Source organism: Girardinichthys multiradiatus, chromosome 13 (genome assembly GCF_021462225.1).
Source record: "Girardinichthys multiradiatus isolate DD_20200921_A chromosome 13, DD_fGirMul_XY1, whole genome shotgun sequence".
Classification (NCBI taxonomy): domain Eukaryota; kingdom Metazoa; phylum Chordata; class Actinopteri; order Cyprinodontiformes; family Goodeidae; genus Girardinichthys; species Girardinichthys multiradiatus.
This window is the reverse complement of record NC_061806.1, coordinates 40,955,708-41,076,006: the sequence shown is the minus strand read 5'-3', so window position 1 is coordinate 41,076,006 and position 120,299 is coordinate 40,955,708. Positions and strand designations below refer to the sequence as shown.

The 120,299-nt window shown below is 40.9% G+C and overlaps 5 protein-coding genes across 27 annotated transcripts; 2 read left to right on the top strand and 3 right to left on the bottom strand.

Moving 5' to 3' along the window:
- The first annotated feature begins 9,021 nt into the window (after positions 1–9,021).
- On the top strand, positions 9,022–20,935 carry LOC124879080 (glycosylated lysosomal membrane protein). Its single transcript, XM_047383389.1, has 7 exons — positions 9,022–9,179; positions 9,619–9,783; positions 18,130–18,228; positions 18,315–18,479; positions 18,874–19,092; positions 19,441–19,709; positions 19,790–20,935. Exons 1-7 carry the CDS (start codon positions 9,069–9,071, stop codon positions 19,962–19,964), a joined length of 1,203 nt encoding a protein of 400 aa, XP_047239345.1. The 5' UTR covers positions 9,022–9,068; the 3' UTR covers positions 19,965–20,935.
- A 3,344-nt stretch (positions 20,936–24,279) lies between these two features.
- Positions 24,280–30,798, bottom strand: jtb (jumping translocation breakpoint). Of its 3 annotated transcripts, none has more exons than XM_047383396.1 (7): positions 30,581–30,798; positions 28,906–29,015; positions 28,392–28,660; positions 27,832–27,872; positions 27,659–27,741; positions 26,613–26,692; positions 24,280–25,625 (listed from the first exon to the last, which is right to left on the bottom strand). In XM_047383396.1, the coding sequence occupies exons 3-7, from the start codon at positions 28,478–28,480 to the stop codon at positions 25,469–25,471; spliced, it is 450 nt and encodes a 149-aa protein (XP_047239352.1). In that variant the 5' UTR covers positions 28,481–28,660; positions 28,906–29,015; positions 30,581–30,798; the 3' UTR covers positions 24,280–25,468. The 3 variants fall into 3 exon arrangements, with proteins under 3 accessions (XP_047239352.1, XP_047239350.1, XP_047239351.1); XM_047383394.1 differs by having other exon boundaries at positions 27,659–27,744; positions 30,581–30,793; XM_047383395.1 differs by lacking the exon at positions 28,906–29,015 and having other exon boundaries at positions 27,659–27,744; positions 30,581–30,793.
- A 7,571-nt stretch (positions 30,799–38,369) lies between these two features.
- Positions 38,370–101,389, top strand: LOC124879056 (regulating synaptic membrane exocytosis protein 2-like). 21 transcript variants are annotated; one of them, XM_047383330.1, is made up of 41 exons: positions 38,370–39,003; positions 39,297–39,460; positions 45,995–46,027; positions 46,164–46,265; positions 46,557–46,767; positions 49,190–49,335; positions 53,864–54,038; positions 55,650–55,884; positions 55,966–56,247; positions 68,615–68,679; positions 68,878–68,994; positions 69,073–69,172; positions 71,137–71,260; positions 71,369–71,418; positions 75,700–75,788; positions 75,879–75,914; positions 78,594–78,724; positions 78,861–79,032; positions 79,132–79,291; positions 79,441–79,464; positions 82,095–82,163; positions 84,981–85,113; positions 85,367–85,474; positions 86,001–86,051; positions 86,153–86,218; positions 86,897–86,956; positions 88,552–88,661; positions 89,744–89,773; positions 90,369–90,878; positions 91,053–91,094; positions 91,248–91,286; positions 91,768–91,794; positions 92,193–92,215; positions 92,293–92,390; positions 93,520–93,669; positions 93,969–94,153; positions 94,420–94,555; positions 94,825–94,937; positions 96,048–96,149; positions 98,949–99,088; positions 100,468–101,389. In XM_047383330.1, exons 2-41 carry the CDS (start codon positions 39,312–39,314, stop codon positions 100,654–100,656), a joined length of 4,782 nt encoding a protein of 1,593 aa, XP_047239286.1. In that variant the 5' UTR covers positions 38,370–39,003; positions 39,297–39,311; the 3' UTR covers positions 100,657–101,389. The 21 variants fall into 21 exon arrangements, with proteins under 21 accessions (XP_047239286.1, XP_047239285.1, XP_047239284.1 ...); XM_047383329.1 differs by having other exon boundaries at positions 38,371–39,003; positions 68,875–68,994; positions 71,372–71,418; XM_047383328.1 differs by having other exon boundaries at positions 38,371–39,003; positions 68,875–68,994.
- A 2,136-nt stretch (positions 101,390–103,525) lies between these two features.
- lrp12 (low density lipoprotein receptor-related protein 12) lies at positions 103,526–117,897 on the bottom strand. Its single transcript, XM_047383350.1, has 11 exons — positions 116,579–117,897; positions 110,749–110,805; positions 110,519–110,654; positions 109,428–109,630; positions 108,877–109,124; positions 108,574–108,723; positions 108,269–108,490; positions 107,809–108,075; positions 107,151–107,353; positions 106,918–107,050; positions 103,526–106,455 (listed from the first exon to the last, which is right to left on the bottom strand). Exons 1-11 carry the CDS (start codon positions 116,631–116,633, stop codon positions 105,523–105,525), a joined length of 2,607 nt encoding a protein of 868 aa, XP_047239306.1. The 5' UTR covers positions 116,634–117,897; the 3' UTR covers positions 103,526–105,522.
- An 854-nt stretch (positions 117,898–118,751) lies between these two features.
- Positions 118,752–119,174, bottom strand: LOC124879086 (coiled-coil domain-containing protein 127-like). The gene has a single exon (XM_047383397.1). The coding sequence runs from the start codon at positions 119,155–119,157 to the stop codon at positions 118,789–118,791; it is 369 nt and encodes a 122-aa protein (XP_047239353.1). The 5' UTR covers positions 119,158–119,174; the 3' UTR covers positions 118,752–118,788.
- Positions 119,175–120,299: the final 1,125 nt, after the last annotated feature.

Below are 120,299 nucleotides of genomic sequence, written 5' to 3'. Positions count from 1 at the left end.
CCTCTGACTGAAGACACTCTGTTGTTGTAGTACAGTCTCATGAAGAGGATGCTCAGGGTTCTCCATAATGTTCTTCATTTTATGAAGAATCCGTCTTTCCACAATGATCTCCAGAGGTTCCAGAGGAGTCCCCAGAACAGAACCAGCCTTTTTATCAGCTTGTTGAGCTTTTTTAAGTCCCTGGTTCTGATGCTGCTTCCCCAGCAGATGATGGCAGAAGAGATCACACTCTCCACAACAGACTTATAGAAGATATGCGGCATCTTGCTGCAAACACCAAAGGACCTAAGCTTCCTCAAGAAGTACAGTCTGCTCTGTCCCTTCTTGTAGATGGCTTCACAGTTGCATCTCCACTCTAGCCTGTTGTCCAGGTGAACAACGAGGTATTTATACTCCTCCACCACCTCCACTTCTTCTACCATGATAGAAATAGTTTTTGACTTATTCCTGTTTCTCTTAAAATCTACAATCATCTCCTTTGTTTTAGTCACATTCAAAATGAGATGATTGTTTCCACACCATGCCACAAAGCGGTCCACCACCTTCCTGTACTCAGCTTCTTGTCCATCTCTGATCCACCCCACGACTGCAGAATTATCCGAGTATTTCTGCAGATGACAGGAGTCTGTCTTGTACTGGAAGTCTGAGGTGTACAGAGTGAAAAGGAATGGTGAGAGTACAGTCCCCTGTGGTGCTCCTGTGCTGCTGACTACCTGGTTAGACTCACAACCCTTCAGTCTCAAAAACTGTGGTCTGTTTGTCAGGTAGTCTTTAATCCAGGAGATTGTTGAGGCCTCCACCTGAGTCTTCTGGAGTTTCTGACAAAGCAAATCAGGTTGGATTGTAATAAATGCACTGGAGAAATCAAAGAACATGATCCTCACAGTGTCCAAGAGTCCAAAACACAAACCACCGAAACAGGGTGGGCGGAGGGGGCCTTGGGAGGAGGGACAGAGTCCAAAACAAAAATAACTCCCAATAAACAAAACAACAAAACCAAAGTCCATAATCTCCAGGGGAGCCTAACAAAATCCAGGAGGCCGATGATCAGGGGGCCTGCGATGACGTAGCCAGCGAAGTGGTTGATGATCCGGAGGCCGGCAGTGACGAGGTAGCCATCGAAGTGGTTGATGATCCGGAGACCGGCGGCGACGCCAGCGATTAAGGAGCCGATGTCTCGGAGATCTGCGGCGAGGATGCAGGCGGCTCGGAGGTCTGCGGCGAGGATGCAGGCTGCCTGGAGTCCGACAGCGGAGATGCCAGGCAAACCCACGAAGCGAGGAGTCAGGCAGTGTATGACGTGGCGAGATCCTCAGAGACTTGGCCCTGGCGTCCAACTTGGACCCAGGCAGAAACCCTGAAGACTTGGCCCTGGCGTCCAACTTGGACCCAGGCAGAAACCCTGAAGACTTGGCCCTGGCGTCCAACTTGGACCCAGGCAGAAACCCTGAAGACTTGGCCCTGGCGTCCAACTTGGACCCAGGCAGAAACCCTGAAGACTTGGCCCTGGCGTCCAACTTGGACCCAGGCAGCAACGAGTCAGGCAAAGAGTCAAGCAACGAGTCAGGCAAAGAGTCAGGCAAAGAGTCAGGCAAAGAGTCAGGCAAAGAGTCAGGCAAAGAGTCAGGCAAAGAGTCAGGCAAAGAGTCAGGCAAAGAGTCAGGCAAAGAGTCAGGCTCTGGTGTGTCAGGCAAAGTCAAAAAGTCAGTCCGTATCTCCAGTAACACCCCCCAGAGGAAACTGAGCAGGTGCTCAGGACCAGGTCTTGGAGACAGCCCATCCATGGGCTCCACCAAAGCATGGTGTAGAAATGGAGGCAGCCCGCCCACGGGCTCCTCCGTGTCGTGACGAGGCTCTGTAGACCCGGCGGCGGCCGGCTCAGGCTCTGTAGACCCGGCGGCGGCCGGCTCAGGCTCTGTAGATCTGGCGGCGGCCGGCTCAGGCTCTGTAGATCCGGCGGCGGCCGGCTCAGGCTCTGTAGATCTGGCGGCGGCCGGCTCAGGCTCTGTAGATCCGGCGGCGGCCGGCTGAGGCTCTGTAGGCTTAGCTGCATGCTGTGAGTCCAGAGGCGTGGCTAAATGCTGTGAGTCCAGAGGCGTGGCTAAATGCTGTGAGTCCAGAGGCGTGGCTAAATGCTGCGAGTCCAGAGGCATGGCTGCCTTAACGGCCACGAGAAGAGGATCGAAAGGACCTCCAGCGGAAAGTGGAGCTGGAGCGTCTAGCCATCCCTCTGCAAGAAACTCATCTAGTAAGATAGTGTGCACATCAGCCAGATCCTGAGGATTGCTAATCAAGTGAGGAACACACTCTAGGCAACGTGACTTAATAAGTTCCTTCTTCATTTCCTGCAACCCGGCCTGAACCCATGGCGGAGCAGGGGGTCGTACCAACGACCGGAGACCAGCCGAGGGCATGACGAGCTCAGGCGCTGCTGTTGCTGCGGACGTGACGAGCTCAGGCGCTGCTGCTGCCGCTGCTGCGGACTGCTTGCGGCGCCGGCGACATCTCCGACGAGGTGTGGCAGGCTCCGAACTGGGAGAGTGCGCTGCAGGCAACTCTGGCTCCGAAAACGAGGAGGAAAAGTAGACTGGAGCTAGTGACTTACTCCGGGGATGAGGAGAGGGTCTGTGGCGCAGCGGACCGGTACCCGGAAGAGGCCTGGCCAGTCTTGTGCCCCAAAACGGTGACCGCTGCTCTCTCTCCTCTGCAGCCTGATGTGCGCTCTTCTCCGCGGCACGTCGGAAATACTCAAACAAAGTAATCTTCTCATTGTCTGCTTGGTCCATCTGTTGGCTGGTTCGTAATGTCGGAGATGGACTGTGGGTCGGACCAAAGCGCAGACAAGAGCTCGGTAGCCGCATCTTAGTACTTCCTTGTTTATTCAAAAAAAATCAAAAACGTAACAAAAACACTGCAGGGATGAATCATAAGTACAGTCCAAAACTTACATGAAATCTGCAGGTCACTTAAGGCAAAAACGTAGCATAGTCTCCAAACGAAGCATAGACAAGGCATAGACATGGTAGGGAACGGGGTAGTAACAGAACGAACCAGCGAGGAACTAAGCAAACAGAACAACTAATATACACAGAGCACAGAGAGGGGAACAAAAGGCAGGTAATCAAAGAAACAGGGAACAGGTGTGACATGGACGCAGGGAGACAGAGGGAGCAGGTGAACCTAATAAGACTAAGACATGAGGAAAGGGACTGATTAACAAAACAGTGAAACAGACCTAAACGAAAACTACAGACCAAGATAAAACAGAATCAAGAATACACATGAACTAAAGGAAACTGAGAACTGGAGGTAGCACAACAACCTAAGATCTAAGGACTAGCAAAAGAAACCATAAAGTCCAAAAATGTCACTCCATGACAATCACATACAGTGTCAGCAACAGCGGAAGGTGGAACGTAAACTGTTACCAAAATAACACTGGTGAACTCTCTGGGTAAATAATATGGACAAAAACTTACTGCCAACAGTTCAATATCTGGACTGCAGAGATGACACTTCACAGTAACATGTCCTGGATTACACCATCTGTTGTTCACAAGTACTGCCAGTCCACCTCCTTTACATTTGCCGCTCCTCTTTAAATCTCTGTCTGCTCGTATGGTTAAAAAGCCCGGCAGAGAGACGCTGGAGTCGGGGATATGATCCTGCAGCCATGTCTCAGTAAAACACATGATACTGCATGCCCGGTACTCTGGCTGGGTCCTTTGTAGGGCTTGGAGTTCATCCAACTTGTTTCCCAACGATCTCACATTGCCCATCATAATCGATGGAAGAGATGGTTTGAACTTCCTCCTTCTCTCTCTTCTCTTAGCTCCTGCTCTGCATCCACGGCGTCTCCTTTTCAACTCATCAGGGATTTGGGGTTGTAGTTGAAGTATTATTTGAGCTTTTGAGATATTAATCAGCTGCTCCCGGTTGTAAGAAACAACCATGGCAATGCATCATAACAAATGTCCAAAAATAGAAAGTATTAAGAAAAATCCTCCAAGCTGCACAGCATCCGACACTGGAGAGGACAGTAGTCCAAAAAAAATCAACTGTATCCACCACAAGAGGAATAGTTCCCAAAAAAGAATAAATCAGAATCAAAAGTAACAGAGCTACTCCAACCTGCTGCCACCTTGAGCGGTGCAATTCTAGACATTAAGACATTTTAAGCATTGTAATATTTTTACAGCATTTATAAAAAAAAATATCCCAGTAAGAATTGAATGATGCTTTAATCTGATTTTATTTTATTTAATAAAACCAATACACTGGTAAAAAAATAAAATAAAAGTTTAATTAAATGACTTATAAAAAATACTCGTTATTACAATTTACATTACATCAAATTTGCTTATGTGAAAAGGTAAAGCAACATGTTCATTGACATTTATTGTTAAAAGATATTTACATTTTGTTGCCTATAGGGCTAAATATCAGACTTTAAGTGCAAATGAATGCATCATGGAATACTACACAGTAATGTCTGCATGTGTGTGTGGCCGGTGGCAGGGCGTATCAGGCATGCAGTGATGAGAGCAGCACCATGCAACGATGGTGTTACATAATTATACAGGGCTGGACGAACATGTGCAGGTTAACCGAAACACAGTTTTGTGAGTAAAGTTTGTTGATAGTAAATATCACAGTGATAAGATCTGAAAGCCAAAGTCAGAAAATACCTGTGATGACATGAGACATCCTGATATAGTCAGAGGACCCAGCTGAAAACTGCTGAACATCTAAATAAATGCTGACACCCTGGCAGCGTTACCATGCCAACTGCTCTTTTACTACTCAAAGTTTTCAGTCTAGCTCATATTTTGTTATATTGTTGTTAGCAACAAATACATTTTATGTAGAAAATGGGACTCCTGAAACCACTGAAATGAACAGTGCAATTACTGTAATAAATTTAATTATTATTAAAAGTTCTGTAACATAAAATGTGTGTTTGTAACTTCTTTATGGAGGTGAATCTGGGGCAAAAGGTTTCCCTTTCCTCTAGGTTTACCTTCATAAGAAACAATTGACAGCATGGCGGCTGTTATAGCACAGGTATACCTGTTAACATAATGCACAGTTCCCATCCTGCTTATAGATTTATTTTTAAAGAGAGTACATATTTCTATTTATCATAACATCAACAAATTTCTCAGCTTTAATTTGAGCCAGATTTTAATAAAATTGGGTAAGAGATAAGGGTACTACAATCGTTTTTGTGACCCTTTCCACATCAGAAAAAGCGTTTATGGACATGACTTAATACATAGCAATGGCGGTTAATAGTGCCTAATAGGCGACGTCCAATACAGTAGAGATGGAGGCTGCGCATCTCATAACCTTGCAGAGCAGACTGTGTCAAAGTAACAGACATTTTAGTGGGGATTTTTGTCGCTATATCATAACGCACAGTGTGATATGGCGTAGCTTTGCCAGAAACCACAAAACTGATTTTTGCTTTATTCAGGAGTCCATTCGGTGTCAAATGATGAAAACCTTTGGAGATTCCCGTTGTGTAATGCACTGTGGCAGGCCCATGGGTCTGAACATGCTACAAGTATCACCACTCTAAAGCAAAACTTTTCAGGGTCAGTGTTATTAACTAGTTATGATTCCTCTGGTCACTTCATCCTTCAAGTCATATCTATCCAAAATGTCATATTGATAATTGTTAATGTATACAGTTGTAACTCTCACAGGGATAATAAGGTTCTACTAAACAGAATCATGTTCAAAATGCCTCGAATGTAAACCTGAAACTCTTAATACAAAGGTTTAACTTAACCGATATGTGGCGATACCGACATCATAACACTAATGCTTATACATGGAGTAATAGAAGTACCACTAGGAAATCTCGCATAGACGTCTGGTTGACGTCTCTTCTAAATGTTGGTAGAACATCAGCTAATATTATTACAACACCGTTAACTGACCATATGGTGTCTGTATTTATCCCTTTGCATTCTGACTACTAAGTTACTAAGTTATGTAGAAACACCTTTTGGAAACTAAATTGCTCACTTTTGAAACATGAGACAGCTAAATAATGTGTAATAATGTTTAAAGGAGAATTGTGGAATAGACCATGTTCTGAAGAGGACTTTTTTAGGAACCGTGAACCTCTGAAATGTAAAGCTGCCCAATATTTGAGGAGCTATGGCAGCCCCCTCACCAAAACTCAGATACTTAAAGAAGACAGAGTAGTTCCTAATATAATCTCATTATCTCAGAAGAACCCTTCAGATATGTCATAAAAGGAATGTTTAGACAGATTACATTTAATTAAATCTATTTACGTAAAGCTAAAGGGGCTTTTATAAAGTTAAGAAGGAAGTGGATTGAAGCCGGAGAGCAGAATTCAGCTAATTGTTTTAACTTTGCAAAAGAAAACCTCAACTTAATCAACTCAACGACCCAATAATAATGGTGAGTTAATAGATGATTCCAGTAAACTGTACATTTCTGCACCAGGTTTTCTAGCAATCTTTATAAAACAAAATACTCTCATCAATCAGCACCTTTATTTTTCAGTTCTCTCACAATTTTACTGAAATTACTGAAGATGACAGAGTTGATGGCCTATCCACAGAATTTTATCAGACATTTATAGAAGACTAATTTACCTTTTTACCTGAGGTAATTTTGAGAGCACAGAACAAGGAATTCTACCTCAAAGACCGGATAAAGCTGCTCTCAGAACCTAAAAGATAACCTCCTATTTATTGATAAGTGGCGTCCCTTTTCTTTGCGGAAGATTTTTGTTTCCATTCTTGCTTAATGGCTTAATGATGTTTTGGATCCAATTATTGATGAGGCTCAGTCGGGTTTAATGAGAAAAAGATATATCTCCAATAATGTTGGGCTTGTTTTAGATCTAATTTATTACTCATTTCTGTTTCCTTATGGCAATTTCATCTTCTTCCTGATTTTTATAAGGCATTTCACACCATACAGCATAACCTTTTATTTAACAACAAAGAAATTTGGTAAGGTTTTCAGCAAAGCTGTTAAAACTATGTACTCTAAAGCTAATAGTTCCATCACACTTAAAATGGGACGTTACCCAGGTTGAATTACAGCGGGGCATCCGACAGGGTTTCCCAGTTTCCCTTACTTATTCATCTTGTGTACACAACTCCTATCTACCCATATGAAAGACAGTCCTTTAAAGGGTGTCTTTATTGCATATAGAGAAATTAGAATTAGTCAGTTGGTTGATGATACCACATTATTTTAAAAAAATGCGGCTCATATTTCCATTGCTATCCATTCAAGAGATGTGTTCTCTGCAGCTTCAGGTCTCATGCTTAAACCATATGAAATGGGAGCTTTTTCCTCTTAAAGACTTCAACTATATTAAGATTTACAACATATCAAAAACAAACTTACCTTGGAGTTACAATAATGAAAAAACCGATAGACGCTCCGAAAACTTTAACCTGATCAATCTGAAAAAACAATACAAAAACGTAATCAATGGCTTCAAAGAGATTTGTCTCTGAAAGGACAAATATTATTAACAAAGTCTCGTTTTACATATGCAACTATTCCTCTGTCTGTCAGTAAACTAATCTGTACTGTCATAGATAAGTTACAATTTAATTTTATATGAAACAAAATCTGTTATAAACACTTATACTTCTGGTAGTCTAAACGTTTTGACTCTACTACCCTCAACAATACCTTTAGAAGTTATTGGATATGGCAGATATTACATAACACTACATCTACGTGGAACTTTATACCCAAATACATTTTCTCCACCATTAGAGACCTTGAATATTTAGATTTATGTGATTATAAAATAGATAAACATCAAATCAAAATAACAAATTTTCATAAACAAATGCTGTTGGCATGGTCTTTAATTTATAAACACAACTTTACTTCACATAGATGTTTCATTTGGAGCAATCAGTACATCAAATACACAAATAAATCTGTTTTATAACTCATGGTTTGATTACAATTTAGTTCAAGTAACTCATTTACTCAGTGATAATGTGAATTTACCTAATTACTCTGAGTTCATGTAACCTTTTGGTATTCCAGTAACCCCAAAACAATTCGCCAATCATTATGGATGCTGTTCCCTCTGGTATCCTGTGCTGAGAACCAACCTGTGTTCCACCCTTTGACCCCCACACCGGTGAGTCACACATACCTTTTTATCAAATCCAAAAATAACCATTGCTGCATTAGGTCATTGTTTCAAACAGAATACCACCACTCCATATGTTGTTCATTAATGGCCAGGTATTGTAAATGGGTTAAGTTGAGTCAATGTGTGGAACTTGCCTTACACATACCTCCTTTTTGTTTTTGTGTGGCTGTTTTTTTATGTTTTCACTGTTGTCTGCACTACAAATTGCCCCTTGGGGATAATAAAGTTTATTTGTTATGACTTGACCTGCTTACAAACAAAGCAAGAAAAGTATCATATAAATTCATTCGTAGATATTACCCTGCCAAGCAGTACTGGTTGAAATTTAAGAAAGGTGTGTGAATTGTTCTCTGTGTGCGTCTGAACCTGAAACCGTGAAACACTTGTTCTGGCACTGTCATACTAGTGCCAAAAAGATTCACTCTTATTTCCATTTAAGTTGGAACAATGTACTGTTTGGAGTCCATGACATGAAAAGCAAAAAAACAAAAGAAACAATATATTATAAATTTAATAATACTCTTAGTGAAATTCCACATACACATATCTAAGTTCAGTCATTCTAATCCCTTTTCTGGCGTTTCAAAAAGACTCTGAACAGTAAATTGTAAACATCTGACTCTAATTAAAGAAAGCTATAAAAACACTTGATTTATGCACTTTATTTAATGTATTTACAGGAATAATCTCTATTACTTCTGTTCACTTGTGTAAATGCATATTAAAAACTAGCTTGTACTTCTTTCAATAAAGTAAAAAAAGGTAACATATATCAATGGGAGGCAAGCCTATTTCCTTCAAGATGTGACACATAGAGGCGTGGCTTCTCAACGGTCAGCTGACATGAAGGAAGCGGTCATGTGACCCGCGCCGCATTTCAGTCACAACAAAGATGGCGGCCGTAGTGACAGCAGGGACTGGCCGAGTTTGGGGGATTTTACTCGTTTTTATTTTTAATTCGTGTCAAAGTTTGTTCAACGGTGGAGATTCCTACAGCAGAGCGGTAAGAAAATACATTGAATTACCCCCTGAAAGAGCAAAATTACAGCAGGGACAGACAGGAAGTGAAAGTATTTATTAATCTAACAGTCAGCACAGACTGAAATCTTCCCATATTTTTTTATGAACTGTTTGACAATTGTTTTGTTTTGTATAATTTATTTCATAGTAACTGTTAGTAAAGGAAAAGCACAATGAAATACAGTATTCTAGCTTTTCACAATATTATCTATTTTCTGATAATAAACGGATTAAAAGAGCACTCATGTGACCTGATAGACGAGATAATTGTATAAACTCTAACAATCTTATCAGTAAAGGTCTCCACATGTTTTTGAACGCACGTTTCCCCTCAACATACTGACTCTCAGCTGATCTATCAAATTTTAAGTAAGCTATCACTGCTCTTTAATCTTTGCTTTGTTTTCTCTTCTTTGATTTAGCTGACAGTGCAGTTGTTCCCAAACTCGAACTCCACACCCCCTGGTGGCGAGCTTCTTCATGTGAGAGCTGTGGGAGAAAACGACACATTGCACTTCCTGTTCTGCAGCCAGGGGGCGCCAACACTGCTGATCGTGCACACCAACTCCTCTTCGTCTACGGTCAAGGTTGGGGCAAGACTTCCTGTTTTCATCACGTATGATTGAGGGGTCACTACATTAAATATTAGATAATAATTGTCCTACAAATATTTAGAAATATAAATTTATTTATTGTCCATTATTATGTTACTGATAAGATAGAGATGAGTGAAGTTAGCATTTTTCACCTTTTGAGTTAAGTCCAACAATCTTCATCAGCACGTTGCCTCATTTTGCACAAAAATGTGCACAATAAGGCAAGTTTTTCTGCCTTCAAAATTAAGTAGAAACTCTTATTATTGATAAAATAGATGTTTTTTGTTTTTATTTGTTAGACTTTAGGGCAGCAAAATCCTGATCTGTGCATCTTTAGTAACATTTGATACTACAAATTTTAAATATGTAAGTAAATAAAATGTTGCAGTCAGGTAATTTTTCTGCAATGGTGTCAGACCTAATGAGGCTTTAATGCGTGATGCTAAACTTTATATTTTTGGTTGGAAAAACCCAATGTGAAGAATTAAAGTTGAGAGGCTTTTTATCTCCGTTACCAGCTTCATTCAGCCGGTTTATAAATTATCTTAAGTTTTAGGCCTTAAAATTCTTAAACAGATCCAGATTTTCATTTGTATGTTAACTTACATTCAAGAGAAACTAAACCCCAAACCAACTTTTTGTGGAGATAATTAAATGAAATTCTAAAATACTTTATTAATCCCAAAGGGAAATTAAATGTTGTTATAGCTCATATTATGAAGGTTTCTTCAAAGAGCCGTTGTAGATGCTGATGGCTGTGGGCAGGAAGGATCTCCTGTAGCGCTCCGTCTTACAGCAGATCTGAAGAAGCCTCTGACTGAAGACACTGTTGTTGTAGGAAAGTCTGATGAAGAGGCTGCTCAGGGTTCTCCATAATGTTCTTCATTTTATGAAGAATCCGTCTTTCCACAATGATCTCCAGAGGTTCCAGAGGAGTCCCCAGAACAGAGCCAGCCGTCTTTATCAGCTTGTTGAGCTTTTTTAAGTCCCTGGTTCTGATGCTGCTTCCCTAGCAGATGATGGCAGAAGAGATCAGACTCTCCACAACAGACTTATAGAAGATCTGCAGCATCTTGCTGCAAACACCAAAGGACCTAAGCTTCCTCAAGAACTTCAGTCTGCTCTGTCCCTTCTTGTAGACGGCTTCATAGTTGCATCTCCACTCTAGTCTGTTGTCCAGGTGAACACCGAGGTATTTATACTCCTCCACCACCTCCACTTCTTCTCCCATGATAGAAATAGTTTTTGACTTATTCCTGTTTCTCTTAAAATCTACAATCATCTCCTTTGTTTTAGTCACGTTCAAAATGAGATGATTGTTTCCACACCATGCCACAAAGCGGTCCACCACCTTCCTGTACTCAGCTTCTTGTCCATCTCTGATCCACCAACAACTGCAGAATCATCTGAGTATTTCTGCAGATGACAGGAGTCTGTCTTGTACTGGAAGTCTGAGGTGTACAGAGTGAAAAGGAATGGTGAGAGTACAGTCCCCTGTGGTGCTCCTGTGCTGCTGACTACCTGGTTAGACTCACAACCCTTCAGTCTCACAAACTGTGGTCTGTTTGTCAGGTAGTCTTTGATCCAGGAGATTGTTGAGGCCTCTACCCGAGTCTTCTGGAGTTTCTGACAAAGTGCACCTCCTTGCTGTTTCTTATCTTGACTTTAAGTTGCTTCTGTATACTCCTCAATGATTCTCTGTCTCTATCTCTGAAGGCTAATTTTTTCTTGTTAGGCAGGTTCTTTTGGTCACTGGTGATCCAGGGTTTGTTATCGGGGAAGCATCTCACCGTTCTGGTGGGGATGGTGTTATCTACACAGATGATGTAGTTGGTTGTCTCTCCATGTGGCTGGCTCAGTGTGTTCCAGAATGTAGCTTCAAAACAACAGACAGGGACTTCTTCAGCTTCCTGTGACCATCTTCTCACAGTTCTCTTTATTACAGGTTGCCTCTAAACAAGGGGCTTATATTTCTAGCAGAGAAAAACAAAATTGTGATCTGATTTGCCTAGAGGAGGTCTTGCAGTAGAAATGTATGAGTCCTTGACATTTGCATAAAACAAATCCAACGTTTTGTTTTCTCTGGTAGAACAGCTGACAAACTGTTGAAACGTTGGAAGTGTAGCAGAGAGTGAAGCATGGTTAAAATCACCAGATATTGCCCTGGTTGTAAAAAAAAACAACAACCCCACCGCCATTGTGATGAGTCCTAACAAATGTCCAAAAGTAAAAAAGTATCAGGAAAAATCCTTACAGCTGCACAGCATTTGATACTGGAGAGGATACTAGTCCAAAAAAAAATCTATTTTAATCCACCACAAGAGGAATTTGAGTTCTTAAAAAGAATTAATCAAAGTGAAAAGTAACAGAGCTACTCCAACCTGCTGCCACCTTGAGCGGCACAATTCTAGAACGTAAACTGTACAAACTGGGCCATAAGGGTGCTATGTTTATGTTATTGTGTTTTTTATTTTTATTTCATGTAAACTTGTTTATTCTGCAATATTTGTCCTAAAATCATCTTAGTACTGCCGTGTTTAGGTTGAATGGTGGTTACTGGAATACAATTTTCCTATTGGTTCAAATGGTACAGCTTGGTACATGCTTAAGTCACAGCCCCCTGCATTAGGATATAAAATCATCTCACTTTGACATGCCCCCGTAGCAGCTTTGGGCATTGCCGAGTCAGCACCTCGAGCTGCTCATCCTCACACTTGGCACCACCTACTTTGGTGGCATTTTTCAAACTTTGTCTGATTTATTCTTTTAACTTGGGGTTTAGTTCCACTTTTAAGTAAAACGCACTTGTATTTGGTTAGAGCTCCTTTTGCATGAAATACATTTCACGTCTGAGTTGTTTTGTTGTCTCATCTTACTTTACTATGTACAGTGCCTTGCGAAAGTACTCGGCCCCCTTGAACTTTTCAACCTCTTGCCACATTTTAGGCTTCAAACATAAAGATATAAAATTCAAGTTTTTTGTGATGAATCAACAAGTGGGACACAATCGTGAAGTGGAATGAAATTTATTGGATGTGTCAAACCTTTTTAACAAATAAAAAACTAAAAAGTGGGGCGTGCAATATTATTCGACCCCTTGCGTTAATACTTTGTAGCGCCACCCTTTGCTGCAATTACAGCTGCAAGTCTCTTGGGGTTTGTCTCTATCAGTTTTCACATCCAGAGACTGAAATTCTTGCTCATTCTTCCTTGCAAAACAGCTGGAGCTCAGTGAGGTTGGATGGAGAGCGTTCGTGAACAGCAGTCTTCAGCTCTTTCCACAGATTCTCGATTGGATTCAGGTCTGGACTTTGACTTGGCCATTCCAACACCTGGATACGTTTATTTGTGAACCATTCCATTGTAGATTTGGCTTCATGTTTTGGATCATTGTCTTGTTGGAAGATAAATCTCCGTCCCAGTCTCAGGTCTCTAGGAGACTCCAACAGGTTTTCTTCCAGAATGGTCCTGTATTTGGACCCATCCATCTTCCCATCAATTTTGACCATCTTCCCTGTCCCTGCTGACAAAAAGCAGGCCCAAACCATGATGCTGCCACCACCATGTTTGACAGTGGGGATAATGTGTTCAGGGTGATGAGATGTGTTGTTTTTACACCAAACATATCGTTTTGCATTGTGGCCAAACAGTTTGATTTTGGTTTCATCTGACCAGAGCACCTTCTTCCACATGTTTGGTGTGTCTCCCAGGTGGTTTGTGGCAAACTTTAAATGAGACTTTTTATGGATATCTTTGAGAAATGGCTTTCTTCTTGCCACTCTTCCATAAAGGCCAGATTTGTGCAGAGTACGACTGATTGTTGTCCTATGGACAGACTCTCCCACCTCAGCTGTAGATCTCTGCAGTTCATCCAGAGTGATCATGGGCCTCTTGGCTGCATCTCTGATCAGTCTTCTCCTTGTTCGAGATGAAAGTTTAGAGGAACGGCCGGGTCTTGGTAGATTTGCAGTGGTCTGATACTCCTTCCATTTCAATATGATTGCTTGCACAGTGCTCCTTGGGATGTTTAAAGCTTGGGAAATCTTTTTGTATCCAAATCCAGCTTTAAACTTCTCCACAACAGTATCTCAGACCTGCCTGGTGTGTTCCTTGGTCTTCATGATGCTCTCTGCGCTTTGAACAGAACCCTGAGACTATCAGAGCAGGTGCATTTATACGTTCAGTTCACTCAGGCCTAAACTGTATTAATCCATGGTTATATTTTAACACACAAAATCTAGAGTGAATTCACAGCCATAGGGTGAACTAATTCATGTTTATATTCGTTTTTATGAAGTACAGCTAAAAACAAAGTTCAACTTTTCATAATGTTTCGTGTAAATTTGATTATTTACTCCATAATGGTGCGTTCACACCGAACGCGGTTTCTGCGAAAGGAGCGGCCAATTTACATGTTATCCCTATGTAGAGGCGCGTTCAGGACCGGAGTGGCGCGGCGCGGTTCGAAGGACACGGAGGGCGCGGCGCGGAAGGCGCGCAAAGCGAAGCGGGAGCGATGGACGAGTTGAAAAATCTGAACTTTTGCCTAAATTCGCGTCGCGTCAAACAATCAGGGACTGGATGTGGCTGTGATGTAGGGTGAAGGACCAAAGCGGAGAAGAAACGGTTGTCAGTGAAGATGGAGGACCAGATCATAGTGGCGGTGTGCAGCAAGCCAGAGTCGCATGACTCAGAACTAATTACTTTTACCGAGACAAGTACAGAAAGGATCTGGTCTGGTTATGTTCAGGCACAAATATCTTATATTTAGGAGATGTGGACATTAAAAATCGGCTGTTTTTTTTTTACTGAGCTGAGATTTATTTATTCACCGAAGACAGATGGACAGGTGTTCAGCAGCGGGGATACAGCGCCGGTAAACCACGGTGAAGTTAGTTTAAAGTTGGATGTTCAAGCTCCGCGGAGTTAGCGGCATCTAGCTCACGGTTGATCCGATTCAGGCACTTAGATTTTCCACGATTGTTTGGTTCAGAAACTTATTGACGGTCCCTAGTGAACCACCGGGCGTCAGAAGAGGGAGCAACAGAGAGCAGCTTGCCGAAATCTGGGTGCCTGACTCGGATCGGCCGTGGACTGGATGCCGCTGGCTCCGCGGAGCTTGAGTGTCCGGTGTCCGGCTTCGGGCTGGCTTCACTGCGGTCGCCGGTAGTTGGCGTCCCGGAGGCCGATTCGTCTCCCAACGCGGGGCAGCAGATCTTCGAACTGGGTCCTGGATAGACGGAAGTACTGCTGAAATCGACCGTGCATTGTGGCCAAACAGTTTGATTTTGGTTTCATCTGACCAGAGCACCTTCTTCCACATGTTTGGTGTGTCTCCCAGGTGGTTTGTGGCAAACTTTAAACGAGACTTTTTATGGATATCTTTGAGAAATGGCTTTCTTCTTGCTACTCTTCCATAAAGGCCAGATTTGTGCAGTGTACGACTGATTGTTGTCCTATGGACAGACTCTCCCATCTCAGCTGTAGATCTCTGCAGTTCATCCAGAGTGATGATGGGCCTCTTGGCTGCATCTCTGATCAGTCTTCTTCTTGTTCGAGATGAAAGTTTAGAGGAACGGCCGGGTCTTGGTAGATTTGCAGTGGTCTGATACTCCTTCCATTTCAATATGATTGCTTGCACAGTGCTCCTTGGGATGTTTAAAGCTTGGGAAATCTTTTTGTATCCAAATCGGGCTTTAAACTTCTCCACAACAGTATCTCTGACCTGCCTGGTGTGTTCCTTGGTCTTCATGATGCTCTCTGTGCTTTGAACAGAACCCTGAGACTATCACAGAGCAGGTGCATTTATACGGAGACTTGATTACACACAGGTGGATTCTATTTATCATCATCAGTCATTTGGGACAACATTGGATCATTTTCATTCCACATCACGATTGTGTCCCACTTGTTGTTGATTCTTCACAAAAAATTAGAATTTTATATCTTTATGTTTGAAGCCTGAAATGTGGCAAGAGGTTAAAAAGTTCAAGGGGGGCGAATACTTTCACAAGGCACTGTAGATCAAAAGCAAAATGAGGTCAGCCCAGTTTACAACTTTTCTACCACATATTTTCCTTCCACTCTACATTAATTATGACTGTGTAGGTCAGAATGTGCTCATAACATAACTTTTTTGTTTTTTTTTGCGGCCCTAAAGTCCTTTAATTTTCAATTTTTCTGACAGTAGGCAGACAGGAAATATGGGGAGAGAGAGGGGGAAGGCATTCGGCAAAGGTCTCCGGGTCCAGTCCTCGAACCGGTAAGCCCGCTTCGAGGACTGTAGCCTCTATACATGGGTCGCGTGCTTAACCCCTACACCATTTTTGAGTAAAAATATGTATTTTATTGGTCCAATGTGATCACAATTCTTAAGGAATTACATTTTGGGTTTTCATAAGCTATAATCCACAATTATCAAAAATAAATGCTTGAAATATAGGGGTTGGACAATGAAACTGAAACACCTGTCATTTTAGTGTGGGAGGTTTCATGGCTAAATTGGACCAGCCTGGTAGCCAGTCTTCATTGATTGCACATTGCACCAGTAAGAGCAGAGTGTGAAGGTTCAATTAGCAGGGTAAGAGCAGTTTTGCTCAAAATATTGAAATGCACACAACATTATGGGTGACATACCAGAGTTCAAAAGAGGACAAATTGTTGGTGCACGTCTTGCTGGCGCATCTGTGACCAAGACAGCAAGTCTTTGTGATGTATCAAGAGCCATGGTATCCAGGGTAATGTCAGCATACCATCAAGAACGACGAACCACATCCAACAGGATTAACTGTGGATGCAAGAGGAAGCTGTCTAAAAGGGATGTTCGGGTGCTAACCCGGATTGTATCCAAAAAACATAAAACCACGGTTGCCCAAATCACGGCAGAATTAAATGTGCACCTCAACTCTCCTGTTTCCACCAGAACTGTCCGCCAGGAGCTCCACAGGGTCAATATATACGGCTGGGCTGCTATAACAAAACCTTTGGTCACTCATGCCAATGCCAAACGTCGGTTTCAATGGTGCAAGGAGCACAAATCTTGGGCTGTGGACAATGTGAAACATGTATTGTTCTCTGATGAGTCCACCTTTACTGTTTTCCCCACATCTGGGAGAGTTACGGTGTGGAGAAGCCCCAAAGAAGCGTAACACCCAGACTGTTGCATGCCCAGAGTGAAGCATGGGGGTGGATCAGTGATGGTTTGGGCTGCCATATCATGGCATTCCCTTGGCCCAATACTTGTGCTAGATGGGCGCGTCACTGCCAAGGACTACCGAACCATTCTTGAGGACCATGTGCATCCAATGGCTCAAACATTGTATCCTGAAGGTGGTGCCGTGTATCAGGATGACAATGCACCAATACACACAGCAAGACTGGTGAAAGATTGGTTTGATGAACATGAAAGTGAAGTTGAACATCTCCCATGGCCTGCACAGTCACCAGATCTAAATATTATTGAGCTACTTTGGGGTGTTTTGGAGGAGCGAGTCAGGAAACGTTTTCCTCCACCAGTATCACGTAGTGACCTGGCCACTATCCTGCAAGAAGAATGGCTTAAAATCCCTCTGACCACTGTGCAGGACTTGTATATGTCATTCCCAAGATGAATTGATGCTGTATTGACCGCAAAAGGAGGCCCTACACCATACTAATAAATTATTGTGGTCTAAAACCAGGTGTTTCAGTTTCATTGTCCAACCCCTGTATATATCTGTTTGTGTATCTAAAAACTGTCTTTAGACTTGAATTACTGAAATAAAATTTATTTTCAATTTGTCTTAGATGCACGTGTAAGTAAGTAATTAGATTAACTGAAGTTACTTTTTGTGTTTCATGTAGGTTGAAACTTTAAGTGATCAATGTTATTTAAAAGCAAAACAAGCCTTAAATTGAACTTTGTTAAACTTGCAAAACTTTGTGCAGACAAGTGAGCAATAATTGGATGGTGAAAACATGATGCTTTTCTCTAAGGTGAACTTAAAGTTTAATCACAGGGCATTTAAAACACCTGGACAGTATACTTCTTTTTTAGGAGGATTTAAGTCTCTTTTAAAAATGTAAAAATTAAATAAAATGCAAGGATCTTAAATCAGCAGCATCATTTTATTGAAACAGCTTTTTGTGAAAAATTTTAGTTTAGTCACTGTTTTAAATAAACATTTTTAACAACTGTAAAATATCAGATTATTATTCTTTTTGTTGTTTCAAAATAAAAATGAACCAGGAATTGTTTTGTATTTTTATAATTATTTCTTTTTATTGTTTTTGAATTTGTTGAGTATATAAATTTGTCGAAACATTTTTTTTAATGAAGTTTTTTGTTTTTCATCTCAGGTAAACTGGCGTCAGTTTTTGGCTCGTAACACCAGTGGCAGCCTGACGGTGGAGCCGCAGAGCAGCATCCTGTACAGCACCGCTGTTGTCTTCAGCCGGGTCAGGAACCTCTGCCAGAGATGTTTAATCGTTTAGCACAAACTCCTCTCTGTGTTTGCTGGAAAACATTTTGTTGTGTCTCCCAGCTGTTGGAGTACGATGACGAAAACAACACGGCTGAGGCGACCTCCAACTTCTTCCCCGCCTATGAGCTGCAGGACTTCAGCTGGTCTCGGATGAACCTGTCGGATTACACAGCTGTGCTCTGTGGGTCTGTCCCACAGTCCAGCAACGGATCACTCTGCCTTCAGGTTGGTCCTTGTGATAACCCAGGACACAGGCAAAATTAAGAGCTCATATATGATATTATCATAAAACTTATCATTCAGATATATGAACTCATGGAGTTGACTTGGCAATCTTATATTTATGAAATATAAGCTCATTATTTGTGTTTAGCTACCCTTTAATTCTAGCTATGTTCCTCATCAGTTTTACTTGCCTTTCTCATAATTGTGAGACACCATCTCGTTATATTAACTGAGCTGTCTCACAAATATCAGTCATGATTGAGAGTCAAAATTATGAAATATGTCTGATATTCATCAGATAGCACCAGTCTTCTTTATTATTAAAAAGGTGAAAGAAATGGGTTTCCTTCATGCATCATGAATTTCTTAACTCTAAGCTTTTTTTGTTTTTCAGTTGTCAGTGTTTGGCTCAGAGGGGCGTGCTGAGCTCTGGCCCCGCCTCCTCCATTCTGCTAACTCCTCCCAGTTGGAGGTGTGGCTTAACGGCCTGCTGCCTCGCTCCAATACCTCCAGGTTCATCTTGGAGCTGCAGGCAGTGGGCGGGGCTTATCCGCTAAGCAAAGTAGACGTTCTCCAGTTCATCGATGACGAGTACACACCTTCAATATTCAAGGTGACAACAAAAGCAAAACCTTTGTTATTTCCCAGCAAAATACACACTTTGTTTATATTATTAGTATTTTATATTTCATAATTTTATTTAACATTAATTCGAATTTTTCAATATTGTTCAGCATATTTTAAAATTATGACAGTAGCCATGTTAAAGATAGGAAATGCTCCTAATAAAAAGCTAGCTCGCACACTGTTTAAGAAGTTTTGGCCCTTGAGCCACTTCAGAGTCAAATTTGATCTGATTTAAGTGATATTTGAAGGATTAGTATTTTTATGTTTCTGTTTGGATCAGTTTAAACTGATCTCTTCTGCTGCTATTCAACTATGTATCGTTATAACCCTTTAGGTGTCTCAGTGGGTGTCTTCAGCAAACAATAGCTCAGATGTCCTGGGTTTTATCCAGTGGAAGCCTGTTGCGTACCGGAAGTCCTGTCCGGCTCTCGAGGATGCAACGCCGTGCCAAAACTCCGACCCACTGGCACAGAGCGGGAACACGACGACAGCTTCATCAGCTTTGATTCAAGCATTTTATTCTGATCCGAAAGCAATGGGAATGAACGTGAGCTTCGGCATGGCAGGAGAACCTTTCTACAACAGCACCATGTTCCTCAGCTGGTTAGTTTGTCTCGTTATTGATTGTTAGCTGTTGCTGATCCATGAGAACCTATGAATAAATCCATCTCCATCTCACCCAGGACGATGCTGGTGGGCGTCGGCTCTCCTCCCGTTGACTCGTTCTCTCCGATGGTGATCGGCATCATGACGGCAGGTTTGGGGATTCCCATAGTCCTCCTGCTTGTGGGCGGAGTTTATCTATTTTTCATGAAAAAGAAAGAAACCTCAAAGATGGCCTACGAGCCAATCAACTGACAGCCAAGGCTCGGCCTTTTTTTTTTTTTTCTACGTGAAGTCACTGATGGCTCAGCAAATCATGAAGCAGCTTGTTTACTTTGTAATGGTAGACATAATTTTCTCAGGTTGAAGATTTAATCTTTCATTGAAAAATAACTCAGATCAGTTACAATTAGACTAAAATAGAAGCAAGCTGTGTTTTTGTTTTTTAATTAGAAACATTGCAGAATCAGTGAGATTTAAAATCATTTATTGTACATAAATTGTACTTTTAACGTTTTTTAAAAAAATGTATAAAGATTTCATATAATGTTGATTTTAAAGCAAAGAATTTACTTTAGATCACATTTAGACTCAAACTAGCAGAAAGCTACTGATTACACAACACATGTATTTATTTTATTGTGTTTGTTTTGTGCCGCTTGTTTTAGTTGAGAAAATGGAGAAAATGTTGCATATCTCAGCTCAATAAATGTTGAGGTCTGAAGAACAGCTAAATAATCAGAATTGTTGGTTTGAGTCTGAACATCACAGAAGAATGTAAATAATTAAATCCTGACATGACCTAAACTGCATCGACCAATCACGGCTCTCTGTGAGATCACCTGGAGGTTATTTTAGCCATGGAAAGAAACCATGTTGTGAGCTTTAACACAATTACTTGTAACAATCTTTAATCTGTGTATTTTGCAGCTTTAATAAGAAGTCCAAGCTTTTGTCTATTCACTCCAAAAAATTTGCTTCAATAAAAAATGGATTTTCTAGATTATTTCACTGATTTGGAGCATTATTATAAGCTAGTGGAACAGTTTTGATAATTGTGTCTTAGCTTTTTGTAAAATGCAGGAATCATACAAAGTCTGGAAAGGTTTGGAATTTGCCTCTAATATTTTTCAGGTCTGGATAAGTGTGGAAAAAAGAAAACCGAGCAAGGAAATTTTCCCATCTTTATTATTTGAAGGAATAAAAATCAAATACTGTTTAAAAAATGCTGTGGTTTTTACATTGCTTTTATCATTTGACATGCTTTATTTTTGATTTGCCACATCAATCCTTGATTTTATCTGTTCTACCTATAAATATTTTTGGGTTTTCACTTACTGACTGAATGCTCAAGCGTAAAATAAAATAAAAATAAAGGGTACTTTTACTACCTTTTACGTCTCTGGCCAAACCTCAATTTAACTGGAGCCGTGGGTAAAACGATTCGACAAAGAACTGTGAAATGGACCTCGTGTTTTAATGTATTTTAAAGAAATCAAAGCAACAGACAATTTGTCCAAAATCAAAACAGATATTGATCTAGGTAGCCAATCCTGAACGGGGAATCAGAGACGAGCCAGCCAATCAGTAACAGCACAGCAACCTGCAACTGCACAGTGGACTGCAACACAAAGATCACAGGCCATAACACAGTACCAGTTAAGGTCCCAGTAAGATCTTTTTTATTTTTATATTTCTGGTAGGATAGAAAAGGGTTTTCCTGGCATGCCTCCCAGCCAACTAGTGTACATGCTGAAGGAACATTTGATGACCCTAAGATGCCACTCGCAGCTGCAGTTTCCTAACAGCGAGCTTCTGAGGTTTATTTTACCACCTTCACCACTGTTTCTGATGACAAGATACACTCCAGTCCTCATCCAGCAGCATCTTTCCTTCTTAAACGGCATGATTTCTTGTCTTTCCTACATTGAAGAATGGCTAAATGAACTGGGTCTCTGTGTCACTTATTTAAACCCCAGGGAAACAAAGTCCTGGATTCCTAGAAACAGTCATAAACTTAAAGTATAAACCAAAACAATGCTTGAGTTACATTTTTAAGAATCGTTATGGGGATAACTGACACAGGTAGAAGAAAGCTTTTAAAACTAATTTTGTAAAAGTTTTGGATGCAGTGTTCTTTAATGGCCTTCTCCTACTGCTGCTTATCCAACAAACTAATACAGGTCCTTCTCAAAATATTAGCATATTGTGATAAAGTTCATTATTTTCCATAATGTAATGATGAAAATTTAACATTCATATATTTTAGATTCATTGCACACTAACTGAAATATTTCAGGTCTTTTATTGTCTTAATATGGATGATTTTGGCATACAGCTCATGAAAACCCAAAATTCATATCTCACAAAATTAGCATATTTCATCCGACCAATAAAAGAAAAGTGTTTTTAATACAAAAAACGTCAACCTTCAAATAATCATGTACAGTTATGCACTCAATACTTGGTCGGGAATCCTTTTGCAGAAATTACTGCTTCAATGCGGCGTGGCATGGAGGCAATCAGCCTGTGGCACTGCTGAGGTCTTATGGAGGCCCAGGATGCTTCGATAGCGGCCTTTAGCTCATCCAGAGTGTTGGGTCTTGAGTCTCTCAACGTTCTCTTCACAATATCCCACAGATTCTCTATGGGGTTCAGGTCAGGAGAGTTGGCAGGCCAATTGAGCACAGTGATACCATGGTCAGTAAACCATTTATCAGTGGTTTTGGCACTGTGAGCAGGTGCCAGGTTGTGCTGAAAAATGAAATCTTCATCTCCATAAAGCTTTTCAGCAGATGGAAGCATGAAGTGCTCCAAAATCTCCTGATAGCTAGCTGCATTGACCCTGCCCTTGATAAAACACAGTGGACCAACACCAGCAGCTGACACGGCACCCCAGACCATCACTGACTGTGGGTACTTGACACTGGACTTCTGGCATTTTGGCATTTCCTTCTCCCCAGTCTTCCTCCAGACTCTGGCACCTTGATTTCTGAATGACATGCAGAATTTGCTTTCATCCGAAAAAAGTACCTTGGACCACTGAGCAACAGTCCAGTGCTGCTTCTCTGTAGCCCAGGTCAGGCGCTTCTGCCACTGTTTCTGGTTCAAAAGTGGCTTGACCTGGGGAATGCGGCACCTGTAGCCCATTTCCTGCACACGCCTGTGCACGGTGGCTCTGGATGTTTCTACTCCAGACTCAGTCCACTGCTTCCACAGGTCCCCCAAGGTCTGGAATCGGCCCTTCTCCACAATCTTCCTCAGGGTCCGGTCACCTCTTCTCGTTGTGCAGCGTTTTCTGCCACACTTTTTCCTTCCCACAGACTTCCCACTGAGGTGCCTTGATACAGCACTCTGGGAACAGCCTATTCGTTCAGAAATGTCTTTCTGTGTCTTACCCTCTTGCTTGAGGGTGTCAATAGTGGCCTTCTGGACAGCAGTCAGGTCGGCAGTCTTACCCATGATTGGGGTTTTGAGGGATGAACCAGGCTGGGAGTTTTAAAGGCCTCAGGAATCTTTTGCAGGTGTTTAGAGTTAACTCGTTGATTCAGATGATTAGGTTCATAGCTCGTTTAGAGACCCTTTTAATGATATGCTAATTTTGTGAGATAGGAATTTTGGGTTTTTATGAGCTGTATGCCAAAATCATCCGTATTAAGACAACAAAAGACCTGAAATATTTCAGTTAGTGTGCAATGAATCTAAAATATATGAATGTTAAATTTTCATCATGACATTATGGAAAATAATGAACTTTATCACAATATGCTAATATTTTGAGAAGGACCTGTATACAAGGTTCCTACACACCTTTTCAGACTCAAATTTCCAGATTTCACAGTGCAATTTTTAGAAGTAAATGAACATTTGTACACCGTCTGGCTTTGAAAACAGAACCTGGAAAAGTAACTGTTGGAATAATTGAATATAGATTTATCTTATGTTTTTCCTTTTCTTTAACTTGACTATTTGATTTTATAACCTTTCATGATGTTTGTGTGAGTAAAAGATGTGATGAGTTTGTCTGCAGGCAAAGGTCATAAAGATGAAGGCTGATTGTGCTGAACAGAAAACACACTGATCCTAAGATTGGAGGAGACTATGGAAGTGTGTTGTTACAAGATAATGGTGTTTATGACCTGTTTACGATGCAGCTGTTTTTCCCATCCTAAGAGAGCGACATTCATTGTAACTAGGGAGCCCCAAAGATAATAAAAAGAGAGGATCGGACAGATGGTTTTCAGAGCGGTAGGAGATTTGTAACTGAAAGCACATCTCTGTCCGTTCTCCTCACAGCGAGTAAATAACTAATTCTTTGTCTTTCTCTTCTTTTTGTGATGTTATAAGTATTTTAGGTTGTTTGAACCTGACAGTAACGGGCTGTAAGGAACAGGACAGACGGACTGGAAGATAGAGATGACTGAAAAAAATCTGAAGACATATTTTCCATCCTCTTATTTTTATGTTTCATACTTATCCAGATGTGAAAATACATAAATGAAATTCCTTACTTTTCCAGGCTGCATAAGAAACCCTGGAATGACTTTTGCTTGTGAATCCATTTACTCTGTTTTATGTTTCTCTTCAGTTTATTCTGTCAGAAACTTCACAGAGAAACGAAACAAACTTATTATTTACAATAAAAACATCAGAACAAGGCAGAAATGCTGTGACTCAGGAGCATAAAATCTAAACAGTATGTTCTGGAGTTTCTTTAGTTAGAAGCAGCAACCAATCAGAATGAAGATGGGTGGATATGATTGGTGGAGTCCAATTCTGATCCATTTCAACCAGTAAATTCTGTGCAACACCGTTCCTACACATCCTTAATGCCAAAATTAAACATTTCGAGACTTCCCAGTTACTATGAAACTCTACAGTTCACCATGAATTTATGGCAGATATTTACAGTGGTCAAGATTTAAATATAGAAAGCTGAGAAAAAAATGGTACAGGAAGGAAGGAAAGAATGAGAGAGGAAGACAAGGATGGAGGGACAAAGGAAAGGAATGAAGAACCCAAAGAAGTAGACAATGGGACAGGCAATAAGGTCTGAGAATACAAACATGTTCCCATACTCTTGTTTCCCTACTTATCTAGACCAGGAAAATACTCAGATCAAATTCCAGACCTTTCCAGGCTGCGTAGGAACCTGCTATATGGAGTCAGAAGTGAAATACAGCCACGTCATCCAACAGTGATGTAAAGAAAGTCCAGACCACACGATATGAAGCTGAACTGTTTCAGAAACAGCTGCTGCCTCGTAGTGTTGTGATGTTACTTCCAGAGACCATTTCTGGAAGTTCCTGTCTGTGACATCAGAGCGATGCAGCTGGTTTACGACGTCAGGAGAAAAAGTTTCCGCTGCTGTTTCTGAAGGATTAGTTTCACTTCTTTTCAGTTTGATCCTCACTTAGTTCAAGTTCTGTTTTTTATTCTCAGGTCGAGAACTACTCCTCCCCTAAATTCTCTATAAACTCTGTACACTAAAATATATTCTACTGTTTGCATCAGGAGTTGGGACATTTCACCGTCCTGCTTTTAGTTTTTTCTGCAGTTTGAAGAGAGAAACAGTTGCTGGTGAAGAGAAAAACTTCACAGACGGAGCGAGGAGCTCACCAGCTCGATCGAGAACATCCAACAGTCCGGTTTCTCTGCAGGTTTCTCTTTAGTCCTGATTGATCTCAATCAAAACCTTTCAGAGTGGATACATTTTAAAATACTGCCACAGGATTTAAAAACCCAACAAGATCCACCTCCTAGATGGACTCGATCTGTCGGCGGACCTTTTCAGAGGCAAGGCGATCCAGCCAGCGCTGACGAATGACCACCAGAACAGCAAAGACAACCATCAGAGCCAACATGGCGGCCTCAAACTTCCAGAAGAGGTGTTCCTCCAACAGGGCGGAGCGGCAGCTGGGAAGAGAAGAGCAGTTAGTACCTGAGCAGTTAACACTATTCTACTTACATCCGACTCAACTTCAAACCTAATGCAGAGTTCCTACAGTTTCCATGTAAGGTTCCCAGTCCTTAACCTTAAATATAAAATCTCAAAGTTCACCGCGAATTTATGGCAGATATTTCTACAGTGGGCAGAGTTTAAATATTAAACCTGGAAAAAACAGGAACAGGAAGGAAGGAGATGAGGACAGAAGGAAACAGAGAAGGAAGGGAGATTGACACAAGGAATGTAGGAGGATACTGAAAAATGGGAAGGGCAGGGAAGGAAGTACACAACAAAGAGAAGTAGAAACCAAGGAATGAAGAACAAATGAGTGGAAGTAGGGCACAAAAGAGGGACAGAGAGAGGAAGGAGAACATCTAGAAACCAAGGAAGGACCCAAAGAATTAAGAAAGGGAAGAAAAGGAGCGGTAGGGCACAAGAAGAAAAAACAGAGAAAAATGGGGGAAGACTAGAGAAAAGGACACAAAGAGTGAATGGAGAGGGTACACAAGGAAGAAATAAAGGGAAGGACACCAGGAAGCAAGAAAGGAAGGAAGGTCACAAGGAAGGGATGATAGAAGGAAGTTAGGTAAGAGAAGGAAGGAAAGAAAGAAGTAGTAGGAAAAGGGTAAAGAAATAAGCAAGGAGAAAAGGAAGGAACGAAGGAAGGACACAAGGAGGAAAGACAAGACAACAATTACCTAGGAAGGAAATCAGAAAAGTCTGGAAATACATATATTTTTCCAAACCTTTTTCTTTTTCCATGTTCATCCAGACCTGGAATATGCTAAAGTTCAATTCCATATTTTTTCAGACTGCTTAGGAACCCTGCCTAAACAAATTCTTCAAAGAAAAAAGTCCCTAAATGTGTTCAAACTTTTCCTGACTGATCTCCTTCTCCAAGAGGAAGCCATCTGTAATTTTCAGTCTCCACTGAGCCCGGATGATCAGGGACTGACCTCTTATACTCCTCTCTGCTGGTTCTGGTGCAGTTCACTCTCTCCACGTATCCCGTCTGTCTGCATGCCGACTGCATATTCTGAAACACAGACGTTCAAGATATTTGAGACCGGCTTATCATCTTCTCAGAACCGGCCCCCTATTAGATCCAGGCTCCCAGATGTAAAGTTTCTGGGTTTCATGGATTGTTCAACAACTGAATTAACTTAAACCTTCAGAAGGAGATCACCATGAGTTCGTATAAGATCCTCCCCGTGAGGTAACTGACTGAAAATACATCAGTGTAAAAGTATTTAAGCAAAGATTTTAAATAAAAATGTAAAAGGATCTAATTGTGCTATTTAAAACAGAAAAGCCACAATCATTCCCTCTGCTGCAAAAATTTTAAAGTTTTAATAATGTTATCAAATTTACCACCTTTCTTTTGATACATTGAATAGGGAGTAGCATTGAGTTTCTCTATGCTAGAAATTAACAAGTACAGCATAACGGATGCAGACTAGTTAAAAACGCACAAAAGAGGAAGAAAAATATTAAAAACAATGACAGATTGTAGAGTTCTGCTTGTGCTGCTTACTCTTTTGAATAGAACGACAGCGCCTCCGTTAAGAGAAAACTTGTCATCCTGGCCTCTCCTTCATAAGACTTTATATTGTAGGACCAACATGATGGAAAACCTCTAAAAACCTTCATATAGCTCTAAACCGCTAACCAGCTCATGTCAAGGAGGAAATTATTTTATTCTTGTGAAACTGGAAACTCGTTTTATCATTTTATCACTATGTGAGCGTACACTATAGAAGCCGCCCTCTGATTCCACACAAAAGGTAACAGATTATTAGTATCTAAAGCTCATATGTCTCAGTGATGTAAACCTCTTCCTTACATCTTTGAGCAGAATCAAAATTATTAATGGCAGACAGAATTAAAAAAATCAAATCTAAAAAATTGAATTAAAAAAACAGTTATAAATAAATGGGAAAAAGGGTTCAAACATCGTGTATTCTGCTGATTAAAAAAAAGGAAAACAAACTGCGAAACGTACAGCGTTGAAGTCGTTGCAGAGATTGCATTCCTCCAACACAACAAAGTTCTCCAGCAGCCAGCAGGGGGCGACAGCAGGCTTCACTGCTGATAATAGAGCAAAAGGAGGAGGTCAGACAGAAGAAAAGTTTTGAACTCGCTGAGGGTTTCATGTTTGAAGCAGCTGAAGCGTACCTGTTGTCTTCTCCTCACTCAGCAGAGCTGCTCCAAACACTCTGGAATAAAAACACATTAAGCATAAAAACTGCCTTTTAGTTTCAGAAACTTAATTTCTATTTAGGCACAGAGACTATAAAACTCCACTGGAGGCTGAAACTACTGTTACTGTTCCAGACCCTTAATCCTGGAAAAGGACTGAATTCCCGGTCATTTTTAAAAGTAGGAATCCAAAGATCAACAATGAGGAGATGAGGGGGGAGGGAAGGAAGAAAGGATAAACAGATGGATGAACGGGATGATCTTTTAAACAATGGAGAGGAAAATAAAACAAATTTCCCCATTTACAATTTTTCATACTTATTCAGACTTCAAAAATACTTGAATAAACTCCTTATTTTTCCAGATTTTTAGGCCAGTAAATTGGGAATACTTTTAAACATTGGTGAGATACAAAATGTTATTTTCATCAATTAACAGAATTTTAGCTTTACAAATTTAGGAAAATTGTTTGAATCAATGACATCATCAGACTTGGTCAAGCCAAAGCATCCTCCGGGTCCAGATCAGAGACTGACCTGAGCGAGACGAGACCCCAGAACAAAGCGTGGAGGAGGAGGACTCGAGGTCGACAGCAAGCGACTGGGATCCGACAGTCGCTCTCCATCAGTCTGCCTCTCCAGCTGGAAGGTGACAGCACAGCCACCCTGTCTCCCTGCTGCTGGTTTCTGACCAGTACCCCACTGGCTCTGGACCTGGTGCAGTCTTAGTCTTGGATTAGTTGCTGTCTGTGTTGCTTACATGGTCAGATGTGACTGAGTGAGTCAAGGCAACAAGCTGCTGAGACCTAAAAGATAAAACAAAATCCATTTTTCTGGAATTTCTTCCTGTTATTGTTCGTCTGATTAGGAACAACTTCTGGACATTTTGGAAGCATCATTTTTTAAACCTGAAAGATCATGAAAATCTGCCAATCCTGGAAACTTTGGAAACATTTGGAATAGTTTTCAGAGAGCGGTACAGAGCCATTTCACTGCTTTTATGGCATCTAGAACTCTTGGACGAGTCAAAAAAGGAACAGAGTAGACCAACCTTTATTTTTTTATTTTGTTTTGACCAGAGCCCTCCTCCGTTCACCAACAAATTGTTCGATTCTGGATCTTTCTCAGCATCTCATTAGGACTGGCAACGCTGGAATTAAACTTAAAAAAAAAAAAAAAACTCAATATTGTAAACCAATGTACTTATTAATTTTAAATTAATTGAATTCCAAAAAGTGCAACTGACCAACACTTGTTCAAAAGCAGCAGACGTTGCAATCATCTTAGTGAGTTAATATTTTGAATATGTGCAAAGCATTTGAACAGTCTCTTTGCCATTCAGCTTTCCAGAGCCCTCCAGACGTCCTAGACTACGAGCTGTTTCTCTAAAACACACCTCGAACTTGGGTACTTTATTTTTGTATGCACCAAAAAGCAGTATTAGTGCTTAGTTTAGCATTTTAGACTGTCCAGTTCAACCTAACAGGCAATGAAATGACCCTTTAACCCTTCTACCACAAGACTGTATCCAGTCAGTAACTCAATAACCAAAATACCGATCGGTAGATGTTAAAGTCAAGGTGTGATAAGGCAAATCTAAGATAAACCATGTTAATTTAACAAACAAATGTCAAACCCACTGCATTTAATAAGCATTATAGGCATTCAGATAATGGAGAGAAGAAAAGTCTGGAAAAAATAATCAAATAGGTTTTCAAACTCATACAGACATGGAAAATTATAAACACAAATTAGATTGATTTTAAGAATGTGCAAGAACCCCTGTATATTAGGGGTTTAGATTATTGGATTAAGGCTGCAACTAATGATTATTTTGCTGTTATTCTGCTGTATCTGTTGATTATTTCTTCGCTTAATAATTGCACAGCAAAAGGTGCTTAATGGGAGAGTTTTTACAGAATTTTAACCAGGTGAGGCTAAAACCAGGCAACTCCAGGAGTTCTGGATAGAGCATATTTACAGACAACGAAGGTTTTTTTTATCTTAAATGCAAAATCTATATAGTTTTTTTTTTACAGTTTTGGCCAAATTATTGTTCTGAGTGGGTTGTTCTTTTAGCAAATGGCATATTTTATTGTCTGTATACTCCAGTAAACAATTATTCGATTAATAAATTAGTTGACAACTATTTCAATAATCAATTAAAGAACTTTTCCAACATACTTGACCCAGTCTTATAAAGATTAAGTACAATAAATGGAGTGAAATTGAGTTAGAAGGCAAGACAAAGCGAATAACACTAATCAAAGCCACTTTATACATTAGTTATATAAATTGTCATCACAATCCAAAGACGCAAGTAATGATTGCTAAGTGTTGTGTCACAGAAATAACAGAAGCTCAGACCTAGTAATATTGTGTTTTTACTTCTCTCTTTCATGCTGATAAAGTTTTTCCAGATTTTTCTCCCCATTTCTCGTCCTGTAAATCCACATCTAAACAGAAAAGGATTATCTGACCAACAGATGGTTCATAATCAGCTGACTCTACACACAGCTGATCAATAACGAGTTAAAACGTTAACAAATGCGCTAACTGGCTATTAGACCATTAATAAGTCATGGTTGATCAGTTTATTTGCGAATTACGAATATAACACAAACACTGGGAGATGGTGGCAGTGATTTACAGTCCTCCTACTCTGAGTGTTTACCCATAAAGAGGAGCTAGCATTAGCTGCTGTTAGCTCAACTCTGAGGACTCACCGTGGTCCGCAGAAACAGCCGCCATTTTTAGATCCAACACGGGAGCTGAGAGGAAGAGCAGCGGGTTTACAGCGACGGATAACACACTCGCCCGTTAAAATGAACGGAGACCGGACAGAGAGAATACTTCAATCCACAGGCTGTTACCGGATTGTTAGACGGACGGCCTCTGATCACGACGGCACGAAAAAGTTTAGAAACGTCAGAAATACTTCCGGTGGGGACATTTCAAAATTAAAGCATGTAGGCAGCGACAAGAAAGAACAGATTTTTATTAATTGTTATATATTTATTAAACATTACATACAAAAACAATATGAAGAAGACAACGATAATAAAAGACCTAATAATGCTGACATTTATGTGCAAAATAAATGTAGTTTAGTTTTATTTATATAGAATAAAATTCAAAACAAATGTTAGCCTATATGAGAGTATGTAAAGATTGTTTGAACTGTTTCTAACATACCCGACTCTTTGCGCTCAAAAACTGCTCACTGAGAACCTAGAACATCTTTTCTTGCCAGTGATCTATTTAGTGATGTCTCTTAGAAATCCATTTTGACCTGTGGAGTTTAAAATTTTCATTAAGGAGCCTCTTTTAGACAATAATAATTTCCCAATTTTCTGTAGAATCAGCTGTCTGATCTCTAGGAATTTTCCAGGATCCTCTAGAAGTTCATCACGACTTTTTGCACTTATTGATGTTATAATTTTGGTAGAAATTCTCATGGGCCTGTCTTTGAGCTTTAAAATCTCATCACCATCTCATCTCATACTTACTGCCCGCTAAGAGTTTCTCAGTGATCTTTGGGAACTTGTCAGCAGCCATTTAAACCCCCATTATCTTCCTCTAGATCCTCCACAGTTACAAGCACAGTCTCTTTACTGATTGCTAGAAGGCTACAAAGAATAAAAATCTAATTTTGAGTTCCAGAATCACCCAAGTTGTCTCTTGCACCCCCTCTAGAAACACAAAACGTCTTTACGGACCTCTAATAACTGGCTTCTAATAGTTGTTAACACATTTCATTATGGCTTCTACTAATTTAATGTTGTTCAGTTCAGTTATTCATCCAGAACTTCTTCAAAAATTATATTTCAAGACATTTTGCAAGACAAACCGTTTCAATTAATATTTCTAGATTTACAATTCCAAATTCAATTCAAAGCAATGCAGTTTATTCCAATATAATCATAAGGTCACATTAAGATCCAATTACATACAGTCCATTATGATACAAATTACAGTAGAGTGCACTTAGAGTCAGTGGATTATGGGTAAAACGTTCTCTGTCTAAGAAAGTCCAGGTGAGTGAATCAAGTAATCCTGGGCAAGTATGTGACGACAGTGGAGAGCAACCACTCCCTTGTACGATAGGTTGGATGAAGTCCTGAGCAAATTTGATTAAGATCCTTTTCCAGCAGCATCCACAAGTTTAATTGTTTCAACACTTTGCATTTAATGCAATTTGTTTTATAGTTGACATTTAAGTCAACAATTCCTTAAACTGACTGTGCAACAGGTTATGTTATGCAGATAAAAAAATTCTATAATCACTTAAAAATAGATAGAAAGCACGTGAAATGTAACCTCAGCTCAAACACAAGCTGCAGAAATGGTTAAATAATAGCATTATTTAACCATTTCCGTGTTGTAGGTTGGTTATTTACGATTATTTAACCAAAACCATGTTGTTCATTAACATTTGTTATCTCTTTTATTAAAAAGTTGCATATAAAATTTATAACAATCTTGATTTACTTGCTCACAAAACACTCAAGCAAGTCTTAAAATAGACAAATCCTAGATAAACGTTACTTTAAATGTGAAGTGTAGAACTTCTATTGAAGAAATTCAGGTTTCCTTTCAGCGGCCCCTGCCGGCCTGGAGTAAGACCTTACCGTATTCTATCTTTATTATACTATATGTTATATTACATTTATTTAATTTAGCCTCTTTAATTAATTTTCTTTCTATGCCTAATTACACTGCTTTACTTTGATATGATAAAATTATTTGCATTTTTTCTAAAATTTGTTGCAGACATTTTCAGCAAATTACTCAATTACTTAACTACACAAAATAAGAACTATTTACTAGAAGAAATGTGATTTTGAGGGTTTTCAAAGAGGTGCAAAGCTTTTCTGTTTGAAAGCTCGTAGGCGTCATAATTTGTCATGGCTTTGCAAGCTTTCCCGAAACGTATCCAGTTGCTGTCCAGTGTCCAAACACCTATGTGTTCTCTTATTAGTGGATTCTTAATTGTTGTTTGATGTGAATGCTTTATATTAGTCATCTGATATCTGTCACTCAATGGCAGTAGTGAGTACTCTCCCTACACTGCAGGCGAATATGTAAAAGAGTTTGACTGTAGCATAAACATTTATTTTGAAGACGAAAACTGCCTAACTTCCGTCAGTTTCCTCAGTCGAGTCGGAAACGTAAATGTTGGCGGAAGTCAGGCAGCGGATCCACACTGCCACCTACAGGCGGTGGCTGAAAAATACACCTTGACATGTAGAGGTCACAATCATCACAAAGTGGTCCGCAACAATCCAGGGAAATTTTAAATATTAATAAAAGACTTGATCCTCATAAACTCTGCAATTTAATAAACTATATTTACATTTTATTTCTTTATGTATGAAGTTTAGATGAATATAAAGAAAAATCACTGGTCCACATGAAAACAAAGATTATTTGCAGAAAAACGAAACTTTCTGTCCGTAGTTTTCTTATTGTTTAGATACTGTGAAGGTAGAAATGTGAGCATCTGGAACCCCGAGGGCATCGACACACCTGACCAGGTGGAGTCTTCTGTCTCCTCCACCAACTCGGGCCCCAACAGAACTTCTCGAGGTTACACTGAGAGAGACGGAAAAGGAAAGGGGCACCGACAGAGTTATACAGGGTCGTTTTTAGTTTAGTTTTACATTCTGGGTTTCCACACTCTTTGCTTTGCGAATTCTGTTAGTTTGCTGCATTTCTAGCTCATTTTCAAAGTAAAAAAAGCCAGGTTTAAAATGAATTTATGACATTTATTACCACAGTGGTCAGGCTTAAAATATGAACAGATGGATGGATCCAAAACGAATTTGATTTCCCTTTTTTATTCTGTAATAGAATAAAATGTAAAAATAGTAATATTTTTCATTGTGTGCTTTTTCCTTACGCTTCCAAACTGTGTGAGACCCTTCATAGAAACAGACTTCCCTCACCTTTTCTCCTTCATAATTTTGCACCGTTCCAGACTCACATTTGTTCTTTTTTTCAGTTTGTTTCCTCTTTCATAAATCTAACCTAAATTATGCATTGTAAATTTGCAGTAACTGTTTATGCAGTGTTTGTGTCTTATCAGTGCGCTTCAAAGGCCATGATCAAGTAAAGTAGAAAAGGAAAATAAAACCGAACCTATACACCTGAAACATGTCTGCAAACACTATTTGTAGAGCAGTATTCACGCATGTATTTGTGTTTTCTCAGTATAACAACAGTTGAGGTATCAATTGTAAAAGTATTAAAGTCATGGCTTGATTTGAGTGGTCTACAAAGTGACATGCAAGTGGCAACCTTTAAAATTCATTTTTACATTAAACGTAAAAATAATCTGCTTCCATTTAATTACAAATTTTAATTTTAGAAGATGCAATGCAGGGGAGAGAGACTGGAAATAGATGCTTTACATTCTATTTACTCTGTTTTCCATATTTTATCACTGGGCAGGAACCCTGATGTTAGCACTGAAAAAGATTTTGATCTCAAGGACGATTAGCATTAGAGCAGCAAAAGTAATAAATGCATATGCAGGAAAATTACTAAAGGAAAGGGTTTATTTATCAAGTACACTGCAGTCCACCTGCATGGGCACACCTAAATAATTGTGAACAATCTTAAAAACAATAAAAGTCTTATTGCACTAGAATCTCACAAAGGAAATCTGTTAATAATTACAGCATTAAATGTGAATACATTTATTCAGAGCAGACAAAAAATACATTAAGGAATTGCTTTTAGCAAAAACACAAGTAGCACAATTATTAATACTCCTGTTGTCAATATGTTGCACAACCTCTCCATGCCAATAGGACAACATTTTGTCTTCTCCTACAGCAATTCACATAGTTGGAGTATACAGAGAAATGATCTAGATCATTCAGAGGTCTCAGTCTTTTTCTAAGCTATCTTCTCTTCAGCTCACCTGGATGTTTTATATAAGATTTAGGTCTGAGGACTGACATGACCATGGAAGAGGGTTGTTTTTTGTGGTAAACAGTTTCTGTGTTGATATGGCCGCCAAATCATGCAAAAACAAGGCTTTAAACTTGAATTTATATCTGGTGAACTATTTCTGTGTTTATTGTTCTGGTATTTCAAAAAGGTTAACTCCAGGACCTTTGGGAAAAGAAAAGACCCACAGCATCACAGATCCTACACCTTACATGACACTGGTCATTAATTGCTTTTCTAAATATTCATCCTTTTTTCACAGCAGACCTACCTGGAGTTTTTGTTACTGACAAAATGTATCGTAGTTCCAACAGACCGAAGCACACAGTTTAGAGCATTTCACACATACAAATTTGTGATAGTAGGAAAAAAAAGGTTTTTTTAGCATCAGGAAATCACCTTACTAAAGGAATCAGAACACCTTACTGTGGTCTGGATCTTTTTGTGTCACCTCCCAGTGAACCGGACTTGGCTTCTTGACCTGCGTTTTTCTCTGTCCCGGGGATTTGGGGAATTTCAGCACAAGAGTTGTAACCACGTTTAGCATGCTTCCCCAACAACCAGTTGATATGTAGATAGCTTCTAATAGTTCTTACGGAGAGTTTTTTAACCTCCATTACCTTCTGCTCATTGTGCATGGTTGCAAGATAAACTAAGGTTCAGCTATGTGGCCTTTAGCTAAAAACAATGTGAGTTGTATCACATGTAATGGGAATTACTAATTAGCAATGGCTAAGGCTCACCTTCTTAACTGAAAAAGGGAAATATAAATAATAAAAAAAATATATGTATTTTAAGGGGAGTTCTAGAGATGCCAATTGGGGGATTTTATTTATAACATTTAAATTTAATTCAATTTATTTATGTAAGGCTAATTCACAACGAATGCCATTTAAAGGCATATATGTATTTCTTAACAAAAGGTTTTGTAGCCCGCTGAATAAATGTACTAAAAACAAGTGTTGAGTGTGCCCAACATTATTGCCTTTGCATTAAATTATGAATTTGAATGAAGAGGGAGAGTGAAGACTGAAGAGAGATACAATAAATAAATCTCTGTGTTGATATAGTACAGTGTCAGCGTGAAGATATTTACCACGATAGTGACTCTGCGTCTCTTCAGGCGTTGACAGATTCCAGGAAGTCGCATAAAGCCATGTTTCTTTAGAGAGGTGACAATGTCTGACTCAGAGTTAGCAGAAACCTTCTCCTAAAAGGAAACAGAGAGACGATTTACACTCCAAAAAGAGTTTTGACATCTGATTTATGGTCCCTGAGTTGATATTTTTCCACACCATCATCTATGTTTTTTTCCACATATTTTAATTTTAGTTCCTTAGCTCACACCTGTCCTACCTGCAGCGTTGCTACGGCAGGAGTAAAAACCGGCAGACTGCAGTCGACCCTCGGCAGAGGGCAGATCAGCAGCAGAAACACAGCACAAGCATTCAGCTTCATCTGTCGATCATCTACTTATATGCTGCCGATCATCTGTGAACCAATAAATGATGAAATCTTCTGTCTGTCCAGATCCTTATGGTTCTTCTTACAAAAGGAAACAGACTCAATGAGTTAACGGACCACACATAAAACAGAAGGGAAACCAAAATAATCCTCTTAGCCTGGTTTACGGGTCATGTGATCACATGATGACATCACTCTGATGCCCTACCAAAAACTATTGACAGATCATAGATACCCTGCCGCAGTCAACATGTCCTCCCCAACCATTTATTAGGATTTTAACTGGTAGACCAACACAAAGTGGTACATAATTGGGAAGTGGAAGAAAAATGATTCAGGATTTTCTAAATGTTTTACAATTAAGTATCTGGTGATTTTGGTTTAACAGCAAATCTACCAAGACATCGTCACCCATGAAAACTGACAGACTGACTGGGCAAGCAGAGCATTAATGAGACCCTACCCTACCCTAAGCCAAAGAATAAAAATGGGTTTTATGATGAGTTTCAAAGGTAGGCTGTGAATGAGCTACTCTAATGTGCAGGGCTAGATTATTTCACAGTTGAGGAACAGCAATAGAGAAGGCCCTGCCCCCTCTGAGCTTCCTGCTGGACCTTGGTACCTGCAGGAGCTGCTGGTAGGCCAACCTGAGGAACCAAGAAGGTAAGTAGGGATGAAGAAGCTCAAAGAGGTACGGCGGGGCAAGGTCATAACATTAAAAAACGAAAATAAGAATTTCAAAGCGAACTCTAAAATGCATAGGCAGAGAGTGAAGTGAGGCGAGAACACGGGTAGTGTGTTCAGTTTTATGAGTACCACTTAAAAGACGTACAGCAGCGTTTGAACCAGCTGCAGAGGAGAGAACAAGGACTGACTCACTCCAACACAAAGTCCATTGCATAAAATAAAATGTGGACTGTTGTTTCAAAGATCTTTACAGATGCTCTAATTTTATTGTCGAATTTAAAATCACTGTCTAACTTAAATCCCAAATTGGTAACAGTGGGCTTATGGAAAAGGAGCAAAACGTTGGTCATTTTTTAAAAGAAAGCTAAAAGAAGTATTATTTGAAAATGACATTATCCATGGAGGTGGCATAACCCACGTGCAATAGAAGGAGAATAGAAGGAGCTCCAATCCGATTAGATCAAAGTTCTAACTTGGCCTGTATTCCTCTGAAAGCACCACCCCAGGAATGAAATATGGTGGGATCATGCCCTGGCAATGCTTCTCTTCTGCAGTTGATGAGAAGGTGGGGGATCATGAAAGAAAACCTGATGAAGGCTGCAAAAGACTTGAGTCTGGAGCAGAGGTTCCAGCAGAACCACAACCATAAACATACACCCAAAACTACAATGTTTTACAATAAAAGCACATTCATGGGTTAAAAGTGGCCCAGTCAAAGTCTAAAACCAAAAGAAGAACGTGTGCCATGTTTTATTGTAAACCTTGTGTCAACATAAAGCTCATTACATGTGAGGAAAAAAAACTCAACTTCTCTGAAATTAAACGTTCTACCCAGGAAAATAATGTAAACAAATCTTTTGTAGTTTTAGATTGTGACAAAAATAAACTAGCAATGACTTCTAAGTTAAATGTAGCAAGTTGCTACATGATGGGAACATACAATATGCAGCAAGCTTGGAATGAGATTGGATATTTAACCAATAAAGGTCTAGAAAAGTGATTATTACCAATTATTATCCCTCCACTAATATTTTACACCCTCCTAATTCCTAACATGCATCTTTTTGAGCTGTGGGATGAACCTGTATAACCCAGATAGCACAAGATCGAGTATTCTATTCTATTCTATTCTATTCTATTCTATACTATTCTATTCTATTCTATTCTATACTATTCTATTCTATTCTATTCTATTCTATTCTATTCTATTCTATTCTATACTATTCTATTCTATTCTATTCTATTCTATTCTATTCTATACTATTCTATTCTATTCTATTCTATTCTATTCTATTCTATTCTATTCTATTCTATTCTATACTATTCTATTCTATTCTATACTATTCTATTCTATTCTATTCTATTCTATTCTATTCTATTCTATACTATTCTATACTATTCTATACTATTCTATTCTATTATTGTATTATCAGACAATAGGTTAGGGTTTTTTTCTTTTCTTTTCTTATTATTAACGTTATATAGAATATTTCTGATTTATCTTTTTAAGATTAGCTGAGGTAAATATACTCCCCTTATTCTTATCGCCATTTAGTGGATCCAAAAATAGTCTGAAATCTCCCACGCTGGATCTGGTGGAGTCATTTATAGCTAATTGATTGATTGATTCACTGCTGTGAGGGTTCGGTTGTATTTCTATCTTTGGCTGCAGGTCTATGTTTAGCCTCAGAAGAACACCCTCCACCCCCGCACTGCCGCCACCACCGCCCACCCACCGACGACCAGCTGATCTTTGTTGCACGTAAAGCGCCGTCGTGTCGTGGCCCCGCCCCGCTTCCTATGGAGGATTTATTTATTTTCTCCGCCGTCTCCTCCTCCTCCGCCGCCACCGCCGCTGCTGCTGCTGCGTCCATAATCACCGAGACGAAACGAAGAAGGCACAGCGGGACAACGAGACGACTGCAGGCCGAGAGGACCGCCTCGGGGGAGCGGAGGATGAGAGCCGTCCGCGAAACGCAGAGCCGACCGGAGCCGCCGCCGCTGAGCACCGGAGAAGGCAACATGAGCAGGGACTAAACAGGCAAGAGGACTCCGCCGCGCCTGTCTGTGAGAGAGGGAGGGATGGATGGATGGGTGGATGAATGGATACATAAACAGGTGGTCTGATGGCGGATGATGCATCTCTCTCACCGCGGCCCCAGAGCTGCACGGAAACGCACCTGGAAGAAAGAAAATGAGCGCTCTGCGGCTTTGCAGCCTGCATCATCATCAACATCATCATCATCATCATCGTCATCATGATTTATCGACGGTATTGACGGCCCTCATCCGCACTGAAACGGACCGACTGACCCCGTCCTTCTTGTCTTGCAGCGGCTCTCGGTCAGGATGTCTGGAGCGGCCGGACCTGCACCGCCCACTGGGGCCGGACCGGAGCTGCCGGACCTGAGCCATCTGACCGAGGAGGAGCGGAGGATCATCCTCTCCGTGATGGAACGACAGAAGAAAGAGGAGGAGAAGGAGCAGAGCATGCTAAAGTGAGTGGGGTTTAAATTAACCAGCAGTTATCAATATTTCCTAATATAATATGCTGCAGAAGACACGACGTCCAAACATAAAATGATGCCATGTGCAACAAAAATCAAGGTTACCTCAGATATGCACTCACTTTTTCAATTAGCTCTTAAGCTGAGCAGATAAGGCAGTCAGTAAGAAGTACAGCTCAAAAAGGCTATTAAAGGATAAAAGAAAGAATTAAAACATTTCTGATAATCAAATTTGTTATTTCAAAGCCTTTTAGGATAGCGGTTGTTGCTGTAGTGGATCTTGCACGGATGACGCCCTGGGGAAGACCCTCCTGCCACACCAGTCAAACACATTTTATTGTTCAATTTCTATATAGATAGATAGATATTTCAACAGGGCCACATTTAGAAGAATGTGGCCCCTGAGCTTGAGCGAGTGCTGGTGCCCACACAAGTTTTTCTTTTCACCCTTGCAAATTACATTAGATTTTTAGATGCACATGAACTTCAAGGTTTTTAGACTATGTGAAACAAATACGTTTCCTGAAACAGACTTTTTATGTGTTCCTTCCAAAAACTCCCCTATAAGCTCAACATTGTGTCTAAACATGAATTCATTGATGGAACAAAAGGAATGAGAAGGTTTCTAAAACTTGCTGTTACACCTGCTGGTTTGGAGTCCAGAGTGATACTTATCTATACAAAATTCCAACAAATTGAAACACCTCACAGGGATATGGGCTGATTGCTTTGGAAAATACTAAATACGTATTCATTAAGAAAGCTACTTTTGTCCCCCAAAACCTCGGAGCCCCAGGTTTCTGCCTCAGTTGAACTTTGCTGAAGTCCAACTCGGCGTATAGAGTAGAGGCTTTACAGATCACAAACTCTGTTTTAAAGAATGTGTTTTTATTGTTGAATAATTCATTCTTTATATTGTGATTTCCATGCTTATGTCAAAGGTTGTCATGATGCCAAAAATTACGGTTTCACCTTTTTTTGTGAGGGCTAATTTTGCCCCCTGGCACATTGGCATCCTGGGCAGAGAGCTATTTTAGCCATGTCAAAAACCAATGCTGATTTTTGTTGTTGAACTACCACAGAAGGAACGTTTTTATGTGCAGGTCCAACTGAAAATCAGAGAAGAGAAGGTTTCAGTCTGGGTTCTTAAGGCAGAGCAATAATAATAACAATTAAAATAATAAAAACTGTAGACTGTGCATATTTTTAAAATAAAATTTGATTCAGAAGAAGCTGTACATCTACAGGGTGTGGATCCTTCAGATGGGATCAGAACAGAGATTCTGGATTCATGTCTGACATGTGCACACTATCCAGGATGTTGTGCTGGTTCTTCTACAGGATTTGTGGTCCTAATTGTCGTCTTGAACCTAAAAACTGGTAGTTTTGCAAGCTGCACGCTTGTCATGGACAGCCCTTCTGTTTCTGTTGGTTTTAATTGGACTGCAGGGGTAAATCCAATTATCTCATTAGTGGGAGTGTTGGTGGATTGGCGGTTGTGGTTTAATATGAATCAAAGTGTCTTGAGCTTTTGGGATCTTTAAATAATGTAAAGAGTTTGTTTAAAATTTTTATTTATTGTGTTTTATCTCCAGAATGATTTTCAATGATGTTTTTTCCCCCTATGGTTAAACCAACATAAAACATTTTAGTGTTAATAGTTTATGAGGTGAAACAAAAAATGGAGAGAAGCAAACAATAGCATGAGTGATTGTGTCATATTACCAATTATTACATAGTTTGTAAGAACGACTTCAGATGTTCGTTGATCTTGCTGCTTTAGCCACCTGTGGCCACCAGATGTCTCTAAAGTCAAGCAGAGTCATGTTTGTACCTCCAAATGTTGGGTTTGAAGTAAGACTCACGTTTTATTAGACTCGTCTCAGGAAACTGATAAATATTGACAACATTGTGGTTATTTTCTCACAGAATCGAAGGTATTTAGGAGTCTAGGAGAATGATGAATGGACAGGTCTCTGGTTTCCACCTAGACCCTGCTGATCACACCACCAGTCTTATCTGTTTGTACTTTAAGTTTTTATGTCAAATTAATTTACTTTGGTTGTTTTTTCTCTTTTGTACAACAGCGACTGAAGTCAGATAGAAGAATAAAGGTTAAATGAGATCAGGCATGCATGAATTCAAGAAGTAAACAAGTGACAGACCAGAACACATGCAGAGCAAATAAATTTAAAGAAACTACAGCAAAACAAAAGGGTCTGTGGTAATGTGAACCTATCAGAACCTCCACAAGTTCTGTACAAACCATTTGAATCTGATTAACTTCAGACCTACTTTAATATGTTGAGAATTTTAGGTCGACTCCAAAAACATAGAACCTCATCTCAAACTTCATCACTAATTTCATAGAGCTGATCTTTCGACCACTGGTGTTAATGGTGACAATAAAATCTCATTGGATCTTTAGAAGCGCTCCGTTGACCTTTAGAATACAGTCATGATCTCATTTAATATCTTTAGACGTTTTCTGTTCAACATCAGAACCCCATGATGACCCCGTAATGACCCCTTAATTTATCTCCCAGAGCTGGGCCTCACCACTATGACTTCATCACTGATCAAAAGAGCTTTCTTTGTGACCTCTTGATGACCTCTAGATCATAATGACGGATCTTTAGAAGCTCTCCATCGATCACCAGAACCTAGCCTTTACCTACTCTTTCCTGACATCTATGAGCTGACTGCTGACTACTGCAACCTCATCAGTACCTCTACATCCACCTTACTGATCTCTAAGGCCAGTTCACTGACTGTTAGAATAACATCATAGCATCTAGAACCTCATATGATCTCTAGAAACGCTCCATTAAACATTAAAACCAAATTATGAATTCTCCACAGTTTTTTATATATTAGAGTTCTTCGGAGGCCTTTAGAACCTTAAATGAGGCTTCTTCAACCTCCTTACTGATCTCAATAAAGGCTTTTACACACCTCTAGAACCTTGTCAAAGTCTCAAGAACTCACTCACTGATCATCATGACCTACCTATGAAGTCATGAAGACGTTCGTCTGACCACTAGATCCTCCTTACTGTCCATGAACATCTTTAGAATATCATTTTCTCGAAGTAAGTAACTGCTCATTGAGAACCTAGAACCCCTCTTCTTGCCAGTAGTTTCTCAAGTGACGTCTGAGGCCCTTTAGAACCTCATTCTGATCTCAAGAAACCCATCACCCAGGAGGTTTAGGATCTCCTTATAGACCATCAGAACCTCGTGATCTCTACTATGTCCTTACTGAAGGGTTGTTCACTGACCTCTAAATGTTCATCATGAGCCCTTGAACCTTTCCACAGATCTTTAGGAGTCCTCATCAACAATTAGAACATAATCATGACTTCTACAACCTCCTTATTGTCAGATCAATATAACTAAAACCTTTGCAGCATTCTTACTGATCTCAAATAACTCCTTTTGTGAGTACCAGAATCGATCTGTGAATAGTCTATCAGTCATCCTTAGGAGGTCTCCAATAACCAAAATAACCTCTTCCTGATTAAGAGCTCCTCACTGACTACAACTTGTATCTCTCTCTTCTTGCCAGATGTTTCTTAGGTGTTGTCTGCCAGTCCATTAGAAACTCTTAGAACCTCATCATGAACTCTGGAGATTCCTCGTAATTGATGAAGTCACAATTGACATAAAATGTCATCTCAAGACCTTTACAGGAAAAACTGGTCCAATTCTTATACAGTTTTGAAGAATTCAGTTTAAATCAGTCCAGTTCATTCCAACAAAATCCAATTTAGTCAGATTTAGATTAATTTACATGTTAATCTGAAAAATGCTTATAGGGGTAAATTATCTATTCAAGGGGACATGTGAAGCTTTTAAATCCTTCCTTTTCACACCTAAATCATCCAGTTGTGGTCTATATAAAGTGGAACTGCAATGCTTTGGTCTGAACTCCTTGTTATTGTAGCTCCTCAGGCTCCTCTTTTACCTGTTCTGAGGTGCGTCTGAGAGCAACTATCAACACACAATAAATTCATGTCTAAAATAAAGGTAGTTGTCATTTTGTTGTTATTGTTAGCTTATTGCTTTGCTGCGTCCGTCACTTCCATAGACAGAAGGGACTGACCCCTTAATCAGATGAAGTCTTTCAGAAAATCCTTCTTGATACTGGAAGAGGTTAATGAAGAACTCGTCCTTGAAGTGGAGAAATAGGAATTTCTCCACTGATGTGGAAAAATCAAATTTAACCAGGCACTTAGATGCTGTTTTTAGATGCGGTTCTGATGCTGGAGGACGGTGTAATGAACTGTGTGGGTTAATGCACCCAACAACCGAACCGAACTTATCCTCTTTCAGCATCAGCATACTTGAGGTTGGACGACAAAATCGTAGCGAGAAATAAAAATGGCGGATATGCGGATTTAGCTGTTCTGCTGCAAATACTGTGACTGAACAGTTGGAAAAACGTAACAGATGATAGAGAAAACTGAACGGACTGAAAAATATGACCCAAATAGAATATAAAGATATATCTGCAACACCCGGAGAGACAAAATTCAACTTTTCTGCCCTCCCATGAACTCCACACAACAAAATGTATTTAAAGGCTAAAAAGTGGATTTTGCGTGATATACAGGGGTTGGACAATGAAACTGAAACACCTGTCATTTTAGTGTGGGAGGTTTCATGGCTAAATTGGACAAGCCTGGTAGCCAGTCTTCATTGATTGCACATTGCACCAGTAAGAGCAGAGTGTGAAGGTTCAATTAGCAGGGTAAGAGCACAGTTTTACTCAAAATATTGAAATGCACACAACATTATGGGTGACATACCAGAGTTCAAAAGAGGACAAATTGTTGGTACACGTCTTGCTGGCGCATCTGTAACCAAGACAGCAAGTCTTTGTGATGTATCAAGAGCCACGGTATCCAGGGTAATGTCAGCATACCACCAAGAAGGACGAACCACATCCAACAGGATTAACTGTGGATGCAAGAGGAAGCTGTCTGAAAGGGATGTTCGGGTGTTAACCTGGATTGTATCCAAAAAACATAAAACCACGGCTGCCCAAATCACGGCAGAATTAAATCTGCACCTCAACTCTCCTGTTTCCACCAGAACTGTCTGCCAGGAGCTCCACATGGTCAATATACATGGCCGGGCTGCTATAGCCAAACCTTTGGTCACTCATGCCAATGTCAAACATCGGTTTCAATGGTGCAAGGAGCGCAAATCTTGGGCTGTGGACAATGTGAAACATGTATTGTTCTCTGATGAGTCCACCTTTACTGTTTTCCCCACATCCGGGAGAGTTACGGTGTGGAGAAGCCCCAAAGAAGCGTACCACCCAGACTGTTGCATGCCCAGAGTGAAGCATGGGGGTGGATCAGTGATGGTTTGGGCTGCCATATCATGGCATTCCCTTGGCCCAATACTTGTGCTAGATGGGCGCGTCACTGCCAAGGACTACCGAACCATTCTTGAGGACCATGTGCATCCAATGGTTCAAACATTGTATCCTGAAGGCGGTGCCGTGTATCAGGATGACAATGCACCAATACACACAGCAAAACTGGTGAAAGATTGGTTTGATGAACATGAAAGTGAAGTTGAACATCTCCCATGGCCTGCACAGTCACCAGATCTAAATATTATTGAGCCACTTTGGGGTGTTTTGGAGGAGCGAGTCAGGAAACGTTTTCCTCCACCAGTATCACGTAGTGACCTGGCCACTATCCTGCAAGAAGAATGGCTTAAAATCCCTCTGACCACTGTGCAGGACTTGTATATGTCATTCCCAAGACGAATTGACGCTGTATTGGCCGCAAAAGGAGGCCCTACACCATACTAATACTAATTATTGTGGTCTAAAACCAGGTGTTTCAGTTTCATTGTCCAACCCCTGTATGTCCCCTTTAAAGGAAGCTCAGATGATTCCATTGAGTTGGTGTCTTTGCATCAATCTCTTATCCTGAGTAAGGATGTGGCAACAGTGGAGAGGAACCCCTGACTTTAACAGGAGAAAACCTTCAGTGGAACCTGACTTTGTACTGGACCAGCTTTATGTTGAGAGGAGAGGAAACAGTCACAGCCAAACACTATGGCATTGGGCCAGTTGTACTTTCTAAAAACATAGAGAACACAGAGTTAATGGCAGCAATACGTCCACAACATGCCCAGGAAAGAGACACATATAAACACACAGGGAAGTCGGACAAGATGCACATATTATAAGTAAGAGTGGACACTGTCAATGGCAGCAATAGCTCCAAAATTAGTTCACTATTGGAATACATTACAACTTCCCATTGACCTATCGAGGTTTTTAATTACCAGCCACTAATTAAGAGCAATTACTTTTAATCCCTCGACCACAATAGATCATCTTCAGTGTTCTATTTTTGTGTAGATAAATTTTAGTATCCTATTTTGTCAGTGTGTCTCCATGTTTCTGTTTAGTCTACGCTTCAGTTTATGTTAATTTCTTTTCTGACATTGTTTTTATTCTGTTTCATCATCATCCTCATCATGGCCTTTGTGTCTTCAGGGATGAGGAGGAAGTAAAACTTCCCCCAGCTTCGTAAGTACCTCAGAGCCCGATGTACTGCTTAAAAACCCTGTCCTGGCCAAACCTCCTTCCTGTCTCCCAACCTGACACCTCAATCCCACGGCGAGCATGCTTCCTGTCAGCTGACTGTCTGTGTTACCCGGAACAGGTGGAATCCATTCTCAGGGTTCAGTCAGTTGGTCAATAATGTTGCAGCCAATGTGTCCGAAGTTCTGCAGGTTAAAAGTCCGACTGACAACGAGTCGCAGACGTGAGTAAAGCCAAGAAGATGAACTGATCGGCGGTCTGTTTGAGCGCTGAAGCTCAGCTCAGATAGCATATTGACCAATTGTTGGATGTTTGATCAATGAACTCAGTAGGGAAGATATGTAGGTAATATGGACCAGTGAATGAGGATCATTCTCTTCTTAAAAACATGCATAACACAATTTGTAAGTAATTCTGTGATGCAGTGCAAAAAAAGTCTCTATTCATGAAATATTATAGCCAATGAAATATAACAACAGAGAGATCATTGTCTGACTGCTCTTATTCTTTACAGGAAGTTACATCAACAGTTTGAAATGTATAAAGACCAGGTGAAGAAGCTGGGGGAGGAGCCTCCTGCGGCTCAGACGGCGAGGGCGGAGTCCCCCACCTGCGGCGTCTGTCACAAAACCAAGTTTGCTGATGGCTGCGGCCGAGCCTGCTGCTACTGTCAAAGTCGCTTCTGCGCCCGCTGCGGTGGGCGTGTCCCTCTAAGAGCTAATAAGGTCAGTGTGTAAGGTCATATTACGTTTTTTGTAGATTGTGTTTAAGGTTGATAATAAATTGTGTATGTTTGGGTGGTGTTTTCTCAGATAAAATCATTCCATGGCAGGGTATAAAAATTCCCAAAAAGGAAAAAATTTATTTTGGAAATAATTGTTTTATTTGTGGGGCTGCACGGTGGCGCAGTTGGTAGCACTGTTGCCCTGCAGCAAGAAGGTCCTGGGTTCAATTCCCGGCCGGGGGTCTTTCTGCATGGAGTTTGCATGTTCTCCCCGTGCATGCATGGGTTCTCACTGGGTACTCCAGCTTCCTCCCACAGTCCAAAGACATGCCTGTTAGGTTAATTGGTCAATCTAAATTGCCCTTAGGTGTATGAATGAGTGTGTTCATGGTTGTATGTGTGTTGCCCTGCGATGGACTGGCGACCTGTCCAGGGTGTACCCTGCCTCTCGCCCATAGACTGCTGGAGAGGCACCAGCTCCCCCGTGACCCACTATGGAAGAAATGGTAGAAAATGACTGACTGACTGACTGTTTTATTTGTGGATCTAAAAAAGTTACATTTAAAAAAAAAAAATGTAAATAGTGTGGCATAAAAACATATCCAAAGAGTTCATTCAGTGTCATACAAACCCACAGAAAAATCTGCAACAAAATGTGCCTTTTGCAAAATTATTCACACCATTTGAACTTTTACATGTTGTTATAATCAGAAGTCTCACTTTTAATCAATAGACCAACAGAAAGTGGTCCATTATTGTAACATAGAAGGAAATTGATTCATGGTTTTCAAAATTACTTGCAATAAAAAATCTGAGAAGTTTGAGGTGTTTCCAGCCTCCCTTTGTTCTCATACACTAAAAATAAATCCAGTGCATTCAATTGCCTTTAGAAGTCACCTGTTTAAGAAATAGTTTCTGACTTTATTTAATTTAACCTCAGTATAAATCCAGCTGCTCTGGACAGGCCTCAGAGGTTTGTTAGTGAGCAAACAGCATCACAGCGACCATGAAACACAGCAGATATCAGAGATGAAGGTGTGGAGGGGTTAAGTGGGGTTAGGTTAGAAAACAATATCCCAAACTCTGAACATCTCACAGAGCACTGTTCAATCCACCATTCTGAAAATTCAATTCAATTCAGTTTTATTTATATAGCACCAATTCACAACACATGTTGTCTCAAGGTACTTCTCAACAGTCAGGTTCATACATTCCAATTAATCGTAACCATTGAACAGTGCAGTCAGATTCAGTTATTTATTCAAATTGGATAAAAAGTTTTTCTATCTAAGGAAACCCAGCAGATTGCATCCAGTCAGTGACTTGCAGCATTCACTCCTCCTGGATGAGCATGTAGAGACAGTGGACAGTCACTGGCGTTGACTTTGCAGCAATCCCTCATACTGAGCATGCATGTAGCGACAGTGGAGAGGAAAAACTCCCTTTTAACAGGAAGAAACCTCCAGCAGAACCAGACCCAGGCTCAGTATGAGCGGCCATCTGCCACGACCGACTGGGGGTTTGAGAGAACAGTGCAGAGACACAAAGAGAACAAAGAAGCACTGATCCAGGAGTACTTTCTATGGGAAGGAAAAGTAAATGTTAATGGATGTAGCTCCTTTAGTCGTTTCACCTAGAAAGAAAGAACAGATAAACTCTGAGCAAGTTTTCAAGGTTAGAGTCTGAAAGAAAAATGGAAAGAGTATGGTACAACTACAAACATATCTAGACATGCTAGTCCACTTAAACCTATTAAAGAACCACCCATAAGGCACATGTTAACTCTGGATGAATTGCAGAGATTCAGGGATCAGGTAGGAGAAGCTATGGACAAGACAGCTATTAGTAGTGCATTTCACAAATCTGGCCGCAATAATAGAGAAGCAAGAAGAAAGCCTTTAGTGAAAGAAAAACATAAGAAGTCCCATTTGCAGTTTGCCACAAGCCATGTAGGGGAGAAAGCTGACAAGTGAAGGGTGTTCTGGTCAGATGTAACCATAAAAATGTTTTTTGTCTACATGTTTAACAATATATGCTGAAGAAAACTAACAGCACACTATACCCTGCACGTAGCATCCCCAGGGTGAAGCATAGTGGTGGCAGGATCATGCTGTGGGGATGGTCTTCTTCTTCAGGAAAACTGGATGGAGCTAATTATTGGACAATCCTGAAAGAAAACCTGTTAGAGGCTGCAAAAGACAAACCTGAACTCACTAACCCTAACGCAGAGCTACAAAAAAAAAATGGTTTAGATCAAAGCTTATCCAAGTGATAGAATGGTCCAGTCAAAGTCCAGACCATGTATTTTCCTTCCAATTCACAATTATGCACTACTTTGTGTTGGTCTATCACATAAAACCCTAATAAAATACATTCTAATTTGAAATGTGAAAATACAAGCGCATGTTGGCCTTGTGTTTCAGGTGATGTGGGTGTGCAACGTGTGCAGGAAGCAGCAGGAGATCCTCACCCGCTCGGGTGAATTTTACCCTAACGCGTCGCCTCCTCACGCAACAATGCAGGGAGCATCAGGGGCCATGGGGCTTCTGAGTAATGGAGCTACAGAACAGTAAGTGTTGTTTAAAATATGAGAAACTTAAGAGAATAAATGGCATTGGATGAGTTATCTTCTTCCAATTGGAAGATTTGGGGCACAACCCACAACCTCCGCACCATGTCAGTGTCCTCTGAAGCCCAGATTTGACCTCTAATTTGGATTCATTAATGGTGGCCCTTGACAAATCGAGGTCTGGTGGTAAGGAACCATTACTAGAGCCAAATACAGTCCTTGGTTCATCTCTTGAATCAGTAAGATATGGGCAAGCACTGACCCTGGTTTAATAGAGAAACTGATTTATTTTGTGAAAAAAAGAGAAAAAATATAAAGACTATTTTCTTAAAAGACTTCTGTGGCTAAAAATTTGAAATTGAAAGTGCTTCCGATAACCTCTTTAAAGGTTAAAAAGGTGCTGTGTTTATATAAAATAATTTCTTTTGTTGTTTCAAGGTAAAACAAACCAAAAAAAACAAACATCCGACAATAAAGCTGCAGTAACAGATCAGAAAAGTTCAACTGAAGGAAATACCAACATTTATTTGAATAAAAGAGATTGGTTCTGTTTTTTATGTTGCTGATCTACAAGAGAAACATTTAACCCCGAGTTGTGTCTGCAGGTTGTTACTGCAGACTCATTAAAATTCAGACTTATTCTTTGATGTCTGACTCTGTCTTAATTAGATCACACATATAATTTACCTCCAGACCCCATCTCCAACACACACTGCGAGCGACTGTACCCATCAAACATGCACAGCCGCCATACACACAAACTCAAACACACACGCTAATCAGATTAACAGAATAATAATCCTGCAGCTCACAGGGGATTATTACCGCTGCTAAATACAGCAGGCTAACACACACAGGCTAGCCCAGCTTGTAGCGGTGATGTAATATCCCAGGTGGGTGGAGTCAGAGTGAGATAGAGAGAGCTGAAGGGGGGCGTATTAATGCGGGCCGGGTGGATGGGGCGGAGCATCAGTTGTACTCCAGCTGTCAGTTATAAACCTGCTGAGTGTGTGTTAATGTGTGTCAATGTGTCGTGTGTTGAATCGACACATGAGGCTTCAGTCCTCTGACCGCTTGCAGAAAAACAGAAGGAGACTCTTTATTTACATCTCTGACCAAAAACACGTTTCAAACACAATGTTTGGATCCTCGTCTTCTCATAGAGTTTTATCTGGCTGAAATAAGCATTCCACTTTGTCTTCCTGCATCTGCATGACGGGTGTATCAGTGCACACTAACAGGACACGATAACCGCATGTAAGTATGCATCTCAGACATTCAATTATAGGTTATTTTTACTGCGGTATTTGTAAGCGTGGTTGTTTAGGGAAGATTTAATGAGGTTCTGGGTGGTGTTAGAGTTACATTTCAGATGTTGAACAGTGAATCAGGTCCTATTGGGAGCTTATTCTGATTAGATTTGTTTGCAAAATATACAACAGCTGTGTGTCCAAACCAAAAGCTTAATCTAAAAGGCATTAAAGAACTTTCAAATCATGCCAAGAACATGTATGTAGGTTAAAATAAAGGCAATCTCCCGCTCACACATCCATCATCTATACCTCCCTTCCTTATGAACTCACACGGGTGTGGTGCTGATGTCCAGCAGTCATTGGTCGGGTCAACCCTGGACAGCTCGCCAGTCCGTGTGACCTGCTAGGATTGACCCCACCAGGGCAACAGTCTTAATTTTGTCCATTGCAAATTTATGGGAGTTACAGAGTTTTAAAAGCTGAATTTCTAGAGTAATTCATATCCCTCAGTTTACATTAAAAATAAATAGTCTGGAATTTGAGTTCATTGTTTTCCACGTTGGGCTTCACACTGGTGTAGCACTGTTGCCTTACAGCAAGAAGGTCCTGGGTTCAATTCCCGGCCTGGGGTCTTTCTGCATGGAGTTTGCATGTTCTCCCCGTGCATGCGTGGGTTCTCACCGGGTACTCCGGCTTCCTCCCACAGTCCAAAGACATGCCTGTTAGGTTAATTAGTCACTCTAATTTGCCCTTAGGTGTATGAATGAGTGTGTGCATGGTTGTTTGTCCTGTATGTATGTGTTGCCCTGCGATGGATTGGCGACATGCCCAGGGTGGACCCCGCCTCTCGCTCATAGACTGCTGGAGATAGGCAGCAGCTCCCCCACGACTCTGTATGGTAGAAACAAGTATAGAAAGTGGATGGATGGATGGATGGATGTTTTCCAGGTCTCCGTTCCACCTTCTTTCCTTTTTTGTGCCCTACTTCCTTTCCTATTCTTTATTTCTATTTATGTGCATCCATTTTCCTTCCTTGTTTACCTCCTTTACTTCTTTGCCAGCTTTTTTCTTTTCTTCCTTATGTCTTTCCTTCCTGTGCCTTCTGGTGTCCCTTCTTTCCCCCTTCTTTCTTTGAATTTTCCTTTCTTTCTTACTTGTATCCTTCTGTCATTCTTTTCTTCTTTGTTTTCTCTATTCCTTCTTTCTTTCTTCATGTTTACTCTACATCCCTTCATTCAGTCCTTCCTTTGTTGGTTTTATGCCTCTATTGCTTTCTCTGCCTTCTTTCCACTATGTCCTTCCTTAATCCCTAATTCATTTCGACTTTCATTGTGTGACTTCTCCTTTTGTTTATTATTTTCTTCCTTCCTTGGTTCATTCCTTCCTTCCTTGTGTCCTCCCTCCTTGCTACAGAAATATCTGCCATAAAGTAATGGTTAACTTTATGTTTTAAAATAAATTTTAGAGGTGGGAAATTTGTGTCTGGAAAAGATTGGTATCCTTATGGGTTTTTTATTTTCACATACTGACTTCTTATGCATGAGTCCTTTTACTTTTTACATGAATACTTTATGTAGCTTTAAAATTGAGAAAAACTGTCAGTTGTCATGAGTAAAAAATATTAAGATATTTTATGCTATCAGATTATGAAATAAGATGATGTGAAGCAAATGTCCCCATGTTAAAAAAAAACAACTACTTAAGTAAATCAGGCATTTCCAAAAGCAAATTTCTCAAACTAACTATCAGAGGAGTGCTTATTGTTGTCTGACTTATATGCAGTGTTTGAACATTTTATCATTAATCCTCCATATACAGTCTTTATTTACTGGAGCTGATGAGGTGATGGATGAAAACATAAATCTAATTTACTAACAAATAACAGATCTGATGCACAGATCTGTGAGACGTTTCCTGTTTTAGTCCCAGTCAGAATTTTACATGGACTCATTACAGGGAGGAATAATAATTTTGTCTTTGTAATCGTTTATTTCAACCATGCTTTTTAGAGGTAAAAGGATGATACAGCTTCAGTAATTTATTGACTGTTTTCCTGGCTCAAACAATGCTGTTAAGCTCAGTTCATTAATTTCCAATCGGGAGATATCTGGGATTTGGGGAGGCCATTCAGTAAGCCTAACGTAAGCCTTGCAAAATCAGTTTTAATGTGTGTTTGGGATCAGTGTCATGTTGGAACACCCAACTGTGTCCAAGTCTTCAACCATCTGACCTAAAGTGTCCCCCTCAGATAAAAGAAATGGTCAGGATGTTCAGGAACAGCCCAAGAACCACCAAGTCTCAAGGCTATCATAAACATAAAGCCACTGCAGCATCGGTGCCATTGTCCACATTTGAACAGGTTTTAGTTTGCCATGGACAAAGAGGGCTCCAACAAAGTAAGAAGGTCCTACTTTGAAAACGTCACCTTCAATCTCCATTGAAACTTGCAGCCTCCCACCTGGAGAAGCTGAAAGTCTCCTTAAGAAATATCTAAGTTCAATGAGACAATAACTGACCTGTTGACCAACAAAGACAAGAAAAAACGGTTGAACCGGGTGGTGGTAGCATCGGGTTGCCGAGCTGTTACATTGCCAGTGATACTGTTTTTTTTCCCTGAATGTCATGATGAAGGCCGAGGGGTATTTGGTGCACCAAAAAGCCAAAAATCCCAAACACACTTTAACAGACCAACCATCATGGTCTCAGCCTTATTGAAAATGAATGAACTGTTCTCAAAAGCTGGCTTTACGCCAGGAAATCAACCAATTTAAATGGATTTGACCAATTCTTCACAGAACCATGATCTAGTTTACCACCTGAATTATACCAGAAGCTTGTTTAATACTATTAAGTTCAGCTTCAATGTCAAAACTTCTCCCTGGTCATTAACATACAAAGGAAACCGCTTTAAAAAATGGGCTTTTCACCAAACACTGAAGAATAAAATATGCTTCAGTCGATGCAGATGTCAGGACCACTTTATTCATGCTGATGAACTTTATATAAAAATATATATCTCAAAGTTGTTTATTTAGAGCAGGGGTTTCCAAAGTGGGGGTCAGGACCCCCCAGGGGGTTGCAAGACACCAAGTGGGGGGTCGGCAGATGGTGATCAGAATCGTCGTGATGTGACCACTGAGGTGTACATGTATTTTTAGGGGGTCGCCAGTCTCTGCCACTGTTATTTTGATGTTCACAGGCTGAAAAGTTTGGGAACCCCTGATTTAGAGCAACATCTCCTCACACCTGATTGGTTTACTCTGTGTGTCCGTCAGGAGGCGAAGCCCCTCGGCATATTACGATGGTGGTGGCAGGATGCCTCGCTCGCCTTCTGACCATGGTCTGGATCGACGCACCCGCTCTATGCACAGTTACTATGGCAATGGCGAGGAGGAGCTACACGTCCAGAGGCGACCGATCAAAGACAGGCGAGGCCGCTGGCACTCACAGGTGGGTCGGACAGATTTCATTTTAATATGTTTATAAATCTGTGTGTTCATTAATTATATAGTTAAGTCCTAAATTATTTATACCCCTGATAGGTTTACATTTAAAATTATTATAGGAAATGAAACAATTGTCTCTCAAACATAATAAAACAATTAAAAGGAGTATCAAGTTTGAGTAAGATAATTTATCAAAATGTATTTATATCCTTTAAGACCCTTAGCCCCAAAATGCTCCCCAGGTGCTGCTGCCACTGCTCGCTGTAGGATGGGTTAAATGCATAGGACTAATTTCATTGGAATGTACAATTGCAATGACAATTGTTTTTATAATTTACATTATTATATTTGGTAATGAGCTCCGAGGCTTTGAGGTTGCAAGGCCTCCTTGCCATCACCCTAATTTTTGACTTGGCTGGGTCATTCCAGATTCCAGTCGGCATGAATCATTCTGGTCTTAACTGAACATCCCAAATGGGAATAGATATAATATTTACAGTGATGACTTACTTTCTAAGAATGTGGTACTATTCAAAATTATATGTGCAAAAAAAAATTCATACAATGTTGTTTTTATTTCTTATTGTTTTTATTGCATTCAAAAAATGTAAAATGTTTAACATTTTTTACCTTATTTTCAGAATATAAAAAAAATAAATTAAGGTAATACTTTGCATAACAACAATGCAGTTATAATGTAGCTGTTCTTTAAAACCAAACATCTAACTCAGCACTTGATTAAAGGACTATTTCACTTAATTTTTGCTCAGTTTTCAAATAAAAAATCGGACTTAAAATTAAATATATATATACCGCATTTTTTGCACAATTTGTACATTCTTCAAAACACATTTTTGGTCTATGGAGAAAAAAAAAAAGCTGATTTAAATGTGTTTTTTTTTTCTTTTTTGTTCAGCATTTTGACCTTATTCCAGGTCCATCTTAAAACTAAAAATGTCAGTTATAGCCACACTATTGCGCACATTTTAGAATACAATTTTAAAACCACGAATTATTATTTATATGGAGCAATTTGATCAGTTGGCTAGCCAAATTGTCAAGTTGTGCTGCCTTTCCTAAAGGTGGTCCAGAGGATAGATGCATTATCAACCTGAAAAAATGCTTTACATAAGGGAACCTGCTACTCACTGAAGGAATGAAAACGGATATGTGCCCAGTTTCTATACCTGATATGCAGCACTGTGTTTGCTGCAACGCCTTGTTAAGGTCTGTAACTCTTTTACCTGCATACTCATTTGCATAATGAGAGTTGTGCAGGTATTTGATTCAGAAATACAATTTACAGGGTGATTCTATCATTTTATTCTCTACTTGATCTAGAAATTTGTATCACTAATTACAACAGTATTTCATCATTTTAAGGTATATTTACACAGCCAGAATGTTCTTCTGTTAGATATGATATTGTTTGCCATATTATTATTATTATTATTATTATTTTTTTTTGCAGACTTGGAACTAGAGATATGTAATGTAGTTCAAATGCCAAAACTAAATTAAAAAACATTTACCAAACTGCTGAATTGGAAGCTAACTGTGATGTTTTCTACTAGACTTGGCTTAGGATGTTGACCTATTCTCTCTCCTCGATCAGGACCACCCCTTTGACCAGGTTCTGGTGGACCGTGAGCTGCGACGGCGGCAGGAGGAGGAGTTTCAGGCTCGCTACCGAAGTGACCCCAATCTGGCTCGATATCCAGTGAAGCCGCAGCCGAGCGAGGAGACCATGAGGATGTTGGCTCAGGTCGGCAGGGTCCGCCACCAGCGTCGGCACAGCGACGTCTCCCTGGCTGCCGCAGAACCTGAACACCTCAACCTGAGACATACAGGTAAGTAAACATTGGACTCCGTGTTGATGCCTTGCTTTATGATATCAGACTTAAGCTTAATCCAGTTTTTTTGCTTCTCAGCATCCCACCAGAATTGGCCTCAGGGACTAATTGGGTCTGTAGGTCAGAGGTCGTTCTCGGTTGACAGGGCTCCCAATCACCTCAGCCCCACATCTCCTCGACGCAGCCCGCTGCCACAGCAGCTTCTGGACCCAAGCTCCGCCCTGAAGAGGAAACCAACCAATGAGAGCATGGCGCAGAGGGGGAGGATGATGGGAAAAATGCGCGTGATTGGTAGCTTCAGCAGTTCAGAGGAGGAGCTGTTGACCACACCTGAATACACGAGCTGTGATGAGCCTGACAGTAAGTGCTAAATGTCGTAGAAGCCTACATGGAAACAAACATTCAGTGTTAGACCAATTTTAAGCTGCTGTCGTACTGTTTCTTATGTTTTGTGAAACATCAAGCCCTGCTTTATATATCGTGGAATGGACTGTAGGGGAAGATTGATGTGCAATTTACAGTGTGGGACTGCGTTACAACTGAATAACTTCGTTTTTGCTGTGACATCATTTTAATTTCTGTCTTTTTACATTTTTAATGATAACCCGACCATCTTGGGCTGAAAGATCAATCCTCTATACACACTCTTTGAGTACCCCTGAATGGTCAAATAATTGTTGTCCGATTTAATCAGAAGTTAGCCTCTCGAAGGATTTGGCATGTGAGGTTGAGTGACTCCTCATCAGGTCAGACAGTGAGTAAAGATATTTTAGCATGAGATTAAGCAACATTAGTACCGGGTCCTTGCTGAAAATCTGAGTAGATCTTTTTCGGAGATGCAAATAAAACTTTATGCTCGATTGTCCTAACTTGTAACCCACCAGTCAAAAATGTAATAATAAAATGTTTTTTCAATCAGCGAAACTGTTGAAAAATACCTAAGCTCTAAGAGGATGCGCATATAACACTCTTCAGTGTGAAAGTTATCGAAGCATGAAGCCTGAAAGTTAGTTGTTTTGACTATCAGTTAGATTTTTTAGTCAAATGAAGCACAAAAGGTGAAAGAGGCAATTTAAAATAAAAGTGTAGTTTCTATTGTGACAGAGATGTCGGCAGTTCATACAAGCGGCTACTTTAAGAGAGCAAAACTTCATGAAGTTCATGCTGATCAGCAGAAAGCAAGAAGCCTAAACATATTACAGCAAAGTTGCTCCTGTCGAACCTCTTTTAGTTTTCAGCCAGTCTGTTAAGCTGGATTTGAAAATGTTGGCAGCCTTTTTTGTGTATAGTTAAAGCAAAGGGTCTACATTCTCATGCACAGAGACGTTTACCGTCTGTAATGGTAACTGTGCTAATCCTGCTGATCAATAACAGAAAATGCTAAAGATGGCTTAAATTTTCAACTTTAATCATTTTGTCATTGTTTTAAAATAGTAAAAAACTCTTTTCAAAGTGACAAGCTGTCACACACATAGTTTTAATGCTGTTGATTTTATTTCTTAGAGAAATAAGAATCATCTAAAATCATTATCAGCAGGGGTGAATAGAATTCACGTAAGTCAGAAAAATAAGCAAAACCTCTGATTCAGCGAAAGTATTAAACTGATTTCAGAGCTGAAATGAAATAAACCTATAAAACACAACAGCGGGTTAAACTCACAAAATCATGGTTTGCTTTTATTTTAAGCTCCTTTTTATATTTTTTGTTGATATATGCCGACTGTTACATTATTAATTTGTATGTACACTGCCCATGTATTAATTTATCACACATAAAAAGAATAACCTTTGGTATTACATAATCAAAAAACGCTTTTAATTTTTATATATTCAAAAACCCCAGAAGAAATTCTCAGATTAAATAAAGTGAACTTAGAAAACAGTGGTAACTGCACTGATATATGAATATGTGTTTGACTCCAGATGAAAGATCTTTTTTTTTTTGTTTTAACAGAACACTACTTTAGTTTAAATGTTCGTCTGCCCTCTGGTGGAAATCTGAAGCGTTTTGCCTTATTCCTGGAACTTGACTTTTAGTCTGACATCATGTGTTTTCAGGCTTTAAACTGAGAGGGAAAACAGGTAGGAGGGAGAGTTGAACAGGAGACACCGTGTATGTGTTCTCTGTGTCTCTGACTTAAATTAGCTCAGTGTGATAATCTTCTTACAGCTGAATCTGGCTTCACCTCCAACCAGCTTCACCTGCACTTAGCCTCACAACAGAGGGTTCCAATGAGAGCACTGCCAGACAATTCAGTTCTTTTCCCCATCTATTCCAAATTTTGGTTGCAGGTTTTTGGTTCTACATTAGAGAACTTATTTCCCAGGCTTAGCCTGTTCCTCTGGTATGAGGGATTGGGCATCCCTTTTATGTTCTTTTTAGTTTTTAGTATAACCAATTCCCACCACTAGATTAAATGATGCTGAGAGTGGTGTCCAGGAGATTGGTTTCTAAAGGTCCGGTCTTCTTGATGCAGAATTTTACTGGTCTTTACAGAATAATTTATTTTGTATCTGCTTGTGTTTCTAAGAAAACAAAATACATTTACATTGTACCTTTTAAACAAGGCAGATGTCCTCTCGGATACAACAGTGGGATCCGCTCTGTTTCTTACCTGGGTGTTGTCACTTGTGAACAGGCGTGGGCCAGAATAGGTTTTTAAGGTTTCTGTACACCCCATTTTGGGATTGGCTCAAATTTTCTGAACAGGTACAACATAGTTTTAAGCCTGTGCACAAGAAGAACGTTAATGTGAGAAACCAAAGCGCAGAAATCTATGTTCCGCCGTGCAACTTTAAAAAGTGGCAGAAAACAGGCTTTTTAGCAGCAGACATGTGACTACACACCGGTACTGTTTCCCCTCACCTGGTGCATTCAAGTACAACCCATTCACTGGGTTGTCTAAATCTCTAAACAACTATTTAATCAAATGTCTTCTTAAAAAATTGCAAATAACAGCATTAACCATTTGCAGCTGGTTTTATTATTGTTAATTGACCAAATAAAACCGAATTGCCAATGAGGCCTCTTTTTAAAAAGCTAGAACACATTTTATATATATATATATATATGTATAATATAAACCTAAAGCAAAAATGTCTGCATCCAATTAATACTTTGCAATAGTAATGGAAAGTTTTTAATCGCTGATGCGCCTTAAGTAGCGCTGCACAGCACTGGTTGGTGTCAACCAATCAGTACAATAACGCCAAGTCATTAGTGTAAATAAGAATTTGTTTTTAATTACATACCTTATTAAGATTAGGTTTAAGTAAAAATAAAAAAAGTAAAACCATGGGGTGCTCCTGCACCTTCCACACTTCTACTTCCTAAAGCATTGGTAACACAAAGCTTCGAAAAAACAGATATTACAGATATTGCCTGGTTATTTAGTCAGGCTATCTGCTCTGGTATCTAGCCAGCAGTCTGCAGCTTAACAGAAAAGTTCATAACCTGTCAACTGTGGCCATGTTTTTTTTTATCCTTCTTTCACCTAGCTGACCAGCAGTACTCAGCAACAATTAGGAAAGCGGGGAATGTAGAGCTTTTCTATGCTCTGTACAGACACAGATAACTCCATTCACTCCTGCACTTTCTCCAGCATCCCTTCTAAAATACTTTAAACTGTTTGATAAAAATTTCCTTTTTAAAACCTTGGTAACCCTTAACTTGTGAACAAGAGTAGACAGAATTTGCTGGACAGATTTCAGCTCTTTCTAAGTGTAGATAACATATGTGTACTCCTCCCTGTAATAAGAAGGGTGCAGCACATTTTGATATTGTTTCATCTTATATTCTCGACCTTTGGAAAGTAATAGTGATTGGGCTTTTCTCCAAGAATGGACTCACTGTGGCTCTTTTTGACATGAACTAAAACTTCTCATTAAGACAGTGAATTGTACCACCAAACAGTATATTATTATATTTTTTGTATTGTTTTCCAGCTTCAATTACTATGCCAAACTTATCTCTATGAAGATGTGCTGGTTATAGGTTTTTTGCCTAATTTTGCTGTATGTTCTGTTCTGATTCAGTTGCTTTAAGGTCCTTGGGAGTCCATTTATGCAGATATTCTCTACTTCTGAGAGTTCGGTCTTCAGGCATTTGGATTCAAACGTCATGAATGTCAGCAGTATTTCTGTTGCTGCACTCTGTATTCAGTTAATCTTCTGCAGCTATATCTTAAGGCACAAAGTCATAAGAAACTATGAAGTCTGATTGGCTCAGAGTAACTCCTGGCTCCTCCCATCAGGTTCAGAAGTGATAAATGAGCTCAGAGTTGCTGACGCTGCGTTACTGAAGACTCTTGGACCGTAGGAGATGGCATAAAAACCTTCAACAAACCCAACTGGAGAACCTCCAAAACCCTGAAAGGATTCGGGAGAACCTGTCTCATAATCTGGAGACAGGTTCTTGGAGAGGAACTACTCAGCCTGCCTGTTCTGGTGCTGTTGGGTCACCGAATCACCATCTATGCTCTTGAACAATTGGATTACAGGCGAAGAGTGTGGATTATCAGGAGTCACTGCAACATAACAGGAATAGAAACAGTGCAAGAGGGAACAAAGTTTGGAGTGCACCACCAGTTAGAAATATGAGAGCTCATTTAAACAGGAGGCTGATCGGTGAGGCGGCCTGGATGTCCTTCTGATCTGGATTTTTGGTCATTTTTCTGGAAATTGGCTGGATTTCTGTAAATTTTTCAAATTCTGACATGGTGGAAAGTTGGAAGAAAGTGTATTTATTTGCAGAAATGTTGCACTGACTCTCTGACCTGTAGGACCCAAATTGAAGCCAAAAGCAGGTTGAAAACAGGTGAAGTTTAACTCACAATGCTGTCACCGAAAGAGAGATGGACTCTGTGTTTGGCCTGAGTTAATCTTGTTACAGACATGCATGAACTGCCCTGCAGCCTGCAGGCAGAACTCAGGGAAAACTGCTATCCCACACTCAGCGGGGAGGAGGACTGAGGAGCTGCAGGTTCACTACCTGCTCTTCTTCTGTTCTTCTACATCTGAAGCCTGATCCTTTTCTATGGCGTTCACACAGACCTGTGAGTACTGCAGAGGTTGAAGATGCTGCAAGTGGTGATGGGTCTAAGAGGACTTCCTGTCCATTTACAGGTTCAGACAGTGTTAGTGTACTCTGTTATCTATCATTGATCTAAATGTACTTATATTTAGACTTCTTTGATCGATGTTGGGCAGAAACTTTCAGGAGCAAGCTGCAGGTGATGGACAGTAATGCTGTGTGAGACTGATCCCAGAGCTGTGTGGTGCAGTATCATGAATTGGGCTGTGCATGAATGTGATCAAGTAATAAGTAGTTCATCATATAAATCAAAATTATACAATGAAATAAAATTGTATTTCTCTTCTATGGAGGATGTTGATGAAGTACAGTCTTCCTTAAGATGTAGGAGATCAAACAGCCTTCAGGAACAGCAGCAGCTGTCAGATCTATTGACTCCCAACAGCAGGGGAAGCTGGCTACTGGAAGAAGAGAGTGCAACTGGTTGGTCAGTAAAAATGGTAAAAATGGCTCTTTACCTGAGAATCTTAAACTGATTTTGGCACAACCAGTTGTGGGACATCTAGTTCCACTTATATCTGGTTAAAAGGACCTTCTCTGTCCATCTATTACTCAGTGCGTCTTAGCAGCAGTCCCATTAATTCAGTTCAATGCAGTTTATTTATATAGTGTCAGTTCACAACACATGTGGTCTCAAGGCACTTTACAAAAGGAAAAAGGAACGCCATCAAATTATCACGTTCTTCAAGGTTTCATTGTCGGACCTCTTTTTTTTTCTTTGTATGTTGTCCCTGCCAAGGGTGGCACAACCAGTACTTTTTCACCAAGCGTCTATTTGGTTTGTATAGCTTAAATCCTTTAGGAACTCAAATCAGCGTTTGACAACTGCTTCTTGAATTTACAGTGGTTATTTTTGTTGAAAATAAAATTAGTTTGATTTAGAATAAGTGGGATATTTTTACAGCACTATACCTGATTTGTTGATCATTTTCAGCTGGCCGCATTATTGTATAATAATTTTAATTGAACAATTAAAACCAAATCTATTCAATTCAATTCAGTTTTATTTATATAGCGCCAATTCACAACACATGTCGTCTCAAGGCACTTCACAACAGTCAGGTTCATACATTCCAATTAATCGTAACCATTGAACAGTTCAGTCAGATTCAGTTATTTATTCAAATTGGATAAAAGTTTTTCTATCTAAGGAAACCCAGCAGATTACATCCAGTCAGTGACTTGCAGCATTCCCTCCTCCTGGATGAGCATGTAGAGACAGTGGACAGTCACTGGTGTTGACTTTGCAGCAATCCCTCATATTGAGCATGCATGTAGCGACAGTGGAGAGGAAAAACTCCCTTTTAAAAGGAAGAAACCTGCAGCAGAACCAGAACCAGGCTCAGTGTGAGCAGCCATCTGCCACGACCGACTGGAGGTTTGAGAGAACAGAGCAGAGACACAAAGAGAACAAAGAAGCACTGATCCAGGAGTACTTTCTATGGGAAGGAAAAGTAAATGTTAATGGATGTAGCTCCTTTAGTCGTTTTATCTAGAAAGAAAGAACAGATAAACTCTGAGCCAGTTTTCAAGGTTAGAGTCTGAAAGAGAGCACATAGAGTTAGTCACAGTAGAAGCTCAGTCAGTAGCCATGTCTAGGAGAGAGAAAGGGTTAAACACTGAAAGACAGGGCCATGTGGATCATCTGTAGAGGGTGAGCATTAAGTTGTTGCCAGCAGAAGCTCGGACGATGCCCAGAAAGGTGTCACAGGTAGACACAGAGTCAGGCCAGGTGTAGCTTCTAGGAAGAGAAAAGAGAGAACAAAGTTAAAAGCTGAAATAACAGAAAATAATGCAAAATTGGAGAGTAGTGTGAGAATGTAGCGAAGAGGGTGAAAGTGGTCATTATGTCCTCCAGCAGCCTAAGCCTATAGCAGCATAACTACACAGATAGTTTCAGTTAAGATTATTTAGTTAAACGGCGCTTATTTACAACAATGTCGTCTCAAGGCACCTCACAAAGGTTCCCACTGATGGTCATTGTTATACTAAAAACTACAAGGATTGTGATACCTCTCTCTGTCAGACTGATTATAACCATTGCAAAAAAGAAGGGGTCATACAGGTAGCAGAAATGGAGGGTTTGTTTGCACCTCAACCATAACTGAGCCGGTTTAGGCTAAACCTGACTCCCCCTTACTCCAACCAACAAGGAGGAAAGAAGGCTCCCTCCCTGTTGGATGGAGTAAGGGGGAGTCTTATCAAAAGTCTTATCAAAAAGGAAAGTTTTAAGCCTAGCCTTAAAAGTAGACAGGGTGTCTGCCTCACGGACTAAAACTGGGAGCTGGTTCCACAGGAGAGGAGCCTGATAACTAAAGGATCTGCCTCCCATTCTACTTCTAGAGACTCTAGGAACCACCAGTAAACCTGCAGTCTGAGAACGAAGTGCTCTGTTAGGAACATATGGACCAATCAGATCTCTGATGTATGATGGAGCTAGATCATTAAGGGCTTTATATGTGAGGAGGAGAATTTTAAATTCTATTCTGGATTTAACAGGGAGCCAATGAAGGGAAGCTAAAATAGGGGAAATATGATCTCTCTTTTTAATTTTCATCAGGACAGGATATTTCTAATTTGGCAATGTTCCGGAGATGAAAGAAAGAAATCCTAGAAACCTGTTTAATATGGAATTTAAATGACATGTCCTGGTCAAAAATAACACCAAGGTTTTTTATTTTATTACCGGAGGTCAATTTAATGCAATCCAGGTTAAGTGATTGACTAAGCAGTTTCTTTTTTAAAGACTGGTCCAAAGACGACAACTTCTGTCTTGTCTGAATGTAGCAGCAAAATATTTGAAGTCATCTAAGTTTTTATGTCTTGAAGACATGCTTGTAGTCTATCTAACTGGTTGGGTTCATCAGGATTTATGGATAAGTAAATCTGAGTATCATCAGCGTAACAGTTAAAATTTATCTTGTGCTGCCTGATAATTTGACTTAATCGTACTCGTCGTCTTCCGCTTTATCCGGGACCGGGTCGCGGGGACCTAGACGTCCCTCTCCCCAGACACCTCTTCCAGCTCCTCCGGGGGGAGCCCAAGGCGTTCCCAGGCCAGCCGAGAGACATAGTCCCTCCAGCGTGTCCCGGGCCGTCCCCTGGGCCTCCTCCCGGTGGGACGTGCCTGGAACACCTCCCGAGGACGGCGTCCAGGAGGCATCCGGTATAGATGCCCAAGCAACCTCAACTGGCTCCTCTCGATGTGGAGGAGCAGCGGCTCTACTCCGAGCCCCTCTCGGATGGCCGAGCTCCTCACCCTATCTCTAAGGGAGTGCCCGGCCACCCTACGGAGGAAGCTCATTTCAGCCGCTTGTATCCGGGATCTTGTTCTTTCGGTCATGACCCAAAGTTCATGGCCATAGGTGAGGGTAGGAACGTAGACCGACCAGTAAATTGAGAGCTTCGCTTTTCTGCTCGGCTCTCTCTTCACCACAACGGACTGGCAAAGCGCCCCCGTTACTGTGGCAGCCGCACCGATCCATCTGTCGATCTCCCGCTCCATTCTTCCCTCACTTGTGAACAAGACCCCAAGATACTTAAACTCCTCCACTTGAGGCAGGATCTCCCTTCCAACCTGAAGAGGACAAGCCACCCTTTTCCGGTCGAGAACTATGGCCTCGGACTTGGAGGAGCTGATCTTCATCCCAGCCGCTTCACACTCGGCTGCGAACCGCCCCAGTGCATGCTGTAGGTCTTGGCTAGATGGGGCCAGCAGAACCACGTCATCTGCAAAAAGAAGAAACGAAATCCTCTGGTCCCCAAACCAAACCCCATCCGGCCCTTGGCTGCGCCTAGAAATCCTGTCCATAAAAGTTATGAACAGGACCGGTGACAAAGGGCAGCCCTGCCGGAGTCCAACATGCACCGGGAACCGGTCCGACTTAGTGCCAGCAATGCGAACCAAACTCCTGCTCCGCTCGTACAGAGACCGGATGGCCCCTAGTGAAGAGCCCCCGATTCCATCCTCCTGGAGCACCCCCCACAGGGCATCACGAGGGACACAGTCGAATGTTTCTCCAGGTCCACAAAACACATGTGGACCAGTTGGGCAAACTCCCATGAACCCTCGAGTACCCTGTAGAGGGTATAGAGCTGGTCCAGTGTCCCACGGCCGGGACGGAAACCACACTGCTCCTCCTGATGCCGAGGTTCGACTAACGGCCGGACTCTCCTCTACGCCAGGGTATTGGAGGCCTTACCAGGGAGGCTGAGGAGTGTGATCCCCCTGTAGTTGGAACACACCCTCCGGTCACCCTTCTTATGTAGGGGGACCACCAACCCAGTCTGCCAATCCAAAGGCACTGTCTCCATCCGCCACGCAATGTTGAAGAGGCGTGTCAACCATGACAGCCCCACAACATCCAAAGACTTGAGGTACTCAGGGCGGATCTCATCCAACCCCGAAGCCTTGCCACCGCGGAGCTTTTTAACCACCTCGGCGACTTCAGCCTGGGTGATGAAAGAGTCCAACCCCGAGTCCCCTGCCTCTGTTTCCACCAGGGAATGCGTGATGGCAGGATTGAGGAGATCCTCGAAGTACTCCTTCCACCGCCCGATAATGTCCTTAGTCGAAGTCAGCAGTTCCCCACCCCCACTGTAAACAGTGTTGGCGAAGCACTGCTTCCCCCTCCTGAGGCGCCGGACGGTTTGCCAGAATCACTTCGGGGCCAACCGGTAGTCCTTCTCCATGGCCTCACCAAACTCCTCCCAGGTCCGAGTTTTTGCCTCTGCCACAGCCCGGGCCGCGGCACGCTTGGCCCCACGGTACCTGTCAGCCGCCTCAGGAGTCCCACAAGCCAACCACAGCCGATAGGACTCCTTCTTCAGCTTGACAGCGTCCCTTACTGCCAGTGTCCACCACCGGGTTCGGGGAAATGCCACCACAACAGGCACCGCAGACCTTACAGCCGCAGCTACGGGCAGCAGCATCGACAATAGATGTGGAGAACATGGTCCATTCGGACTCTATGTCTCCAACATCCCTCGGAATCTGGTCAAAGCTCTCCCGGAGGTGAGAGTTGAATGCATCCCTAGCACAGAAGTCCAATAACAAAACACCGCTTCAGATCGGGGAGGCCATTCCTCCCAATCACGCTTCTCCAGGTGTCACTGTCGTTTCCCACATGGGCGTTGAAGTCCCCCAGCAGAATAATGTAGTCCCCAGGAGGAGCACTATCCAGCAACCCCGACAGGGACGCCAAAAAGGCCGGGTACTCCGCACTACCACTCGACCCGTAGGCCGAAATGATAGTCAGAGACCTCTCCCCAACCCGAATGCGCAGGAATGCGACCCTCTCATCCACTGGGGTAAACCCCAACACGAGACGGCTGAGCTGGGGAGCAACAAGCAAACCCACACCAGCCCGCCGCCTCTCCCCGTGGGCCACTCCAGAGTAGAAGAGAGTCCAGCCCCTATTGAGGAGATGGGTTCCAGAGCCCACACTGTGCGTGGAGGCGAGCCCGACTATTTCTAGTCAATATCTCTCGACCTCCCGCACAAGCTCAGGCTCCTTCTCCCCCAGTGAGGTGACATTCCACGTCCCTAGAGCCAGCGTAAGCATCCAGGGATCGGGCCGCCGAGGTCTCCACCTTCGTCCGCCGCCCTATCCTCTTTGCACCGGTCCCTCACGGTTCCCCCTGCAGGTGGTGGGCCTAATGGGGGATGGTCTCGCGTCTCTCGTTCGGGCTTGGCCCGTCCGGGTCCCGCGAGGAGCAACCCGGCCACCAGGCACTCTCCGACGAGTCCCGACCCCAGGCCTGGCTCCAGGATGGGACCCCGGCTCCGCCGTACTGGGCGACTTCACGTGCCTCAATTCTGTAGTCGTCATGAGGGATTCTCGAACCGCTCTTTGTCTGACCTGTCACCTAGAGTCTGTTTGCCATGGGAGACCCTACCAGGGGCATTTAAGCCCCAGACAACATAGCCTCTAGGATCATTCAAGCACTCAAACCCCTCCACCACGTTAAGGTGGTGGTTCAGGGAATAATTTGACCTATTGGAAGCATATATATAGTAAAGAGAATTAACCCTGGAGTTTAAAGATGATTTATCATTTACATGAACAAACTGGATTCTGTCAGACAAATAAGATCTAAACCAGCCTAGCGCTGTTCCCCTGATCCCTACAGCATATTCCAGCCTATCTAAGAGAATATTATGGTCGATTGTATCAAATGCAGCACTGAGATCTAACAGAACCAGAACAGACACAGGTCCATTATCTGAGGCCATACAAATATCATTAGTGACTTACAGCAGAGCTGTTTCAAATCTCCAATTAGTTTAATACGGGACACTTTTTAAAATGTTAGAGCACATAAATTAAATAATTTAGCTCCAGTGAGATTTAAAGGGCAGAATATACTTGACTCTATGGATGTATGCGCTGCTCACAGAACGCTGGACTATGTTCTGCCCTTAAATCTCAGTTGCTACTGGGTGCCCCAGCTTCTAAATTAAAAATAATTAATGATACAGCATTTTTGGTTAATTTTACTGTACTTTGTTATTCTTCAATCTTTGACAGCACTTTGGAATTGCAAGCATACCTTTAGTTTGACTTTATATGAACATTACTTTTTAAACCTGGAAAAAGCAACAGAAATGTACTAAAAATCTCAGTTTACGGACTATGTAAAACCATCTAGTATACATCTGGTACTATTCAGATTACAATCGTTCCCTTATTTTTTTTTTTATTGGTTCTCTTGTTTTTCCTCAAATATCTTTAATAAGAATATGACATTAAGTGCATACAAACCCTAACCCAGAAGAGAGACTTCTATAACGAAAGGTCACAAAATGTATCTATAAACAATAAATTGCATTCTTTTAGTTCACAGTTGCATTTTAAAAATAAGCATTTGTTCTATTTTCTCTGCTGTTGCCAAGTGTTGTTAAGCTAGATGTCATGTTGAGTTATGATTCAATGCTGAAGGCAAACCAAACTTGAGCATGATTTCAGTGTGCAGAAATATACCGCCCGGCCAAAAAGAAAGTCAGCCCAAAAACAAAAGGTCAAACACTCTAATATTTGGTTGAACCGCCTTTAGCTTTGATTACGGCACCCATTTGCTGTGGCATTGTTTCGATAAGCCTCTGCAATGTCACAAGATTTATTTCCACCTAGTGTTTCCACCTAGTGTTGCATTCATTTTTCACCAAGATCTTCCATTGATGATGGTAGAGTCAAAGCCTTCTCCAGCACATCCCAAAGATTCTCAATGGGGTTAAGATCTGGACTCTGGTGGCCAATCCATGTGGGAGAATGATGTCTCATGCTCCCTGAACCACTCTTTCACAATTCGAGTCCGATGAATCCTGGCATTGTCATCTTGGAATATGCCCGTACCATCAGGGAAGAAAAAATCCATTGATGGAATAACCTGGTCATACAAGGGAGGCTTGTACCTATCTGCTCAGTTAAATCCAGGTGGCGACTTTTTTTTGGGCCAGGCTATGTATTTTAACGAAGGAAGGAATGGAATGAAATTGGAAAAGAAAAGTTGCTTTCTGTTGATTTGGACATTCATTGAGTTTATTATGGAGCTACAGTCTTTACTCATGGATGAATATTTTTTTTAGCTTAAGATGTTTTAATTATTTTATTACATTAATTTTCTTGTTTCTAGGAGACATGGAGAGCCAATGGTGGGATCATGGTACCTGGCACGGCGAGCCTGCACCTATGTCTATGGTAATTTTTACAAACAACTCCTCCATTATAACATCCATTGTATCCGCTCCACACCTGTCTGCTAGACCTCCAAAATGATCAGCATTCTCACTGAATAGTGATCAGCCTTCCCTTTAAAGTCGTGTCGTTATACATAAATAAAGTACCTGTCTTTATGATATAAACAATATTTGTATCTCTTTGTGACTCAAAAAGCAGCCGGTCACGTGGCAGCCATCCAAAGATGGTGAGCGTCTGATTGGTCGAATCGTCCTGAACAAAAGAATGAAAGATGGGACGGTTCCTGCAGACACCGGAGCCCTGCTGGGACTCAAGGTGATGCTCCTGTTTCCACTTTCTTTTTTATCATCTCAGTGATGTTCAGTGCCTTGCTGATGGGCGATGTGTTTGCAGGTTGTCGGCGGGAAAATGACTGAGTCTGGCCGTCTGTGTGCATTTATCACCAAAGTGAAGAGAGGAAGTCTTGCAGACACTGTTGGACATCTGAGACCAGGTAAACATGAAGACTTATTGAGGGAGACAGTTTGTGTGTATAGATGAGGTGTATTATTTTATGTTAAATGTAGTCACCGACATCTTCCTGTCTTAAAACAAAGAGTTGTCTTAAGAAAAAGTTCTTTAGGTTTTTTTGAAGGTTGTTTTTGGACATTGGATGCCAGTGTTTCACTCATTTTCTGTCCAATTCATCAACCTGACAAAACTAAAACAAGTGTCAAAAGCTGTCCAAAAGTCCAAATAAAAATATAAAACCAAACTCTCACAGCCTGGAGAAATACTGATTAAGACTTTTTGAAAACAATACAGAAAATTCTGGGGTTTGGAAGCAAAATGTTACGAAAATAAGGTTCAGGAATACTGTGCTCAGTACTGAAATGTGAAATAACCAAATCAACCCTGTGGCAGGTTGTACATCTACAGAGTCTTAAAAAAGATTTGATATCCTTAAACTTTTCCATATTTTATCATGTTACAACCACAAAGTATAATGTATCTTATTGGGATTTATGTGATGGACCAGCACAAAGAAGTGAATAATTGTGAAATTGAAGGAAAATAATTCATGGTTTTAGATATTTCAATGAATACAAAATCTGTGTGGCACGTATTTGTGTTCAGCCCATTTTACTCAGATACCTCTAAAAAAAATCCAATGCTACCAACTACCTTTAGAAGTCACCTATTTAGTAAATAGAGTCCATCTGTCTGCAATTTAATCTCAGTATAAATGCAGCTGTTCTGTGAAGGCCTCAGAGGTTAATTAGCAACCATTAGTGAACAAACAGCATCATAAAAACCAAGGAACGCAGTAAACAGGTTAGGTACAAGGTTGTGGAGAAGTTTAAAGCAGTTAGATTAAAAACAATAATCCAACATCTATAATATATAGAACACTTTTCAATACATCATCCTGTATTGCAAGGAGGGAATAGATCAGAGAAGCAGTCAGGAGGCTCATGGTGACTCTGGAGGAGTTGCAGAGATCCACAGTTGGACAAATGTCTTTCTACAGGACCACTATTGGTCTAGCACTCCATAAATCTTACTTGTAATTGAAGATTGGTGAGAAGAAAGTCCTTTTTAAGAGAAAACCAAAGTCTTACTTTTAGTTTGCCACTAACCATGTAGGGGGTACACCAAATGTGAGAGAAGGTTCTCCAGATGAGAACCAAACTGATCTTTTTTGGCTACATGCAAATGCTGCACATGGTGGTGGCAACATCATGCTGGGGTCTGCTTTTTGTCAGCAAGGTTAGAGTTGATGGGAAGATGGATGAAGTTAAGTACAGGGAAACCCTAGAAGTAAACCTAGTCATACAGCCACAGCTTCACTGTAATGGTTTACATTCATCTACAAGAATGACTCAGTCAAAATCTAGTCACAAAACCAATTTAAAATGTGTCACAAGGCTTGAAAATTGAGGTTTACAGACATTGTATCCAATTTGACAGAGCTTGAGCTATGTGACAAAGAAGAATGGGCAAACATGAAGGCATTGAATGTGCAAAGGTGCTTGACACATACTGTTAACGATTTCCAGCTAGGATTGCATGGAGGGTCAATACTTTCAACAAAGTATTGCTCCTGGTACTTTCAACAAAGTATTGCTCCTGGTACTTTCAACAATGTATTGACACTGGTACTTTCAACAAAGTATTGCTCCTGGTACTTTCAACAAAGTATTGACCCTGGTACATTCAACAAAGTATTGACCCTGGGGGATGAATATGAAGGTACATCTCTCTTCTCAGATGTTAATTTGCAAAATATGTTGAAAACCACAAATATTTTTCTTTTCAAATCACACATCCAAGTTTTATTTCACATTGTTAAAAGCTTGACGTTTGGGTTCGTTGGCACAATTTGATATGGCTCATTTGCTTTTAGCAGTGTAAGCTCTAACGTATGTTACAATTTTGGTGCCCTTGTTGGAGTTTCATCAATCTCTTAATCCTCAGGTGATCAGGTTCTGGAGTGGAATGGTCGTGTTCTTCAGGGAGCCACGTTCAATGAGGTCTACGACATCATCATGGAATCCAAACCAGAACCACAGGTGGAGTTGGTGGTTTGCCGACCAATTCGGTGGGTCACAGTCAACATTTGATCCAGTCCAATTTAGAAATAAAAAATGTTCACAAATTTTCCATCTGAGAACATCATGTTAACAGATATCTGTTGGTTCTTGCTCAGCAGAGATGTTTCAAGAGCAGCTGATGCCTCCAGTGTTCACCTGGACTCCAGTGAGTTTTAACACAAAAATAAAATCCACCTGCATGTGACAATGACGACCTTTTTCCCTCAGTGTCCGACATTAAATCTGACAACGTTTTTCCCGTTAGGATTAATCAAATTATTTCCATTTGCTAGATGCCAAAATAATGAGAAATATTTTGTTTAGACATTTTGATTAACTACGTTCTTCAAATTTCGAAGTCAAGGTTCTTTCATAGTCGGGAAAAGTCTGGAATTTCATTTCAGTATTTTCCAGGTCTGGATAAGAATGGAAAAAGGAAACAATAGAATGAAAAAATATTCACATTTGTAGACTTTATCTCCCATTCCACTGTCTAAATGTTGTTTTTCCTTATATCCTTCCTTTTTTGTCCTTCCTCTCATCTTTCCTTGTGTCCTTTCTTCTGTCTGTCTTTCCTTCCTTCTCCCATCCATGGGTTTTACTTCCCTTTTTTCAGTTCGTCCTTACTTCCTTCCTTGTGTCCTTAATTTCTATCTTGTATATTCCCTTTTATCCTTCCTTCTTTTTGTCCTTCTCCTTTCCCTTAAAAATATTTCTTTCCTTCCTTCCTTCCTTCTTCCACCCTTTTCTGTTTTCCTTCCTTCCTTCCTTCCTTCTTCCACCCTTTTCTGTTTTCCTTCTTTGCCTCTTCCTTCCTAGTGTCCCTTGTTCTCTTTCATTGTGTCCTTCATTCCTCTATCTCATCCCCTTCCTTCTTTTTTGTCCTTTTCTCCCTTTTGTCCTTTCCTCCTTCCTTGAGTCCTTCCTTCAGTGTGTCCTTCCTTTCTTCACTTGTTAAAGTTTCTTGACTGTAGAAATATCAGTCATAAATTCAAAGTTAATGTAAGTATTTTATATTTGAAAATAAAAGTACAGTACTGGGTACTTAAGGAAGTGGTGAAATATATGAAAAATGTGTTGGATCCCCGACAAGTTTACCTTCGCAACATTACTATGCCTTTAATCATTTTAGGAAAGTCCAGATGATAATGTCATGGCTTTCTAAAAGGTAAATTCACAACTTTTGAGTTAAATTAAGGCACACCTGTAAAAGTATTTTATAGCAACACCTGTGTGACAACATGGAGAAGTCAAAAATAAATCAGCAGAGATATCAGGAAGAGAATTGTGGACCTCCACAAGTCTGATGCATCCTTGGATACAATTTCCAGATGTTTGAAGGTGCCACGTTCGTCTTTTCAAACAATTACATGCAGATATAATTATCATGAAAATGACCAACCATCATACCCTTCAGGAGGAAGACTGGTTCCCAGAGATACATTTGTTCGTTCGTTCGTCGTCTTCCGCTTATCCAGGACCGGGTCGCGGGGGCAGCAGACTCAGCAGAGACGCCCAGACGTCCCTCTCTCCAGACACCTCCTCCAGTTCCTCCAGGGGGAGCCCAAGGCGTTCCCAGGCCAGCTGAGAGACGTAGTCCCTCCAGCGTGTCCTGGGCCGTCCCCTGGGCCTCCTCCCGGTGGGACGTGCCTGGAACACCTCCCGAGGAAGGCGTCCAGGAGGCATCCGGTATAGATGCCCGAGCCACCTCAACTGGCTCCTCTCAATGTGGAGGAGCAGCGGCTCTACTCCTAGCTACTCCCGGATGGCCGAGCTCCTCACCCTATCTCTAAGGGAGTGCCGGCCACCCTACGGAGGAAGCTCATTTCAGCTGCTTGTATCCGTGATCTCGTTCTTTCGGTCATGACCTAAAGTTCATGGCCATAGGTGAGGGTAGGAACGTAGACCGACCAGTAAATTGAGAGCTTTGCTTTTCAGCTCAGCTCTCTCTTCACCACAATGGACCGGCACAGCGCCCCCATTACTGTGGCAGCTGCACCGATCCGTCTGTCGATCTCCCGCTCCATTCTTCCCTCACTCGTGAACAAGACCCCGAGATACTTAAACTCCTCCACTTGAGGCAGGAACTCCCCTCCAACCTGAAGAGGACAAGCCACCATTTTCCGGTCGAGTACCATGGCCTCGGACTTGGAGGAGCTGATCCTCATCCCAGCCGCTTCACACTCGGCTGCGAACCGCCACAGCGCATGCTGTAGGTCTTGGCTAGAGGGGGCCAGCAGGACCACGTCATCTGCAAAAAGAGGAGAAGAAATCCACTGGTCCCCAAACCAGACCCCCTCCGGCCCTTGGCTGCGTCTAGAAATCCTGTCCATAAAAGTTATGAACAGGACCGGCGACATTTGTTTTGGTGCAAAATGTGCATATCAAGACATTACTCCAAAAAACAGATAGAAAAAGACAGATTAGAGTTTACAAATGCACTCATGTACAAATACCTCACTTATTGGAGACACCCTGTGGTCTCATGAAAGAAAGTTGAAATGTTTGGTCATCATGACCATTGGTACATTTGAAGGAGATGGCATAAAACTTGAAAACCTGAGAACACCTTTTGAATTGTGAAGTATGGTGGTGGCAACATCATGTTGTGTGGGGGGAGTTGCTGCAACATTATGTGGAAATATTGAAGCTATATCTCAAGACATCAGCCTGAAAGTTGAAACTCAAGCAAAAATCCAAATGGAAAATGACCCTAAGCATAACTCCAGATTAGTTACAAATTGGTCCTGAATTACATGTCAATAGAATAGAATAGAAATAACCTTTATTGTCCCTCAGATGGGAAATTCAGGTGTACCATCAGCAAAGTGAAAGGCAAATGGAAGCATGCAGTTACACAAGGTTAATATATAATTATAAAACAGAAAGAAAAAATAAGATACTGTTCAGTAAGGGAAAATTTACAACATAAGAAAAAATGCTATACATTTAAAATAAGCGGCATACTCTGAATAAAAGAAATGAGTAGGATAGTTAAAAAAAAAGTTTAACAAAAGTAAACGTGCTAGTATACACTCACCGGCCACTTTATTAGGCACACCTGTCCAACTGCTCGTTAATGCAAATTTCTAATCAGCCAATCACATGGCAGCAACTCAATGTATTTAGGCGTGTAGACATGGTCAAGATAATCTGCTGCAGTTCAAACTGAGCATCAGAATGGGGAAGAAAGGTGATTTAAGTGACTTTGAACGTGGCATGGTTGTTGTTGCCAGACGGCCTGGTCTGAGTATTTCAGAAACTGCTGATCTACTGGGATTTTCACGCACTACCATCTCTATGGTTTACAGAGAATGGTCTGAAAAAGAGAAAATATCCAGTGAGCGGCAGTTCTGTGGGCGCAAATGCCTTGTTGATGCCAGAGGTCAGAGGAGAATGGCCAGTCTGGTTCGAGCTAATAGAAAGGCAACAGTAACTCAAATAACCACTCGTTACAACCAAGGCATGCAGAAGAGCATCTCTGAATGCACAACACGTCGAACCTTGAGGCAGATGGGCTACAGCAGCTACAGCTAAGAAAAGGAAACTGAGGCTGCAATTTGCACAGGTTCACCAAAATTGGACAATAGAAGATTGGAAAAACGTTGCCTGGTCTGATGAGTCTCGATTTCTGCTGTGACATTCGGATGGTAGGGTCAGAATTTGGTGTCAACATCATGAAAGCATGGATCCATCCTGCCTTGTATCAATGGTTCAGGCTGGTGGTGGTGGTGTAATGGTGTGGGGTATATTTTCTTAGCACACTTTGGGCCCCTTAGTACCAATTGAGCATCGTGTCAACACCACAGTCTACCTGAGTATTGTTGCTGACCATGTCCATCCCTTTATGACCACAGTGTACCCATCTTCTGATGGTTACTTCCAGCAGGATAACCCACCATGTCATAAAGCACAATGAGTTCACTGGACTCAAATGACCTCCACAGTCACCGGATCTCAATCCAATAGAGCACCTTTGGGATGTGGTGGAACAGGAGATTCACATCATGGATCTGCAGCTGACAAATGCAGCATCTGTGTGATGCTATCATGTCAATATGGACCAAACTCTCTGAGGAATGTTTCTAGTACCTTGTTGAATCTATGCCACGAAGAATTAAGGCAGCTCTGAAGGCAAAAGGGGGTCCAACCCGGTACAAGCAAGGTGTACCTAAAAAAGAGGCCGATGAGTGTAGTTGTGCATTAAAAACAGTTACAGATTTTTTACAAGAAATGGAAAAACTGTCCAAATAAAAGCAGGGATGAAAACATTTACGAAGTCTGTTTGGAGCAGTGATAATTATAGTCTAACTGCTGGGAGGAAGCAACTGCAATAACACTTTGTGCACCTGGGATGCAGCAGTCTGTAGGTTGTCAGTGTCCTAAAATACCCAGTGTTGTATAAAACAGGATCCTATAGAATGGATCTGTTGTGTTTTGTGTTCAGGTTCCAGTTCCTTCGACTCTCAGAAGGTCGGCCCATCCATCTCCGTCACCTCTCCAATGAGCCCCAGTGTTATGTCGGGACAAGTCTCTGTAAGTTCAGCCAACATCTCACATCTCAGGCCTCATAGTCACACATCTCTCATAACAGAGGTGTCAATGGTGATGTGTATGTGTTCGCAGACTGCTAACAGGCATCCTCTGGTTCCCAGGATTCAGGTAACCTGTAGAAGAGAGTTAGAGGTTTCGTTATATTTGTTCTGTAGATTAGTTTGAGTGCTTTAGGTTGCAGATAAACGTAGGGCATCAATAGCTGTAGAGTTCATCAATTTTGTGTACAATAAACGTTTACCTGCAATTTCTGCAACAAGGTTCTGAATATGAATAGTATTTTCTTTTATATAAAGGATGTTATAGACCTGTGACCTATTAGAGTGAGAATATCTCCTTTTGGAGACTTTTAGTGTGCAGATACTGTGAAGACAGTTCTGCTGGTCTTCCACTCTGTTCTGAAAGGTTCATCTGCTTTGCTCTGGGATTAATCAGAGGTTCTTTAACCATGTTTAGCAAAGAAGAGTGCAATTAATGGCATAAATACAGTGTGGGGATGGCATGAATACAGTCTTGAAGATTTAAAAACAAGCAGAGGCAGAGGTTGGCTCCACAATACATAAGTAGGGTTGCACAGCAAATCTTTTAAGAGACTTTAAATGCAATGTATTGTAAGTTATTAAATTATAAGTCCCATGCGTTCAAACTCTGCACAGCAATGTTGCATTTTGCCAGTTTGAGGGACTCTCTGCTCTTAATGCTAACATCTGATTTAGATGAAACTGGCAAAGTTGCTGTTGGTCACACTGCTAAAGAGGACTTAGTGATGACAGAAGTGTAAGAGGGAAGTGAGGAAAATGTGGGTTAGCTGAACTGGTATTGGCTTCCCAGTAATCAATAGTAAAACTGAAATTGCACTGTGGCGCAGTTGTTAGCCATGCATTGCAGCAAGAAGGTTCTGGGTTTGAATCCCGGTCTGGGGTCTTCCTGAAAGGAGTTTGCATGTTCTCCTTTTGCATGCGTGGGTTTTTTCCGGGTACTCCGGCTTCCTCCCACAGTCCAAAAACATGACTGTTAGATAAACGGTCTCTCTCATTGCCCACATTGAACTTTTCTCTTGCTCTCGGTGGAAGACACACGCGTTTTCTCTCCCTCTCTGCTGACCCCTGCTTCTGCTTTTTGTCGATGGGAAGACAGGGTTAAGGAGACCCTCTTGTCCAGACGGGACGTTCTTCTCTGGATAAACAATGGATTCTTGGCAGCAGTGGAAGATTGTGTCCCTGACTACGATGTCGGTCGAGGACATAAAAAATGTGTATATATTTGGACTTTTGATAACAGGATTTCTGCTTTTTGGAGTTGGTGGTTACCTGGCTAATCGAGTGATTCGCAAAACGTGGGCGACTGTTCAAAGCGTTCCAAAGCTTCCTGCGATGTTAGATGGAGTCTGTAGAGCGATCAACACTCAGACTGAAATGTTAAGAGAGCAGAATCTCAAGCTGGACACGATTCTTGAACAGAATCGCAGCCTGGCAGCGGTTGGACTCAGAGGTTAAAGGATATAATCTTGGAGAAGTTATACGCTCCAGATCTGCGGAAAGTACCAGAAATTTGGCTATTTGGATTCGCAATTGAGACGTACAAGTAAAACTCTTAAGGTGGTTGGAAATTCACAACTACCTGAACCACAACATTTAGTGTTTTTCTAAATCTGGCGCCCCAATGTGGTCTTGGCAACTTCTGCTAACTGGCTATCGACAAACTATCTCCTGGATGTTATATAAACACGACGCTCTTCCCCAGCACTCCCCTACCAGCTGTGTGCTGATAGGACTATGCAGCCGATTGATAAAACTTCCACCTCTCTTCTCAAGGACAATGGCGCTTCTATCAGTGTTGACAGTCTAATTCTTGCAAACACACTCAGACTTATATATTCACACCCTCAAGATTCCACCGTACCCTTGCTAAATCTTTACTTATGTGTTTGTTGCTTACCCCTGCTGAGGTTTTTTGTACTATTTCAGACTCTATTCTAAGAATAGAGTCTGAAATATGATTTTTTTTCCTCCTATCTTACTTTTAATGTGTGATTTCATTATTTTTCATAGATTTTCAGATTTCTCAGAAGGATTACCAGCAAAAGCCAATTATTATTAGTATTTATTACTTTTTCATTGATTTTTAGTTTTATCAGAAGGATTCCCAGAGAAAACCAAATGTTATTAGTAATTTGAACTTTAGCTGCTCTTACCATACTTTACTTTTTGTTAGCTTTGTTTCTGTAGTCGATACCTGGGTTCTCCAGAACGGTTCAGATAACTCTATAACCAGCCAATAGACCCGGTTAATAATACTGAGGAACCAGAAGCTCGGTGTGTAAGTGGGACAGAGACAACATACACCCTAAAAGGTTGCCGTTCCTTCCTTTATGACTACTGTTTTTGTCTCTTGTAATACGTTTGGCAAAAATATGATATTGATGGATATATTTAAATTTAATTTGTTTTCAGGAGATCATCTCCGGACCCACTTCGGGTTTTAACAACACAAATCAAGAGTCTTGAACCCAGGCACGAGACGTGCCGATATAAGATTAAACAATGTTGTTCTGGTTTTATCTGCTGCTGTTTGCCTCTTCTACTCATTCGTGTTGTGTCAATGTTATATTAAGTGTGCTTTGTTGTCTTCTGTGTTTTCAGTTCAATAGCTCCCTCAGGATGGATGTACAGATAAATGGATCATATGCTGAAATATCTCCTTTGCTTTTACGTGGTTCCATAGCTGTTCTCTGAAGAGACATCATGGTTCTAATGGTGCTGCTCTGGTATGTTTGTTTGAATACAGATCAAGCTCTGGTATGACAAGGTTGGTCATCAGCTGATCGTCACGGTCCTTGGAGCCAAAGAACTTCCTGTTCGGGATGATGGACGACCACGGAACCCATATGTCAAGATCTACTTTCTGCCGGACAGAAGGTAGAAAAATGAAAAAACAATTTTAATATTGGTTTCTAATCTGTGTTTTTCTACTGGAGAACATCTGCACTTGTTTCTCTTTATAACCAGTAGTGGCTTCTGGCCTTTAATAAATTTTATTTTCCTGTTATCCCAGTGATAAAAGTAAACGCAGGACAAAGACGGTGAAGAAGTCTGTGGAACCACGCTGGAATCAGACCTTCATGTATTCCCCAGTGCACCGGCGTGAGTTCAGAGAACGGATGTTGGAGCTCACCGTCTGGGACCAGGCCAGAGTCCGAGAAGAGGAAAGCCAATTTCTGGGAGAGGTGAGAACAGGTGGAAAGGAGCGTAGAAGCACTTTAAAGGAACAGTGTACTAATGCTCTTCATCTTGTGTATGTTCTGTCTGCGCTGTGACTTCGTCAGGTCCTGATAGAGCTGGAGTCGGCGCTGCTGGACGATCAGCCTCACTGGTACAAGCTGCAGCTTCATGATGTTTCCTCTGTGCCGCTGCCCAACGCCTCCCCCTACCTGCAAAGGAGGGAGCTGCAGACGGAGCCCTCCCAGAGCAGCAGGAGGCTTCAGAGTGAGAATAAAACACCAGCAACACACTGATTCTCACTCAGTCACATTCATTTTCTCAGTTTTATTGCTGCTGTTTTTTAGAAATATACCAGTTTTGTGTTAACATCTTTTTTTGTTTGTTTGCTGTCACCTCATTTGATGCTTTACCAGATAAAGGTCCTTACTTTAACTCAGGTAATAACACCTGTGTGTGTATGCCTGTGTGTCTGTGTGGAGCCTTCTGATTTTTGTATTGCATTACCTTATTGAGTCATAACTGTCATGCTGTGAATGAACAACTTTGTTTCTGTGATCCCTGAGTGATTTTGTTGGAACTAAAACCCATCTGACAGAAAGCTGGTGGTGCACAGCGACCCTTTAGGACAGGTGTCTCCAGCTCCAATGCTCAGGAGCCTAATTCCTGCAATGTTTAGATGCATTGCTGGCCCAGCAAACCTAAATCAAATAACATAATTACCTCGTCAGCCTGACCTAACGTTCAAGCCATTCATTTGACCCCTGCTGTAGGACAATCCTATATCTAGACTGTTGGATCTTAAAGTCAGGATATTTGTACTTCGGTTGCAAAGTGTTTATGTCTTCTTATCGTCCTACCAGGCTCAAACTGTTGTTGCACAGTGGGTAAAACACATGAATACAGACTAACTGCCAGAGTCTTAAAGTTTAATTTGTTTTAAGAAAAAGGAGCAGGAGCACTCACTCACTGCACTTTTTTTGACAGTTCTGCAGCCAAAAAAATCAAAAACAATCAAGATAAGCAGAATATAATTCTGGAAATATAAAAGCATCAACTGTTCAGGTTTTTGTTATTTAGGTCCTCGAAGTCCAAAACCTGGTCGCCATAATGCTCTTTTATTATGTCTTGATGGCCCTTGACTGACATTGGTTGCAATGCCCCAATCTGGACAGATTCACTCATCACAATGTAATCTAGAATCTGTTTGGAGTTCTGAGGGTTCTTGTTGGTGTACTGGTGGCATTTAAATGCTATTAGAAGTCCACGGGAACTGCTCTGTCTTGCACAATTCATTTCTCATGCAAGTTTGTGAAAATTTCATTGAGATTTTAAAGGTTCTTTACTGCACTTCTGTGGTTTAAAAGAACTTATTTAGTTGTCTACATTTAAGTGGAAAAATATTTGATTTAAATTAAAGTTATTTAAAGTGCATAATAGATCATAAATTGATGTCTTCTATTTTTAAAACAAGAAAAGACTATCCTGAATGATGGCGACAAGCACACAAATTTCAGCATATTTTATTAGGATTTTACGTGACTGATCAACACAGAGCAGTGCATATTTGCCAAGTGGAAGGAAATGAAATCAAGGTTTTAAATTTATGTTTTATAGATTAAAATCTGAGAAAGTGTGGCCCACATTTGCATTCAGTCTGTCTGAATGAAAGTTTGTGTGTCTCTACCAACTTTAATGTATATTTTTTCCCATTTTTCTTTGTAACAGTTTAAGCTCAGTTTAACTGGATGGAAAGCATCTGTGTGCTGCCACATATTCCCAAATGAATATAGTTTTGGACTTTGTCTATGCTCTGATGTAAACCCTTTAATTGTAGCTCTGGCTGTATGTTTATGGTAGTTCTTCTGCTCGAAGGTGAACCTCCACCCTAGTCTCAAGTCTTACAGGTTCTTTCCAATATGTGTCTGTACTTTGCTCCATCCATCCTTTACCTCTGACCAGCTTTCCTCTTTCTGCTTTAGAAAAGCAACCCTACAGCATGATGCTGGCTGACGTACTATGTCAGTTTTCCACCACAATGTTTTGTTTTTTTTACATGTAGGCCAAAACAGATCAATCTTGGATTCATCTGACCAAAGCACCTTCTTCTGCATGCATGCTGCGTCCCTCTGCAGGGCTCGTAGAAAAGTTCAGAGGGAACTTTATACGGCTTTCTTTTAACAGTGACTTTCTTGTCACTTTTCCATTAGGTTAGAATATTACAAATAATATTTATCCTTTGTTGTGGAATTTTCTTATCAAAGTGGAGAGAAGTTGACTCACAAGAAGAGAAAATCCGGACTTTGTCTTTATAAGTTTTATTCAAAGGCATTCAGCGTTTGAATGACTCTGTCACCGAGCAAGTCAGTTAAGCAGAGCCATGAACACCATTTACACCAAACATGACAGGGTTATCTCAACTTCATAGAGTCTGTGTTTTATGACCCTAGACCCTTCTCGGGTTCAGAGGTGACAAAGTTATTTAGGAACAAACCATCTGCTCTTCCCAAGACATCACCCTAACAAATGGGTTTTAACCATTAAATTTCTGATAATGGCTTTTTCAGCCACCTCCTCTAACACAGATATTCTGAGGAGTGAGGTAACCTAAAGGTCATACAATTTGGAACATTTACTGCAAGAATTTCCATCACACCTTTTAATAGATTTTTCCACTGGAGCTCTGGGTCTCTGCAGCTCCTCCAGAGTTACCACTCATTAGATTGTACAACAGTGGAGGATATTTAGTAATTGTGTCACGTCTGAGGCAGTAGGTTGCACTGGATTTTATTTAGGGCAATCAGAGTAAAAAGGGTTGAATACAAATGCACTCCACACTTGATTTAAAATTTTCATTTGTGTTTTTCAAGTTGGAAAGAAGTTCACTTGTGTCCAAGGTGGTATATGATATTTGAAGGGGTCGGTAACCCATTTTATGGGGAAAAACAAAGTCGCTCTGTAACATTTATATGAGGGGGAAAACCTTATTTTGCCACTGAGTCTGAGGTTTTTCTTCCTACCTGTGTGTGTGTGTGTGTGTGTGTGTGTGTGTGTGTGTGTGTTTGTGTAGGATCTCAGCGGATCAGTGACAGCGAGTTTTCAGATTACGACTGTGAAGATGGCATTGGCGTAATCTCAGGTAAACTCAACATCCCATAGTGCACTTCAGCTTGCTTTTTCAGACAAAGGATGTTTTGTTGAAATATATTTTTTATAAAACATTTTGCATTTCTGTTATTTTAAAAACAGTTATGTGGAACATAATAAACTCTCAAATTAAGAAGTATAACAAAAAATTTTTGATTTCTGATAATGCTTGAATTTAGTTTTTTCTATTAATTGGGATTTGCAATTTCACTTTTTATTTGTATTAAGCAGTACAAAAGTTCAAAAGTTAATGGACAATGAAACCGATAAAATCCCATGTTGTGCCCAAATACACAAAACATTGACATCCAGATGCCTTAACGTTGTTAACAGTTACTTGAACTCCCTCATAGCTGTTTCATATGCAGCTGATTTTAGAGTTTACTCAATGTGTGGGGAAAATGATTTGAATTATTTTTTCAAGCTGATGATAAAGTCAATGCCAACTGGTTATGTGAATGGATCTGCTGACTAACTTTGCTTCCGTCATCAATGACTTTATATAGTTGACACCAGATGATTACATAAACTCTATATCCTCACAGTCTGACATTAACTCAGACTAAACTTTATTTGTTTTAGGTCAGTTGAAGATTTTTATTACTTTCTTCAAATCCAGAAGTTTACATAGGCTAAGAGTGATATGTTCTTAATCAATCTGAAAAAGTCCAAATGATGATGTCATGGCATTGTAAGTTTCTAATTCTTAATATTTAGGTTAAAGGGAGGCATGCCTGTGGATGTATTTTAATGAAAACACCTCGTGTGTGACATCACATGATGTGAAACACTGCTTTCATGTGTGACATCATGGAAAAATAAAAACAAATCAGCCAAGACATCAGGAAGAGAACTGTAGACCTCCACAACTCTGGTTCATCCTTGGATAGAATTTTCAGATGGCTTAAAGTGCCACGTTTGTCTGTTCACACCATTATATGCAGGTATAACCGTCACTGAATGTCCAGCCATCATGACGTTAAAGCATGAGAATGGTTCTGTGTCCCCTGGGGGGGCGAAAGGGAACTGCTGAAGCTGGCAACAGACGGTCATTATCCACAGTAAAACGAGTCCTGTACAGCCACTCAGCAAAGAAGAAGCCACCTCTATAAAAGCAGCAGATTATAGGTTACAAATGACAAGGATCGTTATTTTTGGAGACACATCCTGTGATTTGATGAAACTATAGCCAAAGTTTTGGCCCATAATGAGCACTATAATATTTGGAGGCATGGGGGTGGGGGGGGGTAGCAATCCTAAGAACACCATCCCACCTGTAAAGTACGGGGTTGGCAGCATCATGGTGTGGGGGTGTCTTGCTGTAGGAGGGACTGGTGGACTTCACAAAACAGATGGCTTCAAGCAGGAAGAACATTATGTGGAAATACTGCAGCAACCTATACAAAGTGACTTAAGTCAATGTTTTGGAGTGGTCATAAAAAGCCCTGATTATTTAGAGTAAATTAGTGGGTAGAACTTCCCTCAAAGGTGAGTGAGAGAGGAGGCCTGACTGGGTTGCACCAGTTCTAGAAGGAGGAATGGCCCAAAATGCTAGCAAACTATGGTGAAACCCAAAAGCAATCAAATCATACAGCTTAAAAGGCAACCCTATCAAAACACTGAGGAAACATATGTAAACTTCTTAAGTTAAAGAAAGTTTAAAAAAATCTGTCCCATAATTTCAAGCAAATAGAAAAATGTTAGTAATCCTAAATTATCTAAAACTTTCTAATTCATTCTGTTGTTGTTATGATTATTATTATGATTATATTATAATATTTAATATTAGTTTTAATATTTTATTAAATAATAATTCGGTCTGTTAAGTGTTGTCCTGTGAATACCAGCCCATTAAGATGGTGGTATTAGGACATTAGTGAAAGGGGTGAGCCAAGCTCTGACATGACTGAACAGCAAAACTCTGCACACACATGGAATAAATTCACACAATTTCTTAAAATACAAGAATTTATTTACAAAAAAAGTCAACTCAAAGTCAAACATATTTCAAACATATATCAACAAACTCTTTACTATACTAGAACAATCCAACTTAACTACCAAGCATAACGAAAGAATAAGGAAGACCAATAAACTCTATATACAATGTGAACAAATGAATTAGATGGTTAAAACCATGACCAATAAACTCCTGCAACATTACCATTTAATGTTATTTATGTTTGAGAACCAAGGATTATCTTGAGAAATCTAGAAATGAAGTTAAGTTAGTCTTGGAGCTAACTTGGACAATAATTGGTATACCTACAAACAACCATTCACAATGCAAGATCAGATAAAACATTATTTTTATCAAATTATATTTAAAAAAATATTTTGCTGAATAAAATCAAGCCTCTGGATGACTGATTCTCAATGGTGTTTATTATGAAAAGCAGATCATTACTTAACATGATGCTGTTCATAATCAATTGGTGGGATTCATTTAGAATGACTTAAAGTTAGCTGAACAATATGAAAGGCTGGTTGAAGGTCACCCAATAAGGTGTGAATCCAGAAGAATACATGAAAGTTAAATTAACGTTAAAGGCGTTTAAAATAAAAAATGAACATAAGCGGGACTAATCCCTGAGGAACCACCCTTGCCACGTGAAAACAGCTGCAACTGGAACTGGAATGGCTTTCACACACTGGTGTCTGTTGGAAAGAGATATTTCCAACCACCATCAAATGGCACTAAATCCTTTATGTAAATCTTAAGGTTTTTCAGCTAAGTTATAGGGTTACTGTATGCACATATTTAAAGCACATCAACAAATAAGCCCCATCTTTATTTTTCTCTGGGCAGATTACAGACAAAATGGGCGGGACTTCCACAGCTCCACCCTCTCAGTGCCAGAACAGGTGATATCATCCAATCACTGCTCCCGATCTGAGATGGTCAGGAGGTCACGATCGCCGAGCCAACCTCCTCCACAAAGGTAAGCAGCAATATGATTTAGGCTAGTTAGACTGAGGCTACCTGAGACTAAAGCAGATCTCGTGGTTTTATCTTATGAGAACAGTTGAGGCTTGTTTTCATGAGTAAAAATGGTAATATAGAGTTTACCTTTAACCCTTATACTTGTTACATTTAGGGGCACAGTGGTTTAATTCCTCGAAGGGCATCCCTTTTTTTTACCAAAACCTTTCCTCTTCTTCTGCCACCCTTGATCTCTGGCCTCTGGTTGCCAGTGGTAACCCTCTGTATCCGTTGTACCGGGAAGATGCGGTGCGGCTGCTGCGAGGCTCCAAGCTGAGTCGAGCGTACTCTGACGCCACTCAGTATAGCAGCCTCGACAGGTAACCATGGTGAATAATGCTAATGCACCTGACCTGGGTCACCTGGACAGCAGCTAGTGAAGCATGAAGTCCAGTTCCTCTTAATCTGAACATTTATAATTGGAATATCTTAATTAATGAATCAGTACAGAAGCTGTTTGTGAGATGAATCCCATCAGTAAGTAGCAGGTGAGTTGGTGTCAGAATAACCCTACAACCCCTGCTGATGCTGGACCAGTAAAATATGAAAGCAGAAAGAGGTCTGAACCAGGGCTGAACTGGATGTAATGTGCTTTAGTCCTGATGTTAGAGCTGATCCATGTACAGGTTTTGTACATGGATCAGCTGGTATAGTATTCACCTCCCCTCCCCCCCGGTGTTGTAGCACTGCTTGTACTTTTGTCTTATTAACTTTATGTCTGCTTAGAGAAACTGTCTGTAGAGCTGTTTCTGGTACCTTTTGTAGTACAAGTTGTGGAAATGTTGGTGCTCAGTTTGTACAGTACCGCTGTACATCTGGACTTAGTACCTTCTTTTCTGTATTCAGGCGACACCTAAGGAGAATGTCTGTGGCCAACTCTCTCGATTCCTATGACAGGTACAGCTGTAGTAACTAGCTGTAGTTGTAGTACCAGCAGCAACAGTAGTTGCATATAGAAGATAAACGAGTAACCATTGATATGCTTTTCTGCATGTAAGATACTTTAACGGTCCACAACATACCTGGACAAACCATGTAATGAATGGGAGTTGTGAGGATTACAGGTAAGCTCTGGCAGTTATGGGTAATGTACAGATGAATCTCAATAAATCTATTTAATCAATATTTCTGTAATTTAATTTAAAAGATGAAACTCTTATATAGATTCTTTACATACACAGTGATATGTTTAAGTGTGGAAGTCACAAAATGTCACTGCTTAAAAAGCTATAGAGTGCTGTATCCAAACATACAGTATTAAAGGAAAGTTTAGTGGAAGGAGAAAGTTGTGTTTGTTTTTACACTAGTGGCCTTTATTTTTTTGGTTATTTTAGTAAGCAGTCAGGAAGTGTTGTGGGGTGGAGAGAGAGGGGAGACATGCAGTACAGTTCGCCAGGACTCGAACCTGGGACAGCTGTGGCGAGGACTGAAGCCTACGTTTATGGGTCCTGTGCTCTACCAATATCCCGCAAGCTGCCTCCAAAAGTGTACAAGTTAAAGCAATAATCACAGCCTTGAGGGAATCGTGAAGCAAAGCCCATGGCAGGAGTCAGTGGTTTTGGAGCCACCACACACCAACGTCTCCAGGATATGAGCTGCAACTGTTGCCGTACTTGAATCAGAAATGCTTTCCATGGGCTAAGAAGAATTCATAATTTATTGAGATGCACCTGTAGTGTGGAAATTAGTCATTGGTTGAGATCCTGAATGTTTTGGAGTTTTGACGTTCTTTTGTTCTTCAGTCAGGACTTCATCCCAGACTTTCCCTATGAGCCAGATGCTTATGATGAGGAGCTGCTGAGGTACATAGACAGACTGGCTTGTATTGACTTTCAATTGTAGATGTAGAGAGTAGATTAAGAATGCAGACTGAATTCTTGTCCTTTTTGATTTCCATCTGTAAATATCTGGGAACTCGGTATACTCTGGACTCTTTTTCCTTCCGCTCTAGAATCAAAACTTGTATTTCCTTCGATTTCAAGGCAAAACTTTCCTTTTTCTGTCCTCCCCAATCTGTATTTGATTGTTTCTCGCTGAGACTTCCTAGAAAATGTCGTGCCAATGGTTTTTACTTTTTTTGTGTTTAAACTCCTATTGACAGTGCCTTTTACGTTTGGAATCCACAGGTGACGAGAGAAATGTCAACTTCATGTGACCAACTTGTTCCCCAGGTGCAGCAGTTGTCAAGGTGACAATAGGTGACAGTTGTCATGGTGATATACAGGTACAGCAGGGGGATGGACCAGAGGGATTACTACAGTCGCTCTCGCTCAGCTGACCAGCGAGCGATGGCCGACCGAGCCATCTACGTGCGGTCACACTCGACTGACCGAGCTGACTCCTCCTACCTTAGGTCTGGTCGCTCCGCCCCTCCTTCACCTGCACTGATCAGGTGACCTGCTGCTGACCAATCAGAAGGCAGATCAATCTCCCTGGTGCTTGATAAGTGTTGTTTAGAGCATGGAGTCTGACCCGAGACCTATAATGTCTTGTTTATCACAACCCCTTTTTTCATTTGCATCATCTTGGCATCACACCACTAACTGGCTGCTGATTCTTGTTACTTTAACCTTCTTTGTTTTTTGTTCCATATTTGGCAGCTGACTTTGTTGCAGCATGTTGTTCATTGCATGTTTTTTATTCGATTTGTTGTTTGATATGACCGGTATGTTGCATGCGACCCTGAAAGAAAGTATTTTATTTTTTGTTCTGCTGCTTGGCTCTTTGGCTTCTTTGCTCTTGCTTTAGGTGGAATCGTCACCTCTGTTGTGTAAAGTGGGACAAAAATCTATATTTGACCTCATTTTCAAAATTAAAAAAAACTATCTTTATTCTGAGTACATCATCTCAGTAAGGATACAAATTCTACGTTAAGATTTGTGTTTTACCAAAACTAGACTCTTTTCAGCTCAATATATGGATTTTCTATAGGAGTTAGGTCTGGGGGTGGAGATGGCCATGGAAAAGGGTTGATTTTAGTGTCTGAATAGTTTCTGTGTTTATTTAACCAAATATTTAGATTAATATCCAATAGAAGTTTATTTTTCAGAGAATTTATTTTGTCATCACATTTTACTTAAAACCTTTTGGTATTTCACAATGCTACTGCACTAAAAATACATTTATTAAAGACTTATTTGATCTAAGGGGTGCCAGTAATTATTGGTGCTATATTTAATTTAGTAATGGAGGACACGGTCCTTAATTAGGCATTTAGATTTCTGTATCATCCCACTAATATTAGCGTTAAGAGGGACCCTTCATGAATAATGTGATTGAAGACAGCTCATTTAGATCCGGTAGCTTGTTTTCACATTGGATCTTACTTCCTTTCTTTCTGGTTTGTGGTTCGACTTCTGAGTATTTTCTTGTTTTGTTTTTATTTGGTTTGTAACAGGGCGAATGCTCACGGCGGATCCAATATGACGAGTCCGACCGGAACGGCGGTCTTTCCCCGCCGAGGACGCCAGCTTCCCATTGTCCCGCCAAAGGGAGCTCTGGACCGAAGTATGTTTTCTGGGGAATGTCTGGTCCTCTGGCGACCAGTCGGCTTCTAGCATGATCAACATATGACGTATATAATCAGTTCATTTTATTCTAATTCAGTTAATTTGTTTAGCACCAGATTACTCATCTCAAGACACTTTACACAACAAACAAACCAATTTATATCATCCAATACAATATAATATAAACAGTTGGGTTCAAATTAATTTACATACTTTATGTATTTATATTTTCTCTATTATTTACTTATAAGTATAAGTAAGTCTAAGATTTAATAAAAAATGTAAATAAGAAACACATCAACTGATAATTCCAAGGTGGGACTTTCTGTTTTAGTTCAAAATTACAAACATTACCAGATATTGATGACTTTTATGGTTTAGTGTTCAGGCTTTGCTATATAATTGTTCCTTGTTTAAGTAAAAATATCAGTAAAGGTTTAATAATATTACTATGGTTGTAAATTGGGTATAGTGGGGTTCTGCACATTGTTAGATGGGAATAAATCTGCCAAATTATTTTTTGTTTTTAACATTATTCTGACTGTTTTTATAGACCTTAGCATAAAAAAGTCTTTATGTGGCTTGTTTAATTTTATTTTTTGGTAAAATATTGTCATCTTCTGTGTTTTTCTGCTTTGTAAAATTAGAATTTTTTGTTACTTTTTTATTTAAATTAAACATAATGTTGATGTGATAGCTTCAGCCATAGCATTTGGCTGTCAGGGAATCTCTTGGATATAAAATAGGATTTCATATTTATTTATCTGTTATTACTTTATTTAACCAGAAAGAACCACTGGGATTTAAAATCTCATTTACAAGGCTAACCTGTACAGAAACAGCACTAAAAGACATTAAACTTCAAATCTGACAAATTATGAAACGTCAGTGTAATACTATAATATAAAAAAACTGAAAAAAGTCCAATAACATTTAGATTCACCGTTTATAACATTAGCTTTGGTGGTTAGTGTTTAAACAATGAGGGGTTTTTGGCTCCTTTGAGGGTTTAGCTGAACCTGTTGAGTAGAGCCAATAGATGGAGGTTTTAACAGTCTAATCTTGAGTTGTTTCTTTCAGGTGGAGAACCTTTTGACTGTGTACAGACAGGTACTGATTTCCGTACCTGAATGTTGTCCACCTGGTTAGACTTAGAACATTCTATGTATCTGTTTTTCCTTTAAGAAGAGCAGTGTTGTAGCTGTAGTTGGATATAAATGGAGGATTAAAGTGCTGTTTAGAGGAAACAGATTAAGGTGTGTGTGCGTGTGTGTGTGTGAAAACACTAATGGACCTCACTGTGGGTTGATCTGGGCTTTGCGGGAAGTCCTAGCTGCTTTGCAGTGCCGACATATCATTGGTTTTACCTGCAACAAACGTCTGTGTGAGCAGCCAGTGGATCTTTTGGATGGTAATAACTGTTGCAGGTCATTTTCTCCAATAACTTCTAATAAATGAAGGTGATTCTTAAAGTTGTGTGAATTTTGACACTAGTGGACAGGACCTGCAGCCATTTTCATCTTATGCTACATGGTTAACTTGTTGCCTCATCTCTGCGTTCTAAGTAAAACTTGTCATGTTATTGGTCATTTGATTAGTTAGTCTCTGAAGCTGGTCACGCTGTCCTTCATCATCTCATTGTTTCCATTCATGTTTCTGATCATCTTTTTGTTTCCTTTCTCTAAACCATACTGCTGTTCATCAGTTTTGGCCACACCAACCACAGGAGCACCATTAACAGTTACAGCCCCACCCACTGCCCCTCATGAAGTCCCTCCCCCCATACAAAAACAGGCCCCTTCTCTAGTCAATAACCAACCACCTCCCGTGATACGAATTCAGGGACCACCAGCTCATCCACCTCCATCTAACCTTATGCATCCAGCTCCTAAACCTGGACCCCCACCTGTATGTGCACCTGTGCCTGCACCCACACCTGGTCCTCTACCTGCACCCAGACCTCAGCCTGCACCTCCCCCTGCACCCACAGCCACACCAACACCTACAACACCTATACCTGCCCCTGTTTCCATCTCCACACCTGCACCTACCCCGGCTCCGCCTCCTACCCCTGTTCACCCCCCTCCTCCTCTTGTTCAACCACAGCCAGTTCCTAAATCCACTTTGCCCCCTACACCTGAACCAAAACCTGCCCCAACACCAACCCCTGCCCCTTCACCGGCATCCTCACCAGCCCCACACCCTCAGACTCCAGGTGTGTACTTCTGTCCATTCATTCTATGCCAGTAGAACCAGTAGCTGAACATTCAGGAGTTTATTGCTAGCATGTTCAACATTCCTGGCATTCAATACTATTAATTTATTTAATGATTTATTTATTCATGTGCTCATGTTTGTTACATCATCACATCACGTCTGCATGTATCAGATCCAGAGAGACGCTCAGCTACACCTGGCGGGACCAGAAAAGGCAAGTCTAGTGTCAGGGTAATCTGATGATGAGTTCAGGTGATCCTCTCAACTCGTAAACATCGAGTCTTTGGACTGTAAACGATGAAGAGGAGTCACTTGAAGGGTGTCACTGTGGTTTGATCAATGACCTGTCTCTTTCTGCGTGATGCAGAGGTCACATGGGAGGATCAACAGAAGAAAACACCCAATGGTATTGTACACCCACTAGCCTTCTCCAGGTGTAGATAGAAAGTGTTTAGATCATGTATCTTGACAATGGTAGTCATGTACAGAACAGCTGTAAAATGGTTATGAGAGGATATGAATCTGCTTCAGTTTTGTATCTCTTTAGATATTCCCCAGTCTTCCATATAGACACCCGTAATTTGCTTGTACAGTAGTTGCCATTATTGTCATAACAAGTAGTGAATATTTGCTTTATGTAGAACCTTTATTTGTTGTGTCTTTACTGGTGAAAATACTAAATGATCCTTTTATTTATAGGTCAGTGTGTTGTAATTTTCTCAAAGAAACAACATGAAATGCAGTTTTTGACAAAAAACATGACTAAGAATTGAGTTCTGAGGTACATTGGTAGTGTGGGCTTTTGCATGTTTGTTTGAATTCATACTTGTTTTATTCTTATCACCTTGTTTGGTTGATCTCCTTTTGCTGAATGTTGTCGTTTGAAGGAGATGTGTTGCCATCAAGTGGAGAAGGTAGAGACTCTGTTTCTTTCTGCTTTGTGGTTTTTGCCTGAGCTGCTGTGAATTCAACCTGGATTTTCAGTTTTTACCCGTGTAGAGAGTTTCCTAGTGGTAGCATATGTCTGACCCAAGCTTGGTTTTAATCTCTGGTCAAAAAGATGGAATGAAAAGCTGAAATTAGATGTCTTGCTTCTTATAGCTACATCGTATGTAGCTGCTTTCTGTGAAAGAAACATAAGTCTATTCTATATTTAAAGACATCTTCATAGAAACAGCACTGTCCATAGAGAAACTCCTGGGACTTACTCTATTTAAACTGAGTTGCTACAAATTGACATGACTCCATGCTCTCAGTTGTACCACATTTCTTATCATTTTATTAAACTAATGCTCTTCTTATGTCTCTGCAGGTGTGATGAAGGACCCCACTAAGGTAAACTGCTCTACAGCAATCCAAATTAATTGCCTATAATGTCACACCCCTACTCACCTGTTGTCTTTGGTCTCCAGATGAGGGACAGTCTATCCTTTAAATCATCAGACAGCGACGTCAGCGACGTTTCGGCCATGTCCAACGCATCTGAAACCAGAACCGCCCTCAAGATCAGGTGAGAACTCAGGGACCAGCTTTGATTCAGCCCTTTTAACAACAAGAGAGAAAACAGTTCTTGATCTGGCTTTAATTTTACATCATCTGTTCGCTCTTTTTGTACTTTACACACAGTTACAGGACATTACAAAAGTTTTTGCATTTCTTTAGTGGGCAACCAGTTCCATCTAAAGTTCTAAAGTCACTTAATTAGTAAACAGGTTCGATATGTGAGCAAGAGTTGCAAGAAAAAATCCAAAAGGGGCTGGCTTGCAGTTTTTCACCAATAATGTTGGTCAGATGAAGCTAAAATTGAACCTTTTGGTCCTGTGTGTGGTGGAAAACTAACACACAGCACCATAACTAACAGGATGATGGAAATGGTCAGACTGGGAAAAAAGTCCAAAAACGAGTGGTTTTTCCCCCAGACTGATGAACTTTAACAATCACAGAGACCAGCTACTCTGCTGGGAATCAACACTATGCATATTTGCAGTAATTCAACCTTGTCTTCTTCATAAACACACTGTAAATATACATATTTTCTTTAAAAATTCAGTTCTAATTCCCACCAAATTTATATATTTACATTTAAATTATACCCTGCCTCTTGCCCATAGACTGCTGGAGATAGGCACCAGCTCCCCCGTGACCCACTATGGAAGAAGCAGTATAGAAGAAGAATGAATGAAAGAACGAATATTTAAATTGTCAAAAAACTGAGATTAAAATAGAACAAAGTCAAATTTCTTGATTGTTTGCACAAACTTGGCCCATAAAGCTGATTTTAAACAAATCTGTGACATAAAATCATTAGAAAATACAGGTTGTGGATAAGTTACAAGGTACTTTACTCTCCTATACAGTAAGTTATTATAGTTAGTGGGGCTTAGATCTCTGCAGTTTATACACACTTTCCAATGAATCAAAATAATGAGTCAACATGATGAGCTTCAGTACCTTCTCCAACATTTCACTGCCTGCTATATGAATGTGTTATTTTTTGCATGTTTTTGATGATGTTTGCATGTGCCTGTTGTTTCTTTATTGTTGTTGAAATATCATGTCAGCATGTTCCTTTTTTCGTCATCTTTTTGCATGTTCTCTGTCTGCATGCTGCTATCCTGTCCTCTGATTGGCTGAGATAGTAAGACTGAGTCTATGGAGGGCCTGTCAGTGGACTTGGGTGGAGAATCAGAGGGGGCACAGGAAGTAGAAGGAGCAGCAGAGAGCGACACAACGCTTCACAAGAGCGAATCGGTGGAGGAGGGACTAGAGGAGGAGGCTGAGTCTGCAAAGTAAGAACGATGCATTGTTTAACCAGTGTGCAGACTCTGCCCATTCAGTACAATGCTGGTGCTCTAGTAGGAGACACTGTGACATCATGTGATGTGGTCAAACAGTTAAGGTGTTTGCTCATTTTCTTTGTAAGTCCTCTTCCCTCCTACTGGGGTTTTAGCATGTTCCCCTCAGCTGTGTTCATGTTCCAGTGACTGTTTGGTTGCTTTTTGCCCCTCCCACAACTGTCTCTCCTTCTTAGGTTTACTTAGTCCCTTTTCTTTGATCATTGAGAGGTATAAGTTTCTTTTTACTGCAGGCCAGCATCTATCTCTGGTGCACCCCTCACAAAATCCTCTAGTGTCGGTGGAGAGATTTGCTCATTAGGAAGAAATGACGACGATGATGATGACAAGAAGCGACGCTCTAGCTTCGGAGCGAGGATGATGGGAATGGTCGGACTGGGAAAAAAGAGCCAGAGCGCATCCCAGCTCAATCCAGACGGTCAGTCCCAGTTTATTCAAGGCTCACACTCCTAGACAATTTTATAGCAGGAGCTTCTTTGTTTGGGACATTGGTTATTAACAATTGAAATGAACTCCACCACCTCTGTTTGGAAGAGAGGTCATCTATTTAGCAATTATTATATCAGAAGCTAGTTGACGGCAACTCTTTCTGTCAGCTCCTGCAGAGGGTGTTCAACCGTTGATTAGTTACAACCAAAAACTCACTGAGATTTGTCTTAAATCGCTTTTGTTTGCCTCTTACAGAGGAGGAGAAGAAGAAGAAGGTGATAAGACTTCCTGTCCAGAGGAGTGTAGAAACTGGTTTGGCCATCGAGTTTAAATCTCGATTCACCCGGCAGCCGAGTCGGGATCCAGATGCCGAGGACCCCAAACCCGGAGCGTAAGCGAGTTTTCAGTTCAACACTTATTTTTGTTTCTGTTGTTTCCTTCTGTCTCAGTTCTTCCTCCCAGTCCTCTTGAAAAAATCATACTGCCATCCCCCATTTTAACATGTCAATCCTTTCATTTTATCTTTTTACTTTTACTGCTGTTCTTCTCTTTATTGTTTGTTTCATGCTTTCTTTTTTCTACTTTTTTCCCAACTGATTATTATTTCCCAAAGAGGAAACATTTTAATATATCTGGTTGTTCCTCTCTGCATTTCGCCAGTCTGATATTTCCAGGAGTGAAGTTGGCATCAGATAAGCAGTTCACAGGCTTCCTGGAGGGATTAGGTCCCGGCCAATTGGCTGGACGGCAGACTTTGGCCACACCTCCCATGGGTATGACTATTGATCAGAAATTTAATATTATTATTTACATTCATTTCTTCAATAATACGTAATTCATCATCTCTATATGTGTATGTGTATCTTTATTCAATTGTTTATATGAGGGGAATATTCCTGCAGTTTGGGCTTTTAAACATGTTGATGTGCAGATAGAAAAATAAAATAACCACTCATTTATTAGCTTGCAAGCAACAGATTTACAGTTCAACATTATTCATATTGTGACATTGAATACATTTTTTTATTTGTATTGATGATAGTTCAGAGGAAAGCAACATTAGCACTGAATAAAGTCAAGTATTATTACTGAGGATAAAAACATAAGAAAATCAATAGCTTTTTTCCATTGTGTTTCTCCACATACACTACATGGGGGCTGCACGGAGGCGCAGTGGGTAGCACTGTTGCCTTGCAGCAAGAAGGTTGTGGGTTCGATTCCTGGCCGGGGGTCTTTCTGCATGGAGTTTGCATGTTCTCCCTGTGCATGCGTGGGTTCTCACCGGGTACTCCGGCTTCCTCCCACAGTCCAAAGACATGCCTGTTAGGTTAATTGGTCTCTCTAAATTGCCCTTAGGTGTATGAATGGTTGTTTGTGTGTTGCCCTGTGATGGACTGGCGACCTGTCCAGGGTGTACCCCGCCTCTCGCCCATAGACTGCTGGAGATAGGCACCAGCTCCCCTGCGACCCACTATGGAATAAGCGGTAGAAAATGACTGACTGACTAAATAAAAAGAACCATACAATATTTATAAACATATTTAAAAAATATGATTTAAAATTCAGGATAACATTTAGCACTCTCGATTGTTATCCTATTTCTTTATTAAGATTGTGATTGTTAATTAAGATTTAGTACTGCAATTTGTTTGTTCTCTCAGTGCCTACAAATTATCAGTAAATATTTGTTTATGTGTTGCAGCATTTATTCTGGCAAAGCTCTATCTGTGTTTATGTACTTTCTAGTTCCTGCAAAAATTTATTTTAGTGTCTGTGAGTTGATGAGGTGCTGTGAAGATAAAAATAGCTGCACGACTCATGTACCTATTTTTATTTAAAAGCACATTAAAGAGACCTCATCTGACCAGCTCTCTGTTGATCAGGGGACATCCAGATCGGGATGGTCTACAGGAAGGAACGGCTGGACGTGGAGGTGATTCGAGCCCGGGGCCTTGTTGGTAAACAGGGCAACAAGAACACTCCAGGTGACAAGACCTGACAAACATTTTCTATGGTTGCACATAAAAATTAGACCTTGCTGCGCAAACGTCTTCTGCTCATAAATTATTCAGTGACAGGAAGAACAACCCTGAGCATTCAGCTAGAGCTACAATAGGATGGTTTAGATCAAAGCATATTCATAAGTTAACTCACAGATGCTCTCCATCCAGCTAGAGCTTGAACTATTTTCCAAAGAAAAATTGGAAAAAGTAGATGTACAAAGCTGATAGAGACACACCCCAAGACACTTGCAGCTGTATTTTTATTGAAAGGTGGTTCTAATTCTAATGCATGCAACACTTTTCAGATTTTTTATTTGTAAAATGTTAAAAACCATGTATTATTTTCCTTTCATCTAGCAATTATGCTTTACTTTGTGATTGTCTATCAACTAAAATCCACTTTAAATAGACTCAATTTTCTGAGGCACTGTACATCCTGTAGTAAATTGTTTGCAGTAACCTGAACTAAGACAGCAGTCAAATTAGAAATAGTCTAGTGTAAAAATTTTAAAAGGCAGTTATGTAAATAATATAAGATTTATTTTACAGAGATGGGATTTATTTAATATATTTTTAGTGATAACTTTGGAATAAACATTAACTTATAAATGTTTTACCATGAATATCAGTGTGAAGTGGTGCCACCTGGTGGCGGGAAAGAGCATTTAGACCAAAGAACGTTGCTACAAAGGACAGAACGTGCTGTACAGACAATAAGAAGAAGCTGGAGAGCAGCTCCAGCAAAACAATATTAGAGATGTGTGGACAGGGATGAAGAAGATCACAGGCTTCAAGCAGAAGGATGATCAGACCGATGGACGTCTGGACAGAACCAATGAACTGAACACATTCTTTAATAGGTTCAGTTCAGAAACAATCTTCACATCCTCCTCTCCTGCTCACAGCCAAACAGACATTCCACCTTCCTTTGACCCACAGGACCCACAGCTGTCCAGTAACACCTCAAATTTTTTATCTTCCACCTCAGCCCTAGACCCTTCTGCTTCTACATGTTTGCCTTCAACCATATCAGAAGATGCTGATGCTTCCTTTGCTTCCCCCTTCCACCTGTGTGTCTCAAGAAGTCAGGTGAAGATGCAACTGGAGAGACTGAATCAGAACAAGGCTGCAGGTCCAGATCATGTCAGCCCTAGAGTCCTGAAGGCCTGTGCAGAGCAGCTCTGTGGGATTCTGCAGCACCTCTTCAACCTTAGCCTGGTCCAGAAGAAGGTTCTGGTGTTGTGGAAGACCTCCTGTCTTGTTCCGGTACCAAAGAAAACTCACCCATCAGTCCTCAATGACTATAGACCTGTTGCCCTGACATCTCACATCATGAAGGTCCTAGAGAGACTCCTGTTGGCCCACCTGAGTAAGCAAACAGTAAACCATCAGGACCCTCTTCAGTTTGTTTATCGCTGTGGAGTTGGAGTTGAAGATGCCTTCATACACCTGCTTCAACAAATCCACTGTCATCTGGACAAAGCCAGCTGCACTGTGAGGATCATGTTCTTTGATTTCTCCAGAACATTTAATACAATCCAAACTGATTTGCTTTGTCAGAAACTCCAGAAGACTCAGATGGAGGCCTCAACAATCTCCTGGATCAAAGACTACCTGACAAACAGACCACAGTTTGTGAGACTGAAGGGTTGTGAGTCTAACCAGGTAGTCAGCAGCACAGGAGCACCACAGGGGACGGTACTCTCACCATTCCTCTTCACTCTGTACACCTCAGACTTCCAGTACAAGACAGACTCCTGTCATCTGCAGAAATACTCGGATGATTCTGCAGTCGTGGGGTGGATCAGAGATGGACAAAAAGCTGAGTACAGGAAGGTGGTGGACCGCTTTGTGGCATGGTGTGGAAACAATCATCTCATTTTGAACATGACTAAAACAAAGGAGATGATTGTAGATTTTAAGAGAAACAGGAATAAGTCAAAAACTATTTCTATCATGGGAGAAGAAGTGGAGGTGGTGGAGGAGTATAAATACCTCGGTGTTCACCTGGACAACAGACTAGAGTGGAGATGCAACTGTGAAGCCATCTACAAGAAGGGACAGAGCAGACTGTACTTCTTGAGGAAGCTTAGGTCCTTTGGTGTTTGCAGCAAGATGCTGCAGATCTTCTATAAGTCTGTTGTGGAAAGTGTGATCTCTTCTGCCATCATCTGCTGGGGAAGCAGCATCAGAACCAGGGACTTAAAAAAGCTCAACAAGCTGATACAAATGGCTGGTTCTGTTCTGGGGACTCCTGTGGAACCTCTGGAGATCATTGTGGAAAGACGGATTCTTCATAAAATGAAGAACATTATGGAGAACCCTGAGCATCCTCTTCATGAGACTGTCCTACAACAACAAAGTGTCTTCAGTCAGAGGCTTCTTCAGATCTGCTGTAAGACGGACCTACAGGAGATCCTTCCTGCCCGCAGCCATCAGCATCTACAACGACTCTCTGAAGAAACCTTCATAATGAGCTACAACATTTGATTTCCCTTTGGGATTAAAAGTATTTTTGAATTGAATTGAATAACAGGATCTCCATGTTTTGGCAGGCTGTCAGCATGTTCTAATCCTTTAAATGATCTATATTTGGTTTTACAATCAAACTAAGATAAAATGGATCCGAAGAGTTACAGTATGTGTCCCAAAAAACACCTTAATTGAAAAAAAAAACTTCTAAATGTTCTAAATCGAGTTAAAAAGCAGAAAAAATGACAGAAATGTGTATTTGTCTGTGTTTTACCAACTTATCCAAGATGGCGTGTGCTTGTGTTGCAGCTCCCTATGTGAAGGTGTATTTAATGGATAATGGGAAGTGTGTGCTGAAGAGAAGAACGCGTCTGGCAAGAAAAACTCTGGATCCACTTTATCAGCAACAGCTACAGTTTGAAGATAATCCTGAAGGAAAAGTGCTACAGGTAATATCAGGAAAAAATAAAAGCAACAGACATCTCTCTCACGCATGCAGAACTAAAAATGCTTTAAAATATGATTTCAGTTTCAGCACAAACATGCAAAAATGAATAATTAACCACCTCTGTTACTTTGTGTTGCCTAAAGAAAAGCAAAATATTTAATGGTCACATTTTATCATGTTAACAGTTTATAGTTTTGATTGATTTCGGGATTGTTGGTTATGCAATTTTCAGATTAATGTCCAAAGTTGAGAAATATGCATGACAAAAAGAAAGCAAGAACAAGGCAAATGAGAATGCAGTTGCAATCTGCAGAAGAGCGATGATGTCACCCGTGCAACTCCCAATTCCAGCATCAAGCATAACAGAATGGCCAGCCAATAGGAAACTAGTGAAAGCAAATTACCCACCTCAAAAATGATTTCATAAGTGGAAATTTACGATGATTGATCCAATGAAGAGGAGAAGATCAAAAGAAATGCTGTCTGAGCGCAGAAGCTTAGAGATTTGTTCTGACATAAAGTAAGAGCTGCTTTAAAACAAGCATTTTCTTATCTGAGAAACTTTATGCTCACAAATAACACCTGTGGCCACCTTGATGGTCTGACAGCTGACTTGATGCTAGCGTTATCTGTCGTAACTGTGGCATGAACTGTGTCCTTTAACCTTGAGTCATAGTTTCACTCAAGCCAAATAGTTTCAATTTCCTGGAAAAACAAAGTATTGCCAATTGGTTGGGATGTTGTTACTGGATAGTAAGAATGCTCACTCTATGCTTTTTTGTGTTGTCACAAGCAGCTACACATCTATTTCACATTTTCCAGCTAGTAACTTCTTTTTTTTGTCAAGAAAACATTTCTTTTTGGTTTTCACCAATAGACTATGGTGTTCTGAGGTGTTGCAGATAACAAGTCATCATAATCATGGTAGTGCATTTCTGTTTTAGATAGGCATGGCTCCAAAGGCTCTTTTTGTGTCCAGAGAATGTTTTAAAATAAGTCTGTTTTGACTAACTGTGATTCATTTATGTTTCAAATTTAAATGTTTTTTAGCTCTAAAATGGGGTGGTTTAAACAAAACCTGCAGCTGATGCCTCACTTTGCATTTGTTGACCATTTCATTCCTTCCAAGTCAGTCGTAGTCACAGCAACATGATGGTTTTATACCAGGCATAAACGGGGAAATCTTTTACTTTCACTGATTAAATTCTCGTTTGGACATCGACGTAAAACTTTTCAGGTTTCTTGTGTTCTTTTGGTGATTTTTTTTTTTTTTAGTTTTTTTTTCATGTCAGACCGTTATCAAATGCAGTATGAAAAAATTACAAAAAAAACCTTAAGATGTGTCTGCATGTCAGCTGTTTAATTTGTCTGTCACTGTAGATCATCGTCTGGGGCGACTATGGACGAATGGACCATAAATCCTTCATGGGCGCTGCTCAAATCCTGTTGGATGATTTGGACCTGTCTAACATGGTAATTGGCTGGTTTAAACTGTTTCCTGCCACTTCATTGGTGGACCCGGCATTGGCCCCACTAACTAACAAGGAGACTGAAGCCACCAAATCGTAGCATCAGGAGAGGGGATCGACTGTGTCGTCGCCTTAAACGGGCCATGAGCGAGCAGGAGGGGACAAATGGTCGATGGGTCCAGTGATCCTCCTGTGCTCCTGCATGCTGCATGATGATGTCACATTGATGACGTACCAGTGCCATGAAGATGTCATTGGGCGGAGGGAGGCTCCACCCCTCAACAAGGAGAGGGCGGGACCGGCTCGGCAAAAGATGCTTTGAGAAAAGAGGCCAAAAGACTTCATGCTGCCAGCCAATCGCAGCAGCTCCTCTGAGTCATGTGACATTAGGGAGCTAGATACTGTCGCCTTAGTTTCCATGGAGATGCAGGAACATGGAGGTCTGCTGCTGTATGTTTTTGCATGGAACAACAAAAAGATTAGAGGGGGGAAAAAAACGTCTCAAACATCAGCAGAAAAAAAGAAAATGACACAACAACATGGGAATGTCGCCTAAAAACTGGAAAATAGTTGTTCTGTTCCATCATTTATGATTTTGTAAGATATCCCTGACATAGATCTGTTTCCGCCTGTGTCAAAAACAACTCTTTCATTTTTCAGAGATTACATAATGTGACTTTAGATCCATGAAGGTTCTCTAAAACATTGTCAGTCCTGTAAAGTTAAATGTTCTGCTGCTATGCCTGCTACAGCCTTGTTTAAAAAAAACTGGGATGCTGTATAAAATGTAAATAAATACCGAATGCAATGATTTGCAAATCATTTAAACCATATATTTCTTTGAAATGTCTTGTTTGTTCAGACAAAAAGTGACCTTGCAACCATTAAAGCATAAAAAGGTATAGTACAGTAAAAAAGTACAATAAGAAGGAAAAAGGCACACCTTTTCCACATTTTTTGCCACAGCCTTTTTCCATAATGGATTAAATTGTTTACCCAGAAAAAACTCCTTACCGTACCGAGTGGAAAAAGTGTCTTTATATTTGTTGCATAATTTATACAACCTTAAATAGCATCACATGCACGTACTTATGTACAGCCCTTGCTTAGTATTTTGTTAAAGCTCTTTTAGCAATGACAGCCTCAAGTCTTCTTGGTCTCTGCAGGCTTGGAATAGATCTGCCTGTGGGTGTTTTTTACCATTCTTCTCCTCAGATCCACTCAAGACCAGTCAGGTTGGATGGAAAGACATTTTTAAGTCTTTCCAGAGATGTTTAAGAGAATTTAAGTTCGGGCTCGACCTGCAGCGTTCAAAGACATTCACAAACTGCTCTACAAGCCACTTCTTTGTTATCCTGCCAGTGGGCTCGAGGTCACTGTGATGTTGGTAGATGAATTGTTGACTTACTCTGAGGTTCAGACCACTCTGGAGAAAAATCTCTAGACTTGGCTGCTGTCATCTTACCCTCTATGCAGACTAATATCCCAGCTATTGAAGATCCCCACAGCAAGATGCTGCCACCACCTAACTTCGCAGCAGGAATAGCTTTAACGAAGTGATGGGCCATGGCATGTTATCTCACAACCTGTAATCTTACCACAAGGTTAAGTCCTCCTTCCCTGAGTACTCAGTTTGGTCGGGCTGCCAGATATAGTCAGGGTTCTGGTAATGTGCCATTACAGTATCCAAGCTCTACTCACTGCCTGGCAACTGCTCCAATACATTCTGTCTGTCAAATGGGACGCCTTCTAAAAAACAAAAGTGTGCTCTATTCCATGTTAATCAACAAGGTACCACAGCTGGATACCAGTCCAGTTGCAGAAACATCTGAAGGATGATCTGAGGAAAAACAAATGCACCCGAGTTCAGTTTTGGGTGTCATAGTAATGGCAGAGAGCTGTTTTTTTTTTCCTTTTACATTGGCATTCCTACTTTTAAATCCACTGTAATTGTAACATGGATAATTGGTAGACTTATGAACTCACAATATGAAAGAGTAGCTTTTACTGCAAGGTGAGACTGGTCTGCATGTTATCTTGTTTCCCGGCTAAAGTATCAAGCATGTGATACTTCATGTTGACTTGAATAAAGGTGAGCATACTAATAAATATATTAAATGATTTGGACTAATTTACAGAAGTTGCAAAAAGGACCAAATTAAATGTCTTCATGCTGACCCTGACCATCTGAGTCTCATGGTGTGTTCAATTTGTCATTGGAAGTGGGAATTCTGAAAACAGAGCCTTAACATCGAAGAGATTGCAAAGTGAAGTTTGTTTTTTTTCAAGATATTTTATCGGCACTAGTGGCCTTTATTTTTTGACAGTAGGTAGACAGGAAAGTGGTAGAGAGAAGGGGTGACATTCCGCCAATGTCGCCGGGTCCGGGACTCGAACCCGGGACGGCCGCTTCGAGGACTGTAGCTTCCGTGTATGGTGGCGCGCTTAATCCCTACACCATCAGCGCCGATGAATCAACGTTTGATTCAGATTCAGAGATGTCCAAGCGAGTCCAATTTCCAATATGGCTGCCACAAATAATTGCAGAAATAAGTTAAAAGTCAGGTGTGACCAGTTCCAGAGCAATCTTTCAGGTTCATGCAAATACACCACCAGCAGATGGCAGCAGAGCCCGTTGTGCGCTGTGTTGTAACAGTAATGGGAGGGAAAAAACTAAAATATGTTTTATAAATTTTAAGATTTCGTTTGTTTAATGCATCCAGCCTTTTTGGGGTGTACTCTGAAACTTTAAATTTTGCTTGGTTTTAATTTGGTGGAAAAAAAAAAAATGGAGTCGTGTTGTTTCTGTAAACATGGGATCAAATAACTGTAGATTAACTGTAAAAGATCATTTACATCAAAATTATAGAATTGGAGATATTTTAGCGTGACTGTAGAAAGCAGACTGAGGTGTATTTGATAATGAAAATGTGAAGCTAAAGAAGATTAAATCTAAGCAGTCGAGTCAATTCACTTGATGTGAACCTTTAATCCTTAGTGCAGTTTACCAGGTTTTAGTTTTACAGACTCAAAGAAAAACAAACAAATTGGATCATGCAAGTCAGAAAAAACAGCTCCACAACAACTCAACACAATAATAATAATAACCATAGTAATATTAATAATAAATATACACAATCACACTCACACATCAGCTGAGTACCAAAACAGTAACAAGGATCAGAAATACAGACACTTGAATGGCTTCAGTCTGAGTAGGGAGAAGAGGAGCCACAAACTGAAAACATTTATAATCCAGATGTAGTCGTGGTGGGTCTTTGACTTTTTGGTTCTCAATTAATGTTTTAGAAACTGTTAGAAGTGAATGAGTAAAACCCAACAACTCCAGACGACCAGACAATACCCAAAGCCAGAACAAGTGGCATGAAAGATGAAAAAAACCTCCACGATGAGGATCACATGACCTGAGGACGTTTAGAACATTGTGCTTTGTATTCAGTAATACAATAAACATGAGAAATGTAACAGGAAGTAAACATGTATATTTTATAAGCAGGGACTCGATCCCTTTTGGCAGAAGTCTCATCTTGTTCCAGACGACCATCCAGGAGTTTTTTCACATCACCCTGTGGTGTGACTTTACATTCTGAACATCTAAATTTAGCGATTGCATCTAATGGCAGGCCACTGAAATAAGTGGAAAGATCATCATGGCAATCCCTAAACCATGATGAGGTTTTATTGGCCGCAGAAAAATAAAATCTAAAATAAAATCAGCCCGCTAGCAGACCTCTTTGGAAAACTCCTCTGGTCACATGATCCTCATCTATTCTCTTCTTTCCCTTAAACAGACTCAACAAGCAGCCTAAAAATTCGAGGGACCTCTGAAACATTTCCACTTGATCAGGAGTTCCAACAAATCCCAACGTCAGATGGTTCCTTATCAAAAAGTTATGTTCTCGCCTACAGAGAACTGTTGGTCTGTTCATTCAGGGATCTCTTTACTGTCGTACCAATAAGCACAATACTTGCCTGCGAGAGGGAACAAAATGCCAAGTGGCCTTTTTGTCATTTTGCCCCTTCGCCTAATGACATTTAGTCTCTCCTTACTTCCATGTTGCGTCTGTAAACACAAAATTTCGTACCCATGTGCTAAAACCACAGCGTATCAGTCTATTTTTCGAGTTTTGCATGTTCTCCCAATGCATGCATGGGTTTTCTCCAGGTACTCCGGCTTCCTCCCAGAATAAAAAAACATGAAGGGAGAATGTGTGGTTTGAGGGATCTCGACTGAATCTTATGAAATACGACAGATTATGACATTGTGTCAAACCAAAATAATTCTAAGTGACCTATTGCTGGTAGATATTATTTATTGGAGTCCTATAACCGCATTTCCTCGTGTCCAGCGATATACGGCACTGTTCAATACCCAAAAATGTCGGGTATAAAGGTAACAAAAAATGGCGAAGGGACGAAATGGCCAAGAACCTGAACATGTGAGGTTGGCAGGCAGTAAACAAACAGAGCAGAGAAACCACAAACCTTTTTGTTTTTTGGTCGTACCAATAGGAAACGGAGACATCACACCCAAGTCTCTGACTGGTACATTTATCTCTAACCTTTATTCCAGCTAGCATGCTAACAGAATGTAAAAGAAAGTAGAAGCTCTAGCCCAGTGTGATGTGTTAGCATGTTAGCTATCTAGCCATTTGAAGTAAGGGTCAGGGTAATATTAATAGCATTAGCCTGTTTGTTAGGAATGAAGGGTTAGTTTGTTACTCTGAGTTAGCATGTTAGTCTAAGGTTTAGCGACTTGGCTTGCTGCAGCTTTATAGTAAAAGAATGGCAGCCCTGAAGTTAGCATGTAAGCCAGTAGAGATGTATTAGTATGTTACGTGGATGTTGACATGTTGTCTTGTTAGCGGGTCAGTTAGCATGTTAGCCAATGTATGAGAAGAAGATAAAACGTTTAAGCTAGCATGTTAGCTGGCAGGTTAGCCTGTTAGCACAGCAGCAGCAGCTCGTCATCGCTGCTCTCCGTCTTGCCCGTGGCCTCAAGGCAGGCGTCGGGGATCTGAGCTGTGTGGACCATCCCGCAATGTTCACAGGTGCCGTCCCGCCCTGCCCGCCCAGTCATTCCACGATGATGATGGGGGACGGGACCAGCAGCAGAGGATGGGTGTGGCTCCAGTAGAGGCTGTCGTATGTCACTAAGCGATGAAGAGGAGGAGGATGAGTCAGAGTCAGAGACAGGGATGAGGAGCTCAACATCTTCCTCTTCCTCTCTGCTTCCCCGTTGCTCAGTAGTGTCAGCACCATTTCTTCCTGTTTCCAGCTGGCGCAGTGGGCTGTGATTGGTCCAAGGCTGGTTCTGGTTAGTTCTGGTCAGATTTCTGGCGAGGCGGTGCAGGTTTTGGGCCAGGCGCTGCAGGGCGGTGGATGAAGGAGGCTGGGGCTCAGAAACTCCACTGAGACATTCAGGATCTGAACTGGATGTCACCACGGTAACGGGGCTTGAGGGGGGCGGGGTTTCTCTGGGACGATCACGGTCTTGTTCTCGACTCGGCGTGGACGTTACTGATGCCGCTACGGATACAACAGGCTCTACAGCAGAAGGGGGTGGGGTTTTGTGGGGCAGCGGGGCAACAGGCCCACCCACAGCACCCACTCCTCGCTCCCGCCCTCTCTCTCCTTCTGTGTCAGTGTCATCAGAGTCAGGAGACAGCAGGTCTGAGCCAGAACTCCTGGTACTTCCAGAGCCTGAGCTGTCCTCCAAGTCAGCAGAAACTAGAGCCAGAGAACCAGAACGACGAGATCTTGAGAAGGTGAAGAGTCTACGCCACAGGTTGCGATGACGGCCAGAGGAGGGAAGTCTGATGGAGGTGAAGCCAAGCTGAGAGCGCACAGCCAGGCGGAGGTTCTCCAGGACCGACGCCTGAGGACACAGCAACAATTTTTTAATAACACAACTGATCCCACATTATTATTATTTACAAGATGTAGACAGAAGATTTCAATGGGTGATGCAGAGCTTATGAATGTTTGATTTCACTTAAAGAATAGTAATTTATTGCTTTTCATTTATTTTAAGATGATTTTTTTTTATAACTTACAGAATATCTCTTTAAATGATGGGGAAAAATACAATGTTATTTAGTGCTCTGCCCTGTCCTTAATAATTGTGATTGTCTGTTAATCTTGTGAATGTCTGTGGTGCAGAATGATGCAAAAGTCACAGTACAGTACTTAAATGGACAGACGGGAGGGGTAAAAGCTTATCTAATAAGCTGAATGATAGTGATTAACTTGATCATTAATGTGTTTTAGTTTTAAAATAATCTGTGTTCTGAACTAATAGTCTGAATCATCTGTCTCTGAACAAACACTTAATCTGTACCTGGTTGCCAGAACACACAGGAAAATCCTCAACTGGTGGGATCAGACCCTGTGCAATCAGCTGTCCGTAAGAGGGCGGGGCCTCCCTCCTCAGCAGCTCTGCCTCCACCCTGGAGAGCTGGGTCTCAAACGACCTGCAACAATCACAGTGCTTTTACCCCTCCAGGATACACAGCAGAGAACACAAAGAACCATCCCAACAGAGTACTTGCTTTTCAACGTGTAAAATCTCACCTGCGTTCAAACATGCGCAGTGAGTAGAGTTTGCAGGTGCAGCCGAGGGCGATGACCAACAGGAGGCCGCAGATCAGGCTGCCGATGACGGCTGCTGTGATGACTCTGGTGGGAACGATGATGGGGCAGCTCTCCTCGTCGCTGCCGTCACCGCAGTCGTCCTGCGCGTCGCAAACCCACGACTCAAACACACAGCGGTTATTCTGAAGAGAAAAAAAGCTTCCAAGACTCCATTTCCATTTGGATTTATTCTGACATTCTTTATGGAAATAAACTAGTTTTAGAGAACCAAAGGCATCCATCCAAGTCGCACTATATTATTATTATTATGTTCATTATGATTAGGCACACATCGAGAAGCTCCAGCTGTACTGACCCCAACTGCTAACCAGTCAGAAACACAGAAACCAGTGGAGGCGCCATGCACAAATGCTACAAGATAAAGCGAAGGCGAGCAAGACTTTCAGTGGATAACAGGAAGGCTGAACTTTCTGCAGCTTTTTTTATACTGTATGTGGAGGCAATGTTTAACAGGCTGCTTTAACAGAGTCCTACTGTTACCAAGGGAACCCAGAAGGTTGAAACATGGTAAACAATAAAAAGGGAAAACCTGTGTTTTACTGATCTGCCAATGACCAGAGCTGGGTGTCGGTCCTACCTTGCAGTGGAAGTTCCCAGGCTGGCAGAAGAAGCAGTTTTTTTCGTCCGACCCGTTGGGACACCGGTTCTGATAGTTGCAGCGGTCTGACCGAGGGTAGCAGGCTCCGTTCCTGGAACAGGGGAACTCATCCTCCTGACAGGAAGAACAGTTCAGCTCGTCCCGACCGTTTGGACAGTGCCAGTACCCATCACAGCGCTGCTGCTCAGTGTAGCATCCCCAGTTCCCTCCACAGGGAACCTCCCAAGGCAGGCAGAACCCATCCACCTGAAGAAAACAGCCACAGAACCAGGTCAAACAGACATTCAGGGATGGATATCTGTTATATTTACAGTAAACTGTAAGATCTCAGAAAACAGAGTGAAGTTTTTCAGAAAAGCCAACTAATGTCTGATGTTTTAAATCTCATAGAGAACAATTAGAAGAGTCTGAACAGCAACTTCAAATCAGAACAACCAACCTGATAAGTGACGTTGAAGCCTCTGGCAGCATTGATCTTGTCAGCATAGAAGTGGACTCTGAGCTGACCAGATGATGAAGCCACAGCTACTGGTGCTCTGGAATCAAAAGCAGTCAACACCCTGAGGAGGCGCCGAGGGTTCTCCTCCAAACCGTCGTAGACTTTAACATAATCACCGTAACCCGTCCCGTCCAGTTTAAAGTCAGTAAACCTGAGGATAACCTGCAGGAGGAAGATCAGGATGCTCACAACCAAACAGAAGATCTGCAGTTTTCTGTGTTTGAATTGAGAAAGTCAAATGTTACCTTCCGGTGGTCTCCGGTGTCAATCAGCCACGTACAGTTACTTCCTGGAGGGTAAAAGTCAGGGTAGTTTGGAGAGCTGAAGGAACCATAGAAGTTCCTCAACCACTCTCCACAAGTAGGAACATCACAGTCGATCTCATCACCGAGGTCCTGAGAACAGAAAAAAAACAACTAATCAGACAAAACTCACACAGGAATGTTTTAGCATGTTTTTATTTTTAAAATACAGTCATGACTTGTGTCAATCTAACTATATTAAGCCCATATGTTCTGTTGGTCTCGCCTGCTTTACTGGGCTTTTACCTGGCAATCGATGCTGCCGTCGCAGCGCAGGCTGTGGGGCAGGCAGGTGTAGATCCGGGTGTACCGGGACAGGCAGGGGAACTGGTTCAGGTTGCAAGGCTGGAAGGAAAATGGTGAATCTACACACAGCTCTTCATCCGAATTGTCGCCACACTCATCCATGGAGTTACAGCGCCACCAGTCTGGGATGCACTTCCCATTAGAGCAGTGGAACTGGTCCACATCACAGCTTCCTGCCTCTGGTTTACCTGCAACAAAATTTTTATTCCTGATTAACTACTGCAGCTGGAACAGTTTATCAGAAGTGAAAAAGCTTTCTGTGCTCTCCCTAACATCTCCATTTAGTCCTTACTCACAGGATTTAAATCTGACTCTAATCCAGAATTACATCATTGCATCAGTGCGGCCTGCTCTCTTAAACAGCTGTTATGCAACAAGCAGGAGGACACGCCAGACCCGGTGATCAAAGGATGACCGGGAAAGAAAGGATGTCTGTTCAAATTACTGCTGCACTGAGAAATCTGGCAATAAGCTGAACATGTTATCCTCACCCGTGATGTAAGACAGTCTGAAACCTTTCCCTGTCAGGCTGTCGTCAGAGTGGAAGTGGATCCAAACATGGTCCTGGGATGAGATGTACGGGGGTGGCAGGGAGGAACCACAAACACGTAGACCATCCAGGCTTCTGTAGCTGCTGATGGACATCCAGTCTGAAGCACAGCGATGGGAACCTTGCAGGTCAAAATCTTGGAAACTGCAAAAAAGAGACAAAAAGAAACTTATTTACAGTTATGGTTTGAAGCTGAGATTAAAGTTTATGAAAAAATGCTTTTTTTCTGAGACAGAATGACTGTGAAAAATACATTTAGAAAAATAATTATTAGTATGAATTTAGTTTAAGTTCTTTGATATCAAAAAGGGATCAAACTAACATAAGGCCACTGAGATAAGAAGCTTAGTGTGAGCCCCTAAAGTTTTTAAAATGTCCCAATCCTTCCAGAGTCTCTAACTCATAGTTACAACCTTCTACACGTAGCTTCTGCATTAATGCCTTGCCTAACACACAGTACCAGATTGAAATGTTTGATGACAGTGGAGACAGATTTAGCTCCTAAACACTAAATATAGCAGCAGCAGATTTCTACAAACGCATCAAATTGTACCATTTAAAAAGGTGGGAATAATAGCCTTAATAGGACTTCATTATTATTTAACAAAACTTCAACCTAACAGGCAACCTGAAATCTGCAAAGGGAAATGATATCAAAAAAGGAAAATGAACTGTGCACAGACTAAAACGGGTCATGGAATAAATTAAGCAAACTAACAATAACCAATAATGTTATCATAAATTTGATGTATTAAATGAATATTTGGTGCATTGAAGAGTCAACCTTTGGTGTAGACTCTTCATCTTCTCACTGGGTGCATGGGGCATTTATATGTTGTACCCAATGAGAAGGTGAAGAGTCTACACCAAAGGTTAATATTAATATTCACATTTAATTTTGTTCCTTTTGGCCCTCCATACACCTCAGGGGTCACACATCACATCACTCTGAAAATCATCTCGTGACCCCCCACTTGGAGAACTCCAACCCCCACTTTGGGAACCCCTGTGCTAGCTGGCTGTGTGCGTTACCTGATGGTGATGGAGTCTCCAGGTCGTGCCCTGATGTTCCAGCTGCAGTTCAGTCTGGCTGGGTACTGAAAGGGCCAGCCGGGGCTGGTGATGATGCCGCTGGATGCCCGCAGGAGCTCCGCTACATCACCGCAGGCTGCAGGGAGGGAAGACAATTTCTGTTACAGTTTTACTGCAGATATTACTAAATGCTAACAGCTAAGATTTCATCTGTAAGACCCTGAACGCACCATTAGAAAATCCAGACACATAGACGTTGTCATTCCTCTGAGAAGAAGCAATGCATCCTGGGAGAAACATAGGCAAATACCAATGAGAACATCAAAAAGCACATTTAAATGTATTGAGTTTATTCTTTTTTTAAAGAACAGAAAACAGATTTTTAAATAATAGGAATCTAATGTAAGTTTGCCCAAAGAAATATTCTGTGTTTTTACACAAAGCTGATCTCTAAAATAGCAAAAAATAAGAGTTTCTATTGAATACGTAAAAAAAATATTTCACACTCCAACATGTTTGTTTTCACAGACAGAAAGTGAGATGGAAGAGAAAAAACATGGAGTCCTAAATTCCACATTACTTTAAACCATAAAAGCTTTCTAAACGTTTTCTCCTCCTCACTGACAGACCTTTGTCTGATAAATAGTATTATGCTGATGATCTGATTATATCCCTGCGATGCATCACTTTAATGTTTTTCCTGTAGAGGATTATGGGATGGAATTATCTTATTTCACTGGTAAACATTGGCCCAGTGCATCCTGTGCTAAAACTAAAATAGAGGAAGCACTGATGCATCCTAATCAAGTCTGTCATCTACAATACACCAGAGATCAGAAGCTACAGGTTTTCCCTTGATCAGCTCTGATCTGAAATCTGCAGGTCAAAAACTGAAATACTTTATTTTTATTTTTTATTAAAAGCATCGAAACTGAGATCCCCCGCCATTTTCGGTCTCTAAACTACGGTGGCCGAGGGGTGCAGAACACTTTTACAAGTACCGAAACAAATTTACATGTCAGAAAAAACTTTTACATTTCAGAAAATCAACCGGAAAGGGAATGTACCAACGCCGAGGCTGACCCGGAAGTCAGCCTCAGGGCTGCATCCTTCGGAGGCCGTATTTGTAGGCCGATTACATTACAGCGCGGAGACAAAGGCTGTCCCAATTCATGAATCATGACTCCCTCAAATGTGTCCTTATTTTGCCCGATTTGAAGGATGCGTTGTGAGTATCCTTCGCGGCCCATCATTTCCCATCATTCATTGCGGGTCGAAGCGGATTGGTCAAGCAGGGGAAGCCATGGCGGACCATAGCAACAAAAGCTGTGAGTAAATTGTGGAAAATTACACTTTCTGTGACACAAATTAAGTTCTACAATGTTTTTAGTGCGGGAATATAACTATGTAGACGTGAAATATCTGCTTGATTTATCAAGACATCGCTTAATTTCAAATGTGCTCCTACGTGTTCGGAGTTTTCCGTTCCCGGCGTAGTAACCGGCTCGCCTCGCCAGCCCTACCGGCGGTGAGGTGAGCTAGCCCGGTAGAGATCTGACCGGACTATCGGCACTAAGCTCCCGCTGGCAGTCATCACGGTGAACGTTTAACACAAGTGATTTCTAACAGTTTATGTTATTATTTTAATTGTTACTGAAAATCGATTTTAACATTTCAGGTGATATAAAGTTAACCAGAATAAATGGACAGTTTTATGTAATCCAACTGTATCGCTGGAGAGTGTGATTGAGAATAAATAAGCTTTACAATATGAATTTTTAATGAAGAAATGTGCTATATGTTTTAAAAGTTTATTTATAATTCAGTTAGCATTATAATTTCTGATTCCAGATAAACCCGACGAGGAATACACCTCCAAATGTAAGTAAATCTCAGTAAAGAAGTTAAAAGTTTGAAAGAGGTTGTTTTAGACATTTGCATAGAAATATTTGTAATATTTTCTTCAAATTAAGACAAATGTGAAATTAAAAAAGGCTTTATTTTTGCTCTGATATTAAACAAGATATTTTTTTTTTTTTAGGTACAAAGCAGCAGACAGGCCAGTTTATGAAGCTCAGGGGTGAGAACCACCACCTTTTTACTGGAGATAAAAACTCAGCCACCGTGGCTTGGAGGTACAATAACTACATTCTTTACAGTCAGTTTCTGTCCAGTTTCAATAACTCCTATCTTTCTAACTTTCATAAATATCCATCCAGTGATTAACATACTTCTTTCGGTTTAGGACAATTCTGGAGAAGATGGACCAACAGGGGAAGGTCACCCCCTTTGCAGGCCAAAACAATGTGGGACAATTTGAAGAAAAAAAGAATATAAAGTATGTTCAGAAGTTCTCATGTCACACACAAATAAAAAAAATATTTCTAAAAGTCTTGTTGGTTTCTCTGTTTAGTCAACTCTTTTTTTCTTCCTTCTAACTTTAGGATTGTAAGTATCCAGGGTCAGGAGAGGGAGTCAGTGAAAAGCCCACTGCTGCTACTTGGCCCTGGTTTGTCTTTATGGATGAGATGTTGGGACAGAGGTCTTCCACAACACCTCCTGTCCTAATTGCCTCCATCCATGAGGACACTCCAGGGCCAAGCGGAGCGGTGGTCAACCAGATGAAGGAAGACAGTGAGCCAGCAGGAAGGGGTCAGAAAAGAAAGAGGGACAGAGATGATGGAGATGATCAGGGAGGTCATGAGGGCACAGACTGTTTTCCAAAGAATGGCACCAAAATAAGGTGCTATAAAAGAAATATTAAGTTTTGTTCAGATTGTTTCTTAAAGTTTTAAGGTGTTTTTGTCACTAGTTATTTCCATTTGATCTAACAATACATCAACTTCATTTAAAGTTATAAACAGAATTTATTATGAAAAATACAAACAGCATTTTAAACAGAATGAGGGAAGAAAACATTCAAACAGATCAAGATTACAAGACAAAAGGCATAAAATAAAACTATGTACAAGTATTTACAATGGAGACAGCAGGATCAACCTGAGTGACCAGTTCCTGGAAAAACCTCTTCAACAGAACCAAGAGGCAGATGTTTTTCTGAACAGAAAGTCTGGTGGTGTGGCTAAATCTTTCACAAGGTCAGAGACTTGGATGGGACGCTGCAACTGAGACCTTTGGTTTGTCTTTCTGGATGGTGAGAGAAGCATCACACAGGTGGTCTGCAGATGTTTGTGATGCCTCTTTCCGCTGTCCACGGTATCGTCCATCAAGTGGGTTTAAAGGGCTGGCTGAATTGACGGCTGCCACATCACTAAGAGGTAATCGGAAAAATGCAGAATTAGAAGATGGTGCTCACAAAATATGACAATTAGTTATACCCCTCAAACATTAATCACATCTATAATATTATACTTGGCTGCACACAGTAGTCATGTTCTGGTGGTACCTCCTCCAGGGCAGACACCTCAGCTGAAAGCTGGTCCTGCCAGAGAGCAACGCTGACTGCCTCAGTCCAAACCTCACCCTCATCCTCTTCTACAGCCTCCTCTGGGGCCATGACATCCCCAGCACCAAGGCGGATGTTGTGGAGGATGGCGCATGCTGTTATGACCTGAAAACAATTTAAAAGAGGGTGCATATATGTGTATATATTATGTATAATGTATATATAAAATGGATCTAGGTCAAGACTTACGTGAGGTACAAAGGTGTCATGCACCTCCAGCGCTTGCAATATGTCAATAAAATGGCTCTCAGAAACTGCCAGCAGGATTCTGGAAGGGAAGAGTTTCCTGTTCCTGTTGCACTGACCATTAAGTCCTCAGGGGTCTTTAGAAGGTAGATGACCTGGTGACGAATAGCCACCATCTCCTCTGTAACTCTGTGGACGATGCGATGGACAGTAGAGCGAGGCATCCCAAACACTCTGCAGACCACTCTGTAGGATGTGCCACTTGCCACCAAGAAAAGAAAAACCAAGGTCTCAATAGTAGCACCCATCCATGTTGCCTATCCTGGTGCAAAAGATTAAGCAGCACTGCAAGAGACTCCCTGCTCAGCTGAAAATCAGGCCTGGTGTCCTCCTGGTTGAAGAAGCGTTTCAGGACTGGGACACTCAGGTTGATCCTGCAGTAAAGAGGTCTGGTCTAGAAAAGGGAAGAATGGAGATGGAAAAACATATTATTTTTAAGGCATACTTCTGAATATTTTAAGTGATCAAAGCAAGAAGATACCAATACACCAAAAACACTGCATTATTTTATAATTATCTAAGAACAGCCAGAGGGGATCAAATACTTTATAATTCCCATCTATCTTAAAATTTAAAGTTGTTGTTTATAATATATATATATATATAAAATATGTCGACATACATTAGCCATAAAGTTCTCTTTGTTTATTGGCTAGTTAGATCAAACATCTTTTTTACCTGAACATGATTGTCTCTGGATTGTACCTGGAATCAGAAATTATAATGCTAACTGAATTATAAATAAACTTTTAAAACATATAGCACATTTCTTCATTCAAAATTTATATTGAAAAGCTTATTTATTCTCAATCACACTCTCCAGCAATACAGTTGGATTACATAAAACTGTCCATTTATTCTGGTTAACTTTATATCACCTTAAATGTTAAATTGATTTTCAGTAACAATTAAAATAATAACATAAACTGTTAGAAATCACTTGTGTTAAACGTTCACTGTGATGACTGCCAGCGGGAGCTTAGTGCCGATAGTCCGGTCAGATCTCTACCGGGCTAGCTCACCTCACCGCCGGTAGGGCTGGCGAGGCGAGCCGGTTACTACGCCGGGAACGGAAAACTCCGAACACGTAGGAGCACATTTGAAATGAAGCGATGTCTTGATAAATCAAGCAGATATTTCACGTCTACATAGTTATATTCCCGCACTAAAAACATTGTAGAAGTTAATTTGTGTCACAGAAAGTGTAATTTTCCACAATTTACTCACAGCTTTTGTTGCTATGGTCCGCCATGGCTTCCCCTGCTTGACCAATCCGCTTCGACCCGCAATGAATGATGGGAAATGATGGGCCGCGAAGGATACTCACAACGCATCCTTCAAATCGGACAAAATAAGGACACATTTGTCGGCAGCATTTGCTCGGAATGATTCATGAATTGGGACAGCCTTTGTCTCCGCGCTGTAACGTAATCGGCCTACAAATACGGCCTTCGAAGGATGCAGCCCTGAGGCCGACTTCCAGGTCATCCTCGGCGTTGGTACATTCCCTTTCCGGTTGATTTTCTGAAATGTAAATTTGTTTCGGTACTTGTAAAAGTGTTTTGCACCCCCCGGCCACCGTACCAAACCAACCAACAGCATGTGCTTTTCTTTCCCGTTTTTTTAAATTTAAGGTAATGGACATATCCTTTAATGCATTAATTATAATAATTTTTAAATCCCCCCCATTTTTCTGTTCAATCCAAAACTACTAATAAGAATAAATCTTTAGATGACAAAAAAAAAAAAAGCACTGAATTACACTTCAAAATAAAACATTCTGCAGCAAATTTAAAAAAAGCTTCTGTGTTTGAGGCTATAGGGGAAAACAATGATATAAAAATCGTCATATCTGACTCCAGAAAAAAGAACTGAAATTGGTATTGGCCAGGAAAAGTCTGATCGGTGCATCTCTATTTAAAGACTTTCATGCAACATGATCACATTAAGGAACAATCACCAGAAACACATCTGTTGTTCTAAAGACTAGGGTTTAGTTTAGGAAATGTTCACACATTATCGAAGACCTTTTTAATTATTTAAGACCTTTTTATGTCTTAAATAATTAAAAACTAACGGAGAGGAGAGGAGCTTTTAATGTTTGCGGCGATTTCTCTATACAATAGTTTGAAGACAACATAAAAATGAACCAATCATTGTTTAATCATGTAGACTGTTTGACGCTAGAATAGAGAACATAATCAACCAAATGACTGATGTTTCACATTCCTTATTTTTGTATTTTACACCAATTCCAAGACTAAAAAGACATGAAGCGCCCTGAAAGTAACACAAACATAAAAGCACACTTTCTGACCCAGGAACTGTAACATATACCCTGGACTTACCTGACAGGAGCAGCAGGTAGACGACCCTCTGCCTGCAGTCTGAACTGAGGGCCATTGTGAACCTGGTATCGGAACCGGCTGCTGGGCTTATTTTTGATCGATCTGAGGTGGATGATGATACCAAGGTCACTGAAGTGAGCGCTGCATGTCAGTTGACCACAATAAAAACTGACCCCAGATTCTGGCTTCTCTGTCCGTTTAGCAGAATAAAATCTCCATTAAAAGCCACTCTTCCCCGCCAGCTAACTGCGCTCACATCATGAAGCAGTTTGCTGCGGGACACAAAGACATCTGAGCCCGTTAGCCTCCGCTAGCAGCGCTACGGTACTTCTAGCTGTTGGCAGAAAATCGACCGATGTGAAAAGGATTGATAACAGGAACAAGCTCCGCTGTTTCAACAAACCGACACATATTGGTATAAAATACGGTTATCTAACTGCAGCACCGACACAGAGCGGCGCTCAGAGGTTTACATAAAGCTCCGACACAAATAGATCCCTGCGAAAAAAGAGCTAACAGACGGATTCCTGCTGATCAGCCTGACGGTGGAGAAACTGGCCCATTAGCCGCAGCATGCTAGCGGAGCTACAGGGCCATCCAGCCCGTCCACCGCCACAGCAACCAGAACCTGAAACCTAGAGCGGACCAGATAGCCCGGCACAATAAGAGTTAACAGAACCGGGGTGGAGGCCAGCAGAGCTACCGTTGCTCTGGTTATCGGTCCAACAGCACCTTCTCGGTTCCTGTTAGCTGTTAGCCTCGAGTCAGACTGAACAGCAACAGACGCAGAGGGAGAGAGTGAAGCTCCGCCAGTGACATCACAAACTTTCTTTCTTTCTTTCTTTCTTTCTTTCTTTCAACAGCATCACTTAATTTGATTGTTTTTAAATTGTGTTTTTGACTATTAATTTAACATGGCTTATAAGTAAAAAACCTAATCCCCCAGCTGAATATGTAACTGCATAATTTGTTTCTAATTGACTTTGAATCTGTCTATATGATTGAACTGAAATGACAATATATTTATGTGTATACATTGGATGTTTTTAAGCTGCCTTGAAACAACATTTGTTGTGAATTGGCGCTATATAAATGAACTGAATTGACCATATTTGAACTTAAAATGTTAATCAAAACACCATGTGCTCTATTTCCACAACAACAGCACATCTGCTGTCTGTTAGTTGGTCTCATTTTTGTAAACAGCAGCTGGAGCTTTTCTCAGCTGTCCTATTGTTGTCCTACAGACCTCACAAGCCCCCCTATGATTTTCCATCTGCTGTATAGCTACCCCCAACTCCCACATGCCATGAAGCAGAGAAACTGAGGTCACACAGATTTAAAATAAACATTCTGAAATATTTAACCATGTATCACTGCTCTGTGATGACTTTCCTTTCTGCATGAGATTATTTTCATTTAGATTCGGGTTCAGAATTAATAAACTACAGGAACAAAACACACTACAATTTGATGTTATATAAGCTGCCATGACACAGAGTTAGCAAACAGGTATGAAATTCACATTCTGAAAATTTGTGGAAAATATTACCCATGATAGAAGTTGCTTGTATGCAAAGAGGCCAGATTTAGACCAAAAGAGCAATATTTAAATAAAAAAAACAATAGCAATGCTGATAAGTTTGCCTCAACTCTATCTTTAAATCTTTCACATGAGGCTAAGTGATGATGAGATGATGGTATCAAAAAACATACAAAAACACTAAAAATGATAAAAATTCTTTACAATGGGTTCCTAATCACAGCCACTGAATTGTATAAACTACAGTAGAGCGGGGTGAGAAAGGAAAAACCACTGATATGGGGTAAACAGGCAAAAACAAAGCAGAATTGGCAGTAACCTTGAAATCCTGCAAGTTGATACAGATACTGAATATTTCAGCCCTCACAACCTGAAACAAGAACTACTTTGGAGCAGGGTTTATGATTAAAGTATGATAAATTGGCAATGAGAAGTATACAGGTGAACATCCTACAAATGATCTTCAAGATGCATCAAAAAAGACAACAACAAAGCCGGTAGCAAACAGATTACCCTATAGAGAATATTAATTTGGGTGTGTAGAACACAGTATAAGTAGGCTAACAAAATGTGGAATTTTCATTCAAGTATTTTTCTTTCTTCACTGCTCTCCTCCAGCTCGCCAGCTGCTTCCACATCATTCTTCCATTCTTTCTTTTATCACCTGTCAAGAGGTATGATAGACACAATGACGATCTTCACTGAAGATTTTCTCCAAATTGGCCTTCACATTCTTCTTGTAGATGAAAGTACCAACTTTCTTCATGATCTCGTCTTCCAGCTGCTCCCGACACGACCTTGGTGTGAAGTAGCTGCAGAAGAGATGCTGTCTCTCCACCAACAGATCCTCCAACTGGTCCAGCTGCGAAAAACTGAGGAGTTCGGTTCTTTCTCTAAGCTCCATTTTCAGTGCGTTCTTTTTCTCCATTAGTGGCATTTCAAAAAGACTGAAAGCACTTTTCAATGAGATCAACTGACTCCGCTGAATATAGACGAGGTTTCTTTTGATCTTCAATTCAGTTTCTTCCTTCTCCATTTTGGCTTCAAGATTTTTCCAGTCTGAGTCATGGGAAAAGTAAAAAAATAATAATTGTAAAAATTAAAACAGTTAGAGGCCTTGGCAAATGCTACAAAGCTATACCACCATGATTGGTTCAATCCGACAGCAGCAGTTCTAACAAAAACAAACTGAAACCTGACGTAATGCATACATTTGACAGATTCTAGAGAGAGCTACATGGCTGCTGCAGGAATGAAACTAGCAAAGAACAAAATGCTCTTTTGGAACATGTTAAATGTTAAATGTTAGCTCTTTGTGAATAAACTATTTTTATGATTTATTTATCCAGATAGTCATTAACATTTTTATCATTTAAGAGGAGCAGTGGTTGTCAGACACCATCCATCCACCCATCCATCCCTCCATCCATCCCTCCATCCATCCCTCCATCATCCATCCATCCATCCCTCCATCCATCCATCCATCCACCCATCCATCCATCCACCCATCCATCCATCCATCCCTCCATCCATCCACCCATCCATCCATCCATCCATCCATCCATCCATCCCTCCATCCATCCATCCATCCATCCACCCATCCATCCATCCATCCATCCATCCATCCCTCCATCCATCCACCTATCCATCCATCCATCCTGACAGAAATATGAAGCAGAGGATTATATTCCTTTTAAAATAACACAAAAACATTAGTTTTAATATTTAGTTGTAAAAAAGTCATAAAATGCAAATACTAATTGGCCTGATCTGGCGTAAAGAGACATTTACAACTATTTCAACTTGGCAGCAGTTGTTTTTGTGACAAAGGACATATTGTTCAACAACCAATCAGTCCTATAATCAATTCCCTGCCCTTCTAAGAATCAAACTTGACAGAGGATGACATCTGATTCAAAGCTTTCAATCCAGCCTCCACAGGCGTTTTGTCTCCCTCCATGTTTATTGGCAGCTGACAAATCAGAAGCTATAACTCAATTGCCAACTTCAGTCTTTAGGGATAACAGAACTTGTTTCCTCACATTATTTAAACTTTGACCAAAGAAAGATGTTCTTGGTGAGCATTCACCTTCACATATTTTGTACAATGTTTTTTAGAAACTCTGAGCAGAAAACCTAAAGACTGACCAAATCTTACTTTGGACTGTGGGACATTGT

Excerpts from the sequence above, each read along its gene's own strand:
- LOC124879056 (XM_047383328.1), top strand. The coding sequence starts at position 39,312 with ATGTCTGGAGCGGCCGGACCTGCACCGCCCACTGGGGCCGGACCGGAG. Across the intron at positions 71,261-71,368 it reads GTGGTTTGCCGACCAATTCG|CAGAGATGTTTCAAGAGCAG; the intron begins GTGGGTCACAGT and ends GTTCTTGCTCAG. Across the intron at positions 99,089-100,467 it reads CTGAAGGAAAAGTGCTACAG|ATCATCGTCTGGGGCGACTA; the intron begins GTAATATCAGGA and ends CTGTCACTGTAG.
- lrp12 (XM_047383350.1), bottom strand. The coding sequence starts at position 116,633 with ATGGCCCTCAGTTCAGACTGCAGGCAGAGGGTCGTCTACCTGCTGCTC. Across the intron at positions 108,724-108,876 it reads ACGGCAGCATCGATTGCCAG|GACCTCGGTGATGAGATCGA; the intron begins GTAAAAGCCCAG and ends TTCTGTTCTCAG. Across the intron at positions 108,076-108,268 it reads GCTTCAACGTCACTTATCAG|GTGGATGGGTTCTGCCTGCC; the intron begins GTTGGTTGTTCT and ends TGTTTTCTTCAG.
- LOC124879086 (XM_047383397.1), bottom strand. The coding sequence starts at position 119,157 with ATGGAGAAGGAAGAAACTGAATTGAAGATCAAAAGAAACCTCGTCTAT.
- jtb (XM_047383394.1), bottom strand. The coding sequence starts at position 28,480 with ATGGAGAGCGACTGTCGGATCCCAGTCGCTTGCTGTCGACCTCGAGTC. Across the intron at positions 27,873-28,391 it reads TGGGGTCTCGTCTCGCTCAG|AGTGTTTGGAGCAGCTCTGC; the intron begins GTCAGTCTCTGA and ends TTTTTATTCCAG. Across the intron at positions 27,745-27,831 it reads GAGTGAGGAGAAGACAACAG|CAGTGAAGCCTGCTGTCGCC; the intron begins GTACGCTTCAGC and ends CTCTATTATCAG.
- LOC124879080 (XM_047383389.1), top strand. The coding sequence starts at position 9,069 with ATGGCGGCCGTAGTGACAGCAGGGACTGGCCGAGTTTGGGGGATTTTA. Across the intron at positions 18,480-18,873 it reads ACGGATCACTCTGCCTTCAG|TTGTCAGTGTTTGGCTCAGA; the intron begins GTTGGTCCTTGT and ends TTTGTTTTTCAG. Across the intron at positions 19,710-19,789 it reads AGCACCATGTTCCTCAGCTG|GACGATGCTGGTGGGCGTCG; the intron begins GTTAGTTTGTCT and ends CATCTCACCCAG.